The following is a 134,395-nucleotide window of genomic DNA, read 5'->3' as shown; positions in this document are numbered from 1 at the left end:
ATCATATTGTAAAGGAATATTTATATAATATCAAAACTAGGTCATAAGAATAGTGTCCCTTCCCCTATTTCATGTTCACCTAATCTCAATGACATAATATTTGATATATACTTTAATAACCAATGTGTCGTTAAGTCGTTTTGGATTTTTACCATGTTATCAATCGCGATGTTATTCAGGTACAAAGATCGGGAACAAACGTGTGCTAACAAGAGAATAAATATATCTGTATGGCCCCATTTGCAGAAATATATTTGCAGAGTGAAAAGGCAGTTGGTACCAAGATTTGGAATAATGTTCTATGAACAGCAAAGGTCATTTAAGGATACATGTACATATGCTTTGCATTGGCCCTGCAGGTAGGGAGTATCGTTAAAAAGGCGACAAAAGGTTAGGATCTTATCTCTTTTCTTTTTCTGAACATACTTTATTCTTTCTTATGTCTCCCTCCCACCGCCTTACTTTGTTTGCGCTCGCCCCTTGTGAGGTAGGCTTTGGGTTCTGTTCCCTGGTCGAGACACACCATAGTCTATTAAATTGGTATTTGTTTGTTTGTTTGATTCAATTAACGTCCTATTAACAGCTACGGTCATGTATGGACGGCCTCCCATGTATGCGGTAATTTTGCTCTTCGTTACCTTATAGCATAAAGCGAGTTGAACGACCGGGTGGAATGTGTTGCTTGGTGTCTTCTGAGATATGCCTCAGTGATATAGCATTAAAAAGTACATGAGTTCCATTATATAAGAAAACACTGGACATACCTTCTTTCTGAGCGTTAAATAGGAGCAGACAATACCACCTTCTAACACTTACCGCGCACGGTTGTAAGTACGTTAAGTTAATTTAAGATCTTCCTTATGGAGCGAACGCTTACAAAGCCGAAAGTGAGGCGACATCTTGGTAATTGATAAGAGTAGGAATGCTATAAGGCAGAAATTTTAGTCGTCTTTTGAGGTAAGTTAAGGACAGCCTGTACTTTATGCAATGTTGTGAGTAAATGTGTGTATGTTTTGGTCGGCTGCGGCATATCCATACTTTGTGTCCTTTACTTATTGTAGGGGAAGTCTTGCCACATACCACGTAAGTACGTTAAGTTAATTTAAGATCTTCCTTATGGAGCGAACGCTTACAAAGCCGAAAGTGAGGCGACATCTTGGTAATTGATAAGAGTAGGAATGCTATAAGGCAGAAATTTTAGTCGTCTTTTAAGGTAAGGTAAGGACAATATCAAGATCTCAAATTTAGTCGCCTTTTGTAGTTCCATGCAATAGGAAGCAGCAGGTAAAAACATAAGTTCAAAACACATAACGGACTTTGTTTTCATATGTCGAACTTAAAATTCATGATTAACCTCAACGATTCAACTCCACCATATGCTGGATTTCGATAGATGCAATAGAAAGAATCAATCAGGGGTTCAATTTGAAGGTTATCTCAGCATTTTGTCTTCTTTCCCACGAAAATCACTCATCAATTATAAATAAAACTTCGGCGGATTGAAACGTCAGAATAGGCGAGAATCGTTTTAAGATTAGAAGAAATCTCATGCATATCCTGGATGCGAATTTGACAACACGGTCTGGGATCTTGCAGCAGAGATGAGCTTAGGCAACTCTCATTGACAAAAGCCTCAGTGGCAGCATTTCATTACGGAGCTCTCCACACAATCAAACATATGATCCAATCCAGCCTCCCTAACTCACAACCCAATTTCCACGCCAATTGTTTTAATTATATTTATTACTGGTTAATTAGATAACTGTAAAGCACCCGGCTTTGATGAACAGACCGTCCACTCTGGCCCACGGCAGGGGATTATAAATCCTTAAATTGGGCAATTAGTGAAATCGAGTACAGGATACACGTGCTCCACGTACACCGTGTTTCCTCACCCAAAATATGGCACTCAGGTATGATCGAGGTCAGTAGCTTTCAGCTCCTAAATAATGCTCAACACGACCTACATAATGCACGTGAAATGTCATTACGATGGAGGAGGTAATGATGTAGACCTTTCGCTACTACATGATCTACATATACAATAAATAGTATACAATAAATATAGTAATGACATTTCCAAAGGAATTCATCTTGTTTAAGCTCAAGAGAAGGCGCAACAAATGCTCAACAATGGCGACAGAGAAATGAAAAGAAACTTAAAATTCGTCGGTCATGGCAGTTCTTTAACCCGAACTATAAATCATCTTGTAGACATGGGAAAACGCTATTCGACAAGGTCAATGCTTTAGGGGTTTACGATTAATTAGGGCGAAGTTTAATACAGGTTGTGTGGCTCCCAATACGGTTGATATGACAAGTGGATATTTACTGAAAAACTAAATCTAAAAATACCAAATAGATATAAAAGTTAAATCTATAACGTAAAATAATAGAATTTTATGTTAAAGATTTTATGTTATTCGTAATTTCCATTAAGCTGAATGTCTGAAGACGAAAAGAGGCTAATCTTTATATTTAACAATCAAATTGGATATTTTTCATTATTGTACAGACAAGGAAATATTTTTATCATAAAAAACGAACGAAAGAAGAATTATCTTACGGATGTTGCAGTCTAGTGTAATTCATAACTAATCGTCCAGAACGCCGTCTTGCCTGCAGACCTGGCCCCGATTTCTCGAAACAAAAAACACAGACTTAAGTCAAAACTTAATTTTTTCTTCTTATGTAACTTATGTGAATCACATTGACTAAAGTCAGTTTTTGTTTGTTTCGAGAAATTGGGGCCTAAGGCTTTTTAACATTTTCAGTAGCCTACTAACGAATCATATTCAAAGTGTCAAACCATATAAATGGGCAAAATATATTGCTATCTATTTCATATCTAAAACGTATGAACTGTGTCTTACGAAATATATCAACAAAAATGCAAATGTTGAAGGTTACATTCATTCAGTCATATTAATATGTTTAACATGGACAAATCAAATTGCAGACATTGCGAAAAAGAAAGAAAAAAACAATTATTTTGAAACTTTATATAACAATGTTTCTAAAATAACATAATTTAAATCAAACGCCAGGAATTGCAAAGAACAAAAAATCAATTTGAAGCTTTAACATTGTGTGTTTTCAATTTTCGACATCGATGATTATTTTAATCACATGCCTTTATTGTTATCGACATAAACGCTGGTTAAGTGGTAAAAACATCGACACAAGAATTCTATATGTTACTGACGATTTATCACTTCCATTTAAATGGAGTAAACATGTCGTTAATTGTAAACCTCACCGCTAATATGGGATTTTTAAAAGTCATAAAATTCAATCATAAAATGAGATGATATTTTGGTTGGTTGATTATATTAACGCTATAAACAGCCAGGGTTATTCTATTTTTAGGACGAACTCCTACGTATGGAACGTGTGTGTGTGTGTTTGTGGAAGGCTGCGGTATATCTTTGTTATACGCTTGCCCTTATATTGTGCTATCTCATTGAAGTATGCAGCCAAAGACTAACAGCAATGTTTGTTTGTTTGATTAATTTACGCCCTATTAATAGGACGGCCTCCCATGTATGCGATGTGTAGCGTGTGTGTAGTGAGAGGTGCGTGTTTTGGAAGACTGCAGTATATTCGTGTAATGTCTTCTTGTATGGAACTCGAGCCTTTTTTATAGTGCTTTGTCACTGAAGCATGTCGCGAAAGACACCAAGCAACACACAAATCACAACTAATCCGGTATCATTACGTGGAATAGAAAATATTTTTGATTGGTATAGTTTTTTTATTGATTTGATAGCAATTGCCACAGAAAGTGTTCGATAGTGCATTGTCGGAAATAGTGAAGTACATGTAGATTCAGGCTAAGGTGCGTTTATTTTTTGCATACAACAACATGTATTGGTCTTTTAATTTACAAACTTGAATTACGTTAATAAGATTTATCAGTCTACCATTGCACTGCATTACTGCCAAACCCCATGTACATTCTTTTGCGACATAACAAGTACTTTAGCGAAATGACACGGCTTGAAGAGAACCGGAAGTTGTTAGACGCCTGTAAACCGCCAGTCACATGCGCGTAACCCGTAAACGTTCGCAATCAGCGCTATACCCTAATGGAACGTCGGTAAAGTCTTGGAAAACTATTAAACTACCATTCGTCAGCATGTCTGTTTGCCTGTGTCGCCCTCGTTCCCTGCCGGCGTGAGGTGACGGTGATTTGATGTCTGTTTCCTCCCTTGTCACATACGTGCTGGTTTTCCGGGATCTAAGTGATCCAACGTGAAGCTAGGGAAGGAGGTTGTTCACGGTGCATAGAATTCAGTGCTTTCCCTAACGAAGTGGTCGATATGGTATATATCTGTTGTATCTATATGACAATGAAACAAAAAATAATGTGTCTTCTCATAGCTAATTATAGGATTACTATAAATTCTATTTTTAATCCACATCTAATAATTTGAATACCATCTTGAAAAGCAACAAAAGCTGGGAACTCGACTTCAGTGTCAATAATTTAATCAAAATTTTTATCCTTAAATTGAGCTTTTCACCAAACTCAAGAAAGTGCAATGCTTTTATTGAACAGAAAATTGTTAGTGTGTGATTTATTTGTATATCAACAAACAACTATATGCAAGTGCGTTTAATGGCATTTCTCGTGGATTTATATGTATTACGTAAAGATATTAAGCTGATGTTGACTGTTTATCGTTTCAGCGGCTTCTAACATATAACAAGTGTGTGCCCATGTCCCGCTTACTTTGGTATGTACTCTTACAAGTGTATATGCTGGGTTCAGCAGACGACAATTTTCCCGCCAAACCAGAGGAAAAGTCAACATCATCAACTAAATGTGGACTTCACTGTCGTCACAGCAGCCAAATTACTTCATATTACTCCATAAGGAAGTCTACATAATAAAGATCAACGCCAAGTCGCCTTCACGGCGTTTCTGGTGGGGGACAATTTACCCATCATCCCTGTAGTCGGTCCCCGCCATATTTTCGCGCGTGACTGATAGAGCCTGTCAATCTTTTGACGATGGATGTGTCATCATTGTCGAGTCTAAGATGAAGCGTACTCTAAGATAACTGATCACCAGCGCTGCGTCCCGATAATCAAACGCAGTAATCTTAACAGTGAGAGTTATGTAATAGATGATACACGATTACTTCTCATTTGGCGTTTGCTATTGGATAGGATCAATTTGGTCAGATAAAAGTCAAAACTCCAAGGTTGTCCATACAGCGAATTACATATCTTCTGTGATCAGACTGTGGGTGGGCGGCCATTGTACATCTTCAGTGACTTCTCTTGGAAACGCGGGTGTCACTTCTGTGGCACTGCGTCACTTTACGGAAGAAATGTTTAAACTCGAAAACAGATTCAACATTCATATATCTACATACGCTTTCATTGAGAATATGTATGGTTAAGCATTTCGTGCATTAAATCAAAAGGATTAATTTGCATCATGGTTTATGCAATTTCTAGGTTTCAAAGGACACTGGTTTGAACTTTCAATAATCATACGCCACACGGTTCAAACTTGTTTTTAAAGTCATAATCTTCAGACCATTGCAAGTAAGATTTTGTCTTTTCCATTTTCTTCCAGAACAACTACTGTTGCATCAAGGTATATCGCATATCGGTCCATTTCGACCTACAGAATCCAAAACTTAATCTAAACATATGAGATTTCTTGGGGATCCAAAATGTGCAATTTTACAAGAAGCGTATTTGTGGCCCAAGTGCTGTTCATGGACTAGCTAAGTCGTGGCAGGCGAAAAATGATCGTACCACTTTAGCCAAATATAAACAAAATGGTTCCACCATATAAACTAATTACAAATCATCTAGATGACCACTATATATAAAAGGAATCTTTTTATAAAGTAAATGATATACAGGTTGACATGTCAAACGTATTTGTTCGACGCAAGGCACCATTTGTATTTCTGTCATGAGACCGCCAGACCGGAAACTGATATACATATCCACTTATGAAAACGAGCGCGGACCGGTGACGGGTCTCTATCGATCCGGATTGACGTTCCTGTGCGACGTCCGGATCAGAAGGTTTGTCCCCGCCACAATCAGAGGGGAACGCTAATTGTCTCGGCTATATCAAGCGTCCGAGAGTTCCGGGACTTTCGGTAGTAAATGATACAGATTAGACTGTTTTCTGCCTGATTGACCATCCTATCCCGTATCTATTACACACAATCGTCGCAAGACAAGCGGCTTTGATAGATATCCCATCATTTCCCTATCCACTTTCTACGGGAATAAAAAGTGTAGTCAATCGGGCATGAAACCAAACCAAGCGAATACACGACAATTATTTATAGACTTGCAAGGGCATCCATGTGTGATGGAATCACGAAGGCGCTAAATATATAATGTTTTAACCTTGTTTAAATCAAATAGCGTCACTTAATTTCCTGAATGATATAATGTTTTCAGGTTACAACTGCTGTGTACACTTTACGTATTTTGTAATCTCGTCTCAATCGTCATAATCCGAAATCATGATAATGATCACAAAATACGGTATGCATACTTTCTCTATGTAACGATAATGAAAGCTTTCATATAAAGTACGGTCAGTGGCATTGAAATTTGAAATGCTTTCATTTACTTCGAGTTTCAATTGAATTCAAGTCCGTGTGAACTTGAACTATGTTTGTTTGTTTAATTAACGTCCTATTAACAGCTATGGTCATAGGCTTGTATACCATTATTTCAACCATATGGTGACTCTTACATATATCACGTAAACTAGAGGCTGTATTGCATATAGTATTATTTGGTTTCATACGTTCATACAGCTTTACCTAATTACAAAAGTCTAAAATCTCAAATGCCTTATGAAAGCAAATACTTGAGATCATCTTATAATCAAATAGTGTTTTTCAGTTTGGTGTACTTGTCGGCTCGAGATGTAAAGAAGAAAATCTACAGGTTAGCGAAGTCTAGATGTTCTATCGGCCTGAAGTTGTGCATTACGGACGTGAGGGTAATTGCACGTGACATAAACGTGACACCAGCTGCTCTCCCTACATAACGCTTCCACGTGCATTGCGCTGCACTTTGATCAACATGTACAGTTACCATGTAAATAAGACTTATACCTGCAATCACGTGAGGCGCGAAAGATCGTATGGATTAAACATATTAAATTCGACTGATATTTTAAAGCAGGCCCACCCATACGGTAAGCCGGTAGATCTGTGACGTCACGCGTACCTACAGTAGACGTAGCTATCGGTGCGTTAATATCGTGTTGTCTGTGATTGGTTGTGACAACCTCAGATTTGTAGCAGAAATACAGATCATAGAACACGCGATTCGCTGTGTTCACACATACCTCGGGTGTACTATATAAACTCCGCAGGTCGGTCTTGTAACTCCCACTGCTATGTGTAGGAGTCGACTATTAAATTTTCTTTAAGCTATATCAACTTTCATTGCAGACGTAATTATCACTTGGATTAATTATAACAATGTCATTAATAGTTCATTATACTATACCATTTTACTTTACTTTACAGCAAAGCTAAGTCGCACTATAAAATGAGGTGAAATTTAATAGTATGTATCATGATATTAAAATGTCATGCACATGATAGTCAAACGTTGAAGGAATTCTCTGAACCGAATGATTTTTGGTCGTTCAAAAATATGATATGTATTGATGTTAAAGTATTTACTAAGTATTGAATTATTCTTAGCTGCAGGTTAGCCGATAGAATGTGACCCTCTATCCTAGTGTGTAATCTTAAAAGCGACTACTCTGGATTTCTCTTCCTTATTTTTGTTCTTCTTAACATCTTCATTGGTATTGGGTCACATTCAGCCTTGGGTTGAGCTTCTATTCCCATGCGGAGACACACCATATATAAAGTGGTAGCTCCTGTTTAACGTTCAGCATAAAGTATGGCGACTGATTTGCTGAATGTCAGTCAGTATGAGTACCAGTTGGAATGTGCTGTGCATTGGTCATGAACATACGACAGTCCCCCAAAACATACAAGCTGACAACACATGCAACATACTTCATACATGTAAGTAAAGCCTTTCCTTTTATGACATTTTGATAGTCAACTAATTGCTTGATGTCACATTAGTAGTAGTAAGGTCATTTAAGGACAGTCTGTACAATGTGTATAATGAAGTGTTATGTATGTGTGGCTTAGCTACCGTGCAGGTAGAACGTCATCCTCAATACTCCAGTGGCTCCGATCACTTACGATATCTACACCCCTGGACTATCTCAAAGTAAAACTGGAGGTATCAGAACAGGTAATTTAGTCTTTTAAGAGCCGTACAATGGTACACTGTGAGTGACTGTGTGGCTTTGAAGTTGGGCGTCGCTCTTTCTATAGTCTTGAAAGAATTTTTTTGTAGATCTGTGCTTGGTTAAGATTTGTTCCCCAGAACTGCCTTTAGTTTTACTATGAGATAACCCAAGGGTGTTGAGATCGTATGTGATCGGAAACCCTGGACTATCAAGAGTGGTAGAACGTCAAAAATATATGATGCATGATCGTCAAAGGCGACTAAATTTGGGATATTAAATTCTCTCTTCTTCCCAATGTTTTGATACAGGGCGAACTCTCAGCTGAAATATGAGGCAGTGTGAGGGGGAATTTTGGGACGAACCGAAAGCAATCTGATTGAAATACAGATCCTTATAACCAATTCGTTCAATAGAGGTTTTGACAACATCCCATAAGGGGTCATGCTCGGATGACCTTTGTACCACGTGTACCTTAGATCAAATGCATTTTCTACGACATTTCGTCCCAGATACATATACAATTAGCTTTATTGTGCTTTTTTTGGGCGAGATGACTTCGTACATGAAAATAATTCAGACAGCCTTTTCAAACATTTTCTTCCCTTTAAAGTAACATTTAAAATTCTGGCAGCAGCAATTTGATTGGCCATTTCCAAAGGTCACCTGGACACTAATCACCCCAAATGGGATTTTGTACGATTCTCTTATCCAACGCAGTGCTATTTAGGATCTGTATTTTAATCAGATTGAATCGAAATAAAAGATGAGATTCAAAATTTAGTCTTCTTTTACTACCATGCGACCTCACGGACATAAGGTACAATTTTAACGTTCTACTAACAGTTTTGTCATCGTCTGGTCTCAACGTAATGAAAAACGGAAGTCTGCATTTTAATGAAATTTTACAATGGAAGAAAATTTTAGTGTAAACTACTTCATAACAATAGAACAAGGAGACACTCTAGCATGGACCCATTGCAAAACCAATCAACCAACCATTGAAAGACTTTCGGTTTAATAGAGTGCTTGAGTGAAGAATCTCCACCGCCGACAGAGCATAAATGATATTCATCATTTGAACAATAATTAGCGTTTTATCGTGTATATATATGTCTAATAACACAAAACTTATATATAATAATCTATTTTGCCTTTGGTGCATGCACAATCAGTACTTCATCATTGTTAGTCATTTTGGATTATAGAGTATAGTGCCACTGATTTTTTTCGGATGCAATTAATGGGATGCAATTAATTATTTTGCATATTTGAACTTGAAGTAAAATTAGAAGCTCAAACTTTTCAATGGTGGTAATGGTGTAAAGTAAGTAACTTTTGTAACTGAAGAAAAATACTAAATCGTCTGCTTCTGTTTTTGATAGTGAAAAAATACCGTCTGTCAGCGGTGGAGCATATTTTGAACTTGAATTAGAAGAAATAATGAGATATTGTATTGTTTGACCTAATGTTATAAAGCAATGTCTTCGAGTTACCAAGGTTAAACTATGTGAATGCAAATCTGTTTTTTGTAGAACTGTCAACAAACCGTAAGAAATCTTTGATATCTAAATGCACATGTGCACTTTTTTAGCTCGCCTATTCGAAGAATAGGGGGAGCTAATGTTGTTACCCCGGCGTCGGCGTCAGCGTTGGCGTCCCATTTCACGTTAAAGTTTTTGAGCAAGTTTCTGTTTCGTCAATTGTTTAAGCTTAAGTCATCATAAATGTTTATGATTTTATTTTCCTAATGTGTATGGATGCTGAACGTGATAATACAATCAATTTGAAGCCTTTTAGGGTTTTTTGAGTCTGTTAATTTGTCATATTTCCATGTTAAAGTTTTTGAGCAAGTTTTCTATTTTGTCAATTGTTTAAGCATAAGTCATCATAAATGTTTATGATATTATTTTCCTAATGTGTATGGATGCTGAACGTTATAATACAACCAATTTGGGGCCCTTTAGGTTTTTTTTGAGTCTGTTAATTTGTCATATTTCCATGTTTAAATAATAAATACTTGAACATCAACTTCTTCTGAATAGGCGAGCTTTGCTGTTCTCCAACAGCTCTTGTTATATTCCTAGTTTTATATTTCTTCTATTGGTATGATTGTGTGGTCAGGGTCGTGTATGGCATGCCCGCCCAGGAGGAAATCTTCCTCACAAAAACAGTTTTGAATAGGAATATAGATAAACCCTTGTTGTGACCCTCAGGAGTCTCACAGTCACGATCCTTTTGTCTGACAAGCCACAATCTAATTATAAACTGCGTAATTGTCATGTTTATACAATTGTGTATTCTCGATGCTTCTTGGAGCTGATTTTAATCTGATATATTGGTATTGTCTGTGTTTTTTCTTTATGTGATCTCAAGGACGTTGGTTATTTAGAATATGCATAACTATTCGTATTTTTTTAATAAACTTGAAGAATAAATGTTGCTCTGATATTGCTCGTGTACTTGAGAATTTATCAGTGCTGAATACCTATTTATGTACAAAGATTGAGAAAATATCCCGATACAGAAGAACTCCCATTATATTCAGTCTACCACTCTCCGTCTACCGTACGAAGACCGAAACACACAAATGAACTGTCACTCTCTATTAGTCTCCGCAAAGAGGAAATCTTAGGGAGTGTGTAAATACTCGACAAAGGACCCGGATGGTCTATTGTATCCGGCTTAACTTGTTCAATATTGACCGAGCTAAGTCTGAATACTGTCCATATTAATCATCCATATCGCTTTTTCCATTAAGTAAATAGTGTATATAATATGTAAGTATTTCGTCATTTAATCTATTCAAATTGGACATATGATACGATCGTTCTCGACGGACCAATGGAGGGTGTATATCTAGTGATGATTTGTAGTTAGTACAGGGCCACCGGGAAGGTGTCCGTATCAGAACAAATATATCTACAATGAGTAATCATTTTCTGGCGTAATTACCAGTCACATGTGATTATTTACCCCAATTTCCACGTCTGTGAGCGAATCCCATTGATTAGAAGTCAGTGCTCCTTTAATTACCGGAGGGGGTTACCGGTGTATTTGTATCCGGAGTCACTCTTCTTAATGACGGAGGCGTTAAAAAACCTTTCATAGCAGAGGAAATAAATTCGAATTTAATAGATACAGTAATAGCGGGAAAGAGAACATGACTGCTTTACAACTGATGTTAAACTGCATTCGGTACGGAATTCTCTGATAAGACTTTGTATATCTCAGCATAGAATCGAGGTACATTCGCAAAACATATACAAAGTGTACAGTTATATTATGGCATTGTACTATTGTATACCGGTAATCCACATGTAGACATACCAGGGTTCGTATATCAATAACTTTTATGGATTTTAAGGCACATACGAGTAAGCTTTGAATAAAAATGTATTTCCTATGTCATGATGTTGTGACCTTGTTTGACTGTCTCCCGATCGAGCACTCCCCGTAACTACAGTCCTAAGGATTCAATGCAGACATTTCAGAATCTGGAACGTAACATCAAGTTTTATTTGGGGTATTAATTAATAACGTCCTCCTTCGAGGTTGCCATAGAAACGCTGTGGTTTCGTACTTTAGGGTATATGTAAATGTTTGTTTTATTTTCATGACCTGATATTTCACTGACAAAGTATCGTATGAGATTAGTTTTATGCAAATACCAGACTCTATAGGATGTTGGAATTTGGGTCGTCTTCGTGTTTTAATCTCCTACGCAATGTAAACAGATCTGACATCTCGTGATACAATCTTACTTGGAACAATTGTTTTATTTGTTTAAATTACGTATATGTAAACATATCGAGCTGAAAACTGCTCCTTTAGTGTACACAGGAGTTGTCTTTCTTAAGTCCGCTCTCCTCTTTGGTAATGAAAAAAAGGATGACACACATACACAACAATTAGCCATGGGCAGAATTTTCCCAGGTTAGCATATATAAAATCGAGGCTAAATATTAACTTGCGAGTATTAAAAAATGACTCCTTTGGTTTAAAAAATGACGTTAAACGCAACACATCAGAAAAGATTCTGATTTGAACGTATTGAACAATATTCTAGCGAAAATAATGTTTTGTATTGATACAACATAAATATACCGCAGCCTCTCAAAACACAGATATACACACACGCAATATATTTGGAATTTTTTAAATGCCTAGTTGTTGACAGGAGATTACCAACCATCCAACATCCAACCAAACAATTATCACGGTAACTTGATTTTCGTTTCGGTACCAGGTATCAAGGTTTTCGTCTGCTTTGGGATTTAGTGTTATCGCGTTGATAACCGGTGTAATGTGAGTCTATGACATTGAACTTTGGTTGGCTGGAGTTTCCACATCAAAGAGACACAAAATGAATATACCAAAGTCTCCCATATCATAAATTCACTTCACATACGCGAGAAACTGTCTTGAAGTGACCCTCCATGTTAATTGGACGTAAATAAAGTATTAAACCAACGAAAAAGGATCGTTCTCAGACGACCATCGGGTAGTTTTCCTGTGTGTATTTAAGGAGGCTGTGGTATGTCTCTTGACATATCGTCTTTTTGTTGTCACTTTATACTGCTATGAATGGCCATTTGGTCACTTTGTGTACACGTAGTAAGAATGGTTTCACTTTATGTTGTATTGTCAGGTTATGTTGCCATATTATTGTTACTTGAGTTGCCGCATTTTTACTCAATGTATTGTCATTACGTTTCCATATAAATCATTTCATGTTGACAAAGCACGTGACTTATGTGTTGTCACTTCGTGATGTCAAATTACTACCATATTATCAGGTTTGCCGTAATATTACTAGTTTTTGTCAACAATGTGACTATATCTTCTCTTTTGTACTCATCGTGTCACCATAAAAAAGCCACTTTGTCTTATTATTTCCATTTTGTACAATCTCCATTTGTGCTGGAATTTGCATTTTTGTTCACAATTTCTTTACCATAGAAATGCCATTGATCCTGTCCTATTTCATTAATTTGTTGATGTCTTTTTTAATTCAATTGTAGATTCTGTCTAGTACTCTAACCATTCTATGAATGTCAGACATTTAATTTTCATGGTAACAAACAACTATTATAAAATGTCATTCTAATTTTTACTATTTCTTAAAGTATTGAATTTCAGTTAATTGTATAACTGAAACTGGAGTTGAGTTTATGGACTTACCTCTACATTCCATGTCGGGCTGAAACGTTGTTCTCGGTAGATACATGTAAACCAATGATACAATAGCGTATTAAGTTAAATTCTAAAACCCAATTATATAATTTAAACAAACTGCATCGTAATCTCTTTATAGTTGTAGAACAAAATGCATCCATTTTCTTTTTTTTAAACTGTAGCAACTTGCGTGTTTATACAAGATTATGAACTTTTTACCAGATCTGTTTATCGGTGCGGGAATTATAATTTGTTCAAGGAGTGGTCTCCGATGGAGCATCGCGCTACACTTAAAAAAGAAAAGGCATTTTGTTTATATACAAAATTCCTACCCAAGAACGCTGCAAAATAAACTTGATTAAAGTTCCTTTGTCTGTACAATGAGTAGGTATATGTATATAAGGTTAAAACTTGCACTCTGACCCGTTACACCCATGACTGTTAACCTAATCAAATCAACCAAGCCTCGTCAAAGACGAGACTTCACTGATGTGCCGGTCGTCAGTATAATGTGACCAGATTGGGGTGACTTGTTTGGTTTTTTTTGTGACATGCTTCAGAAAGGTAGTATTAAAAAGGGCATGATTCTGTTGTCAGAATAAACTTTATTTGAGCAAATGTCCATCGCTTAAAGGTTATTCACAGATTGGCAAAGGCAAGCCCATGTCATGTGTCAACATTTGGATTTGATAGGTCTATATCACAATAAACAATATTTGTTTTAATTAATGACTTGAACCTTTGACCTTCATACTTTGATATTAATCAGCCAAGAGAACTTGACTTATTGTACGGAAACACCTTTGTAGATGGCATTGCCCTTTTAAGATACATTGTGCAAGTGTGTTGTTTAATTTTATTACTGTTCTAAACCAGGGACATACTGTGCTGACCAGTTAGGAGACGACAAAGTTGTACCAGGGATTAACTCACTGTTGGTAGTGTGAATTAATGTCATAATTATAATATTTATTTTCATATTTAAAAAAATAATTGAGAATTGTTCATTGTTCTGGAATTTTCACTTTGTATAATACTGAAATTCTAAATTTCATGTCGCAGTGCATGGCAGTCTAGCACGTTCTGTTCGACAGGTTTATTTGGATCCCCAGGGGACCTGAAATAATGGCCGAATAGTGTGGTGACCTTGACCTTGAAACAGCAGGAGTTTTCTCATTGCTATTGTTTTTCAATATTATGTTTAACCAAAAAACCTCTTCTACCTTTTACAATTAAAATAGTTACTCCCCTTTGATAAGTAGCATTGCGATGTAAAGAGCACTACCAATGCAGTGCCAAACATTCAGGATTCATATGCAATTCAGAACCATCCTATTGGTAAGAAATCTTTTAACAACGTTCATTCGCTTTGCAACTTGGAATTTAGACTTACATGCATTAAAAGACAAACAACTCAAAAGTATTTTTGTTCACTATGTAAACTATTTAGATTTTTTTCAATGTAAACAAGAATAAATCAACAAAATCAACAACATCAGATGAGGTGAAAGGTCAAATGTAAAAATGTTCCCATTAGAGATTTTGTGTGCCTACTTTTTTCACTTAACTAATAAACTACAGAATACGGAATTGCGTATCCCCTCGACATGTTATATTTAACGTTTAATGGCATGACTTTAAACGCCGTGTTTTAATTGTGTTGACACATTAACTCCTACTAAACTAATGTATTTTGTTAAACAACATACAGGGGAAATTTCAAAAACATCTAAATCTAAGGTTTAGCGGTAAACGTACATACACACTTACATCATACAGTCTGCACATTAAACATCGCTATGCACTCAGGCACTTTCTTGTGATGTGAACATTTACTTTGCAATGGCTAAAACTAACAGAGAAACCATACTGGTGATTCTCTATCCCATATTTATGTATGAACTTTTGTAGGTTTTTTCAGAATAATGATAAAAAAGAAATCAGATCCAACATCTCTCACGAGAAGACATCTGTCTAATTGGGGATAGTATTAAAGTCTGATATGTTCCGGATTCTCAATTCCGGCTGTACAATAAATTATGTTATGCTATGTTCTAGAATAAAGAAGGCGATAAATAAGCTATGTTTATTCAGGACGCGATTACTGTATCTTTTTGTATAAACATTTCTTCGATTTCTGAAATGGGACAATGTGCTAGATCGACGCATTGCCTTGGTATGCAAATAACAAATTCTTTCAGGAAAATTATGTTCCAAAAACCAGATCAACTGGAAGGGTTATAGTTTGTTAGATTGTTCAAGAATAAAATTTTAAAAAGTATTTGAGTGAAATGTTTGCTGTTTTGAAATACTTTCGCTAAGCCATACCCATACACTTGTCACACCTGTTCCAAATACATACACAGTGGGCATAATGTTATGTAAAACTTTGCAAACACGCGTGCGCATGTAGTCACATCCACGTCACTATCACAGATATAGAATCGTCATACGATGACGTCATCATTAAGATGGCAGGAAGCACGTGTCTTGGGGAGTCAGGGGCATCCTGGCGTCGTAAATTGTCGGCGCCTGTAGGATGATCCCGAAAGTGCCTACCACACAGGCGGTCGTGAAGATCCACAGAAACAACCGGTCTAGTACCATGGCTACGTACTTCCAGTCCTCCTTTATCTATAGAAATGATAATATATAATATAATATTCATAAAGATCAACAATTAGTACAATTTTGAGTAATAGGGGATTCGCTTAAACACTAATTTCATCATGTTGTTTTTTGAAAACATTTAGGCAGATGTTTTTAATAAGTTTCTTTGGAATCAAAACGATATTTAGTGCTAAAAACAGCACATAAGTATAACCAACATTTGCATAATATTAAGAAGCGACGAATTGTACAAGTATGACGTCAGAGTTGGACTCCGATATTGGCATGAGGATACTAAATTTGAAATATTACAACATCTGAATGCCACGGACATACCACAGTTACACATATGCGAAAGGGACCGTTAAAATGATCTTAGAATCTGATTTACTGGTAATTTAGCAATATTTAAAAAAATATTTATGACCGAAACACCACAATAATTTTGGGAATGTCCAAATGATGTCCATGTTTACGACATATGCAGTATGACACATGCTAGTGGACCATATCACGGGTTGACAGGTTTCTTTGTAATTACCGAGAATCTTTACGTCAAGATAAATATTAAAGGTAATGTCACTTATACTTTCAAAGACATCCTGTCCAATACCTGTTACCGAGATAGGCAAGGTCAGATCGGGCTCGCCAAATCCTACGTAACGCTGTATCTTTATAACAATTTGCAAAACTGATCGACATATCATAAACCAGTCGTTAAACCTGCCTGGCATACATTCCGTCATTTTGTATTATCGCGACGTTCATCACAAATATGCATGTACTTGTCATTTGGCATGCTTTTTAGATTTGCCGGTCTTTCTGAGATTGCTCACTGATATATCATCCGTACAAATTATTGTCAATAAATACCTAATATGGATTATAGTATAAAACTTGTGTATGTGCTGTGCATTATAGGGGAATGGAGGGAACAGTGGGCAATTCGGGTTTCACTGCGATCCGATACTCTCTACAAGGAATGTACATGCATTAAACATGTAAAGATAAGACAAAAAGTGAGAAACATTGATTTATCGGTTTAACAGCCCAGAATGAAGCGCGTGCATTCTACGCATTATAACAGGATCTTCAAATCCTGGCGGATGAATTAAAGTACCTAGCCATATTTGGTTAACCAGATCGGAAGCAAATCTGGTAACAGGTCATAGATGCTACCTACCTGGATGTAAGCACAAATTGAATGTTTTTATTACAACTGTAGCAGTTCTTATAGGGACTTTTTCGTTAAGTACATTTTTATCAATTTTAAATGATAAAGCATTGAGCTGTTTTGAAGTCTGAACAGGCGACAAACCAGATACCACTAATCACATTCTTCGTTCGTCACATGTCACAAAATGAGCATTACAAGTACTGTTTAATGATTGGAATATCTGGAGTTTAAACATAGAACATCGCGCATGCGTACTGACTCGGTGACATGCATTTGCCCTACAAATAGATTAATCGAGTATTTCACCTCAACAGGTCAACATTAAATCAATTTTGTTCAATTTCAATGGTTCGATGGCAGAAAAAGGCAAATGCAAAAATGAAATGCCCCATTAGCTTACAATTGGCAGAATGCAGGATGAATATAAATAAAATGGGAATCGAGTGACATGGACGCGAGTTCAATAGAATTGGGGATATTTATCCTCAAAGTTGCTTTTCTCTTCAATTTTAAGAAATCGATTGGAAGTTGAAGAATGCGAAATAGAATAGCTAGACAATGTGCGAAGCCACGCGCAGCAATTACACACGGCACTGTCCGCAATCCATATCACATAAGCGCTTAGCGTCACAATAACACACAAGAGTACGCGTGACCAAGTCAGCCTTCTTTATTCTAAAAACCTTACTTGATATTACTGCTATTATCATGCTATGTCTTTTCACTGGTTAAACCAGTTAGCCTTTTTTCCCAGAGACATTCCATATGATCTTAATTTACATGCTACTGATAAATCATGTCCGCGTATGTTTTTCATTAATTTACTTTTTATTAACTGAATAGCTTACTTTCCTTTTCCTTGTTTATAGCTATTCGAAAAAAAATCTGAGATATTTTTTGAGCGGCGTCTTATTAAAGAAAATGATGGGTTAAATTAGATCTACATTGAGTTAACAGCGTCCCTGTTCTGTAGTCAATTACGTCTTACCTGTTTCCGCATATTTACACAGACTAATACGTATGCACTTACTGAATTCTCCTGGTCCTCTGACTTTAAATGTTCTGCGATGAAGAAGACGCTGTCGACGGCGTTTTGTATCTCCATGGGAACAGGTTTACGTCTATGGCAGGAATCTGTCTCGGCGGCCGCCACGAGCTCCTCCAGACCGTGACGTATAAACCGGATATCTTCACCATCTATTGTGTTACGGATTTGTTCCTGATAAGAATTTCTCACTTCCACCCCATTCCAAGTCCTTACAGAAACACGTGACTGTGTTCCTTCTCTGTCAGTTGATGGTCTGCGCATGATCAGCAGACGTGGAAGTATGTTGAGGAACACTCTCCGTACCCATGGTGACATCGTGTGGGTCGAAGGTGACCGGAAGTGAACGTTGAGTACTATGACAGTGACGAGGATGGATAAGGTGACGAGTATCATGGTGAAGAGGAGGTACTTGCCGATCAACGGCACAACGATGGAGGTAGGAGGGATGATCTCAGCCAGCAGCAAGAAAAACACAGTAAGCGAGAGCAAAATGGATATACACAAAGTAATTTTCTCTCCACTGTCAGAGGGTAGATAGAATACAAGGACAGTAAGGAATGAGATTGAGACGCAAGGGATTATGAGATTGACGGTGTGGAAAAGTGTCTTTCTTCTCATTGTGATGTTAAATGTTATGTCCGGATAGGGTTCAGGACAACATGCATAACGCCGGACATTCTTTCGTGCAGTTCCTTCCAAGATGTCCCATTCCACGCTCGGATAGAAATCTCTCAGGTCGATTCCCTCGGCTATCAATTTCCGGTCCATGGCCTCGTCGGAACACATGTGGATGATGTCGACCTGGTCGCCGTCATATGTCCATGATCCGAACTTCATACTGCATTGTTGGATATCAAAGGGGAAGAACTCTACATCAATCTGGCACGAGGACTTGTAGATGGCCGGGGGCTCCCATACAACTTTACCATTAGGGTGTAAAGTAGCTTTCGTCATCAAGGTCACCTCATAATGGCCGTCAGCACTGAAAGGTCAAAGTCATTTAAAACAAAAGGATATTAACCCTGATATATGCATATTGTGTTTAAACCTGTGCAAGTGAGAAGTGTTATTATAACACTACATATGCGTGATGGGTGGTATGCCTTTCTGGCTTCAAACTAACGTTTGTTAAAATATTATCAATTATAACACAACCTTGTCGGATATCTAAAGTAGAGTTTCATGATGTAATGATGATAAAAAAATACTACTATTTTAAGGAAATTAATGCAGACGGTACTTTTATCACATTTTCTTCGTTGTATATTTAGATTTACATGGCCCTAATTGTGGAAATCCCCATGCCATTACTAGATTTGTTTGTTTTGGGGTTAGTGAACGGACACGGGTACGTTTGTTTTTGGCATTCTATTACCAATCCATGGCAGTGCCAGGTTTTGGTGGTGAAAACAATCTACCATGTAACTGGCGATTTATCTACCATGTAACTGGCGATTTTCGCCGTCAAAATTTGAGCGATATGAACTCAACCGATAAAACTAAATTTGATCATTTTTAAATTTAACCGTCTGGTGTACAATTCAAATGGGGTATGGAACCAAAATTATGAAACCAATTAAAGTGCATTTGGTTCATTCGATTTTACTTTATTTTATAGATTTACAGATTTTCAGGTTACGATGGTTTGATTGATTTAATTTAACAGCCAAGCCAATTGGTGGCGTGGCAGGTTTAGGAAGTGAAGGAAAGCTGGAGCACCCGGAGAAACAGCACCGACCTGAGGTCATTACATTGTAACTACCTAAGATAGGATTCGAATTCGTAACCATGCGGCCACTTTCTACCACTCTTTTTTTATAAATAATTGTCACGTGAATCACGGGAAAACGTGACAAATCCCAATCCCAAATAGGCACACCCTAGGGGAGAAGGCCGCCATCAACTTTTCTGATTTCGATTTTAACATGATGTCGTTCCTTTGGAAGGGAAAACGCTAGTTCGGCAGCTTTTGGAGCGCAAGCAACAGATATTGGTTTCTGTGTGTTTGGCTGCATTAAGTCTGTCAATATAACTAGTCGTCAATTCTGCCGAGATACAATATGTCCCGGCATTTCGGCGAGGCCAATTATGTAACCACCGGTGACACAGATTTATTTCAACAGCTTTTCATTAAGATACTCAATAAAGTGTACAGAACGACATGCATTTGTATTGATTAGATTGATAGTGTGTACTATCCTGGGAGGAAGGGGCACTGGTGTAGGGGGAATGGGAGGGGAACACCAGTACAGAAGGGAGGGACACCAGGAAAGGGGGACATGTGACCATTCAAGAAGATAGCAGAATTTGGTGATCAGGAAGGGCGTGGTACAGGCAGGGTGAGAGTATACATAGGATCTAACGTAAGAGTGTTTATTCTATTCAACGTTTTATGAACATTTAAGGCCATGTTGAATTGAACATGAAAGTAGGAGTACTTTCCAAAAGTCTTCCGACCTACGGTCAGTATCTGGCAACCATATCGCAGGTATCCATCTTCGATGTGGAAATCTTCGGAGTACAAAAGCAAAGTGTAAGTAGAGCAATTTACAGAGAATTGCTCTCAAACTGATCGTTATACAACCTCTATTTACAAATAACTACTTCAATATCTTCAACACGAAATATATATTTGTTGGGTTCCATTAATCATAATGTATATGTGTGCTTCGTTACCATGCAACAACTGATGAGACGTGACCTACCATCTGGTGACGTACATAGTAACTATGGGGAGATAATTTGTGATAAATCAGCAGTGTTCTAATAAAACACAGAACATGTATCAATGCAAATTAAATTTTGGCGTGGGAAGAAAAAGGGGATTTTGGAGAGTAATTGCTTTGTGTATTCCAGTATGCTCTCGACTATCCCTCGTTTAGGGATAGTTTGTCTGAAAAGTAAGATCGACATTCACAAGACGCACGAGGCGTCACGTGCTGATACAGTCTGTGACGTGACGTTCATTGCTATCCTTCAAAAGAAAAAAAACAAGGCTGTAATAAAATAATGTGCACTTCACTTACAGTACGTGAGACAATCTAAACAAAATAAAAACTTGTGTGTAATCATTCGATCAAAAACAACAAGGATTCCAGTGCCAATTTACGTCATGTAGAATAGAGGAAATGTGATAGTTGTACGGGATCGGTTCTCAATCTACCGTATACGACATTGATTGTGAAACGGTGACACATGCTGATGGTAACAATATAAATAGTATATAAACCTGTAAAGAAAAGTGAGTCAGGTTAGACATGAGTTGTATACAAACATCAGTATATCTTATAAATACTGCATAAAGAAATCTATTAATGACGAACCTGCGTAACGTTCTCTGTTGTACCTCAGACGAGGGGCATTCAACCTAAATTGTTTTAACTTTTAATATATTTTGATTACATTCACTGTAATAATGATAATTGTTCTTGTAAACACCACTTGCAATAACAAAATTTACTTTTGCTTGAACCATCTATTTGTATATATTTAATGATGGATTGTATTTGACACATGAAAGTTATTCAAAGATGAAATTTTTAATTAATATTTCGGAATGAACCAGATTTAAACAATAGAAACCCCGTGTTAATTATACAGATTATGTTATTTCTATATTGCATTACAAAACACTTCAGTAAACAGATTTACACCAAAACAATTGATGTATCGTTACTTCCGGTACATGCGCACTTACTTGTTGAAGAGAACAATATCAGGCGTCCATATTTTAGGAGATGGTACCTCCAGTTTTGTTATGTTTGCGTATTCGGCCGGGTTCCAAACCAGACTGGCATCATACCACCACTTTTAGAAATAAACAATTATAAACCAAAAGTCAAACAGCAAACTACATATTTCTTGATGTTAGTACGAACCTGTTCCACGCCTCATGCGCATGCCCGTGTTATGCAGGAATTGAGAAGGCCAAGAAAGGACGGACTATATTGGAGTGTGCGGAAGGGTATTTACGGTAGCAAGGCTTGCTTGTTGCCGTATTGTACCGTTTCATGTTAGTTTAGCGTTGAACGATAAGAGAACCAAAGCCCCACGCTATAAACCAGTGTTGAGGAGAGGTGTTAAGAGTGATAGCTAGGCATTCATGTCTTACCTTTTACACCTTGTTTACGACTTGACAAGACACCGAACCAAAACCCTGACTTGGCACAGTTCAAACGATCGACATCTAGTTACTTGTTTCTATTTCCTAACGCCTTGGGGTGCAATTGAAAGGAAAATTACCCAAACTGTATAAAATGATACTAAAAATAACGATTTGTGTTTGAACTTGGCCGCGGAGGATCATCTACCACTCCAAAGTACTTTACCTGCTCACTGTAAGTCTCGGACTTAACCACGTACAACAATAACATCCTCCAATATTACCACTGTGATCGTCATTCCAAAACAAACCCAAGTGAAAAAACCCACCGATTTTATTTGTCATTTTTCTTCATTAACGCTTTTATACCAAACTTTATTTGTATATTTTAGAGCTAATGTACTTTTTAAAACTCAAACTGTTATTACTAATAATTCATGTGACTGAAAATATCTATGCACATTGGATGAGCATTAAATAAGGGCAACTATGGGTGCATGTTCATAGTTGCCTGTTGGTATTCTCGTTCGCATGTCCGTGTGGTATATTGGAGGACGGACATGCTGACCACTACACTTACTATTACCAACTTCTACCTACTTATTGTACAGTACGATGTCCGGTAGCCATATTTGTTTGGAGGGGACGTAGAGCCGGTCCACCCCACCATACTCCGCCTTCTGCCAGCTAAGTTTGTAGTCATACCACTCCTGGTCAGTACGGGGAGAGAGCAGAAAGCGGGTTAGGGTCAAGCTATGACGTCACTGTGTCCATCTCACACAAGGGAATCAAATAATAGGACATTTTCAGTTACAACATGAGATGGGAGTTTGGACTGTTTTGGAGGGGGGTTTAATGGGCAAAATGCAGAATGCAGCAATTCATCAGATTCTAAAAACGCTAAAAGATATAAATATCTATCTGTAAATTACAATGACGAGATTGAATCATCAGATACAATCAAACTTAAAAAGTTAAAACCATGGGCCAAACATTAAGGTCGACTTCAATTTCCGATTTTTACGCGACGCTATTTACCATGAATAGAATAAAAACTAGGATGGGAAATGAAAAAAAATCTTCAAAAAGTAAAGTCAAAAACAAAAATCGCAAACATAAGCTAAAAAAATCCTAATGGATATTCTAGAGAACTGCAAACACCTTGTAATTTCTTTTCATAAAAAGACTTAAACAAAAACACAAAACGTTTGTTTGAACCGTTTATCAAAGAAAATATATTTTACATGTAGTTTATTAATGTGTCAGCATATTCAAAACTTTAAACGTTGTTTTCTGACCGCAAAGAGGTGTTTATTTTCTCAGAGGTTAGCTTACTCATCAGCTAACTCAGTTGTTTGTTTGACTTTGGTCATTAGTGATGGCGCATCAAAAGTGTTTTCTATCCCATTGACAAAATAAAAACAGAGAAATTCATAATTGTTAATGCATGAAAATTATCGAAATTTTTTTGACGCTTTAACCTTTTCAACGAACTAAATACTGTTATTATTTGACATGTTATTCCTAACGAGCGTCTTAAAAGCGATGGTAAAGAGTCGAGGGGAAGGAGAAGGGGGTAGTTGGTGATGGCGGGACACAGTCACATCATACCAAAGCAACACAGATACATCATATAAAGTACGCTGACAGTAATGGGCACCATAGAATACTGCTTATATACATAATAATAAAACAGCCCCATCATTGTCACGAAATTTAAACAAGCTTCCATTACAGAACATATTTTTCAGACGATGCCCGTTACAACCAACTGTAAAAATATAATGCAGCATTTTCAGAACCCGAACACCTGAACAGTCTAGGTAGGTTTCATCTATATAGAAGTGAGTAAATTATCACAATTTCTTTATTAAAGAAAGGCCTTTGATTAGATAGAACATATATATGCTTAAATGTTTTATAGTAAAACCTCCATATATTGCCATAGTTATTGTTATACTTGACGCTGATTAAACAAAAAATATGTTTATCATAGTGTAATTTACCAATGGAAAAGAGAACAAAATACCAAATGATGTCGCAATATCTTAATTGATCATGCGGCATTCTGAAAATGTATTTGTTCTTCAATAAATCTTTTACTTACTAGAAATAACATGATGGTAATTATTTCATTAGTTCCTGGATAGATTCACAAAATACTTTTAGTCAATATTTATTGTATAATTCTGAATTCTGCTGGAGAAAATGACGCGAGTATAGAGGTTTTACCATATATTGCACTATTGAACATTATATATGCGATTCATAGCAAACGCATTATGCATATAAAGCATTAATTAGTTATGCAGCCAGCAATAAAAAGCACATTATTGGCAGACGTTATATAATACAATGCTATTTTTTTACAGAATATATGTTGAAACTACTACTGGTTAGTCTTATGTTAAGTTTATATAATACTTCAAATATTTGAGATATATATATACTGTATATCTTTAAACTAGTGCATAGTTAATGGATAATTAATTTTACAGTGTATAATAAAACAAAATTGATTCTTAATTGAATATGCTTCTCAAAATTTACAAGAATATAAATAAAACATGAATGTACACATATATTTAATTAACTAACAAATACAGTTAATTCTGGAAGACTGAAACATCTCTATGAAATATTTATTCTTCATCGAATTAATTGAAGTCATTGATAATGCATCATAAGCATATTGTAAGAAATAAATGACTGCATAGGTAAGTTCCACCTATAAATCATACAGATACAACAAACGCGATTATTATTGTAAACAACTAAACGAATCTGACATCTGACCAGGTCAAATGGTCACGTCATCGCTGTGTTTTCGCCAATAAAAAAGCAAGGTAACTACACCATCATGCACAGAACAAAACAAAAGGAAATCGCCACACAACCAAACATACGTTTATATAACCTGTCATACAGACCTACATATGTATTGGCAATTAACCCGTATAATTCCCCACAAAACGCCAACAACGGACTTTCTTACATAGAACAGTCGTCCAATATATATCACGCATGTTTACTAAGTACGGCTCCACTGGAACATGTGTGGCATTTCCTCGATGTTTCGATCATTTGCAGATTTTTGAGCGACCCCGATGAGAAACTACCTTACTGTATTACAATATCGCGTAGTCGCAGTATTTGTTTCTAATAAATGCATTTATTGAGACTAGCATTCGTTAATATGCCCAATTAAAACAGAGTAGCAATTAAACATTTTTATGTAGTCAATTTTCAATGCTTTTAGCGAAGAGGATGCCTGAAGATTTGGTTATCCGACAATTTAGATCTAACCATCTACTCTGGTTTCACGTTTTTTCACACCGTACTTATGGTATTTTTGTCAGGAATTGGCCAAAGTATGACTTGAATGCTGGTTTATAACGTATGATTCCAAATCACGGTGAACTTAAAAAAAGAGACAAATACAAATATTTATTTTCATAATGTTCGAACCAAATTTTATCGACAAATAAAACAGTTCTAACAGATACAAATAATTGATGGATAAAAAATCCAATAAATCGATTTTCTCGCATTAAAAGCAACGTAATAAATTTAAGTTAACAGACACACTTGGCCCGTTAAATATAAAACTGCATAGTTTATATTCAAAATAAAATATAACAAACAAAAAATGTACGAAGCAATTTGTTCAGAAAACAATGGATTTTTTTTGCACGTAATAATTATACAGAATATGTTTGCTTTTCTAAAACTGTCAAATCGCGTGTTGTTGTGTTGTTATATCTCGGAATGCACGTGCAGCGTGCTCGTACATCGCGTGTTGGTTACCTATCCCCGCACATGTCACCCGGCGTTAATAATTCGGCGGTACGAAGACTTAAGGATACTGATTATATGTTGTATATACGACAGTGATGATGAGGTTTCCTATCCTCTCCCGCGCTCTCCCCTTACATACAGCTCTCACTACGAGACGACACACGATACAGTCGTTTGGATTTTAAATGGTACATTCTCAAAAACGGAGTGGCGTAATTAAGTCTAAAACACGTATTCAAGCTAGGCAGATTCTTCAGACTTAAACTCAGCACACACCAGAAAAACCATACCATAAGCAACGTAGCCATTACAGCAAGGCTTTTCAGTAAACTTCAAAACCATTCAACATAATTTATGCAATAAATTTTTTGGGAAATGTTCATTTTCCAAATCAAACCAATATCAGTTAAAGCTTCGGGCGATATGTCCATGGCATGTGGCAATGCACCGCAAATACCTCAATCATTCATTCATCGATTGACTATATTTTCAAAATATTTGACTCGTATGCCACGCGTGCATTTTGTTAGTGTTTATTTCATATAAATTACCACGAACAGGGAACTTCAAAAGACCGATATAAATATAGAGGGTATATTTCATCTTTAACATCTATCTACCGGTCAAGAGCCATATTTTGTTCCGCTTACGTCGATGATAGATTTGCTATGAACAGTTATCTGTAAGACATTGATACACCACTGCTCTCTCTGATAGCAAGCTTCCCGGTCAAAGCTGCTGCAGCATCCGTCTGTGGCGAGTACAGTTTTGGAAACGGCACGCGGAATCCGGAATTAGTACCAACGCCTTGGTCAAACGCAGCAAAAAATAAATCAATCTGAATTAGTTCGCGCTTCCTCTGTGATTGACCAGGGTATCGTTAGTTCGGCGTTCGTAAAACAAGCGATTCTGTACTTTAAATGTGATTTAACACATGTCTACCGATGCTATCAGCGATAGACTTATAGGATACTGATTATATGTTGTATATACGAACAGTGATGATGAGGTTTCCTATCCTCTCCCGCGCTCTCCCCTTACATACAGCTCTCACTTTACAGTCGTTTGGATTTCAAATGTACATTCTCAAAAACGGAGTGGCGTAATTAAGTCTAAAACACGTATTTCAAGCTAGGCAGATTCTTCAGACTTAAACTCAGCACACACCAGAAAAACCATACCATAAGCAACGTAGCCATTACAGCAAGGCTTTCAGTAAACTTCAAAACCATTCAACATAATTTATGCAATAAATTTTTCGGGAAATGTTCATTTTCCAAATCAAACCAATATCAGTTAAAGCTTCGGGCGATATGTCCATGGCATGCGGCAATGCACCGCAAATACCTCAATCATTCATTCATCGATTGACTATATTTTCAAAATATTTGACTCGTATGCCACGCGTGCATTTTGTTAGTGTTTATTTCATATAAATTACCACGAACAGGGAACTTCAAAAGACCGATATAAATATAGAGGGTATATTTCATCTTTAACATCTATCTACCGGTCAAGAGCCATATTTTGTTCCGCTTACGTCGATGATAGATTTGCTATGAACAGTTATCTGTAAGACATTGATACACCACTGCTCTCTCTGATAGCAAGCTTCCCGGTCAAAGCTGCTGCAGCATCCGTCTGTGGCGAGTACAGTTTTGGAAACGGCACGCGGAATCCGGAATTAGTACCAACGCCTTGGTCAAACGCAGCAAAAAATAAATCAATCTGAATTAGTTCGCGCTTCCTCTGTGATTGACCAGGGTATCGTTAGTTCGGCGTTCGTAAAACAAGCGATTCTGTACTTTAAATGTGATTTAACACATGTCTACCGATGCTATCAGCGATATAAAACATTTATGACTTATATTACGTATGAAATAGTAGCGATAGAGTATGAAGCATCCGTCAGATGTTAGGATGGATACTATGTTCCCGATGGGGACGGGTTTCGTATTCAGGAACAACGTCTATATCCCAAGCACAGATTCGATGTGCTTTCGAAAATGTATGGTTTAAATCAAATTATATCGTGTTGAATCTACAATGTGTTATCGCAATAGCTCATCTTAACATCCATAATAGTGATCTAGATATGTAACCGACAGTTATAGCCGTCCTATTACATAATGTCAAATGTTCTAACACATATAAAATACTACAGACGTACCTATTTCAGCGGTAACATATTTTAATGTTTTTTCACGTGCCAGGTAATTATATTTTCTGCCTGCGGGTACTATATTAAATGGTCGAAACGTACGAATCTATGTTTGAGCTAACATGTTCAAAATAATTTGTGATGTGATCTAATTTCATTTATTGCAACTACATATCACAGATTAAAAGCGTTATTTGAAGAGAATGTATTTTTTCTTCATTTAATATCTTACCTGACGTAGCCATACATTTGTAGTCATGATTTGGTTTTTCTCGTCCTGAAATAGTAAAAATAAATAAGGTTATATGTAACAGTATATTTTTGAAATTATGCATTTGCAAAATGATTGTTAAGCGTTGACATAGGTTTTACTAGTACTGATCGAGCGTTGACAAATGATTTAATAGTACTGATAGGGCAGCTTATTTAACGACGACTGACTTTTGGTTTTTATGCATTTGACGTTTCGAGTGACGGTTTAATTTCGCCTTTTACAGTTATACATGTAATTGTACCATTTTGAACGATTGTCGTAAAATTTAAACACATACGCTTTGGATTGAAATCTATAAGATAAAACAGATTACCAGATGTTTATAAAGGTTAACAATCGATGGGATATTACTGAATTCGGAAACAATTATACATATTTGATTACTTAGCTGTTATTTCGCTTAGCATCTACTGCTAGGAAAGTTCAGTTAAAGAACGGCTTTCGATGAGTATGTTCAACTCCGTATGAAGTGTTACTTTTACTTTATAAGCTCACAACTTTCCATACATATAGTTTTATCGAAATTTAGGATAATTTGTCATTATTTATAATATTTTCATTAATTAAAGGGACAATTCAGTCTAAGAGAACACTAAAATTTGTACATATATCGGAAAAAACCCAGTTCTAATGGAAATTAGATCAGTCGGTTTTACTGTGATATACCTGAAAAGCCCATGGTGGTGACATGTGTGTGAAATGTTCAAACTCGCTCGCTGCCCGCCATTACACACTGTGGTCGAACTTCTTGTATGTCGAACCCTGTCCCTTGCTCGTAGAGTAATGCAACTTTTGTCTAAAACTGCTCAGATCGCTCTGACAGTAGTGTGTTTACCTTATTAGGTGAATTGTCTTGCCTAAAAAATCATTTTATCACCTTCTCAGTGGTTATGCAGTTCATTTGTTTAACGTGCGTGACTTTGGCTCGGGTATGGGTACAGCGTCCATATTGTACCTGCTTAATCGTATTGATCAACGATTTGATATTTCAGCGATATTTATCAAAATACTTAACTATGTCGTGGAATTGGTCAATGTTTAACGTCATATGTTTCATAAGAAATGTAGAACAATACATTTAAGTTATATTTTGCTTCTTGGTTATGTAAAATAATTAGCCTGAGCGAATTGTCTCTTTAACCAATACATCCACTTACTACGTACACTTATCAGGTAGCAACAAATGTCTACTCTACAGGTATTGCATTAAAATTGTATTATGACCTATATAGTGTTTCCAATATACTTTTAACCCCATTTGTAGTACATTGTTTTATTTAGATTTATTTTTACAGGGAAAGGTGCAAGATGAGGTAATGCGATTTGTTAGTTTTGAACGAATTTTAATTGATTATAAATATACCGCGTTGATAATGTGCAACTATATGTTCGACACAACGAGTAGAAATGAATTCTACTCATTATCGACTTAACGAAGTTCTACTCTATGTATTTTTAGATAAAATGTTCTTAGTTATAAATATTTAAAAATCAAACGCAAAAGTCACAAAAATAAAGCAATGTCTCAATATGACTCGCGATGCTACATCTTTTGATATGATACAACAATAAGCAAAATGGTGGACTCTGAAGAGTTTTGACCTTGTGGTGCTAATTAGGCGACCTTGTCATTTGATGATGAAGTTAAATGTGAAGGGTTTTAGGGCTGAGTGATTGACAGACATCACTTACACAACACTAAGGAACAGACTGTGGCAATAAAGTGACCGGAAACACCTCGGGGAACGTGCCACACAATCCTAGTCGGAATTCAAAGTCTGAGATCTAACCAATGAACATTTCCTTGGCTCACGGAATGAGTCAGTAAAACTCATTCCAGGGATTTCCAAAGATCGACGTCATTAATTCGACCAGTCGCAATCAAGGAAAAAGTAATACAGTCGTGTCGCCTACAGCCATCATCGTCCCGTGTATACAACGCTCTTAGGCAGGCACTTGCTTCCAAATGAGAAGACTCGCCAGCCATACAAAGGCATATGATATTGTTATAAAATACTCGAACTACGACCCTGGATCAATGAAACTAGTTCCCTACTGATCCCGACCATGTTTACATGAAGCGAAGGATAATCATTGTCGTTTTTATGGAAATTTGATCAAAGCAATTCCGGATTGTCTGGTAGAGCTGTTCGTCAGCGATACTAGTGTCAATGAGATGATCGCAAATGGTGTCCCAGCATGCAAAACGACCTTGGCCTTTTTAGTTTACTTAGTGATACTGATTTCAACTGATGAGCTAAACAATTGCATAAAGATGACAATTAGGCCTAAGCTTCAAGTGCTTAATGCACTGACACACTTCTCCCAGACAATATACGATTCTAGCGTATTTGGTAAAAAGCTACTCTCAGATTAGGTAAAATCATGGAGTGATTTTCGCTGAAAGCATTTCTATACAATCAGACGATGTATGAGAAATTTTCTGAAATGTATCTCTTGTCATTGTATGGTTGTAATTACGTTGTTTACATCTGGTCGGCCTCTCTCTCTCTCTACACAGGCCAATACAGCTACCTTTAGTATGGCTGACCACATGTGAAACAACCGTCTATCATTCCAACAATGTGAGTCTGGTTTACAAAGTAGCCATTCAATGTTTGGACACAACTGCCGTACACAATTAAATCAAGCTCTCTAGAAACGCCAACGAATCTTCGCTCTCTCGGGGGCCGCGGTGGCCGAGTGGTTAAGATGTACCGACATATAACCACATGCCCTCCACCTCTGGGTCGCGAGTTCGAATCCTATGTGGGGCAGTTGTCAGGTACTGACCGCTGGTCGGTGGTTTTTCTCCGGGTTTTCCGGCTTTCCTCCACCAACAAAACTGACACGACCTTAAATGACCCTGGCTGTTAATAGGACGTTAAACTAATCAAACCAAAAAAAATCTTCGCTCGAACATTATCCAAACTAGCCTTCTTGACTCTACACAAAGCGACAGGACTGCTGAGATTGATAATTACAGCAAGCAGGGACAAGTAGGCAGATACAAGGCCAAAGAGTATTTTAATTTTGAAGAACATGTTTCATTTGTCAATAAGATAAATATAATTCGACAAACGTAAGGTTATGTTTCTCAACCCCAGTGGTCCTGGTAGTCCACTGCGTTCGGGCCATTGCTTTGACCGGAATTAGTTTAGATACTGGTCGAAATCATCTAAATGTTTTTTCGTCAAATCAATGTCTGCTAGACGTTTCGGGTTTCGGGATTGATTGCTAGTACGAGTGTCATATCCTGACGGGAATATGCCGGACGTCCGTAATGAGATGATTTGTGGACAGTGTGTGCGCTGACAGAACAAATTAGGACGCCATTTGTATGTCCCATCACAGCAACTGGAGATTTTACGTTCCTTTACCAAAAGTATGAATGAATAACAGTTGTTTCCGTTCTGTTTTGAATATGAACAAAACTGTATTTTGTTCTTCCTTTAAACTTCATGTTGCCTTTCAAACAAATTAATTTCCAGATAATCTTGGTATTTACGAAAATTAATAGTCAAATCAATATCAGAGGTTGAAGTGCTACACTCCCTGCTGACATGGCGTCTGCTTTTGCAAGGATGATTTTGGTCGGAGCTGCTTCTGTAACATCGTTACCGCAAAATATCCTTAAACAGTGATAGGAAATGTCGCGAACTTAGCACAGTATGCAGGCGACTACAGGATCCAAAGTTAGATGTCGTTGTGATAGATGCCGACGCATTGGCGATTCTTTCCACGTCCGAAATTTAACACCATCTCGTCGCAGATTCCATGCAGAACATGCCTAAGCCTATCAAATACCACCAGAAACAATTTTTATAGTTCCTTACGTGGCATCCTCGATCTAGCATTATTAACCTCATGGCTAATTGTTAGTGTGTGTGACGTCATCAGCGCCTATCAGTCGTGTAATTTCCAGGTGTTAGTCGTGAATAAGACCCATCCGTCTGTGGATTTGGCCACGTGTTACCGACATACGTTACCATGGTTATGGGCGGCCATCTATCTCAGTTAGGCGCGGGAAATAGATGGATGCTACAAGTGGTATCTATTTGGATATTCATGTTAACCCCGATATCGTTTTGATGCGTTTTTGCACATATTTTGAACGACTATTAAATATATCTGTAAGCTATTGGAAAGCTTATCATCAAAGACGAATCTGTTTTGATTATAGATTTGCTTGTTTGTCGTTTAAATTATTTAGAAAAATATTGCATCTTGAAATATCATATCGACAGATGTTGTATAGATATTGTTCGTTCTGTTGGAGAAACGTTTTGAATATATAGAGAACCTTCTATAACGTTGATAACGTTCAACCTATTGTATACCGTTGTTTATAAGATGCTGTGAAATAAACAGATATTGCAGTTTTCAGAAAATGCGATTTTATAAACAGACATGTCAATGATTTTGGGCACATAATAATTATGCAATAGCAGAAAGATGAGTTAATTGATATGGTGACTTTTTTCAATATATTTAGGACCATGTTTAGCGTAGGTGATATAATCTAGTTTTAGTATATAGATATGTAGTTATAGAACCTGTTGAATATTATGATTATGAAGTGGTTTATTTTTTTTTTTATTTTTTTTGTATAAACGGAAATGACGTTTACCTTCGTATCACTGACAAATTATTGGGCACCATAGGATTTAAAGTCTTGGGTTACATTAGGATCGCGCATGCCACCACAAAAAGTTTGGTTTCTGTAACCGTATCAGAATTACTCATCAAGGTTACTGACCAGCTTTAATCCGCTATGTTGGCCAGTTTTTATCAATATCTAAAACGTTTGACGGGTAATGGTCAATGTTTGATCAATTCTGGCCAAATGTTGGCTGCCGGTTTGTTAGCGCTGATGTCGAGGCTCATACACGCGCGTCTGTAACGATGATCTTGTAGACATATTTATGGTCTCGTTTATCAAACAATTATTAGTGATCAATGATCCTCCGGTATTCTCCACAACCCACTTCATTACAAGCGCCTGTTTGACACCGATGGCCAATAATCAGATCAAGAATTCAATTTGGTTTCCGGTAAATGGCACATATCTCTTGATTGTTGAAGCAGTTTCAATAGAGACGTCACGCTCTCTCATATGAATCCATAAACGTGCGAATTTTATCTTGAATGCGTAAAGATACACTGTACATAGGTAACGGATACCAAATTCACATTTGTCATACCTATATAAAACATTCTATGGTAACGATACTTGTTACTGAATGGATTGTATAGCTGATGTCGTTTGGCTTCCAATTAAGAGTCCATATTGATTCGACAGTAACCCGATTCATCATAGAATACTAAATACCGAATCAAACTGACGCCCTACATCGACGGACATCTTCTGATTTTTTCCCAGTTTATTTCAAGGATAGCGGCGCCATATTTATCCCGATTTGTATCAAGATGTTCCTTTTCCCGTTGACTATCGATGTGGCTGACCAAATGAGTCTCGTAACTTCCATGAATGTCAAATCCATTGTAACCACTACTTAACATATATAATGGAATATTTGATGGTTGAATATTGTCATTTTTTGATAGTTTGCGTCTTGAATGTGGTATTAACTAATCTCTTCCCATGCTGAAGGTTTTTTTATATTGGTAGTATTGACTCTTAAAAATTGCAATCTAGTTTATGATTAGATTATATCTCATACCAAGATGTAACTTCAAGTATGGCAAGCTATCTCTAGAAAACTATAATAATTCATTTGATCTCAAGCTCTGTTCTGAATGAAAAACAACTACAAATTAAGACCTAGATTGCATTGGATTACTCTCGCGTTGGTGGTTTCATTCTAATTATAAATGTAAAAGGATATTTCCAGCGTCCTTGATTTCAAACTTTTATTATATGCCGAGCACAGCAGTGATTTTAAATCTGATGATTTGATAATAAAGTAGGCTGCAAACAATTAACAAAGAAACAAGTATTGTTTAACAGCTTCATGAGATACGTTTATTATAACAATATTACAATAATTGCATGGCTTCATATCGGTACACCTAATGACAATATTTTAGATTTGTAGTTAGAGAGTAACTTACAACGTTCTCTAGCAAAAATAAGTAAACTCAATCTGGCTTAAATTCGTTTACAATCACAAGAACTATATAACAGCTAATTACAATAAACAAGAGCTGTATCGTTCTGAGACACGTGCTTTGAGCGTATTGGAACTGTGCTTGACGTGTTTATCGGCGCGATGCTCAGCTTTTTATTGGTGCAATATCTCTTGTGAAGCATCGCGGACAATTTTACGCCATTTACAACTATAACGGTCGCGTAGTCGCTCCTCATTGACAACAAACGCCAAGAGGAACGCCATTTCGGAAGAAGTGTAAGCTAATTCAAGCGTAAATGCTTGTTTGTCATTATTTATATACCCAATGAACGGTAGTCCGTGATTCTAAATCGTTTCCATGCTATCGCGGTGAATTATTTCATTCAATAATGGGATTGAATATTTGTTCGACATTATTTCACATTCGAAGCGAACTGTGAAACTTTTTTTTTAAACATTTACCAATTTGTCTTGAAATAAAACGGAACTACACATATACTTAGTTGAGTGCATCTGACTTCCTTGGATTTATATATTAATTTGCTTTAAACAGTGTTTTCTATTCAGTATTGGTGAAATAAATCGTTGCAATGCAGTGAAAGACTTACTTTAGCATCTAAAATTCATCTAAAGGACGGTTTTTGCAAACAATAAAAATACCCATTGTTGGATATATAGCGATATATGGCTATGTCACAGGGGCTTTGTATAATAACCTGTGGTATGTTTTGGGACCTTACAAGCGATAAAGATCTAGCCTTACAACATCTAAGTACACCTTAAACAGTTGCCATATGAAATATCGCATTGGATATACAATAGAAAAACTCTTTACTGCTTTTCAGTTTTGAATTAAAGCTGAACGTCAGCTAAATAAGGAAACAGTACTGTATTTGGTGGCGGTTATCTTTGGTCGTTTCGTATCATTCTTGTATTTGCATGTTTATAAACACAACTGTTTGTATCAGAAATCGGCATGTCAAGCGCTTGGAAAACAGAAAAAAAAATATAATGATATATTCAGTATTTTTTTGCATATTAGAGCACCCCTGTCCTAGAGTTGAGCATTTGTCCAAGTAAAGAAGGATCTGGCCTCCTGGCCGAGACATTTTATTGTCTATAAAAATGGTAGTTTCTGCTTCTGCTTTGCGCTCAGCATAAAATGAATGAGACGACTGGTTGCCCATTGTCAGAATAATGTGAGCAAGTAGGATGTGCTTGTCTATGGCTGAAAACTTCAGTGAGATAGCGATACAAAAAGGGCAAGAGTTCCACAATTGCAAAGACACATAACACGAACATACTGCGGTCTCCCAAAATCCGTCACAAAATACGCCGCTTTTACGAGAGGCCATCTTTGACCCTGGCTGTTATTGAAATCCAAGTGCAGCTTTCATATTTGTGTTTTTTAGGAAGTGCATCGATACAGTAATCGATAATTAATTAACCTGCGTATCGGTCTTCCACTTACATCTGTTCATTTCGCAAGTATACTTGGTTTGTAAAGAAGATCAATAATTTTTGGCCTATGTTCTTGCGAGGAAGATGTCTAAACACATGACTTAAGATAAACTATTCAACTTTAATTGTAATGAAGCAATATAATACGCGATCAACGTTGGTTATGTAATGTCCCAAAAACGATCAGAATCATTTAAGGATACACCCTCCGTGTATGCGGTGTGTTGCGTGTATGAAGTAGGTGCGTATTTTTGATGACTGCAGTATGTTCGTAAAGTTTAATGTTTGCCCTTTTTGTAGTGCTATCTCACTGGAACATACCGCGAGAGACAAGGAACAAGCAGATGAGCATTAAACAGTGGTATTCTAGAGACAAAACTCGGCATTGGTATTGGGTAGTCTATAAAACAGCATGACCACCGATAAAACAACATTGCTGCCATTCAGCTTCAGTAGTGTTAGATACTACCTATAAAGTATTCCACTAGACTTGGAAAACCAGACGGCATGATGGTCGTTAGCATTCTTATACTGTGTGTATTATCTTAATTTGTCTGGTTAATTCAATTATTAATGATTTTCTGTATAAAGAGGAAATATTATGCTTAGACCCTATATCTTGTAATAGCTTCTGGTTAATATTCGACCCGGTTATGTTAATTAGACAGCTTATGGCAGCCTCACTGATATGAATTGCGTTGTCTGTATGAATGTCTGTATGTTTTGGAAGGCTGCAGTAGTATATTCATGTCGTGTTTTTCTGCAAGAGTGTAAACACTTGCCGATGATCTCATATTTTTACATTGAAATTGGCCTAACCAGATGTCCCACCACAATTAAATGATGAGCGTTGAGAGATGAAAGACACAACGATGATTATATATCGGCAAAGAGACAGAACCTGGGGGCGAACACCCATCCCATAGCAAAAAGGTGAAGAGTCGTCATGGAGAATGTTAAGATATGAAGTCTTCAAGAGAGAAGAAGAAAATAGAAGATCTCAAATTTATTCGAAGTTAACGATAATGCATAAGGGATGAAAAATATTATATCCTATTTGCTATAACCTAATGATAATTTATGAGAAAAATCGTTCTTTCTCTAAGAGTAGGAATAAAACAATAAAACAGAATATAAACGAGTTGCTATGAAATATACAATCTCAGAGTAAATGTTGGAAAAGGAACACATAATGTGAATGGGGTGTGTCTTAATTCAGAAACTAGCTAGATATTGTAAAATTAACCAGAACTTATTCCCTTTAGATTACATCCATTTCATTTCCATTGAGTAGAGAGGCAAGCCACTTTTATTACTTTTGATTTATTATTTTACCTTTTTAATATAGTGTAGGCTATGGACGCGAAATGTTAGACAGGCGCCAAGGAAAGCAACTAAAGTACAAAATGTATTGTTTTTTTCGGAGAGATATAAATAATGAAATTAAGTTCACTTAATAGCATTGATCAAATGTGAATTCAAATAAAATCGGAATAAAAGTCTCTCTCTTACAAGGTACTGATACTTTGATACGTGGTGATAGCAAACTAATTAGATTGCCATGTGAACATAGGCTGTAAAGGTTTAATCGGCGAGACGCATGTTTGCCAATTATTCGCCGAGTGTGATAAGCGCAATGGCGGTGTACAAGAGTCCAAGGTTTTCCAAAGCAGAAACAAAAGAATAAGTCTGTTTGTCCCTTTGTTTTTCTCGAAAGGATGATTCTTTACTAGTTTTGACGCCACAAGAGCGAGCCCGTAGTTCTGTTATGGAAAGTTAGCAACAGTATTTGTTTAAATTACTATATAGAACTGCAACCGTATAATTATTATAAATATTCATACAGTTTGCCTTATTTTGAAATACCATACACTGATGTACACAAAGCGCTATAGATTTATTTTTTCTTCCATTGTGTGATGTGTGTGATTATGAGAAGTAATTATAAGCAATACAAGATTTTATATATTTATTATTCCTAACATGTTTCTACATAAATATTATTGACCCTTTCTAACGTTCAGCATTGAGTCCAGCGGTCGCCGCTGTAAGAAAGGCTTTGGGTTCTGCCCCTTGGTCAAGACAGCCACAGTTGCATAGTTCATGCCTAATGCTCTTGCAGTAGACCGACTGATTTGTCCGTCGGTAATATAATGCGACCAAGTGAAGTGGATTGTTAGGAGCCACAACGGTATATTTCAGTGAGATAGCACTATAAAATGGGCGAGAGATCCCTTATTAAAAGGAAACAAACAAACCTAATACAAACATACCGCAGTTTCCAAAATCTTACACGCACACTTCATGTCACACAGAGAAGAGAGCGTCGTTAAGTTAACCATAGCTGTTCTTAAAACTTTAATAATCACTAACCAATCAGCCAACGAGCCAACAGCAGACTTGTGAAACAGATAAAAGGAAATGTATTTCTAGCGACAACAGTCGACAGAGTTATACGTTACGGTAAAACCTGTATCCTAAAGAGCTCCCATATAAAGAAGTGTGCCTTAAAGTCAAAGTTAATCGAAAAGAAATGGAAATTAAAATGCCTTACAATTTGTGAAAAAAAATTCAAAGAGTCGCTCAATCTATATACATTTACTTATTACATTTCAAACATCTTAGTGTCGGAAGACAAAATTAAAACATATCGACTAAATTTAGAAAAAGAATTATAAATCGCTACCTTATGTAATCCACATATGTTACACTGTATGAGACTGCTTTCCCTGTTAATATATACCATTGATAATACCTTTACACAGCGGTAGGTATTGATTGGACCTGGAGTAAAAAGGTGTATCTGGATATCTGTGCCTGGCAAAATCATCTCACATTGCCTGTAGTCAGTTTTTGTATATTTCTAAGTATACTCAACCCATTGAAATCTTATGCGACTTACTGTTGATTCCTTTAAAACCACACTATACGTAACTATCAACAAAAATTGCAAGTTAATTCGACGCCGATATTGTAAGTATTTGTAGATGTAGTTGAAATTAAGATATATTAAAGAATATTTATAATGTTTTTTTTTAATAACTTTGGTACAGCAGTTGTTGAAAGTCGATACATGTAAACATGCCTTCATTTTAAACTGGTCGCCATAGAAGTTACGATTACTGCCGAACAGAAGTCGGAAAGTTCATGACCCGTTAGTTCGGACAGACGTACGTAGTTACGGTAGTCACATGACGTTCTCGGCAACGACGTTACAATGTCGGCTAACTTCGGCTTGTTTGACAAAGTGGGACCCACCTACCGATGTTTGATATTTTTTTATTTAAAAAAAATATTCCGAATCATAATCGCTCATCTTGACTTCGATTTAGTCCTGTCTCTGCATTATTTACATCAGGATTTTTTTTCAACATTCTTCTAAATCATGAAAAAATAAGAAAGATACGGATATTGGGCCTTTAAGCTAATTTATTATTCTGGGTTAATTTATCTCAAGGAAAATGTAAGTAGACTAACCCTTAAGCAACGTGGCTTAGGATTTTACCTGTGAAATAAACTTTCAACAAGCTTTTTCTTTTTTAACTAACATCTTTTGAGGTATTTTTATTTGACGGCAAGCCTAAAGTAGCTGGACAAAAGAAAGGCCAATCACTCTTCTTTATTCTTGTAAAATAATGCGGGTATGTAATATAAAATGTTCAAACAAAACATTCCTAATACTGATCTTCTTCAAAGCTAATAACCTTTTCCCAGTGGTTAAAACTGTTGTGTCAGAATTCAAGATTCCAATGTTTTATCAAACGAAAATGTCGTCCATATTAGCAATCGCTTAAAAATACGGAAAAAATAGAGGGAATATTAAATATAATAAAATGTAATAGAATAATAAAAATAAAATGCCTATAAAACTGGTAGTTTCTGCCATTGTTTAGCGCTCAGCACAAAAGGAGTGTGGCGACTGGTTTGCCCGTTTACAGTAAAATGTGACCAAGTTGGGTATACTTGTTGATTTTTTTAGCGATATGCGTCATTGAGACAATGCTATAAAACAAGCAAGCAATATCACAAAGAGACACAACACGATCACACTGCAAACTCCCAAAACACACACGCAACATATTGTATACAGGGGGACTGTTTCTAAGTTGTTTATTAATGATTACAACGAGATAGAAAGATATATTAAGAGTAACAGAATACGTCTAACTATAGCAAATGAAAATATTCAGAATAATATCATATTGATCGTTAGACTCCCCCTTCGTATTATGCATATTTCTAATCCCTATGTAGTTGTCATATATAGGGATAATTATAAGAATTGATTTCTGACCAATACACAATCAAAGACGATCTTTTAACGACGACATCCCCGGTATACCATGTGTTGAATATCGGAAGCGCATTTATTTTGGACACTACGGTATGTTTATCTTGCAAATTTATCAAATGTCGTTGACGAAAAATTCCCTTTTAAAGCAACTCTCTTACATTAGTTGCAGCATATTTTATACCATCATTAAAGTTTCTTAATGATCACAATATCGTAATAAATAATAACAGTTGACAAATTATCACCTTCAAAATAAAAAAAGAAAGACTTGAATTGTATATGTTATATAGTTAATGACTTATGGAATAATGCCAATAGCTGATACCAAAGGACGCACAAATCACATCGAAATGAAAATGACATGACTTCATTCGGCAAAGGATTCTGTTAAAAAACAACAAAAACACATATATGTGTCTGGGTTATGTATATTGTCTATGGACCCTTCATTTATCTGATAAAGTATCTATAGCCTGTCTGGAAAGTCTATGTATAAGGAGAAGGACCCAACACAGCTACAGGTCTGCACTAGTTTCCGATTCCTGTAGATTGTTCCTTCGCTGTCATTTTGCCACTACTAATGGCCTTTTCAGAGCTTTCAAAATTATCTACAATCGGGTTAATTAAATAAAACTCGTTTCTGAAAAACTAGGTTACATTTCCTGTTATTTCCAAGTTTTCAAGTTCTGTCTGTATGATTTAGAGTAATGGATATACGTCATGTCACTGTTACAGAAACTCATTTTGGAGATCTCATTTCTGATGTCATTAGGTACTGTAAACGATGAATATACACAAAATAGCATGTAACGCCATGTAAAAGAGTGCAGACTATAATGCAAATGTAATCTGGTTAAGAAAAATCCTCTCTTGCCAAGAGGTTTATTGCCGCTAGTATTGACCAGGGCCACAGTCAGATTTGGACATTTAAATAAAAAAACTATGTAACTTTTATATATTTTACAATAAGATATGTTGTTTTTTATTTTAAATCAGCCGTTCAGATTTTTTTCTTTGATAAGAATATCGCAAAAGCCGACGTTATCATGACGTCACAATAGAAATATCGAGACGTTACATATTGGTTCCAGAAATGATACCTTAATGAAACAAATAATTATAAACATTGATGTCACTATTTTTTCATTCAATTCGGTTTGGAAATTTATGTGATACCAGTTGCTTAATATAACTAGACTTGACTTAGTTCATTGATTTTAAAATGTTTCAGTATCTGAGTGATAGATAAGGCAGCCCAAATATGAGAAACAGACGCGTTGGATGTAATTTTTTCATTAGACAATTCAAAGAGCTGTATACTTCCCTTCGTATGGTTCGAATGACCGAAATAGGAAAGAGTGAGCTAATCAAATGTATCTTATCAAAAAATGATCTTAAAATATTCGATTCTTACACGGCCGTTTTTAAGTATTGATCTACATGCGATAGAATATCGGAACACATTAACGATACAGTCATTACAAGCCCTAAATTATAATGAACTTGACATGAAAAGCAATAGAAGCTGGTCAAATACAAAGTGGTCCCTTGCATGGAGTTAAATTGGATTGGAAGATATAGTTAAGATTCTGAAGTACACTAAGAGGGACTGAGAATGTTTGCCGTAGAAACATAGCACAATTTACTTATTTTCTCGTGCAGTTTTTGCATGTTTCCTTATTTTTCAAATATTGCACAAGTATAACATTATATCAGGCTTCCGTATGTTTATGACCAAGTTTGCATTATAGCACGTGAGGCTATTCCACACAAAATCGCTTCCGGTGGATTTGATGATCTTATTGGATTCCCTGTCGTCCCGAATCAGGCCATATCTGCACCTCCGTGATATTGAATTCGAATACGAAATGTGTCTAAACCTGGAATTTTTATCATCTCCTGGCACGATATCCTGCAGCAGTATGTCCTGAATATCATTATTTACATAAATCTTGTATACCGAGTTACATCTTCATGATAAACTCAATGACCTCGAGCATGGATTTGACTTTGAAGAAATTCCGATAAAAATAAAACCAGCGAGTTGGTTACGAATGTGATACTTGAAATGCATTGTCTTCTCAGATATGAACATTTGCTATTATGCCCTGGCGTGCACTTTGACATTTTGCAGCAGAAAACTGTTTAAAGACGCGAATCTCTCCCAACTCTCAGTAAGGCCTATCTACCTTAATATGAAACGTTTCGCTTTTCATTTATGTTTATATAGAAGAATAGAAAAGGTCAGATAAAACAAACATAAATTCTGTGTTACATTTATTTATGTGTAAGTTATCATTTTAGTCATTGTCCTGCAGGTAGAGTTTTAAAATTATAGCTTTTGCCCCTACGGTATGATCCTAAAAGGCAACTAAATATAAGATATTATCTTTTCCTTTCTTCCTCCCGTGACATCGTCTTACTTTTGGCCTTCATTTGAGCGCGTGCCTCTGTACGGAAGACTCAGGTCTCTGTCCCCTAGCCGAGACACACCATAGTCAGTAAAGGTGGTAGTAACCTACTTAGCGTTCAGTTTCAGGGAGTGGGACGACTGGTTTGTCAGTATAATGTTACCGGATGGGTGTGCTGGTGGTATGTTGCAGTGGGGTAGCACTATAAAGTGGGCAAGAGCTTCACCATTGGAAAACGACACAACATGAACGTACCACAAACTCTCATAATATACAAAAACTCGCATTAAAACACTTCGCATGCAGAGGATATCGTCCTTAAATGTCACTGGCTGTAATAAGGAGGTGAGTAAATACATCAACCAACCAACGAATAACAGCTTTTACCGTTATCTCCATAATGACCACTTCTAACTAGGCTAATCACAGCAGGAATAATGTAAACGTATGTCTTTGGCTTTCGTTACCATAGTTCCATACACGTGTGATTGGAAACAATGGTAATTAAACAAAAAGGGGGTTAAGATTCGAAATGTTTTGGTACTTAAGCATTCAAGTAGAGAAATACATTACAAAATATTGCTTTATTCATTTCAGAATATGATATCCAACAATTTTTATTTATTTCAGTTTTCTGAGGTTCAAACGATTCTGTCTAAACGCTTGCAATATGATCCCACTATGCATTGCCCACTTCACGGAAGATCTTTTTTCAATGTGGCCGGAGCAGTGGGTCATTGTAAACGATAAAATAAAAATTTGGCATTTGACAAAATCATAGTAGAGAAAAGCCTGATTGTGAAACGTTAAGAGCAGAATCTATTTTTGGGTGGTGTAAAATCGGGAATAATTTAAGAGATGTGATCCGTAAAAAGGAAGATACTACAAACGAAGCAATATATGATATATGCCAATAACTATGAAGTAATGGTAAACAAACATGAATTTCAATAGAAGCGAGGACGATCAATGTACCAGGGTATGGATGAGTGAGATAAATCAAGGTAGGTATGGAGCGAGATACATCAGGGATGGGATGGGATGGGGATGTCATCGGGGTAGGGATTAGGCGAGAGGCATCAGAGAATGGGTAGGGCGAGAATATCAGGTTATGGATGAGGCGAGAGGCATCAAAGTTGGGATGAGGTGAAATATATGATATAGACAAGCGAGAGGCATCAGGGTTGGTATGGGGCGAGATATATCATAATTAGGGATGAGAAGAGACCAGAGGCATCGAGGTTGGTATGTTCAGCTTGGATACGGGTATTGGTGGGGGTGGTGGTGATGGACGGGGTATTTATTTACCGATAAAAGGTAAAATCAAAAGGGTAGGAAGAAATGTAATTATAGACAACTCGGTATTTAGGTGTGGATTAAGGTTGCTAAGTTGATCAGAGTAGGGTGCTATAACCATTATAGAACTGAGGTTGCGTGGTACGTGGGCATATGGTGGAATAGCACTAAAGACCCTCTGATGTCAACACGATTGTTTGTTGTCCACATGATGTCTATAATGGCATAACAGATCTTCAATTATTTTCGCAATTAATAAATGAAATCTAATATTAATATGAGGACGATCTTTTTTCGCCCAGTTTTATTTTACAATTTTAAGGATTTTTAAACTGAAATCTCGAAAGTGAATCGCTACAAAAGTAAGTTAAGGGCCTTTTCCTAACCTCTGTAATGGTTTCATATAGAGAATTTAAATTTAAGGAGTTTCTTAAACTTACAGAATGCAATTATACTCCATTACCAAATGTCTACATGTATGCAAATTTGTTAAGGAATAGAGAAAGAATTGTAAGTATCATAAGAGATTAAGACACCCCGGGTTTTTAAGTACAATATGACTCTTCTTGGGAAAAATTAAGGGAACAGCGTTTTTGTCATTTAAATTGATTTCGTAGTGCCAAATTAATTTACTTGCACGGCAAAGAATATTTCAATTAAGTATTACGTACTTAATTTACTTGCATGGCAAAGAATATTTCAATTAAGTATTACAGACACTAGCCCACATACACCAGGAATCGTTGTGTGGCTAATTTGACACTAATGTTATTGCCGGGTCATACTACATTCTATATCCAAATATTATTTAACAGGAAAATAACCTTTTTAATTCGCCCGCATTGAATTTGTATTCAAAATTCATTTACTTTGACGCAATGTATTATATAGGTAAATTGAAAGTGGACTTATCTCTTGTACAATTAAGTATTTATTGTCCTTTTACTAATGGCTTCTCAGTATAAATGAAGTTCTGGTGACGTTAATGATATACGAGTTCAACTAAAAATCGATCAAATGTTTAATTTTCTTATTTAAAAGGTCAAACTACGAAGTAGGTAAGCACACATTTAAATTCCATCTACAATTGACTATAAAGAATATACATATGTGTGTTTGTACAAGTGTATAGTACACGTGTAGTGTAAGTAGCGCGCAGTGAGCTGGATATTGTTAGCATGTATCACTACCACGTGCAGTAGCGCACCTGAGCTTTAGTGTAAACACACGCTGATGAGGTAATACGGCCCTCCTACACAAGGCCTGTCTATACTTACCACGTCTATGAGCTGGGACAATCGTATCCCCATCTTCACCACAAGTTTGTCCGAACTATTACTGACCGGCCTGATGAGCTTGTTATAGTGTCTCTCCACCAGTAGATCGTGATATAGTCTTTTGGCATCGTCACTACACCAGGTAGGGCTGACCAGAGCCAGCAGCCAACACCCGAACACATAACACCTAAGCATAGTGCTCCCTATTAATAGTTCAATCTTTTCTATACACTTTCCAGTCAAATCATGAAGTTAGCATTTGTCAGAAGTTTCGGTGAACATTAGGTCTGCTGTCTATTCCCATTAGATTGATTTCTTGTGTTGTACGATAGGGCTTTAAATATGCCGTGTTGCTCAAGCTCTCTCTCTCTCGCGCGTGCTACCGGCTGTTACAATCAACAGTCCGATAATATGTATACTCCATTTACGAAAGTATGCAAGAGTTCACCGCTCTACGCATGGCTCTGTATGTATTGATCAGCGCCATCTGGTGGTAGCGGATGGAGGAACAAGGAAAGGGGAAGCAGGCAATAATATCATGTAAGAATCAGTTTCTTCCTAAAAATAATATATTCACAAAAGAGATATTTGAAAGGCAGAGAGTGTTAGGCGCGCAGCCGTTTGACGCGCCGAAAAGGTTACCGGCGAGGCAAGATGAATGTCCGCTAATCAAATATATCAACACGATTTTATTGATTTTACGTGAGAAAAGACTCGAGTTTGGATATTGGAAGACATGTCCAATTAAACGATCCAATGGAAGGGCTTTGATAATGGGGTAGCATGCAAGTTTTCATTGTAAACGTAAGTTTACAGTCAATTCACTATAGTTTATCAAGTTCATGCGTCAAGATTTCATGGTAGAGCCCTCTTTCTCCAGCTTGCACAACTCTCCTCCAAAAAGTCAAATATTATGGATGTTAAAAGGTATGAAGACAATTTTTGATAAAGAATATTTAGCTGCTTGATTCTTTATCTTATACATGGGGGTTTCTTTAACGTTACATTTTTAAACTAAGAAATATATACATGTATATTATAGAAATCATATTTGAGATTGCAAAACAAAGTTAAAGGTTGAGTTAAAATAATACACAAATAGTATACATTGTGAGTGTGTATATTCAGATACATTTTTGTGAATCTATTTTACTCTTTTGTTCTATATTCAATGATTTATTTACAAATGAAGCATGCTTCCCAAAATGATATCATAAAAAGGCGATCAGATCTAGAATATTATCTGTTTTCATATATATATATATGTCAAGTTATGTTATATTTATGTTAAAAATATGTTAAACATGTTAAATTTATGTTAAGTATGTTATATTTATGTTAAGTATGTTATATTTATGTTAAGTATGTTATATTTATGTTAAGTATGTTATATTTATGTTAAGTATGTTATATTTATGGTAAATATGTCATATGTTCCTGCAGAACACAAAGAAACTACCCACTCACATTATACTGATAGTCTTGCGGACAGAAATCACAATTAGCATTGTTTGAAAATGTATCAGTTTCGAAAATTTCATGTTTTTTATCCAGATTTTTTTTAACATTTTGTTTATCAATTCATACACACTTACAAAACCTGTATCTTGGAGTTTTATTGCAAAATAATGTTTGTTTGCATTTATCGAAACAACATATCCCGTCAAAACAAAATGTTTTGCTTTTCCAACAGTTAATGTACTGTCCCTTAAATAATATTTATGCAATAAACAATTTGGTTGATTGTTCTATGTTACATACATAATAATGTATATGCAATTACTAAATACGAATGGCGAAAATATTTGCTTTTTATTATACAACTAATAAAGTATGGTATATTGATTATTAAAACAACATATTTGTTTACCAATAAATTGACAATAACAAAATTTTATTTGCGCTATCTTTCATTTATTTATTTGTTTTTATGGACAATTTTACAGAAAATGGCAAAGGCAAGAAGAGAAAAGATAAAAAACAGAAAATGATAGACATCGTAGCGACCAGAAGTTGGTCTAGTCTATCCAATACAATTTGGTCGCTTCCGAAGACTTGGTGCCAAAGGGCCATGGGACATTATGTACTATAGCCTTTCATTCCATGCACTCTAAGGCTTGGTCATACTTTACCCCATGCTCGGTCTGTAATAAATCATTTTATTGTTTAATGTCCGTCTGTACTTTTTAATATCACGCCTGATTGCCGTTGTTTACAAAGCACTAATTTCGTTGATGGAGTGACCCGTGCGGTGCTATCACAACTACAAAGTACTGTTGTTCTGGTTGCTTCATTTTGTCTTCAATACCCGCGTAGATCCTTGATGGTCGGGGAAGTTATTGAGTGTAACAATGTATGCCACTAGGGCAAAAGTCGTTTGACCTCTTCTAACTCTATGCGGTTGTCTGCTAAGTCATACAAACACCGATGAATAACAAATTCTCAATCTCTAAAATGAATGATATCGACACAGATTATATGTTTTCCTTTTAATGATATGTAAGAATTGAACAACATTCATGCATTTATTTTTACATATCTGGGTGGTTGTAAAATAAGCCCCGAGACAATTGTAAGTCAAGTCGTCTCATAAATCGTAGACTCTATGAACTTGTATAATTTTCATATTTTTGGCATACGACTACCTTCACAAACATCTAATAGATAATTATTTGCCTAGGAACATAGATTTTATTGCAAAGGTGCATGTTTCGATATATTATCTGTTATCTGAAAACTAGAATACATGTACATATTAAAATTTCTTGGTCGTAAATAAAATTTTAACTTTTTAAATACATGTGTATATTCCAGAATTTGCAAAGAATCTTCGACTAATTCTGCATTGACCTACATATCTCAAAGTGACACGTGCCATGATCACGTGATCAGGAGTTGGATGTGAAGTTACACTGTACATGTGTTGCATGTCGGCAGGTAATAGTGACATTATTCTTGCATTGTTTCCAAATATTCTAGAGAATAATCACTTAACTTATATAACCGCAAATATGTCTATCAACAGAATCGGATCAGAAATGTGTTTTTATAGAGAACAAACGTCAAATTTTCCGGAAAAATGAATCATTAAAAAAAGTACGTGAGATTTTTGCAGCGCAATTTTAAACTGAATATATCATAATATACTCTCACAGCAAAAATAAAATAAAAATAGCCGGCAAATGAGCCTAGTATCAATATTGCAAGGCCAAACACATGGGTTAAGTCCAAAAGCAAACATTGCAAAAATGGTAAAATAGGTCAAATGAAAGTTATATCAAAATGTTCTTGATAAAGTTTAAATGTTTGTCATATTCATATAGCTATTAGATGTTGCTTTCTCACCACATACATCCCATAGGTAAACGAAAATATTTCATTAGACAACGTTCATACGAGTTTGTCATACGCTACAAACAGTAATCGGCACTAACCAATACGCCAAGGAATGTGATTAAGAAGGGATAGCAGGTTTGTTCAAATAAATTACCTTGGAATGTGTTCTAAGTCATGAGGATCGGAGGTGAATTCGTTATGACAACATTTATAACCAAGTCGGTCAGTGACACTTTCACAAAGTTCATATTGTTTTAAAACAAGATGTTAGTTTATAGTATTATACACACAGGTAATATACAGTTTCACCCAAGTCATGCAAAGACACACCGATATGGGAGCCGACTGAAATTTAAACATGGAAGAATGAGAAAGAAAAAAGAAAAAAAATAAATAATACTAAACAGAGGACACTCAGCCATGTCATTTATACTAATTTCCGCAATTGATTTAAATTCGCAAACGACTCTCATCGCAAATCAACGCAAACATGATTAATTCGCGAAATATCGCGAAAAGTCCTTTAAAGTGATTGTTTGTTTCCTCTTTGCCCTCCATTTCTACTTTACTATTACATAATCTCTAATGTCGATGTACTTTAAAGCCCATTTATAGACAAGTACGTCTTTTAAATAACAAACGTCAGTAAAAGGCAACACAAAATGTATTTTTGTATTTCATCATTACACTCATATAATGTCCAAGATGACCGATTAAAGCACGTGCACAGAGTTTAGGCTTGATAAAATATACATACTAAGTAATAAGCAACATATTTCGTAAGTTGTATCAGGGCTAATTTATGTCGGGAATAACAGTCAAATGAGTTGATCTGCCGTACAAAGCTGACAAACAGTCCATTGTAGACAGAATTCTCACCCATCTCCATCTTTGAAGTATAGAAGTGCTTTACGCTCTGAGCTAAAAGTGCAGCTTCTGTTCTGGTGCATGTTAAAACATGGAGAAAGTAAATGAATCACATAACTACTAAGTCTACAATCTAAGACCTAACATACGCTTAAGTTTCACGCAGGCGTCTGCAACATTTCATGGTCATTGACAATAATGTTGTGAACAAAAAACCCTAACCTTTCTAAATACTATGATCATGTGTTTGTTCTTCTTATTAGTACAGGATCGGTGTCTTAGTGGTTTTAATTTGAATGTTTTGTAATAGCGCAAATTTGCCATCGATTGATTCTAAGCATTATTTGTAGGTCTGAGAGCCTAGACGGCTACGCAAGCTTGACACATCTTAGTACCTATTTGTGTGATACTGACTCATTTGCAAAAGAAAATCTCAAATAAATCCTAATTAAACAGTTGATGGTTTTTCCTCTAAAATTGGACAATAGGCTCAATGTCTTGCCCTTCCTTAAAAAAGACAGGTTTGTTCCGATGACCAGACAACACTTATACATCTTGTTATTTAGCAGTTAAACAACTCGGGATGTTCCGGTTTTTGTTCTGTCCTATTGTTTCGCTTAACCATAGAGTGATACATGGGCCGAGCTGGTAGTAACAAGAATGTAGAGAAAATCTATACCAATGCTATTAGATCTAATATTTCCTTGGTGCAGGCCAGTGTTTAAACATGCACACGTTTCGTGTTTTCAAGTTAATATGGCGTTCCATTAAAAAGATATATAATCGCAGTAAAAAGGAAGCAAATGCTACATCCAGCCGTAAATGTCTGCTGATAAAACTGTCCGCCAGTTCGTCCAAACAGTTTAGAAAACTATCTCGTGTACTTGTAACTTCCTCAAGTGTCGTGATGACTTAGATTGCTTTCTATTATCTGGGTGCCGTACACGCTTACTATCTACTCAGATTCGTGATGCATGAGTATTTGTTAGACAATAAATGAAAAAAATATGATTTTAAGTTCGTTTTGCCATTTCTCTTTCACACGAAGAATGATATGATTCGAAATTGTTCCTGGTTACATTCGTTTCAATTACTTGGAATGTAGTAAATACATTTCGTTGTAGCGAATCTTATCCTAATTAATAAATTTAAATTAAAAGTTGATGCATTCGGTCAATTAGCGCAATTTCGGTATCTGTCTCAGGAAGAGCAAACAAGAATATTGTATATTAACGGCTAGAAAGGGAAGCGTTACGAATGTTTGTTTTGCTTTGAAAATAACACACTAAAATACAGCCAAAGTTTTTGTTTGTTTTCTTCGGATTATGTTATTGTGCTGGTAAATGATGATTACTGTTGTAGGACTCAGACACTTTGCTAATTAATGATGATTTGAACTTATTTAAAGTTACTTAACGTCATGTCTGCCTTCTAAACAATGTACGTTTATGTGGTGGTGAGTACTTTAGGGACGCGGCAATATATTCATTTCTGTCTCGATGGTGTCAGAGGAAACTCCCACCATTATTTCAGTGATAGCTCAATGACGTATATTACTGAATTGCAGTCTCCCAAAACACCAAGCACTTCACACATGCAACGCGTCACATGAAAGATAGACCGTATTCGAATTATCATATTTGTTAAAAGGGCGTCATTAAACATCATGAATTAGCCAATCAACCAATCATATATTTATTTGTCATATGAAGAGGGCAAAATCCACAAACATTAAACTGCATGACTGATTATTATTTATAAAATAATTTTATCCGCTGTCTACATAAAGTAAAAGTATAAGAACACAATTTTTCAGATATGAAGATTATTGTATGCTTTGCCTGGGAAGACCCCAAAAATATGTGCACTACAATATGATTTGCAAAATGATCAGTTTGAAAGAGAATAAAAAAAAAATAGTCTTTGCTTTGGGTATTATTTCCTGTTTCCTTGTTGACAAACCTCTCCGATACAGAAATGAATTGGAAAATCCATATTGATTTCATCTTATGAGGAGTCCTTTGAAATGTAGTTGTTGTAGCTTTCCAAAGTAATCAGTATTTTTGTGCACATACCAAATACATTGATTGTTAACAAACAGTTCATGATTCAGTATTTTCTGTGAATATATGGCAGAATAGTAATATCCGGAGAATATTAAAAATGCATTCCCATATTTGCGCCCAATTTTTTCTCAAGCACAAACATATTTCATTTTTACTTTTTTTCTGGATTATTTAATTTCCTACAGGTAGGGCGATAGACTTGTACCTGCTGATAACAAAAAGCGACTAACTTTAGGATATCATTTTTTCTCTTCCTTCTAATTAACTTTCTTCTACCTGACGTGTCCATTAATGATTAATTGGAAGGAATTCAAAGAATTATTTGTCAAATTAATGAAAATGAAAGGCAACATTCAGAAGTTGTCGATTCTGTGAAAATTATAATGAAACATGTGCCATATAGCGGCAGGTCGTCTTTGAATACTTTGTTTGTGTATTGGGGCCGATCAACACTAATCATATGGTGTTTGTCTTCGGTGTTAGGCATAATAGTATTGACTAAAACCTATTATGAAATGTTACATAGTACTAATGTCCCAATAGTTGTCATTGAATGGCCTTAGTATAGTAATTAGTTCCGTATTATACGTTGTTTGCTGGGTGCCATACTTCCTGACGCCAAAACTACGCCTTTCCAGGTAAACACAATTTACTGGGTATTGACTACAGGCACCGAGCCCCATTTATCTTTAATTAAAGGATTAGATTAAAATGGTAAAATCGATCTATGTACAAACTAAACATGAACTATTTGTTTAAGGACGGGAATCTCACAATGGTCTGGAATTTGGTTGATATTTAGCATTTGCGGGCAACTATTGTTTTTACTCAAAGTAAATACCATGTAATACATCCGAATGACAAAGACCTAGTATAACCATGATAGGTTAAATTTAATGATTTAGTATAATTTCCAATTTAATAATGTTACATTTTGTTCTGATCGTCCATGCATATCTTCTGCAAGACGTCAAGTATAAAATAGTTTGCTTTTAAAAGCGACTTAATGAAAAGAATAATCAACATAAAATGTACCGAATATATGGCTAATACTTTTTTTTTTTTGCAAAAAGAGTTCCTCACAGGGGAGATAACAAATTTATCCACATCTGTGTCTTTGACCGTCCATTTCCTCCACCAATCGATACACATTTAGGCCGGAATACTAACTGTGTATTTCTATTCAATTGGACGCCACCAGACTTTTTTATTTGACAATTAGTAGAGGGTCGTAGCGTATCTGAGCCTGGCTCGCTCTCGTGCAACGCACGTGGTGTATGTCAGTTTAATGGACAACATGTAATATCGTCAAAAACGTGTTTCGATTTTACTGAGATTTGTCCGTTTCGGTTTTATGTGTTCCATTGTAACATACAAAAGAATGTATATCTGTCTTTAAAACATTCTGTTATTTTTTGTATTGACGTCCTATTGAAAGTCAATATGGCGTAAGGTCAAATTAAGTCAGGTAGAAGGTACACGAAAGCCGAAAAATCACTGTAAAAGAAGCTGTAGTATTGTGCTTTTACCGATTTTTTATTACATTTTTTTGACATCCAATTTTTTTTTGTAATGTATCAAAATTTTGAATTGCATTTTACATGTATGTATAAGCCGTATAGTACGGCTTGAACTCGAAACCTACATTTTAATGGCTAGTGGTAATAGATCGAAAACCGTATCCGCTAATCCCCCACCCCCTTTTCAACACAAAATACCACTAACTGGTATGGTATATAATGTAAGGAAAACATTATATATTTGCAAGTGATTAGTCCTTTCCGTTTATTGTGATTGTTTAATTTCAATGACGTCCTATAAATATCCAGTGTCATTTGAGGACGGACTCCCGTGTATGCGGCCTGTTTTGTGTTTTTGGGAGACTACGGTATAATCATTTCATTTCAGAATATTTATTGTCAGAAAATCGGAATTGAACAATTTGCAACATGCCTATACACTCTCTCACCACAAACGGTATATTCGGGCTGTGTCCGTGCAATAGGAGAAACATTTTCGCCCGATTTTACGCTCCTATCTCACTGTGTATGCCACCAAAGACACTAGACAAGGACACCTCGCGCGATCACATTATAATAAATACAGGCAAATCTATCGCCCCACTCCTTTTATGCTTAGCCTTTATATAATATGATGTGCCAGGGGACAAAAAACAGAACCTTGCTCACAAGGTCAAGTGCTCAATCCCAGACAAAAGTAAGACATTGTTAAAGGATACTTTAGCATTAAGACCTTTAACTAATCAACAAAAATCGGATCGCATGTTTAATCAGAACAAATACTAGCATAGAAATTTATGTTCCTCTTAATAACAGAATTTTTTTGAAGAATTAAAAAATAAGCAATTAGTTTATTTTAATTGAATGATTTATAAGATCTGACCACAAGGATCCATTGTGAATATTGAACGATTCTAGATTATGTGGTCAATTTAATTATGAAAAAATGACATTGTATATTAATACACGTAGATCGCTGGTATGTTATCGTTAATTACTGTATATTTAATTGTTCATCATGTACAGTGGAACTCGATTAATTCGAACTCGACGTTGACCTTGAGGTAAATTCATCTTAACCGAGTTTTCTAGTTTTCCCAATTCGAATTTTCGAAGTTTTTTTTTATTTCTACTGTATATTGGTTGTTTTTATTATAAATCGGACATGGTGAAATTGATCATATCATCATATCATTATTTGATAAATGTCATATGTCGATGTGATTAAACAATCACATCGACATATGACATTTATCAAATAATGATATGATGATATGATCAATTTCACCTTTTACCGTGAGCTACGACTACATCAGATAAAACAGGTCTACCAACAAGCGATGGTGTGGAATGAATAGCTAGTTCGTACCGTTCCTAAACACAGTCCCGGGAGAATGGGCATGCAATCCAATGTTTGGGTCGTCAAAGCAGGAAACTCCCGACTATCGTAATATGATCACTGGCCTCGGTCGATGACTTGTATCATTATAGAGGGAGGTGGCCATTTCAGTTCACGAGATCAAACCGTCGAGAAGATTTATATTAATCAACAAGGAATGAATACCGATTTTCTTGCATTCTAAATTCTTATGACAAGTTGGATGTTCCAATTACCAATTCATTGGTTTAATATCGCTGGAGCATATTACCCATGTATCAGATGAAAAAGGTCACATTTGTCCGGGGGTGACTACAATATGTCTTAAGGACTGAATAATAGCGAAGTATACTACTCCCCACTGATGTAGATAAAGGTTATATGACTTTGTCGTTTATCGCACCACATACATCTTGTGAATCCTGTGAGAAAAATGTTGGTTTTTCTGTAGCAACTTGACTTGCACGTGTAAATATTGAGAGCATAATTTCAGTTACAACAACGCATGATATTGTAATAAACTCTAATAAGCACAAGTATGTTAATAAGATAGATTGTACATTTAAAGTAGCTCAGCATGTCAATTTTACATTTTGTGGTAAATTATATCATTTCACCAATCCTCGACCAACAGGTTCATTGCACTGTCTACTTTTCATAATTTAAAAACTACAAAGCATTCCTAAAATATCTACAGGCAAAAAGACATCTCCAATTTAAACGCTTTGGAAAAGAACAATGTTTAAGGATTAACTTGAATATTTTTTTAATGTTATTGAGATATAACACAAAAATCTGAGTGTACTCTAAATAAACCGCGAAGCGGTTTATGATGAGAGTACACTCAGATTTTTGTGTTATATCTCCATAACATAAAAAATCTATTCAAATTAATCCTTATAATTCAATTTACTAAAGATAATCTCTTCAATATTCAAAATTCATTTTGGGACTCTTTTGTCTATGAAATCACTACGCCGTCATCTCAGCCAATCAGAAGCAACGTTATAAACGGCGACGCCATTTTTTCCTTTATGGGCTGATAAAGTAAATTTTTAAGCCAATGAAAATGCTCGTAACAAGCAAAAATTGAATTATTAGAAGATAATGGAAAACATATCTGTCAGAAATACAGACATTAACATATACAGGGATGGCCGTCTTGAAATTACCCTGGATGTAAAGGGGATGTTTAACCTAGTATACCCTAACGTAACCAAAATAAATCTTTTTCGACTTTCTACGCAATGTCAATTTGACGCAAAAAATTTAGCTATAGAAAAAAAGTTTGAGGAATGTTCTAACGAAGGTCGAATAAGATATTTTAATTAATATGGTGTAAGAAATGTCGTAAGTTATCAGGAATAGCATTAACTGTGGTAAATGTTATTTTTCTTAATGAACATGAGTCGGCTTTGTAGAAGGAATACGTTTCAATTAAATTAGTGAAGAGAAAATTAATGATTATCATCGTGAAAACTAATACACATTATACTGGGTTATACTTTTATAAACTTCAAAGATATTCTTAGAGGTAGCAAGGTTTCCAAATAGCAATCTAATGCCATAATTACTTCTGTAATCACATATTGCAGAAAAATGAAACATAACGATGAATAATCATAAGCCAAGTGTTTGTTTGTTTGTTTGATTCATTAACGTCCTATTAACAGCTATGGTCATGTAAGGACGGCCTCCCATGTTTGCGGTGTGATGCGTGTATGTGGTGTTTGAGGTGCGTGTTTTGGGAGACTGTGGCATGTTCGTGGTGTGTCTTCTTGTATAGTGGAACTGTTGCCCTTTTTATAGTGCTATATCACTGACGCATGCCGCCGAAGACAAAGCAAAACACTCCACCCGGTCACATTATACTGACAACGGGTGAACCAGTCGTTCCACTCCCTGTATGCTGAGCGCCAAGCAGGAGCAGAAACTACCACTTTTATAGACTTTGACTTTTTGGTTTAAATTGGTGTAATATCACTAAACTTTAACTGAATTTTAATTTTTTGAATTACATAATGAAGTTTGTTAAGTAATCACATCTCACAGGGAAAATTAAACATAATTATGGATATTTGTAAGTAAAATGTCAAAAAACTGACTTTTTGTTGGTTAAACTAGGTATAGTAATGTCGCTGAAGTTTTACTGAGTACTTTATTTTTTTTACTTAACACCAAGTTTAATTTACAGGTGTTCTGTAAAACAAAAAAGGAAATCTGTTCAAGACGCTCCATCGCCGACAGAACATAATTAATATTAATCAATTGAACAGTAATTGGTGTTGATTCATGCATATTTAAGTCTAATAAACACAAAGTTTTGCCTTTGGTGCATGCGCAATCAGTACTTCATTCCATTAAGGCTATAGTGCAACAGAATTTTTTCGAGATGCAATAAAAAAAAAATTCATTTTTTTTTAACCTGAAGTAAAATTAGAAGCTCAAATTTATCAATGGTTGTAATTTTATAAAGTAAGTAACTTTTGTAACTGAAGAAAATACTAAATCGTCTGCTCCTGTTTTGATAGTGAAAAAATACCATTTGTCAGCGGCGGAGCATCTTTAACTGTTAATAATTCTTTTTATAAATATAGGTTTGCAGAAATGATGACATGTATTTAGTCTGTTGGAATACAAGTCAAAACCATGTCATGTTTCCCCTTGATATTATAATATTTCCCATGTGACATTTTCCTTCTAAAATACCTCTAGAAGAAGTGTCTGCGATCGTGTCGGTATATCTTCGTAAAGTCTCCCCTATTACCATCGTGTGGCTAATGGTTTCACTCGTATGAGGATGGCCGTGGGTTGTGTCGGCCGAGACACAGCAAGCTGTACAAGTGGTAGTTTGAATGACTGAAAAAGGCGACTAAATTTAGGATTTTATCTTTTCTGTTCTTCATGACGCCTCCCTTAACACCTCCACAGATGCATATGTTTAAATTGTAACGGCGAAATGCCTACATAGATGTCCAACGTCCCGAATTATATGGGCCACGACGCCAGTTAAATTTTTAATTAGATGACTTCAAGGTGTTTGTCATAATGGGACTGATTTCAGGCAGGTTAGAAATTTGGTGTCTAAGGCTTTCCACCCTTCTCGTATATAGTACCATGTAGAGTATGATCTTTTTTCTTTTTTTGACCTAGACCTCTGAAACGTCTATAAATGGTCTTAGGGCACTCTGGTTTGTCCATGATTATATAATCTGTAACGAATTCTCAGATCCCTGTGGTACTGTGGTCTATGCAAGTGGTAGTTTCTGCTCCGTCTTGGTACTCGGAATAAAAAGAGTGAGACGACTGGTTTTCCCTTTGTCAGTAAAGTGTGAGCAGTGACTGCTTGTACACTGCCTCTAACAGCATACTTGAGTGAGATAGCATTATAAATACTACATCCTCTCAAGACATGCATAGATTCACACACGTATCACATTGCAAGCTTGGGAGGTCGTCCTCAAATGAATCTAGTTGTTAATAAGACGTTAAACCTATACATCAAAACAATCGAATAAACCATGGATAATATATCTGTGGTTGTTATGTGTACATTGAGAGATTGCAGTGTAATGCGATTGGGACTTCATAATTTTTTTACATCTCTGCAGCAAACTGCTGAATACGCTAAATCATTCCGTATAATCTGTAGCAACTACATGACTCTAGATCAAGACGACAAGCTTCACAACCTTCATTATATGGACGCTATCTCTACACTGTTAATGATATCATATTTGTCAATATTCGATATTTAGTGCATGCTTTTTCTTAAAAAATCCATGTTCATTTTGTGGAAAGAGTTATAATGTTAATGATTAGAGGTGTGCAAACAAGAAAGAAATTAATTTTGACCATTAACCAAATTGTGATTAAAGTGTCTTTCGGTTGTTGGTGTCACTTCGAATCCGTAAATCGATGTATTTAATGCATATTGCATCTTAAATGATCATCTTACCAAAATTCTGAAACAAGAACACTCATCATAGTATTAAGTGAAACGTGTTCGTAGAAGAAGTTATAATTTCTTAAGAGCCTAATGAGTGGAACAAATGTCATTTATAATATAGACAGAGGTCACGTGATCGATGTAATTGATACCATGTGCTGTTCATATCTCCAATGATAGAGCCAATATCGTGCAGCGTGTTTCTGAATTGCTGCCCGCCATTGGCAAGTCTGAAACAGCATGGCCAAACAAGAAAACGGATAAAAGTCATATAACGCTACGGAAAGGATGAGATGCTTATTGAAAAGACATTTCATTAGAGAATCTCTAGCACCACTAATGAAATCTCTAGCCTGGCCCAATGCATGTTCGCCTCGCCAACTATATGTTTGGGAACAATACATGACCAGTGGGCTGTCACGAGACTTCACGTTGGGCGGGTTTCCGTAGTGTCTGCCCTGTATGTCTGAGTTACCGTCAACATGTCATATCTATATTTGACCTTCTTCTCTGTGTGGAAAAACCATTGGAAATTCAATGAAGAGTCACTGTAAATTAGTTCAAACTTAATTTAAAAACTGTTTTGAAAGACATGAAATTTCCTTACACTGAAATATTTCAATTGATCTTTTTTTTTTTACCTTTTTGAAACTTTTTTGAAACGTTATTTTAAAGTATATTACTAAGGTATGCTTGGCAGTGTGATGAATCAAAGACAAAAAGATTTAAAGAGGATACATACATTGAAATTGCTAGTAATATCACTTAATAGTGTTATGGTCTTAGTATGCAATGGTTGCAAAACATAACCTAAACGAACGTTTACAAAACAAATCGTAATAATTATCATTAAAAAACCCAGAATATCTTTCGTTTTCGTTCTGTTTGTTATTTTGCTCCGCTGCCATTTGCAGGAATAAAAAGAAAGAGAAAAATGACAACAATTCATACAAACATTATTTATTTTATTGTGTTGTGTGAGATAACGAATATAGTGATATGAATTATACACAATGGACTGTCATAGCACAGACTACCGGAAACACGTCATGGGCGCTGCTATATGACCATTACGTCAGCACTATTGCCAAATCTACGATTGTGGAGACACGCAATATGTTTGTGAGAAGTATTTGTTTATGTACACAGACTTTTTACAGGTATTGCAATAAATCATGGTTAGTGTCTAATTTTTTTATTGTTTTTCCTCTAATCGTTGCCGTTAATATAGGTTTAAATGCATCATATAACCAAACAACTAGAATAATGTTGCTTTAAAATTCGAATTTATCCTGTTCACATATTCTCAGCAAAATTAAAAAAATATATATTGTATTTTATGTCAGAAGTGTATCATCACAACGAATGTTTTTGTAACCCTTGCATTGCTTCAGAATTATCATCAAAGAACAAACTGATAAAAGTATAATTTTATCAAGATATTAAGAAATAAGTTACAGTTTAATATAAATGTGAACTTTTACTTAGTATTAAGTTACATATCATTATTTATTGCTATGAATTAACTGGGATCACGCATAATTGTTCGTTTATCACATTTACCGGCGGTAACATTGCAATCACAATGATCACTAACTTTATCAGTGGAGATGAAAGTGTGACATATATAGTGCCATTATTCTTCCTGAACATATTGAAGCCAAATAATGGAATGGAAAATCCGTTGTACAGTAAGATATTTCAACTTTGATGTATTTAATTAATTTGTATGCATGTCAGTAATCGTTGTTTTTTCTTTCATATATAACTGAAAAATATTTGGATTACACATTTATTCACGATATTATTTTAACTGACTCATGATTTTTCACAATCCTTATTGCAATATTTCGAGTTAATATGGAAACAATCGAAAATCATTTTTTGACCAAATGTAAGTAATAAATAGTATGATTTGAAACACGTTATCATGATACGATGTAGATCTTAAAAAAGGAAGAATAGATTAATGAAACATATTTCCATTACACTTTGTCTGTTTTACGTTGTTTTCGACGATATAACAAAATGTTTCTCCATATTTCTGTTAACAGTTTGCAAATATAGTCTCCCAATTCCTAATTGAGACACAATTGAATGTATCAAATTATCAAAAAAACATAAATTCAGGAAATAAATAAAATGATGAAGTCACTGATTAACAGCAAAGTGCTGATACCGACCAATTACAGGGTTAGAATTCTCGTCCAGCGAATAGTTTATAATATGTTAAGCCATTTTGTTAATGTACTGTAAAGTGAATTGTTCGCGGAGTGGACAGTTTCGCTAATTTCAGTTTAATTAAATATCCTCAAACATATTCAAACGCGAAAATATCAACAAATTCAAACGCGAAAATATCAACAAATGTAAAGACATACATATAAATAATTACAATATAGATACGCAGCGTGAAAATATTACACCGCGGAGAGATTGAAAACTGACAACAAAAATGTCCACGTGCAAAAATATCCTTGTTTAAGGTATCCTCTTGCGAATTATAACCTGTGTATTACGTCATCAAATTTGCCGTTTACATTGCATAGGGATTTGACAGTAGAGTATTTTTCCGGATAAGCATATCGGTAATCTTCTGCTAACAAACTGATTCAAATCTAAATATATGAGACAAATGAATGGTTACGACAATAACAATCATGAATTTGATTCGATGTTTCTTATTTTCAGTGATGACTTTCTGATAACTATACAAACACCAAAGTGAATGTTCTCAATTGCTTTCCTAAAATTACATTAATGTTTACTACACAGGAACATATATAAATATTAATCACCAAGTTGTTTTATTTACTATTAACTTAGGACAAATATGTGAGAAATGATTGTTCCAACACGCATATCTCAAAAACCAATATGAATACATCAAACAATGCCTCGTGCTCGATACAGGTCAAAGTCAGGTAAAGATAAAACGATGTAATCATCAGGATGGGAAATGACGTCAAAGAAGATGACGATGATGTCATACTGATTATTAATGCTGCTCCTAACAACTCTCACACATCTACATTATCGTCTACAAAATCTCAACAAAAGTAACGCCTATACGTGTTTGAAAACAAACAAATCACACCCGATGACGTAATTAAGTCAAAATGTAATTCTCAAATATATACCACTATCATTATCCATTCGCTCTTTTTGATTCCCACGAAATACTGCTGTTGTACTGTCAGGTACGGGAGATATCAGTTGGTATGGGTACACTTGGTCATGAATGCTGAAAACTTGTAGTTCACGATTTACCGTTGCAAAACATGTCCCCAGTACGAGCAAAACTACGTGTATTTCAGAAAAAACATCTTTCTGCGTTTCCGAGGGACATTTTGCTTTTCAAATTTCGTGTACTGGTAGTGGCCCCTGACCCCGCACCAGACGTCGTCACATGCTGACGCTCATGTGCGTGCGAAGTGGAAATGTGTTGGCGTCTCTCAATTCAGACATTTGTGGGTATTCATGCAATTTCTGACCGGAAGTAACATCAGCCCCATTTCTTTTTAAACTGGTCTATAATCTCATCCTGGTCCACATACTCGAGGATATGTGGGGCCTGCAGAAGGATTCCCACGGTCCCTCCAAAAGTCACTATCAGAAATATGTACAACAACAATCGGTCCATCACACGAGCAACATATCGCCAGTCATCTAAAATCTGAAATGATAAAATAATTTGGAAATAAAAATCTTCATTTAAACAATCGAAACAAATGTTATGTTTTTCTGAAAGTGTAATTTAAAAAAAGTTTTTAAAATACATTAATATATTCCATCGCTAATGCGCATACTCAAAACATATGAAATTTCTCAAGTAGTGCATATAAAACAATTCCGTGATTATATTTCTAATTATCAAGTCAGGAAGTAATAAGTTTTTCTCCAATTAAAACCAAGGAAATTAATTTCGTGTTCTGTCATTAGGCGGCGATCCTCGTTTGTATTTTGCACTTTTCTAATTCTTCTTTAAGCCTAATTATCACTCCTTTGGCTGACGCCACTTGGTGTTATTACGTGTTGAAATGTTCGTGAAATACACGCCATTCTGGTAAAAGTGCGTATGTACTTACTGTTGCATATTCATCTTCCACTTCTAAATGTTGTGTGATGAACCTGAGGGCTTCCGTCGCTTTCATCACTTCCGCTGACATCCGGTACCGTATTTGACTGCCGTCACGGTCGGCGTTGTAGTCCACCGTCGTCGGCTTGGGATTTAGACGACAATTTGGATGATGTATTTCCGTCAACTCTAATACCCCGGACGGTTTATTCACCGGAAGTGTGTTATGCACTTCCGTTGAACTACCTTCCATTTTTCGTGTTTCCTTTTTTTCTTCTTCCGGTTTCCTCCAGCGTTTATCGTGGTCTGGTCGTTCCATCAAAAGAAATCGGGGTAAAATGTTTAGAAAGACGTATCTGATCCAGTAAGGCATTCTATGTGTTCGGGGAGTCCTATAGTTTCTATTTATAACAACAACTGTACAAACAATGGCGAAAATATTCATGATGAAGGTAAACAGGAGATATTTGGCAATCAGAGGGATGGTTAACGACGGGGGTAAAATCTTAGAAATCAGGAGGAGAAACACAACTAATGCAAGTAAAATGGATATACACAGGGTGATTTTTTCTCCCGCGTCTGCCGGCAGAGCGAACACACATACACTCACAAAAGAGATGAGCACGCATGGTATGATAAGATTCACGGTATAGAACAAAGTTTTCCTCCTTAGAATGAATTTAAACACGACCATAGACTTTGTGTCGTTGCCGCCCGGTTCTATCCGGCCAGGGCAGTCGATCACGTCCCAAACTCCACTTTTGAGGTAGTCTGTGAAGTCTAGAGTGCTCATGTTTCGGTAAAAGTAAAATTTCATCTGATCGCCTTTAAACGTCCAGGACCCGAATTTCATCTCACATTCTTGCTGGTCGAACGGGAAGTACTGGACATCTATGGTACACGAGCTCTTGTAAATGGCCGGCGGGATCCAGTAATGATTTCCTGTGTAGTTTAGCACCACATTAGATTCATACGACACCTCGTAATTTCCGTCAGCACTGAAAGAGACCAAGAAAGACAATTTATGACAGAGGATCTGACCGATAGACATAGATTAAAGTCAAAGTTATTATCTTTGCGCGGTCATTGTTTTCCACACGCTCAGTTACGATATAACTCACACAGTACAGTTATCCTAATTATTGTAGGAATCGGTATGATTGTCCATTTAATGATATTTTGAACTTAATGTCAAGAAAACATAATTTGAATCTTCTTTGTATGTTTGTTGATTTGTTATGTTTACGTGTTTTATTCGAAATAAAATAATATTAATTATATACTTAAAAGTTTAAAGAAATCATTCGGTATCCTATAGATACTGCTGTGTTGATACATTTATGAAACTGACAACACTATTGATAATGTATAACTGCATTGTAAGTAGTTCTAAAAACTGTAGTTAAGCTTTGTGAGACAGATGAAATTATCGTCACGTCATACACTAGATATAAGCGTATAAAACGTGAGGTTCCGGGTGAAATTCACTGAGAAACATCAAGAAGGGCTCAATAGACTCAAAGCCAAAAGTCGTGAAATAAACTTTAGTATTTTATCCAGCAAACACAAAGTATCGTTACTTTAATGTGATACAACTTTTTCATAACAAAAAATATGAATGTCAAAACAAAAAAGCAAGGTCTATTGATAACCAAGACTGTTTAATGATCTTAAGACCAAATCATAAAATAATTGTAGAGTCAATAACAAGTTTAAACGTCATCCAGTTTCTAGACATGCCTGAAAAAATATACACAAAGCCTAAAGACACTCAATGTAAAAATGGAAATTCTACACTTCCGATTGTACTCTTACAATCAAACAACTAATATTAATAGATATTTATTTAAGTATGGCCATGACTGCCTCACAAAACATTAGTATCAAAGTATTAAATGGAATCGCTGTTGCGTTATGAGGGAGGGCCTCTAGATATCGAAGGGAAGTCATCATATTCTCTTTAACATACCAGCTACCAGTCATCAGTAACGATGTGTGTACCAGCGGAGGCAAAGACAACAGGCACATGTGGCACTCATTTCAGAAACACGCGGAGTAGTAATTGGTGTGAATGGCGGAGTGTGATTTGGGAGGTACGGGGTGTGAAGGGGCTGGTCAGGTGATAACTACGCGTGTACATGTATATACACTCCTGTAATTTACGTGTAATGGAAGAGAAGGCTGGGTGGCCGTGAAAGAGCGTCATGCAGCTGGTTTTGATGCACGGGAAATCATCAATATGTGGAATAATTTTTGAAATGCTTACGAGAGTAATATGTAGTCATAACAATACTACGTTTGATGTATCAGAAAACACGCACACTTACATTACAAACTAGTACTATCTAGTCATATTGTGAAACGCTGAGGTTTTGAGTCACAAAAAGAATGGTGAGTCAACAAGGTTAAATGGAACATTATCAAATTTCGGCACGCAATGTCGCGCTGTTTACTAAAATAAGCTAATACCATGGCACCATGTACATATATGGCTGACGCATTTGTCTTTATTTTACATCTCTTTTGATACATTGGGAATGTAAAATAATAAAACTTGGATGAAAAAGATGTAACGTCGACCGGTAAAGGAGCTGATGAAATGTTTTACAACAAAATACAATTTAGTTGAATTGCTAACTGTGAAACCCATTTTTGCGCCTGACATACTGATTTTGTGTCATTTGTGTCAATATAACAGACAAATTTGGAATAAAGTGTTAGAAATAGAAACACCTTCTTCATCAGGCAGCGTTTATAAACATTATTTTGAATGCCAATTCAAGTAGTGTGTATGCTTTTCATATTAACAAACTGAGTGATCAGTAGTATTCGGGTTTTTGGTGAAGATTTGATTTGTATCAATTCAATAAAGACATAAGCTACATGTATGTGATACCTCACAAAGACGGGGTGAATGGTGAAGGGCGGTTAGTAATTTGATAAGTGTCAGGTCAATTAGGTACTTTGATAATAATATTACAATATCACAGAACAAACCCGATACTCTACGCTGTCCGTACTGAATGAAGCACTACATGAACAGTTGCCTTTGGCGTGGTCTACTCCCGGTCGTTTGGGTAATCCAGTGCACATTATAGCCATATCGCACTAAATATCATCAGTATCCAACATTTTGATTTAATAATTTGTTGATGAATATTTTATTGCATTTAACAGGAAATAATAAGCTCTGACGCCTAAAAACATAAAGTTATCTCCTGAAAATGGTTACATGATGACGGTGGTTCTGCTAACTGTACGGCTAAAGGCACACCTGGCGGAACCAGCGGTGTGGTCTACGATACATATGGCAGATGCTAGCACGTTATATGGCGTAGGATAAACTTAATATCATAATAGCATTGTTGAATTATTATCTAGGGCAAATGTTCAACAATATGAAATGTCGGTTACGAAAAAAACCCAACTCAGCAATGAAAGCGACAACGTATTATCAAGGGCAGATGTTACAATAAGAAAATGTCGGTCAAGAAAACACCAGTGATTTCAGCAAGGGACTACGTATTAAAATGAAATCAGTGAACCCTAGCAGTGTTTAATTATTATCTAGGGCAGATGTTAATAATAAGAAAAAAAATCGGTCACGAAACAAGCTAGTCATGAAAAAACTGCAGTGATTTCATCAATAAAAGGGACGAAGTACTAATATGAAAGCAGTGAACCACAGGAGTAAATCGCGATCAGAACGAGACATACTAAGAATAGGTAAACGGAAGATTTAAAATGAATTTCATAAGAAGAAGATAAATAGAGATATAATACTTTTTACGCTCGACATTAATGTTACAAAACGAGGAACAAAAACTCTTCTACGTCTTACACAGAAAGAGATAAATAATATTCTATATTTAATACAGACTACGTATGTCACCATGACAACAAATGTTTTATACTTCGTGTATCTGTATACTGGACTAAATAAAAAGTCGGTTTAGCGACTTTCCGCTTTAATATTAAAGAATCTTATAAAATTAAATACCTAGCATTTTACATACGAATATATTCTTAGAGGAATTGCTCCATACAAGCATGGTTAACATAACAAGAGGCCCAAAGGGCCTTAACGGTCATCTGACTACCTTGGCAATAGTAAAATTAATTATATATGGTGTCACTTTGTCAGGACCATGTCAGGATCATTTTCAATTTCTTTCAACAAATTTTATTTCAAACAAGAGGCACAAGGGCCTTAACATATAGGAAATTAATTAGATTATAGTGTCATGGTAGCCATCTTCGATTTGTGATCAACCAGAGATGTAACAATACTTTGTCGGGCCCATGTCAGGATCATTTCATGCAAGTTTCAGCCAAATCGCACCGGTAGAACTTGAGAAGAAGTTCGAAATATGTTTTCAAGATGGCGGCTGTGGCTGCCATCTTGGGTTTTGTATCAACCTAAAAAATAACAACACTTTGTCAGGACCATGTCAGGATCATTTCATGCAAGTTTCAGTCAAACCGCACCGGTAGAACTTGAGAAGAAGTTCAAAATGTGTTTTAAAGATGGCGGCTGTGGCGGCCATCTTGGATTTGGGATCGAGCCGAAAAATAACAACATTTTGTCAGGACCATGTCAGGATCATTTCATGCAAGTTTCAGTCAAATTGCACCAGTAGAACTCGAGAAGAAGTTCAAAATGTGTTTTCAAGATGGCGGCTGTGGTGGCCATCTTGGATTTCGGATCGACCCGAAAAATAACAACACTTTGTCAGGACCATGCCAGGATCATTTCATGCAAGTTTCAGCCAAATCGCACCAGTAGAACTTGAGAAGAAGTTCAAAATGTGTTTTCAAGATGGCGGCTATGGCGGCCATCTTGGATTTGGGATCGACCCGAAAAATAACAACACTTTGTCAGGACCATGTCAGGATCATTTCATGCAATTTTCAGCCAAATCGCACCGGTAGAACTTGAGAAGAAGTTCAAAATGTGTTTTCAAGATGGCGACTGTGGCGGCCATCTTGGATTTCGGATCGACCCGAAAAATAACAACACTTTGTCAGGACCATGTCAGGATCATTTCATGCAAGTTTCAGCCAAATCGCACCAGTAGAACTTGAGAAGAAATTCAAAATGTGTTTTCAAGATGGCGGCTGTGGCGGCCATCTTGGATTTCGGATCGACCCGAAAAATAACAACACTTTGTCGGGACCATGTCAGGATCATTTCATGCAAGTTTCAGTCAAATCACACCGGTAGAACTTGAGAAGAAGTTCAAAATGTGTTTTCAAGATGGCGGCTGTGGCAGCCATCTTTGATTTGGGATCGACCCGAAAAAAAAACAACACTTTGTCGGGACCATGTCAGGATCATTTTCATGCAAGTTTCAGCCAAATCGCACCAGTAGAACTTGAGAAGAAGTTCAAAATGTGTTTTCAAGATGGCGGCTGTGGCGGCCATCTTGGATTTCGGATCGACCCGAAAAATAACAACACTTTGTCGGGACCATGTCAGGATCATTTCATGCAAGTTTCAGTCAAATCACACCGGTTAGAACTTGAGAAGAAGTTCAAAATGTGTTTTCAAGATGGCGGCTGTGGCGGCCATCTTTGATTTAGGATCGACCCGAAAAAAAACAACACTTTGTCGGGACCATGTCAGGATCATTTCATGCAAGTTACAGCCAATTGCACCAGTAGAACTTGAGAAGAAGTTCAAAATGTGTTTTCAAGATGGCGGCTGTGGTGGCCATCTTGGATTTCGGATCGACCCGAAAAATAACAACACTTTGTCAGGACCATGCCAGGATCATTTCATGCAAGTTTCAGCCAAATCGCACGAGTAGAACTTGAGAAGAAGTTCAAAATGTGTTTTCAAGATGGCGGCTATGGCGGCCATCTTGGATTTGGGATCGACCCGAAAAATAACAACACTTTGTCAGGACCATGTCAGGATCATTTCATGCAATTTTCAGCCAAATCGCACCGGTAGAACTTGAGAAGAAGTTCAAAATGTGTTTTCAAGATGGCGACTGTGGCGGCCATCTTGGATTTCGGATCGACCCGAAAAATAACAACACTTTGTCAGGACCATGTCAGGATCATTTCATGCAATTTTCAGCCAAATCGCACCGGTAGAACTTGAGAAGAAGTTCAAAATGTGTTTTCAAGATGGCGGCTGTGGCGGCCATCTTTGATTTCGGATCGACCCGAAAAATAACAACACTTTGTCGGGACCATGTCAGGATCATTTCATGCAAGTTTCAGTCAAATCGCACCGGTTAGAACTTGAGAAGAAGTTCAAAATGTGTTTTCAAGATGGCGGCTGTGGCGGCCATCTTTGATTTGGGATCGACCCGAAAAATAACAACACTTTGTCGGGACCATGTCAGGATTATTTCATGCAAGTTTCAGCCAAATTGCACTGGTAGAACTTGAGAAGAAGTTCAAAATGTGAAAAGTTAACGCACGGCGGACGGCGGACGGCGCACGGCGCACGGCGGACGGCGGACGACGACGGACGAAACATGATGACTATAGGTCATCCTGACCCTTCGGGTCAGATGACCTAAAAACGAAATCCAATCCCTATATGGCCGCAGGTGTTTTACAGATTTTCAAATTTTTCTTTCTTTTCAAGGTATATTAACATTATTGTGAATAAATATAAACATCCCTCCCAAACTAACACATGAGTCATTAAGTTAGGCATGGTAATTCTCTGATTTTCTTTTTAACTCCAGCCTTAGACGAACTAGTTTATATCGATATTTCATGTTCCCATAATTGATTTCAATAACAAAAGTTTTAATATTAACTATGTAGATTTCAGTTGGGTACTATATGTTGATTTGATGTTGTGGATGATTTTGAAATATGTTTGTTTAACTATGTGCATAAAGGGAATGCATGGCAATTTAATGTCGTCCTAAAAGATAACTTGAGAGAGGGAGGAGTAGAATATTCATTCACTTGTTTTTGTGTAAATAGGTTCAAAAAAAAGATTTTTTATTCTTCAAAACTTGACCATGCATTAGCGTTCTCATACAGAAGTCGGACTATACTTCATCTCCCATTACATTTAAGCTTTACTCATATATTAAAATTTCTCTTTTATTCATTTATATATTTTATACCCACTTGTTAAAGAGAACGATATCGGGCCTCCAAGCCTTCTCCGGATGGATACGTATGCTGGTTATGTCGCCAAAGTCTGCAGGATTCCACTTCAACTGATAATCGTACCAGTACTGAAAAAAGTAACGTCAAGCTTTTACCGAATAAATACAACTATTAAAACACAGATGTGTGACGCTATAAACAAAAATGAATAAAAAGGATCAATGGAAATAAATAGAAAATAAATATCAAAATAAAATAATTCAAGTAGAAAACATTTACTGTTATTATTCAGTGAAGATATGGGTACAGATATCGATACATTACTATAATACAGTTTTAACTTTCATGCTTTCATAGCGATATGTAAATAATCAGTTTAATTTCTATCTTATCACCTAATCTACAACGAAAGTTATCAACCCGGAAACAACGTTACGTATAACTAAAGTACTGAAACACCTTACCAGTTGAAGCCAGACGTTAGTCTTCATTATTTGGTTCTTCTCATCCTGGAATGAAAATGAAATTTTTTTTTTAAAAACATCTAAACTCGGGCAAATCAGAAGTAGATATCTTCTATTATACCACAGTAAATGAATACGCCTAATTCACACACATGATCCTTAGCATGGACAGTCAAGACTTTATGTAGTACACGTCAAGTCACCATATTGTTTTAGATAGCGATTTGAAGTGCATTGTTATTGTCTGTTCAACATATTGACGCCGCGGATTGAAAGTGTGGAGTACAGACATTATATATCATTACTGGTGGTTTGTTTTGTAACGATACCCCATCAGTTGAGTAAGGTATTGAAGTTTGACAGGGTTTAACGATTAGTGAACGAAGATTGTTTTGCAATGATGAGTCCTACAAATAATACTGGTATTACAATACATTCTACATTGCGTAGACCCAATTCATACCGCAATTCTGCAAAATAATTAAAGCAGTAATGACAGTACGCATATACTGTGACACGGCTACTACATTTAGCCTTTTTTTAGGCTGATTGGATGGCTATTTCATTAAAGTTCTACATACAGTTGGTTTATGTAAATGTCTGTATATTTTGGGAGGCTGTGGTATGTTCGTGCTGTGTCTAATTTCAATAGTGGAAATCCTGTCCATTTTATAGTGTAATCTCACTGAAGCATACCAACACAAATACCGGGCAGCACACCCCGCAATTTTTATTGCGGAGATTTAATTTCGCGTATAAAAGAAATATATTCAAATCAATAAAGTTGAGCAAGATATTTGTTCATGAGTGGAGAAAAATATTCGCGAACTTAATCTTGATCGCGAGAATAATGTTGGTTTTAAGTGATAAATCGTTCCGCGAAGAAGTGACCAAGAGAGCCTGCCAAACACCAGCGGTACAGTCAGTCATCATAATATGGATGCCATAAAGTAGTCAGTCCCATACTCCATCATCTCCTATCAACAGTGCACATAAACAGACACACACTGCTATGCAAAGAAGCTCTAAATTGATAGAGTTTTCTGTACTAGCATCATCCGTGTATTTGTTTATAAATACAATTTGTCTGGGCGCGGCATATTGATATAAAGCGTCTGCGAACAGACCATTGCAAACCATTTGTAAAGGTACATGTATTACTCCATTATGGCGAACGACCATTCATCAAGTCTGAAATTTATCATCGCAATAAACATCAATTACGTTCCTTGTTACAATTTGTGTGGTGGTCTAGTTCACGTTATAAAGATACGTATATGTCTAAAGATTCAGATAGCTAAGGAAAACTAGAGTAATCTGTTTTATTTTGGTTATGACTTGTTTCTTTTTATGCTTCGTCCACACTATCAAACTCTACCATAAAACACTTCCTTGACCTTTATTTGTTTGTCATCGATGACAAAGATGCTTGTCCCCAGGACAAAGGTAATTTTCTCTTTGTAGCATGTTTCTTAAAAATATTTAATTGTTACCCCTTTCAGATGACAGCATATTTAATTTATCGATGGTCTTCTATATTCTGCTAAGCGTCAAATATTTTTATGTATGAACGAAGAAAATCGATCGTGAATTTAACAAATATTTATAAGCGGAACCTGAGTGTGTAAACAACACTAACAACTAACACTAACAACTTCCGGATAGAAACCGGAACCTTCAGGTGTACAATACACTAGCAATTTCCAAATGCAAAACGGGAAACTTGACAAGCACAAAACACTAACAACTTCCGGATAGAAATCAAAACCAAAACCCTCAGGTTTACAAAACACCAACAACTTCCGGACATAAACCGGAACCTAGATATGTACACAACACTAACAACATCCTCATGGCTGCTGTAATGTTGTTACCGGAAGTAGCTGTATTTGTTTGCTTGTCGATATCTTCCTTGATTCAACACAAGTCACCAAGTTCATTACATGTGCTGTATAAAGATATTTATTAAACCCCCGATAGAGTCTGGTCGTGTCCCAAACCTTTCTCGATACTAGCCTCACCTACTATACATTTGTTATCCTTAGCTCAAGCCATTAACACAACTACATTTTAACTGTGTAAATCAATAGAACTTTTGAGGCTCTAACAGAATGGGAATTCTACACGATCGCTGTTTCTCCTGGTCAAATTAAGACTAACAGTCAATTGACTGATGTAGGTCTCGTCACGCTTAGAGTAAGGCAACATCCTTCTTGTAAACTAAAAGGGAGAGAATATTAAACTGGTAATTGTGTCAAATGCCAATAATGTGGAACATCAGATATTTTTATATGTTTTATCGTGTAGACTGTCTGTCCCTTCGTCCAGTGAGTGGATTATTTATTCGATATTTGATATGTATATTGTTTTATCTATTACATTTAGCATATTCAGAGTATTTGGAATTGGATGCCTTTTAGAAAGAGTTCCAGATATATCAAAAGACTGGCTTCATTAATGATTAGTTTCATTATATATATTAATTGATTAACCATGATATTAATACCTTCCAATGAAAAGGACTGCTCAAGATGGCATACCGCTGTACCTAATTAAAAGGTTCATGCATGATGCATTCTCCACGGAGAAGTCCCTATCATCGTTATTACAAGTGATGTTCGTTTCTATATCTATACACTAGACATAATTAAAACAAATCCATTTCCCTTTAAAGTGTAATCCAATATCATTAACTTCCATAGATCCTTTACTCATAATTAAACCACTTAAGAAGCGATTTCACCTGCACTTTAAGCCCCGACATATCGATACAGATGTAAACATGGATATAGCATCATGTTCCGACCTACTGCACGTGACCCACATGTACTAAGATTCACGTGCGGAAATCAGAAACAGGCGCGTATCGGTGAGAGCCGACCAATAAAATCCATTATGACCGTCACCATTACCTGTAAGGTACTGGAACAGACGATTGATAGAACTAATAGGAAGTATTTTATGTAGAGTGAATGCAGCTGTTCACTTTCGGTTCAAGTGAAATTGAGTCTAATTTGATGAAGATATCTTCTGAAGAAGGTGGAACTGACATTTTGAGGCAACCGATACCTTAAGGTTATTTATTTTCAAGACACTTATACCTATAAATCGTCATTCATTACACAACCAAAGTATTAGTTATGAATCGAAATGCTTTCACACTTCTCAATAAATAATGAGTAGTCATGGCTACTTGAATTTCAAGACGTTCAGGATGATCAAGGACAGCGAATGGGCTTGAGTCAGATCTAAATTATAAATAAATTCTTTATGTTAATATTATGAAGAATCCTACAGTGCTATTCATTAAAACATCACTTTTCTTTCTTTGAAGTTACAAATATTTTCTTGGATTCCATAACACATGCACGCAGAATAGTAGAATTAACCTGATTTATAATTCAGTAAATATGTTATATCGTGGCTACACTTAATACTAGTGTATAAGCAATGTTTATATTTTCCTTCTATTCTTATCCACACGTAATTTCTGTCATCGATTAACAATATTAATGGCAGGTATTGCAAAAATAGGATTTTTCAGCTTGGAATTTTAATCTTATTTCGATCTGCGAATTTATCTACGCGCAAACATAACAACAAGTGCCAATCATCTTGACATATAAATAACTGCACCAACGTTATAGGTTTTCAGTGTGAAAAGTATGAAAGCAAAAATACCAACGAAAATATCTATATTCACAGTATTCCAACACTTTGAAATGACAGGAGTTTCAATATTACAAGGAGACACAACACGAATATACTGCAGCCTCCCAAAACATACAGACATTCAAATACCGCAACATGTTGCACACATAGGAGGCTGTTAATGTGACGGTGAATTCAATAAACCATCCAACTGATTTTTTTCCACTTACCACAGTGATAATCTGACTAAGAGCAAGACTGAACTTGACGATGAGAGACTGGGATACGTTTTCCACGGGCCGAATCAGAGGATTATAGTTACTTAGTTCAAATAACTCCTCCACTAAGGAAACCTCGTCGTCACTGCCTAGTCCTGCAACATACAAAGGTTTGATAAATTATACAGAAATAATGACAACTAAAGAATACTTTAGTGAACTAAACAAACACTAAACAAACTCATTCACATATGGAACAAGTCATGACTGTATTACAGTGATTAAAACAAGAATCAATAACCAATAGTGAATTCTTCATGAAGAGATATCGTCGCCACTACCTGGGCATGGAATAAACCAATGTTTGGTGAATACAGTTTTAATATCAACAATCAGTAAATACTGAAATAGAAACCGAGTAACTAGTCATGATATACATGTAAGTAATGATTTAGTGATGAAAAACTAAACTTTAGTAGATTAGAATTCCTTCATATTTTCTCCGGTGCCAGAACAAACAATAATTTGTAATTTACAATTAATCAAATACATAAACAAAGAATAAATGTCCATGATAAATTGCTCAAAATTAAAGCAGGTCAAGATGATCTTGATTTGATTAAGGTAATTCGGTGCTATTCTCCATGTGACTTTAAAAGGTATACTGATCTTGTTCGCAACATACTGCCTCTGTGATTTCTTAGAGATAGCATGAATATTTATTTACTATCAAAATAAAATTAAAGCTTACAGAAATAAGAATATCAAGCTTAATAATTTAACAATCTAATAAAAGCGGAGGAATGTTGTTAGGTAAACACAGATTCTTGGCTGAACACCCGCGAAGGGCGTATTACCCTATCTAAAATTATCAGACCCGTCAATCATGACTAATTATTTATTAGCTGTGCCCTACAGAATGTATTGCGAATTGACGTGCAGGAAAACTGGGGGATTCATATTAATATACTGTGTGAAACATGTGTGGCTAAAACAGTGTCGAGAAACAGCATTCTCATCTGGGGTATACCCACGGGTACATAACTCATTAGAGATAAAGGAATTTTGTTGATAGCTCGCCAAAACATCGGAGCTACCTTCGTTATATATTCTCTATTTGAACCACAACCCTCCTCGAAATCAAGACAACTATGATAACTACATAACACCTTAATTCAGACTCGACATGTAAAGAACAATAATATAAATGAAAAAGAAAAGAAAATGAAGTTGAAAGTATATAGGCTTAAATTTCTACTATATTCCTTATTTGGATAGGGTGATGTCTAAGGCTTAAAATGACATGAAGATGTACCTTGAAAAATGTTTCACTTGTTCAATGGAAGATAGTCTTGAATAAAGAACGAACAAATGCATTTTGGTTTGAATAAGGAAAACCATGCACCAGTTTTAGTTGAAGGATTCTTATAATTAGCTGTCAAAAAGTCACAATGAACTAACTCAATCGTGGATGTATTGTTTCTCATGCCAAAAGGCCATTGGTGCCCGTAGTAGTTTTTAATTATAACGAAACTAATCTATAGCGAGTGAATATCAGTCAGAATTGGATTTCAATTACTAGTGGTGCTATCACATTAGTGCTTAAACGTCGAGTAAATGTCAATAGATCGATATATTTGATGTTAATAAACGAAACATACAGGATTACAACAGGTAAGTTTGTCTATCCCAGCAGGACACTAATAAATGCACGTGCTCGCGCGTGCTCAATAATGCTTGTTGACAGGTTATAACAATGATTGTTGACAGTACTGATTGTTATGACACGTGTTAATTGGTGCTCGAGTGTAGGACGCACACACAACTCATTAACGATCGCTACTCTCTAGCGGGGTGTAGGACAAGCCCATTGGGGATTAACTAGGCATGTCTACCGGAGATACTTATCGAACGAATGTCACATATGTAATGCAGAAAGTTTGTAAAGCCATCATTGATGGCAATAATCGGACATTAAATACATCAACATTCAATTTGAATGTTTGTACACCATCATCAATTCCAACAATAGGGCTGATTAAATACAACAATATTCAATCGAAATGTAAGACACAAAAATCCCCGCCTTTTTATGAAATCGAAACGTAACGTAACATGATGGACATGGCAGTACGAATATGAGAATACTATAATCAACCGCATTCATCAATGATATTGCGGGGACATAACAATAAAAAATTATTGAACAGTACTATTTAAGAGCAGTATTCAGAACAATGTTCGTGGGTTAAAAGGTAATGTAGTGTACTCCGCTAGATGAGGTCATTTTTCCAAATACTGGACAAGGTCGCTCGTACTGGAATTCGGGTTCGATGTTCAGTGCCCTAAAAGACTGACACTTTGATTACCAGTCATTCCAAAAACACTTTTTACAAATGCTTTGCATCTGTGGAAGAAATCAGGTAACATAAGTCTAATGGTCTCTTAAGACACTTTTGGCCTCTTAGCCTTTGTGTAAACACTTTATAAACAGTAGATGTCAGTGAAGGCGGTATTGTAGGGACTTGAAACATAGGCCAAGTCTGTGGTCTGAACTGCAGCGGGAACTAATGGTCAGTATGTCAAAATATTAACAGAGGGAGGGAGAAAGATCAATAGACAGCCAAAATGTAAACGGGGGATAAGGTTAGAATAGAGTAGAGAGACAGAGGTCATAGTTGAAAAACGATGATGTTTGTCCTTTTGAATTTCTCATTGCCTTTCAAACCTCAATGATGAAATGATCAAAATAAGAGAGATGACATGAAATATTCATGTGACTTCCCTTTGAAGTTGGACAAAGTTTTGTTGCAGTTTTTCGGCCTGTTACCAAACATAATTGTTTAGCCGCATAGTAGCACTATATATGTAGGGCATGGTCTGGTGTAAGTTGGCTTCATGTCGGTATTGATTGATTTTACTGTTTCATAATAAGCAACGTCTGACATATTCTCTATTCTTTCTGGTACACTTTAAATAATCATTTCAGCGAGCTTTTGATGTTTGTTGAAAAGAATCACAAACGTAATATTTTCATATTCATCGGTATTTTAGAAGCTCGCATTTTAGTCTTTATAAAAAGTTTAAAACATTTACTCTTCTTCGTAATCTTACTGACATCATTTTTCTTATTCCTTATCTATAGAATATAGGTCATTTTAAGTAATAACAAAAGGATAATTTGTTGCTTACACATATGTGTCACTATTTGTGCTCCCATAGTAACAACAATCGTTTTGAATATCTATATTCATGTAGTTCTGTTAAAACATTTATATATTTAATTAAAGGGCTATTTTGTGGTATATCTATTACATTGACCACTAAGGCAGGATCCAATCCCTCATGACTGCATGCTGTTATTTGTTTATGCTTTAAGTTTTTTTTCGTTTTTATGTTCAAACCATTTCTATGGTTAAAACAATATTTGGTTACCCAAAATTTGGATATGTTACAAATTCGTAACAGATTGACGGATTGGTATCAATGTTTTTATCTGTCGATTTCAACACGTGAAAAATAAATTTCTAACATTCAATCAACAATGTTTTAATATACATAGTTTAAGAAGAAATCTTGATTTGTGATGCATGATGAAGAGTACAACAGACCCAACAACATCCATATAGTCGGTTATCATTAGAATGTCAGGTATATCAGATAGGTATGACAATATATCAAAACCCAACACACATTAATGTCACCTCTATGGGTTTCCTGCGTGCAATAAAATCATCCTCAACCGTGTAGGCATGACAGGGGAATCACAAGTCTGAAGGATGGTAATTGTGTATCCCTACCTGACGCGTGCCTCAACCTGGAAGCCAGTAACCTAGACTGCTTACCCAAAATTTCTTACTCTTGCATTTTATTCTATAGAAAGTTTGTCGCAACCTGATGGTACTTTCTAAAATGTCAAAGGGAGCGCAAAGCGGGAGGCCATTCTTGTGTTTGTATCCGGAGGTTAGTCTCAACCCGATGGACGCTATTCGAAGTTTGAGGGAAGGACTTGTATAACTTATGTCTTTATGACCTATATTTGTATTGCGGATGTCTTTGTGATCGAGAATTGTATTGCGGATGTCTTTGTGACCTATATTTGTATTGCGATTGCCTTTGTGGCCTAGATTTCTATTGCGGATGTCTTTGTGACCTATATTTGTATTGCGGATGTCTTTGTGACCTAGAATTGTATTGCGGATGTCTTTGTGAACTAGATTTGTGTTGTGGATGTCTTTGTAACTTAGATTTGCATTCCAGTTAACTCTGTTACCGGGCTAATTTACTGCAGTTATCTCTGTGGCCTGAACTTGTATTGCAGCTGCCTATATGGCCTTTACCTATACAAAAATACCATGACATCTTTTCAGCTTTACCGATATTCTAACCGACGTAAAACAAATTTTAAAACAAGGTTGCCTAGTTTTTGTTTTGTAAAGTTTGTGTTACAAGCAATAATACTTACTTAACCCAAGTACTATATCTCATATATACCAGTTAAAGAGAATTTGATACCTGTCGGAAAGCCCAGCTTCATTGATACACCATCTTGATTAAACTGCTAATAACAGTCTGACCATTATTGCCATATTGAATAAAGACAGCATTACATCGTAAAGTAGGCGATTTTCGGCGTCATTCGGACCCATTCCCCGAAATTAAGTCTGATCGTTTTACTTCTTACATCTTACTAAGGTATGCTTATGCCTATATATGTTCTAATTATGATAATAGTTTGTCTTCGGTTTGAATCGATACTTGGTTAACACTTTCATGTAAAACATTGGCAAAATATTTTGGCACTGTATCGATTATACTCTAAACAAATCTTTTAAACAACATTGAGTTTGGTAAAACTTAACTTTCAATCACATTGAGTTTGGTAAAACTTAACTTTCAATCACATTGAGTTTGGTAAAACTTAACTTTCAATCACATTGAGAATTCAAATCCTAGACTTGGTTATGTGACCAAACTGATCATATGATGGAGAAATTGATATATTGCCTTTGCTGATATTGCTATGTTATACTTTAATCTCGTATTAAAGATAAATAGCTTAACAATGAGAATTTATTTAGACTCTTCTTAATCAAAGACACGACCGGTCCATTATGGAATTCCAAGGGCGTATGATTGAACAAGCGGTAAAGACATTACAAATATGACAAAAACAAGATGTAAAATTGTAAACAGCTAACAAGTAAAATGTCTTTGTGCATGAATACTAATTAAATACGCAGCTGAATTTTATACACAGGTGTTAAGTGATTGTTAAGCTTTACGGATACAAACACGCGACTGTTTGTGTTTGACGAATGTAACATATTCCAAGGTGTCGATACATGTTCATGATAGTAATCGCTGTATTGGCTACTGACGCATTCGTCTTCCCTAATTGGTTTTCAGCACAATAATTAACTTAACCTTTTTTAATATCTATGTTGGTGATTCTGATATTATTGTCTACGTCGAATGCACTCTTTTACTGGTCATTTTGTTCTGTTTGAACACAGAAGTAGTAGAGTATAGATAATATTCATTTTATCTACTTTAAATGAAATGATATTAATCAATGTTAGTGATTCGTCGATTCTGGTGTACGTCAAATTAATGTGCTCTTTTACCGGTCATTCTCTTCTTTATTTACTTTAAATGAAAGGATATTTACATCAGTTTCAAATATTTCTCTTTCACAAAGGTGCGTATATTTATTCAATATCTATTTAGGTAGTAGCATACCATCGGTCTTTATATAATTATAACATTGACATAACTTCAGTTTAAACGTGCTGAATTAGCTAAGCAAACATATAATGACACAAATAGCATTCAGAAGTACTCTTAATGATTTTGCTCTTTTAAACAGGAATTGTTGACAAAGTATAGAAGAGTAATGAAATTGTTCGTCTGACGATGAGACACAACGCAAGTGCACTAACTGACGGAACTGGCAGTTATACTTTTAGATCTATGTAGACATAATTAGCCTTACCATATATGGAATGCTAACCGAATCATTGATAATGTCAGGTAAGCAAACACACTACATCGGTATCGTACCTAGTCGTGATCGTCCTTATACAAAGGTACGTATTAATCATCAGTGACAATTAACATTATTAACGACTAAATGCTTTCCAACACGAAAATAAGAGATCTCTCCGAGCAAACAACTAAATAAAAGTCAAATGGTTCCCAGATAGCATAGTCAATATATAGAAAAGACTTCTGAATAAAAGCTCTTCTGTGCAAATCTTAATATTTTCATATTCAAATAAAGTTAGTGATCGGAGAAAAATTTTCGCTATTCGTCACGTTTGCCATGCCACATGGCTAGAGAAAACTGTTTTCTGACACAGAAACGACATGCCAGCAATTAAGTAAAATAAAATAAAACTTCGGTTAGTAGAAGTAAGTTTATTGAATTAAAACATCTATTTTTTTTAAATATTTCCTTAGGATTCAAACAAAGTCAGTCGTCGAGACAATGTGTGTATACATGAGCATGGGTATATATATATGGTATAGTATGATATCATACATGTATGTAAATAAAGCATGTAGAGAAATGAGTAAACGACTGGATGAGAAAAGATATAAATTGAAGCGATCTGTGCATATCATTACAAAAACGATGTAAATAAAAAGAAAATGTGACTGGGTAAACATTAAACAACTTAAAAGTGGCAGATTTGGATTTATCCATGCTTTTGTCATTGAATGTAAACAATAGTCATCAAAGCAAATTGCCTGGGTTAGCCATGACGTTTGATGAGACAATGAGGCTGAACTAGAGGCTCTCATCAAGTAAATGGCCAGATATTCCATTTGTTACAAAGCTCCTCTAAATGTGCCAGTTAATTACGTACGGTCGGTATGACAATACACAACGAGTGTCTAAACACCCCGACCTACTGCCTTACCTACACACAGACTGTGTTTTTATTGTCGGGAGATATAGGTTGATGGCGATATGTGAAGGTTTGATATCGACGTTTAATGATATCGTTAAGAAAGCTCGATCGTTTTCCAATACGAGGTTCGCGGGTCAAACTTTTGAACTTTTCACTTCAATCAAGACAACTCAAATTGAAATTAATATTCCTCGATATTGCTATAACAGTGCAATATATACAATGTTTGATAATCGACCGGTTTGTTTTATGATTTCACAAAATAAATATTCAAGATTATGTTTATGTCCAAAGAAATCATGAAATATTAAATTACCTCATTAAATTAAAAATTAATAACGGTATTCACACTTTGTTATCAACAAAATATCGACAATGAAAGAAACGCTTATTTGGCTGTACCATCTCATTCCATCATCATCCATATATTTAAATTCAAACATGACGTTCGAAAATGAAGATTAGATGCAGAATTGTTTTTAGATTCAATCGAAGATCACCTTAATCAGATAAATCATTTTGTTAACGCTATGGTATTCGTCCAGTTGTCTATTGCTTAAGATCCCCCCCCCCTGAAATATATGCTTGTTATTGTAAAGTAAAAACACTTGCCTTCACGTATTTTGCTTAAGACCCCCCCCCCCCCCTGAATTATATGCTTGTTATTGTAAAGTAAAAACACTTGCCTTCACGTATTTTCTTAATTACAATAAAAAAAAAACCTAATTTCAATGATGATTAAAAATAATCAAAAACAGATTCTAGTACATCATTTAGGATTGTAAAGTGACTACAATTAGTTGAAATAAAGAGGGATATTTTGTTTAACTCCACATCACTACAGAAAGACGGAAAACAAATTAGTAGACTATTTTTAATTTTAGCGTGCGCGTGCACTTGATACGGAAGCTTTTATAAGCCTACTTATCCACTGGCCGGATTGGGAATTGGGTTAGGCTTTCAATACCACAACTATTTCTAAAAATATAGGAGTACGAGTTGCTACCTTATCATCGGATTGTATCGCAAATTAAGATGAAATCGTAATATTCTTATTAATATTCTTATTGGAAGCATTCAGTATTTGGACTCCTCAATTCAGAATTAAAACCAAAGATGCTTTTAGTAATAGCATTTTCACCTAGCATTAATACCGTGAAATCATACAAATCATTGATTTCTCAACAGCGCGATACCTTGTAATAAGAGTCAGAGCTAATACATACGAGATAAGAATGTCGATTTTTGTTTCAATTACACTTGCTCCGATACCAACGTTTAGATAATTGTTGATTGAGAGTCACACATATATCTATGTCTGAGGGGAAATTTTTTTCGGGTGACCGACTCCTCGACCATGATTGGTGATATACAAGTAGTCTGTAGTAGATTAAAAGTTAACATAGAACACGTGTTAGGTCTATCAAACGTCATAGAATACAGATTAAAGGGAAGAAAGAGTGATACCCGGGTACTACATATATAAATAATTCGTGTTGTCGGCTATATTTAGCTTGCTGTTTGGTAAGTGGAAATATATATATATATACAGTATATATGTAAGCATGAAGATGAACAAATATCATATCGTTATGATAGTGATGCTATTAGTAATTCGCTTAATCGACTTTATTTAACAATATTATGTTTAGCATAGAATTCGCTTTTTTCCGCTGTTTAGAGTACCAGGATTGTAAAACAACCACAAGATTATTTTAGCAACTATTCAATAAAAGAGAAAAACAATGTTTCCTACAATCTTGAAAGATGTCAAATCTATAAAACTAAATCTCTCCGGATTCGCTACATTGCGATAAAATATTTTTTGGGGAAAAACTGTACATGACCAGAAACAATTTGAATTCAAATCTTTAGTTCTCTAGAAAACGTAGTGTTTATTTAGTTGTGTGTGTGTTTATCTGCCTAGCTAGCTGGTAGGTTTCAGAAAATCAAAAGGCGCAAAACGGAAAATAACACAACTGTGGCCTTTGTGATGATAGAGGTATGACAATGAAACAATTATCATCGTCATTATTACAGCAATAGACGATAACACCGTTGAGTAATGGGCTACATTAAGCAAAGCATTTGGTTAGTGGATACATTGGTATATAGGTATGACACAATTCTCATTGCTATTATCATGATAGTAATAGAAGGAAGTCATGTTATATAATTAACTTTATGCAGCATGTTTGGCTTGTGGAAAAAAAGTTATGGAGAGAGATTAATTCACAAATAATTTCGTATTGTTGTAACGTCAGTGAAATAATCAGAATGTGAACACACCTGACATAAAAATTTAGAGTGAGAAAAATCGGTGTCTACTTTGGCACAGCTCGGATATTGTGAAGCACGAAGAACGAAAAACTACTCAGAAAAAAACCCAGCAAGAGTATGGAATAATAGATCATATTACCCCTGGTTGGCAGTCCTTCTGCAGTACATGAGGCCATCAGCAACGTAATCAAGAAATGGGGAATCATTATGAGTCAGCGCTGTGCCGAGAAACAGGTAGTGCCAATGTGGAACCGTCGGAATAAAACGTCACAAGACGCATTGACACATGGCTAGTAGGCAAAAGTGTGTCAGAAAACGTCACAAAATGGATTGACACGTGAACAAGGGATGACGGTCCGTCAGGAAACGTCCCAAGACGCATTGACACATGGTCCATAAGAAAACGTAGAAACACCATAAAATGTATTGGCACGTGAACTTGCCTCGAAGGTCCGTCAGGAAAAGTCACAAGACGCACTGACACATGGGCATGAGACGAATGTACATCAAGGTATGAGAAGGACACATGGGCATGAGACGAATGTACATCAAGGTATGAGAAGATCAAAGATTGGTATAAACTTGTTGATAGGTCTATCAATACACAAGAGAAGATTGCTTACTCAATGTCACGGATTATTTATTTAAAAGTCAAAGAACAAATACGGACTACACCTGACCTCCCAATGTCTCTACATAACCGTAAGGTACTAGACCACGTGGCATCATTGGTACAACGGTGATGGTGTAATATTACATGTAACAACCATTAAAATAAACATATTTTGATTATCCAATTGATAACTCAAACCTAAGCAAATATATGACAACGTGGTATTTAAACTTTCAATTTATAGTTATATTTTCAACAAACGTTTATTTTGTTGATCTCACGTTTATAAACGGTATGGTCATTGCCTCTAGGAATGTCTCAAATCTCCTCAAACAAAAGTTTGTATTTGTTCTTGACATATTAGTTTGAATAACTTGTCATACAATTTTAATGTCATTTGTAGTGAAGATACAATGCCGATCAACGAGTTTTGTTATTAAGTTTAATACAAGAAGTGTTTTGTTCTATTTTCATTTCCATTTAGATATTTCTCTTTGTGTTCATTTACAAATCATAGAGGTCATTCGAGTCTTCTACATACATAACCGACCGATTTCAACTTCTCTCGATAAAGAGGAAACGAAAAATTGGTTTAGTTTTATATAGCTGATTAATTTCCTATCGCTATCATAGATATATTAGAACGTTCCTCGTGTATGAAATACATTGCGGTGACATGTGCGCGTAACATATGTCACACTAAATCATCCATGATTATTGAGGAACTATACTTATAGTTTAAAGTTATAATTTATATGGTAATAAATGTGTAATTACCGAAATTTGGTGATCATTGAATTATTTCATAGCTCAAAACTAAGATTATTGATACATAGTTCTACAACGGTTATATAACTACTCTTTACATGTAATTGTACATATTGTAACGCTAATCCTATCCATATTGTAGCGCTAAGCCTATCCATATTGTAATGCTAATCCTATCCATATTGTAGTGCTAAGCCTATCCATATTGTAATGCTAATCCTATCCATATTGTAGTGCTAAGCCTATCCATATTGGTACGCTAATCCTATTCATATTGTAACACTAATCCTATTCATATTGTAACACTAATCCTATTCATATTGTAACACTAATCCTATCCATATTGGTACGCTAATCCTATCCATATTGTAGTGCTAAGCCTATCCATATTGTAATGCTAATCCTATCCATATTGTAGTGCTAAGCCTATCCATATTGGTACGCTAATCCTATCCATATTGTAGTGCTAATCCTATCCATATTGGTACGCTAATCCTATTCATATTGTAACACTAATCCTATCCATATTGTAACGCTAATCCTATTCATATTGTAACGATAATCCTATTCATATTGTAACGCTAATCCTATTCATATTGTAACGCTAATCCCTATTTCAATATATTGTAACGCTCATCCTATCGCTATTGTAACGCTAATCCTATCCATATTGTAACGCTAATCCTATTCATATTGTAACGCTAATCCTATCCATATTGTAACGCTAATCCTATTCATATTGTAACGATAATCCTATTCATATTGTAACGCTAATCCTATCCATATTGTAACGCTAACCCTATTCATATTGTAATGCTAATCCTATCCATATTGTTATGCTAATCTTATACATATTTTAATGCGTATCCTATCCATATTGTAATGCTAATCTTATACATATTTAAAGCTTATCTTATTCATATTGTAACGCTAATCCTATCAATATTGTAACGCTTATCCTATCCATATTGTAATGCTAATCTTATTCATGTTGTAACGCTTATCCTATTTATATTGTAAAGCTTATCTTATTCATATTGCAACGCTAATCTTATTCATATTGTAATTTTTATCTTATTCATGTCGTAACGCTAATTCTACATGTATTCATATTGTAACGCTAATCCTATTCATATTGTAATGCTTATCTCATTCATATTGTTAGGCTAATCTTATTCATATTGTAATGCTAATATTATTCATATTGTAATGCTAATTTCATTTTAGCGCTAATCGCATCAGACGTTATGCGTTAAAATGATTAAGTTTTCAGTATATTTTTATAGCAATCGTAGCAAAAATAAGAAATCATAATTGTTCTTCCATTTATCAAATCAATTAAGAACGTTTTCAGTATATGTGTTTGGATGAAATCCCCTATCCCTATTACATAATTGGATTTGCTAAACAAATGTACCAAGAGCATGTTAACTTTGTTTAAACAATCTATATGTAAACAAACCATACATGTAACTCTATTTATCAATACTCTGCCAGTGACTTTGGCCAGACAACAGGAAAACGGTGAACTGTAAACATCACAAACTAACTGTACACGCATTCACGTGGAAACCTACAGGATCACATCGCATATAAACAACATCATATTTTTAAAGAAGGTATGTCATTAGAAAGCATTACTAGACGTAATGTCATACAGTTTTGATATATTATCCCATGTAAACTTTGTAATACTTTAGTAATCTCCGTATTGCAGAACTTTACAGATGGTAAATATGCTGATTAAATGAGAAAAAAATAAACCAATAGTCTATATAACCAATACACTTTTTGAGTTGCATCTAGATCTGACCACAAACCTAAATATAACCGAAATAAGTCGACTTCTGTTGAGTATTCATCACGAAAATCGGATTCACTTTTAAATTAATAAAATCTATTGGATGCATTTTCTTAAATCAATTTTAAACTAAAACCTTAATAAAACTTTCTCTTAACAATGCTTTTTGCCTTATGCACAAACAACATTTGCCAATATACACATATGTGATGGTGTATTCAGATAACTTTTTACTGTTTTTTACTGCATGTTTAAAACGAAAATATTTCCAATAGTTATACACAAAGGGTGTTAGTATCGTTGCACCTTCCTTCAGTATAATGTGACCGGTCGGGGTGCGCTGTTCGATGTCTTTTTGTCAGTATAATGTGACCGATCGGGGTGTGCTGTTCGGTGTCAGTATAATGTGACCGGTCGGGGTGTGCTGTTCGGTGTCAGTATGATGTGACCGGTCGGGATGAGCTGTTCGGTGTCAGTATAATGTGACCGATCGGGGTGTGCTGTTCGGTGTCAGTATAATGTGACCGGTCGGGGTGTGCTGTTCGGTGTCAGTATGATGTGACCGGTCGGGATGAGCTGTTCGGTGTCAGTATAATGTGACCGATCGGGGTGTGCTGTTCGGTGTCAGTATAATGTGACCGGGCGGGGTGTGCTGTTGGGTGTCAGTATAATGTGACCGGGCGGGGTGTGCTGTTGGGTGTCAGTATAATGTGCGGGCGGGGTGTGCTGTTGGGTGTCAGTATAATGTGACCGGCGGGGTGTGCTGTTGGGTGTCAGTATAATGTGACGGGCGGGATGAGCTGTTCGGTGTCAGTATAATGTGACCGGGGGGTGTGCTGTTCGGTGTCAGTATAATGTGACCGGGCGGGGTGTGCTGTTCGGTGTCAGTATAATGTGACTTAGTGGGGTGTGCTGTTCGGTGTCAGTATAATGTGACTTAGTGGGGTGTGCTTTGGTGTCAGTATAATGTGACCGGCGGGGTGTGCTGTTGGGTGTCAGTATGATGTGAAGGCGGGATGAGCTGTTCGGTGTCAGTATAATGTGACCGATCGGGGTTGGCTGTTCGGTGTCAGTATAATGTGACCGGGCGGGGTGTGCTGTTCGGTGTCCATATAATGTGACCAGTGGGGTGTGCTGTTCGGTGTCAGTATAATGTGACCGATCGGGGTGTGCTGTTCGGTGTCAGTAAATGTGACCGGGCGGGGTGCGCTGTTCGGTGTCAGTATGATGTGATAGGTCGGGATGAGTTGTTCGGTGTCAGTATAATGTGACCGATCGGGGTGTGCTGTTGGGTGTCAGTATAATGTGACCGGGCGGGGTGTGCTGTTGGGTGTCAGTATAATGTGACCGGGCGGGGTGTGCTGTTCGGTGTCAGTATAATGTGACCGGGCGGGGTGTGCTGTTCGGTGTCAGTATAATGTGACTGGGCGGGGTGTGCTGTTCGGTGTCAGTATAATGTGACCAGTGGGGTGTGCTGTTCGGTGTCAGTATAATGTGACAGGGCGGGGTGTGCTGTTTGGTGTCTTTGATAGGTATGATTTGGTGAGATAAAAGACCACTATTGTTTTACTTTACATAATACTGCAGCCTTCCCAGACATCCATATGTTCACACACACAATCCATTGCCTTAAATAACCTGAACTCTTCATAGGACATTAAACACAACCATCTAACCAAACAACCCACATTATCATGATATGGTCTATTTCCGAGCATCTTATTTAATAATTTGTTCACAACATCGGGAAACATTTAGTTAACAAATATTCAGTAGTAATTTTGTAACATACTCGTTCTCTTTTCTTTAGAAAAAAAACCAAAACAACAACAAAAGAATGTCCGTTGTCATGACCTATATGCTAAAATTTATTTGTGAAAAAGTCACATATTACGACTCCATGTACACTAAATTATATTAAAGTGTCAATCATGTTCAAATGCATATAAATGATTAAGAAAGCAAAGTTCTAAATACGGATATAATAAAGCCAAATATGGCTATATAACAACGCTGGGGAAACACATTTGACGTCGACGACTATTAATACCGTAATGGGTTTTGGCATTATCGTAAAATGGATTCTTTTTGAAATACATGTAATTATTGATATCGACGAAATTTATACAAGTATATCGACGAAATTTATACAAGTATATAAAATATTTTTTATACAAGGTTTATGTGTAGGTGTCCACAAACTGTTAAGAATGTTAATAATATTCCCCACCTATACCATTGTATTTGTATTTACTAAAAATAGAACATCCATGCTAAAAATGAAATGATATATCTTTTCCAGCTGTTTTGTGGAATATAATCAGCGATACAAGTGCTTGTAAGAGCGAAGTAAGTGAGTGGAATTATTACATATATAAATCAGGCGGATCCGATCACTGATCCAAAGTAAGAGAACGAGAATGTAAAAACCAGGTTAGTATAGTAAGCCACATGTTACAGTATCTCACTGTTGCGTGTGTCTGATCGATAGGAGGAGAGACGAGATTATTGTGACAGTTACACAGAAGCTCGGCAGATTTAGTCACCCTGACCCACAACGTTCCGTCCGTTGACGCAAACAGACAGTCCTGGACTGGTCAAAGTCCACCAGAACCTAAGGTATTGAAAAGATTTTCTCAACAGAATTATCATATCAGATTATCTCCACATAATTTAAAACTGAGAAACAAGTATGCTGCAGAGCCAAAAATTATGCCGAATTGACATTCCTAACTGAAATTTCAAAATACAATGGTCTTATTCGTCAGTCATTTAGCTGGCGACATGCTTCAGTGAGAGAGCACTATAAAAAGGGCACGAGTTTCACTATTACAAAGAGTCAGAGCACGGACATCTAACTCGCACGCAACACGCTACATCACTGTAACACAGTAAATCGATGTTCAAATGGACTTCGTCGAGATTCTATCAACATGCGCAAAATGTCTCATGGTCATTTTTTTGTCAATTTTTCGAGGCAATTTATATGTCAATTTCAGGTGACTTTGATCTGGAAAACATTTGATGTGAATTCAGGTCAAATCAATTATCCAAAATTTCAGGTCATTTCAGATGAGTTTCACCTGACATGGCTTTATTCATGTAAACATATTTCTGATCAAATTCCTTACCCTGAATTGTTCGTTTCGTTGTATGTAAAACTAACATGAACTTATGCTCGCAACGTACGGTACACGTGGGAGGCTGTTAGTAGGAAGTTAAATCACATAAACTAAACCAAAACAAACCAAAGTAATAGCTACGTATCTTTATTGACGATTTAAATTATTCATAAGGTACAGTGTAGTAATTGTATAAGAGTTTTATTCTTAAATTATCATCAAACCATTCGCCCAGAGCATTGTGTTCCGTCCCGACTAAAGGATAACCAAACTCATATTTTGGTGGTAGTGGTAAGTATAGCAATACTGTATGTTGATTTAAAGCCTCCTCATTTAAACATGGTTCAGACAAGTAAAACGTTAATCGTCGCGGTCCCTTTAATAGTGCTGTAAAAGAATATCATTTAAACAACATTTGTTTATCTTTCCAATTCTTTCTCATTTAAGCAATAATTACAATGTCGTAAATTCAAAGGTTCCTTTAGTATAATATACCGTTCCGTCTTTGGTTAGGTAAGGGAGTCGTGTTTAATTTTGTCAAATCCTATTCGTACATTTGTATTTAAAACTATAGAGTACGTTCAAATTAACACGAGTTTATTATATTTATTTATAAGCAAATTCTTCACAAACTGGCGAACGTACTTACACCTTGTTTGCATTACCTCATTCACCCTGAAGACACAATTGATCTCTTCCAAGTCGAAGGATGGAACAGTTCATTGTGAATTTCCGGGGGTGTATGAGTTAAGAAATGTTCTATATATTGCAAAGTTGTAGGAAAAAATACTCCAATATTAACCTGAATAGCGAGAACATGGTAAAGGCCACACGCCTATTTGAAAGCATTGTGTGTATTTGGCATATAGACATGGTATTATGTTACCTATGGTATTGTTCTGCTATTTACCTATACATACCTTTCTTTCCTATTGCTTCTTAATAGACATTTGAAAGTTGAGTGTGAAGCAGTCTATGAATTAGGTATGAACTATATTAATGATGTCTGAAATACCAGACGGGCTTCTAAAGTTTAATATAAAACATTTACCTCGTTTTAAGTGAAAGTATTTTGTGTACCGTGCAAACGCTAAATTAAATGTCAGAAATGATCAATTTAACAAAAGGCTTAAAGGTATGGCTTGATTTGTTCAGATTTAGTTTAGACAATACGAACAGAACGTAACAATACTAACGCAATAAACAGAACCCAAAAGAATGCTGAGGTATGACAAGCGAACATATTCCTTTTAATGTACAAAAGAATATGGAAATCAATTTTGACATGATTCCCTTTCATAACAAATTTTCTTTATAAATGTATTTCTAAGACATCAATACTGTATGGCATTTATACAGAGCCAACCATATAATGTACCAAGTTCATCTAGGACAAATACAGAGAAAAACCTGAATAATAATAACTATATCTTATTGATCGGAGTATAACTGGCAAAAACATATAGCATACAGTATATTTACATTTTTTTCAAAGACCAACCGAAACATCGTTATTCCAACAATATATATAAATATGAGGACCTGCAATAAGATACCAGTAGAAGGACAAGAAAATAGATCAAGAAGCTACAAAAGGGAAAGCGTTCCCTGCGTCCTCGACAACATTAACTACATTAATGCCAGGAAATGACATTTTTTTAGTGAACATAACACTTTACCTCTTGACCTACATTGAAACTCATCAATGCAATTAACTAGAATGACCTTGCATCCTCACACCTTTGTCCTCTATCTGCCCTTATCTTCTCTCATCAACTCTCTCACTATCTGTGTGTGTGTCCTGGACATTTCACCTTAGTTAACAGGAATAGCTAATTCATATTGCTTTACTTTTACCTCCGAATTCTTATGATACCCCTTCCATTTCCTAACTGTCATAAATATACCAAGGTTTCTTCTTCCATACTTTATAATAAGAAACTGTAAATATTTCCGCAATGCAAATAATGTAGCAAATCAAAACCACTTCCCATCGACCTAATACATTCAGGATTACGTAACCACAGGTTAGTTTCTTCCGGTAACAACGAAGATGATATAGTTTAATCCAGTAATCTACACATTAATACGGCATTGTATGTCTTATAGACATCTGTTATGAATGTATCATTTCACATTCCTACACCAGGCATTAAAAACCTTTATTGATTTCCTTTATAATAATACATTCTGTATTTCAATACAAATATATTATCTTCATTTTACATGTGCCCATTAAAATCAAGAGTAAATTTTCTATAACACTAGAACATAACGAGGGTCTCAAGGAACAATACATATATAAAAGACACGTGACCAATGCCATGTCTAAAAGACACGTGTCAAATGACTCGTCATAAGTGGAGCAATGAAACAATAGAACAGTGGTTGCACAACTTGAATCAATATCAGAACGATTGGTTAAGTATAAAAAAATATTCAAGAAAATTTGTAATCGAGTTGTAAAAGTTTCGGAAAATCAATGGACTAAACACTTTTTGACAATACTTACTAGAAACATTAGCTATAAACATTCTGAATAACAAATATTGTGCTAGTGCGACATACTGAAGCCATGCTCCATAAGATGTTGAGGTTACTCTCTTTGTAAGGAAATTAACATTGTAGTATTATTTTAACCAACATCCATCCAAATATCTCAAGAGACAGATTCATAAACGTATTGCTCTAAATCTTTATATTGCTTTACATTGTTATTTATGTATTGAACTGAAATAAAATAATGTTTAAACTGAGTATCTAAGGTCACAAAGATGTTACTGGTGAGATTTATTTGATGACTCTATCGTATCGACTAATGACTCACGTCGACCTTAATAGGGGTATTTCTACAACAAAGGAAGGTTTGATTGCTTAAGGAAATTGCAGCCTAACAAGTCAATCAACAAATAGCATGATTCTAAGCTAAACATATTTCTACTTCTAAATAAGGCGTACAATACGACATCATATTTTGCTACATATTATTATTCATATATAAAATACAAGGGAAATGAACGTTAGCGATATATAAAAGTAATCGGTTTAAATATACAAAACAGTTTCAAGTCAATCAGGGTGTATGTGTACTTTAATGGACACTTCTAGACAAAAGCAAGGAAGGTCATGGTTGGTTCTGCCATATGCTTGCTAATTCGTGCTTAAAAAACGTTACAACTGTTAACTCCTCAAATGTGATGATACAGTTTGGACACGCTCCTTAATCGTCACATGTTATCTACACTAAACAAAATATGATATCATTGTATTCATAGCTTTTGTAACATATGCAATGAGTGCAAAAGAACAGGTGATATTACACAATCTTCTTTAAGAACCAATATATATTTCCACAATGACAATATAATTGTTCAACTATCATTTTAGATTGTGTATTAGTTTTCAGTACACCTGTTCACAGTCGATATAGATATGAATATGCTCTGTGTTGATAAATCACCTGTACAAATATGAATTGTACAGCTCTCAAATTTAGTATGCAATAACCTGTTACACTTATTTTGGACACGTCCAAGATATCAAACATTGTACAATTGTCATATTTAGTGTGACTATCCTGGGATCCTCCCGGGCAAATATACTGATACAACTGGCATATATAGTGTGAATATCATCCACATACAAATGAACATTGTACAATTGTCATATTTAGTATAATTATCACGGGATTCACCACATCCAAATGTACAAATGAACATGATACAATTGGCACATTAATGTGAATATCCCTCACATACTAATAAACATGACACAACTGTCATATATAGAGTGAATATCCCCACATACAATTGAATATGACACAACTTGCCTGTACAATTTATAGTGTGAATATCCCTACATACAAATGAACAACGTACATCTGTCATATATAGTGTGAATATTCCCCACATAAAAATGAACAATGTACATCTGTCATATATAGTGTGAATATCCCCACATACAAATGAACATTGTATATCTGTCAAATATAGTGTGAATATTCCCCACATACAAATGAATATGATACCACTGGAATATTGAGTGTGAATATTCCCCACATATAAATGAACATGATACAACTGACATGTACAATGTATAGTGTGAATATCTCTTATTCATTTAGTATGGACTCGTCACACAACTGTCATATTTAGTGTGGATTCGTCACATCTCTCAACAACATATTGTGGATTCGTCACATCTCTCAACAACATATTGTACAACTGTCATATTTATTGTGGATTCGTCACATATACAAATAAATATTGTACAACTGTCATATTTAGTGTGGATTTGTCCCATTTACAAATCAATATTGTACAACTTTCATATATAGTGTGGATTCGTCACATATACAAAACAATATTGTACAACTGTCATATTTAGTGTGGATTTGTCACATATACAATTAAATATTGTACAACTGTCATATTTAGTGTGGGTTCGTCCCATTTACAATTAAATATTGTACAACTATCATATTTAGTGTGGGTTCGTCCCATTTTCAAAACAATATTGTACAACTGTCAAATTTAGTGTAGATTTGTCACATTTACAAATCAATATTGTACAACTTTCATATATAGTGTGGATTCGTCACATATACAAAACAATATTGTACAACTGTCATATTTAGTGTGGATTTGTCCCTTTTACAAATCAATATTGTACAACTTTCATATATAGTGTGGATTCGTCACATATACAGTGTTCAGGTGTTATTTAGTTTGATACTTCACACATAAAATCATTCAGTGTGTATTCATCCCGTTCCACATATAAGTCAACATTGTGCATCAATATTCCAAATGCACAAATATACGGAGATACAGCCAATGTAAAATGTGCTGCATTCACTTACACTTGGCACACACGACCCATTGGTGTTACAGAATCGTGTCACGTTCTGATGGCATACATCCACTACATTTGTCAGTGAGTTTTCCACAAAGTCTTACGCACGATCGAATTCATTACAAAATATGTAAAGTACAGTCAACCCTGTCTATGATTTAGACCACCTAACTAAGAAAGACAAAATGGTATGTACAGCGACATGGGTATTACATACAGGTCAAGTTGTTTGAGATTAAGCACATGGGGCCTCGGTAAAGTTCATCAGTCATTAGTATGTATTGTTATATGTGTCTAGACGATCCATAAACAATACATTACAGACCCTAATCCGTGTACTTACACAATGAACTGTGTGTTGTTGAATAAATTCTCAAGAGCCATGATTGTAACATAGAATTATAATCATTTGTCTATTGGACCATGATAAAACAAGGAGTTACCTGAACATTCGATATAGATGTATCTGATTTCATAATAATAATAATTCGAGTATAACGAAATACGTCGAATTACACAGGACTTAAATCTAAGTTCAGTAAAAGGCTTTCAAATGTACTTTCATTACCTGACATTTTGTCTTAATATGGAACATAAATAATACTGTATTACATGATGTGCTGGACATGCGGATTAGAAATGATAAGTAATTGGAATATTAATTGCTTTGATGACTTATGGGGGAACACTAATAAAGCAGTAGTTATAGACAGGTCTTTTATAAGTTTCTCATCATTTCATTATCGATTGAAAACTACATTGGCATATTGTTATATAATGGTATGTACATGTTAATGGATCAAACAAGTAGAAGACAATAACAGCAGAATATTTAACACAGATTTCAACAACATACACTATGATGGTGTTGACAACACTTCCGGTTGGAGGCGGGTACGGGGCGATTGTAGTACAGGGGTACACGACTTCTGTCATGTCTAATCCCTCTGTGTCTGCCTGTGGCGTACATACACGACAACCCAGACACACATCTCACACACGTGTTGCAACAGCATGGAGGCAACATGTCGGATTTACATGCAACGTTAGATCGAAGTTTTATGTCACCATGTCAAGGTGTTACAACTGCTGGCAACGGAATTCTCCAATCTTTGTTTCATAGACCTGACCTGATTTATTATCGTTAGAATCACATCCGTGATCGACCTTAACCGATGGGGGGTGCTGTCTGACTCCCCGGGGAGGCACTATTGATACACGTGGGTAATATGTATACAGGAGGAATAATCTACATTCCTAGCGTTACATAGGCAACACAACCAAATAACCACCTCTCTACACCCGTCATATCACAAAGCCAACCCCAACTACAGACATTGACTGAAATAAAATCACTATCTAACGAAATCTGAATGGAAGCGACATGCAATGGAGAAGTTACATGGTGGTGTTTGATATATTGACACCATAAGCTGGTTGGGGATGTAACGACCTCGACCCGCTGTTACAAGGGTGTATACCATACCTCTAGTCAGAGTCTGCTCCGACAAGCTCGTCGTCGACAGAAACACACTCAGCCATAGGTACCCCGCACCAGAGCTCAACATCATAGTGCATAGTCCATGGGGAGGAAGTGCCCCTCGACATCAAACTCCTCACTGCTGTTCAATTATAGTTTAAGTATACAATTGCTAGTGTTTTTCTTCCCTAACATTGCAGTGTGTCGCCATCATCGGTCGGCGCATGCGTACATCCAATACACAAACATTGCTAAGTTCTTCTCTCGCGAGGAGAACATGTGTTGGGGGGTCAGGGCCGGTCCCACTGTATCCACGTGGTGAGTTGTGGAGGAGGAGGAGGAGGAGAAACGTTGGTGTGTTTACATACAGAGGGTGTGCTCTCACAGATCCGTCCGTCACTATCCAACCGTTACATATTGGCCACTTTATATCACCGACATGTTTGGCGCGAGATACTGCGTGTACATATTGATTTAAAGGATGATTTTTGTTCACCAAAATACTACCAGCAGACAACCCCGGTACAGGTCTGAACCTGAGGAAACAATCACACCTGGCCTAGTAAAGCATTGATCCACAGGAATAAACTAATAATATAACTTTTATATACTAGTGGTATATGTCTCTCACGTGCCGGGTAAATCCAAGTTTCTTGCAATAAAACTTGAACAGATCAATACACGCTATCGACACGTGGTACATGTACGGCCGTCCAACACACTGCTTCGCCAGTGTCATCCCTCACACACGAATCTGTAGCCCCGGGACGCGACACCCTCCAATCGATCCCCGGAGAGTTGTGTGTACACTGAATGTAACGAGAAGGGAGCGTATATCCTCTCGCTGCTACATGTATATACCAGTGTGGATGGTAAAGTATGGGTGAATATATAGGAGAAATTTGTTCTTTGATTTCTGCACAGTTATTTGTTAGTCGTTATAAGGTCATTACTTTCGAAGTTATATCGTCGTCCTCAAGGCCAGTTTTATACATATATATGGTGCTTTAAAGTTGTCGACATAAGAGAGTCCTAACAAAACCCTGTTCGGTGCTTGGATTTGAAACATGCTATGAAACAATTCATTTTCTATTGTGATATACATTTGTAATGTTTGTTCTTTTGAACATAGACAGTTTCGTGTATTGCTTTTTTGGATTTTAATTCCTCCGCAAAGTCATGTTGAAAATTTTATATGCTTTACTTATTTTTTTGTTTGTCAAAAAATCAAACGAAAATAACATTTCAAGAAAATAGAACGCATTAAAAAATTAACATTTATAATCTTGTAATTCAGTCTAATTCCGGGTATTTCCATATTTCGTGATGGACTATTTTGTATATTAAATCATTACGCCGTTGTTTCAACCAATAAAAAGCGATGTTACAAATGCCGACGCCATTTCTACGTTATGAAATTAGCCATTTTACGTTTGGAACGCCAAGTGTGCTGTTTGAACAGTTTGTGTACTTGCATGTATCAATTGTCGAGAAAAATCTATTTTCTAGGTACACAAATGAACACGAAATTACAACATTAAACGTATTTATGATTGATCCATTTTTGGCAGAGTCTAATGTATTCACTGATCTCAAAACGTATCCTGGCGTTCATGAATGTCCAAGCATCTTTATATTTCGTTATAATTAGTCGGATTGAGATGAACATTCTTATATGGAAATTCAAGGACGTAGATCAATCCTTCGTAAGTTTATTCTTGAAAGTGTATTTGAAATAAGATTTGATAAACTTTCGAAAAACGCAAAAGACAGATTGGTATATGTTGGTACATTATCCGACAGGACCCTTAAGACCAGACGCACATTAAGCCTGTCCGTATTAGCTTCGTTAATTAGTAGATCATTACCTCACAACACTGACGGTACATGGCGAATATCCCAGCAGGTAGATTTTAACTCCGACAAATTGAATTAAGGCAGGAACGGAACACTCTTAACATCCGTGCACATAGGTATTAGAAAATTTCGTTTGGTAAATCAAAAGCGAAACATGACTCGAATATCTTTTTTATATAAATTAATATTTTAAGTAATAACTGCTAGGATACATTAAGTTAGATGTAGTTGTTTTACTACATTCAGAATAATTTAAAGGCAATTTCAGTTTGAAATTTAGCCGTCTTGTACTAACTATACCGTGTTCATATATACCTTTCTTAGTCCTACCGCGTCAAAGCTGAAATATATCATTTAATCTACCACTGCATAGTTGCTTTTATTCACCACCATACACATGGGATTAAATTTCGCTAAATTTTCGGCCAAAGATATTTCCGCGAACTTTATATATGCGATCAAAACTGAATAGATCGACAAGAAGGATAAACAACAAGATACAGGGCCCAGTTTCATCACCGTTCCTTAGCTTAAACTTATCCATAGGAAATCATTACTGACGTTAACTGAAGTTCCTTAACTTACGATTCTTTTGTTAACTTTTATAAACAAAATTCTATGAAGAAGTAAAAGGTAAATGATTTCTTTAAAGTAAATCTAAGTGATGTTGATAAAACTGAGACCAGACTGCTAGAAATCGACAACACGCGAACAATTCTACCAGCGAATTTGTATAACAGTGATTACTTCGAAAAGTTTTCCCCGCGAAATTTGAACAATTATTCAATATATTGTTTTCGTATTAATAGCATATGCTTTCTTGTTTAAAAGTTAGATAAAAGTATAGACCTATCGGTGTTTCGTCAGAAAATTTGGGGCCAAATATTTTACAAGCAGACGATACAAAACACGTGACCTAAACTAATTTCCTGTTTACTCGTTGTTTGTCGCGCCGGGGACACAGCTGTTGTTTTTGATAGGACATACGTATCTCACGAGGGATTCAATTTCCTTAAGATTTTATAACATCTCGACCAATCATATTGTCTATTACATCCTGACATGGATAAGATTATGGTGCTCAGGTGGTTGGGATTTCAGATAAAGGTTACACGTCCGTCATCAGATCAACAAGTGTATCACTCCGCGAGTTCTAGGCGGAGTAAGATATCGCGCTGTGTGTGCTCAGGCCAGCGGAGCCAAGGAAGGAATGCGAGGTCTATCATCACACGCAACTAGGATTCACTTCAGCCATAAAATTTTCATTCTCATTAATAAAAATTCTTTCATACTGCACCAAATGTTGCTCATCAATTTCCACGATGAGTACAATGTACATGGCTGTTGTGTAATCAGGACGGATGTGTGCATGTTATAAGGCTGTTAATCCGATAGCAGCCGATCAAAGCCTTGCTTAAAATAAATGTGATTTTTTTATAAATAACATTTGGGGTCAATGTACCCTTTTTCTTCCATTTCTTGGTGGAAGACACTTATTTGAGAAACAAATTGTCTAAATAAGCATTTCCAATCCGTAAAATGTTAGCCTAAGTTCAGTAAAGAAAATATAACAAATGAAAGTTTACTATAGGATTTGTCAAAAATCCTTAGATCCTTAGAAACAAAAACAAGCAATAGTTATGGAAAATTATTTCTCTTTTATTACAAACTTAAGATTTTTTAACAATTTCGAAGCAAGCTATCTCCAAAGGCAGGTTTTTTAGATTCGAGGTATATCGTAAAGATTGTGGGGAAAGTCATTGTGTATGTTTTACAGATAAGTTTTGATAAAAAAATAAACTATATCACTACTCCGTCAACAGATCGACGTTATACTGACGGTTTGATACTTTGCTGTAATAGAAAGAGATGATGATATTCACCACTCTGAGATGTGTTGATGACAATATGTGTTGATGACAATATCTATGTGTTGTGTCATGGCCCTTTGTTTCTATTGACCCCTTATACCCACCCTTATGTCAATGATCCTCTAAAACAAAGGTCGCGTGATAATTCACTTAATCATTTCTTGAAAACAATGATGCTTTTGTCTTTTTGCTGATTCCACTGATATACCGGACAAAGAAAGATAGTATTGCGCCAACACGATGACATAAGCTTTCTTCCTTCAGCAAACTTTTGGTCGAATACTTGACAAAAGATCAGAAACAATGCCCCACTAACGAGTATCATCTGCTTGTTATCGGCCATATACTGGTATCACATGATATCACTAAAAATAGTGTACTACTATTTAGAATGAAGTCATCAATCCAGCCTTTTGGTCACGACGTTGCAATAGTTCCGTAAGCAATACATGCATAATTCTAGTCCTACTATTAAACAAAGGAAATTCGTTTGCCTAAAGAGTCGGTAGAAAAAATCTTATGTTAAGGAACCATCCTTGAATTCCGTAGAGCATTCTTACACAATCCTTAAAGCAAAGAACGTTCCTTTAAGTTATAGAAGGTTCATGAAACTATAGCATGCTATTTTGCAATAATTTAATTTCATATATTACACTCATTTCTATTGGTTAAAAGTTTGAGTTTATTTTTCCATACACCGGAATAATTGCACGTCGAGTATTATGACGTCATACACAAAGAACGTTTTCGCGAAAATGTTTAAAAGCGGCACAGTCATTGGCCAATATTAACTAATTGTGTCAAATTTTAATATTTGGGACGATACATTTAACTAATGAATACCTCCTCTAACCTTGCTACATACATGGCATACATTCTGTATTATCTCATAGTCAAATATTCAAAGCGTTATCATTCAACTTAAATAGACATTTGAAAATTGATCACCTCAGCTGAGTGAGACTGGATTCAAGGTCAAGGATATCATATCTAGTGAAATGACTTGACCCCACCTAGGGAATGAGGCCATTCAAATTATCGCTGGCCAATGATTTTCAATCATTGTCTCCGATTGTGTTGATAGTTTATCTTAACAGCAACAAAATTTAATTTCGCCATTTTGGTTTTTCCCAGAGACTCATTCATGAATTACTTGGCTTCTCTGGCTGGCACAGATCAGTAAATGCACCCCGACATAACACTTAAGATATCCCGACACAAGTGTGCGAGTCTCTCTGACTGGGGTACGGACACGTCAAATACAATTGGCTTTAATTATCATTTCAAACCCCGAAATCAAATGTAGATATAAGTGCCGCTATTTGATTTACTATCAGGCCTGTCTGAGGTACTTGAAACCACATCGATATATAACATATATTTAACATTTATGTAAGTTTTACGATGATAGAGAGGAATTAATGTTAATGTATATATATATACATTAAACAAGAGTCGGGCGGTACTCTGAAAATATGTTGTTTACGTCATGCGGCGTATTACTATATACTTTGCCGAGCCTCTTTAACACGTGTACACGTAATTGGTATCTACCCACTGTTTCAGTATGTAATTACGTGGCCAGGTACAGAAACACGACCACATGAGGTAAAAAGATGCCGCCAAATTTTGAGAATGCTCAGTTTGTATCGTAATATCTGTAATATTAGATAAGTGTAGGTGGAAGATATCTCAAAAATGTATAGATTAGCCTGGATCACCTGAGTGATAGTAAGGGCTCAACCTCATTTTTATCCATCGCACTTGTTAGGATAAGAGTACGTTTAGTGCCCGCATGATTAATTCCTAATGTTATTGAGTAATTGTTGTGTTTTCCAGTTTCAGAACTTGAAGCAACTTAAAAACATATGCCTGACGTTACAAATTAAAACAGTCTCACACAAAAAACATTGGTCCTGGACTGCAGTTCAATTTTGTTTAAAATGATATTTGACAAATTGAGGGTAGCCCCACCCCACAAAATTAATGGTCTAGACTACGGTTCCTTTTTTATTTTATATTTCTTATCATCATACTTATAGGCTAATACTATTTGAGAACAATCCCCCAGAAGAAAAAAAAAATCTATTGGCCCTGGACTACGCTTCCGTTTTATTTTGATTAAAAAAAATATTTATTGTCATATCAACTTCTAAGACCATTTGGGGACAGCATGCCATGTATTTCATAAGTTGGATGTGGTGATTTGTGTTGTATCTCCTTGAAATAGCAGGAACTTTTGCCTTTTTAATGTTACAGTATGTCTTATTGAAGTATGCTACCATTGATATTTCATGTTGTACAGGCCAACTACTGATATTTCACGTTGTACAGTTCCCAAATCGGTAATAAACATAAACACTTTAAGTTATCCTTGTTTATCATTAACTGTGTTTTCTGTTCGATACGACTAGTATGTCCGTTGACAGAATAATATCACAGGATGGGGTTGTGCTTGATATCAACAGTATGCTTTAGTGAGGAAGCACTACAAAATTGGCAAGAGTTCCACTATTACAAAAAGAAACAACATGAACTACTTCAGTGTCCCAAAACACCCCACATAAACGAGAGGCCGTCTTAAATGTCATTGGTAATTAATAGAGGGTTAAACTTACCAACCAGCCAACCAACCCCAACCTATCAGTCGTTGGTAGTGCTTTCGTTAAGTCTCTCGATGTGGCGATTTTGTACTAACTTGGTATAAGGCATTATTGGTATCCCATGAAATACTGAACTTGTTCTTAGCAAATCAACAATGTAATTTTGCTGGGTTTTAATCAAAGTATTATAATAAAAAACATACCTTCGTACATATATCCGACTAATCTTAAATGGATTTGATATTATTAGTTGTCAATAAATTTAGAATAGAATCGCAAACATTACTAATATTTTCTTTGGCATTATTAACTACTTTGAGTACATATGTTCCGTAAGAAAGATTAGTATTAATTCAAGGGATAAGTATCCATATGACATTATGATACCAAGTATAGCATTGAGAAGTATTTTGCTCTTAATTATTGAAATGTTAAACACGTGAACACACGGAATATGTGATTTCAATAATCAAACGCAGTCAAAGAGCTTTCATCGAAGGTTTGAGACCACTTTAAACGCTGCTATCAGTTTTTGATATACAGTTATGTACGTCAAGTGTACATTGAATGTGTGTACATACGAATTTCAAGTGATTTCATTTCATGTCAATCAATTAATCGATATCGACGCGGTTGATTGTTCTGACAATTGTGTATAGTCTTGAAGAGGATATACAAGATGTGGGTTAATATCATTTTATGCTCAATCAGAATTTTTATGTTTAAGTGGGCTTATTGAAATACTTGATGATTTAAAATCTACAAAAAGGTAATGTGATACCATTGTGAAGATAGTCATTATATATATCCGTATTGAAAATAAATGAAATATCTGTAATTCTAATTCAAAGGAAATATTAGAAATATTTCTCATATTCAAACTTCAGTTTTCAATAGATATAAAGTGCATAGCTGAAATCGATATTGATATACACAAATGAAAATGAAATAAAAAGGTACTTGAGGGTAATTATAAAAACCCAAATTGTCAGCGTACCGTATATCAACTTAAACACAAATAGCTAACAAACCCTATATGTTCACACAATAAATATATGCGTGATGAATTTTTATCTTATCTACGATAAATGCTTCTTAAAATTTTGTCAGCAACGATTCGTCCCTACAAAATACCTTATCTGACAATGTGTCTTTAAAGATGACAATGCAAGTTAAAAGCATTAAATCGAGATTAAAAAAGGTATTTTGAAAATGTTTATGAAACACACTCCTGTCGAGAATATCCAGTTTGTTTCTTGCTGTACCAGTGTTCTGACAAGCTCACATAAATAAAGCAAGTGATTTGTGAAAAATTCTACTTATCATTATTATTATTTTTTATTTTTAATGAATTCCATTTAACTTGCATTGTCAGCTTAACAAACCTAATTGGTAACTTGGAAGGCAAACGTTTCGTTTCAACTATACAAAGTAACAAATAGACCTATTCATGCCAAAGACAGATATACTAATATACCACAGTCCCCAAAAACATTGACTTTCACACACCGCAATAAATTGCAAACATGTGCGACCGTCATTAAATGGCCCTGGATGTTACTAGAACATTGAAAATAATCCAAACGTACAACTAGCAGTAATTTAAAGTTTTCGGCAACTAATCACGCTGCATATTACAAAGTGTTGTCCTTTTCAATAAAAAACTATATATATTATTGGCCTGCTTTCAGGAGAAGATGTCTCATCGTTTCGCAAATATACATTGTAGCATGCTTCACATCACATCAAGGTCAACTATCTACAATGTACTTAGGTTCAGTTCAAATGACCGGAATGTTTCTAATGCTCTGTAAAACATTATTTCTTTTGGGCAACTCATTTTGAAAATGATCCCAGTCGAAGGTCATTACACAATATGATATACATGTATTTACATGTCCCCAGAAGTCTTTATAAACTCCACGTCCTGATTTATAGACAGATAAGTGCCTGGGTCATATTAGCCTCCATGTTCGATGAAATACAAGTCAAAGCAGCGCCATCACATTATACAATTTAAACAAGGGATGCACGATTTCGTTCTAAATTTACACAGTAATTAAGGACGGGCGGTCGACAATGTAATTCTAAGGTTTCTGACACAATATTGAGTAAATACCTATCACAAAAGGTTTCGAAACCAATTAGCTGAGTATAAAAGCATGGATGTTTGCAGAGCATGCACTTGTTATGTTAGGTATTATGGATACACCCACATCTCGCTCTCGTATAACGTAGTATGTGGTCATACTCAAGACCGGAAGAGCTCCCTATTCCCAAGGGGAACCACTCCAAATACACAAAAGTCATTGTATGTCCCACACGTGCTTATCTGGGAGGTCTATAAAAACGAATATTTAGTACTTCTCACTCGGAATTCATTCCTGTTGTAATGGTATTTGTAGTATTAGACCGCAATAAAATGTTGTTATATACAAATGTTATATCGCCAGATTTATGTTTTAGTTTAATTGTCTCTTTTGATGAACACTGAGACCTTTGTTTGTTGTTGTAAAAGATGATGTTTTTGTAAAGTAACGTTAGCTATGTCCTCTTAAATATTCTTGTTTAGAGGTAAGAACGATTTCAGTTATTGGTAATCATCAGGAAAAAATGTATGGAACAATTTTTTTCCTCACATCGAGTTCAATTGTGCGTTGAGAATTTCCTCAACAGTAAAGTAAAGCAGTAAAAACAGTAAAGACAAACATATATGTCTTATGGTTTCTAAATATCACAAATGCGATTCCACAGAATCTACAGATCACATATATATATATTGAAGACATAAACCTTAGTAATAGCAGTGATTTGAAAAAAGAACACATAAAGATTCTTCTACCACCATTTACTTAAACAAAATACTAATGCCTATCAACCCTTTTTAGATAAGTCTATATATATTCGTGGATATCTGACTGCTAAGAAATACCGACAAAGAAATACATATTAAGGAATACGTATAAAGGAAAAATAGTTTTGTATAGAATTTCTCAATTTAGTTGAAAGTTGATAATTATTTCGGAAGGGTAAGCATAAAAATCTAGGTCAAATCTTTGTCAAGTGAAAATAGGCACGTGCGCTGGAACTACAAAAGATGTAAAAAGTAAAAACACCAGGCAAAGCCTCATATTACAAAATGGGACATAACATTAAAGGTAAAATAGAAATTTACAAATGTAAAATTCTCTTGAAAATGCAGAAATAACAAGAAAGTTTATTCCCAGCGAAAACTCTTCAACAACATTTAAAATCAATCTCTTTTGATTTCAACGTAACCTAATAAATTAACCTCATTGGTTTTTGGATTATATTTTTCTATCATTTTGGTATTCGGTCTTTTAGTAGTGGACCAGGCGTTCCAGTAGAGTCTGGATCATCTGCCACATCGTTATTGAAAGGAACGTTTATACTTCGAGGGATTAATATCTTTGTTGCTAATTAAGCTGAAAAATGTTAGTAATACTGAATTTGGTCGGTGGACCAGCCATGTTCGTCGAGAACAGTCTTTACAGTGTAGTCTTGTCCAAAAAAGAGGTCTCGATTAGCATAGGTCAACCTTAGTGCCCGTGCGGCTATTTATTTCTGACCATAAGCTATATTAAGAACCAGAATTGACCACAAGTATTTCAGCATTGGTGAGTACATGGCATGGTATATATAGCAATACTTTACTTTCCATGAACGTGATAACAAGATCGGGAGGGGCGTAAGCAAATCATTACCTGTATACACTTCTACTTAGGAACAATCACGGGGTTTATATAGCAATTTAGTATACGGTCGAATAAATGGTACCAAAGCGTTACTCTCTAAACATTTAACGAGGAAAGGTGGAATCAAGCGATAAAACAATCATTTAATCGTACATGGTGTGGCTACAATTCTGAGGAAAGAAAACCAACCCCTGGCGTAATTAATTGTAAAAGCATGTTACACAAAAGCTTTGCCAGCTCCCAACATCCGTCTTTACCTTATTCTCCGTGGAGGTAGCTTTGAATTACCTGTTCATGACCTTAATTCAGTGTATATTAGAGGAACTTGTTTTATTGCTAGGACCAGATGCGGCCTGGGCACGTGTGTTGGATACGTTATCTTCCCGCATCACGTCCTAACCTAATGCCAGGTAACTCAATCACGGACCTGGCTTAAAATTTCTCTTTTTTATTTTTGATTACATATTTCCTTTCTTAAACACACTAATAGCCCTGCCGACTCCATCAAGCTACAAACAGATTGCAAAACAAAGCATGTCTACCGCATGGAGTAACAGTTTTTACAGATTCGCCATGCCAACGACAGGGGACTGTAAATATGTTTTAAAATCTATAAACAATTTGTGAAAAGAAAATAATGTATACAAACAAATAGATTTATAATGACATAGACAAGCAAAGCACGCGCTGACACGTGTCGATCACTGGCACGTGTGTCGACTAGCGGGAAGTGGCAATAGCGAAACAAGTACATCCGCGGTGTGTTTGTGATGCGGTTAATTAATGACGAAAGTGACTTCGTGGCAGGTAATGAACGTGCGAAGTCAAAATTAAATACCAGAAATGCCAGCGTTTTGAGCAATGAAGAAAACACCACAGGAATTTATATCAATATAAAAAAATTCAGATGTATTAGGCGGAAAGACAATACAGACGAATGACAATAATATATTGATGTTTATAAATTGAAAACATTGTTGACTTTTCCTAAACATAGTTTCAATGTTTTATTGAAATAAAATCTTATTTACTTGTAACATCATATAATGTAATTGTCAATATGAAAAGTTGTTGACTTTTCCTACATATAGTTTCAATAGTTACGTTTTATTGAAATGAAATTATATTCTATAGTACTTAATGCAATAGTAAATATTTTTGAAGTGATATGTATAAAATTGGATGTTGTATTGGGGGCGATACGATCAGCGATATGAATTAAATGAGATTATATTCTAATTTACAACTACGGATATTTGCAATATTTGCTTATTATTATAGGAGTTTAACAGAGACATATCAACTGTCACAAAGGATTAAACTGTTCATCAATCAACTTTTAACAACCCATCAACCAATCTATTACACTGCAAACAGCAACTCTGATCATCTGCCACCGTGTTTTGATAAGAGTCAAGAGCACGCCCTGACTAATTTTGGGCATGAACAAGGGCAAAACACAACGGCATTAGTAGTACTAGTGCGTGTTGCAATAAATGCGTGATTTATGAGATATTTTGATACCTTCTCACTTGTTTTTGTGAGTTTATGTTACTCTATTGCTTGACGGTTCAGCCTATTTTTTTTCGTTTCAATAAGACAATAGTGCATTAACTCCAAATACATCGACCACTTGAAGTTGACTGATTCATATACTAATTTGAAAAGTATCAACCATGTTATCGAAAAAGGTAATCGTTTACAGACATGATGAAAGACAGAAAATTATATTTTAAAATTGTCTTATCGCAGTGTTTTGTGTACTATCATTTTATGAATAGATGCATTCATTCGTTAGCAAGTATGTAAAATATGTATATGATTTGATATTGAAACTCATATTGAATATTATCTTAGAGAATAGACCAACGACTCAAAAAGGATAAGGACAGCTGTTTTCATCTTATACTTTTTATCTATGCAAATACTATTACGGTATCTTTAGATTATGTATTATTGCGGTTTATCGTTACAGAAATGTAACCAAGATATTGACAAATAAATGAAATATAACAAACACTAAACGACCTTTCAGAAATATTCTTCCAGAAATCATATATCTCATAATAAATGCTGCCGCCATAATGAGTGCTATGTGATCTGTCCAGAGAGTTAAATACTATTCAGAGAACAATGCATGTAAAAATCGCAATTTCAACTTATGATCAATCCAATCTGATTGAAATACGGATTCTTATAACCACTCCGTTCAATATAGGATCTGACAATATCCTATATGGTGTCACGTTCGGATGACATTTTCCCATGTGTAATCCAGATCAAGTATATGTTCTACACATTTCTACGTCAATTGTTAACGCCATTTCGTCCCAGTGAGCATTCACATTGAGCATTGTTGTGCACTTTGGGCGAGATAACTACATACACGAAAATAATTCGGACAGCTTTTTCAAACTAGTTCGTCCTCAGTCAAGATTCTGGCAGTGCCAATGTGATTGGCCATTTTCAAAGGCTATCCTGAGGTGACCCCTAATGGGATATTGTCAGATCCTCATATCAAACATAGTGATAATAAGGATCTGTATTTTAATCAGATTGTGATTTATCTCTCATTATTCAGTAAAAAGGGAGCCAGCGGCAAATAAGGGAACCAAGAGGTTTGAATTATCAAAGTACCACATCTCAATGTTTGATAACTAATATTATAGTGTTGAGGAAGCGCTTAAAAACGTTTTAAATTACATTACCGAAACCGGCAAGAAAACAGCGAATGTGTTCAGGCCTCTACCACAAGCCTATGCAAATCCCCTCCTTATTTATTAGGGGATTCTGATATTCTTTAAGGTATTTGTTTTGTCTGTAGTGAACTCTTCTTTATACCTTAATAATCCAAAATAAGGAAACTCATTGGTAAGACCACTTACCCCTTACGTGTTGGCTATATACATTTTACACACTTTGTGTTTAAGACACTACCATGACGTGTGCATTCGCCAAGACACAGTGTAGTTTTCTGTTACGTCAAAAGTACAATAATGAATACATTATGAATCTATCTCAGTTATTGTTACATGTATCTCAATGATAACAAGGGCACAAAGCAAATAATCATTAAATACATATGTAGGTAAAAGAAACAATATTACAATATATAGGTAGATAATATAATTATGTGAGTCATTTTTTTCGTGAGAATACCTTTTTGTTTGCAAATTATTTCTGCTTGAGTTTTCAATAATTTTGATGATTTCCTTCGCAATTTTTGATGAAGATTTAAGCAGGTCAACATTTAATTAAATCAAGCTCTTTTTCCTTTTTAATTAACTTAATTGGGAATGAGAGACATTTTTCGGTTAAACGTTTTTGAACGTTTTGTTATGTTACCTTCATACAAGTATATCTATCAAGCATAATGTTACCATTTCCTCAATATAATGTCCAGATTTATAAAGCATTCACAATCTAGGGTTACGATATATAAACCAGTATCAGCCTACAGAACAATACTCTTGGCTCTGACGATACAAAGTAGCTCAGACAAGAGGTTAAGGACTCGTGTACCGATATATACAGGAATACACATCCTATTCTACAGACAAGTTCTCCGTACGGTAGACCATTTTCTCTCTGTTAAACACATTTGTTTTGCTAATCATAATGTGACGGGCCTCACAATCTTTTTACCTCTTGCACTAAGCCGAACGTGTGTGTATACGTGCATTGCAGTTGTTGGGTTTTCCGTACTCTGTTTTTGATGAGAAAATATATGTGTGTACGTCTTGTTTGTACATTATGTTATTGACACGTTCTTTAACGTGCTTTGCACACCTATGACACGTCTTTGTACATGTGTGTGTTGTGGTTATATAATTTGTATCTTTAAAGTCACACATGTCCATGAAAACCATATAAAGGACAAAGAAAAATAATCTATAACCAGGTTGTCTCGGTCTGGAGAGAATCCAGAGCCTATTTCCACGGGCGAACGCTCAACAAAAGACCTGGAGTAAGGTGGTTACAAGGGACAAGACGAACATACCACAGTCTCCAAAATACCAAAAAGTGCCATTTGCAACCCAGTGCTTACATGAGTGGCCGTTCTGACATGATGAGCTTAACAGTTAAAAGGACATAAAGCGTCTAAAACCAACCACTTACAGACATACCATAGTCCTGGCAATGTCTATAAATTACCCACAGCCATACATTTTATAATTCACCATTCTCTTCCTATTATGTTTTTCTGACATTCAATCAGTATGTAATACTTTTTTATAATTTCACAGGAAACAGATTTACAAACGGTTTAGTTTTTGTCTGGATCCTTGCTATAAAAAATATTTGTTATATGAAAGTTTACGATTACTTACGAGAGGAAAGCGACAAATATTTAAAGAATTGGAGGGACATGGCATCGATTTCATTAATGTCAAAATTAAAGAATAAGCAATAGCCGATCAAATTAACATTATTTTATATTGTTAGTAAGATATAATACGAGCGTTGGTGGTACAAGATCACATGCCTCTTTGTGTGTTTGTGTTACAGATATTATAATGTTTTAGCTGTATCTTTACAGTTCCAATTTCTGTTTCTGGTAGACGAGCGGTCGCCAACATTAAGATTACCATTATAAATACTCCATTGATTTATACTTCATTTGTTTGTTCTCTTTCACGTCTGTGTTTTATTTTGTTGGCAAAAACAATAGATATGGTAAATATTTGATAAGTGTAGTTATTTCTCAATTATCTCCCCCTCGTTAGATCAAACTATTTAGTACGCTAACGACCACCAGACGGCGACACGGTGATGCACGTAATCCGTGATACAGCACGCGATGGCTCGAGAAGGACTGAAGGGTCTGAGATGTGACACTTTACAAATTAAGCAGGTGGTACGATAACCAGAATGCCAACAATTACGGGTATATTTCTCCCCCTGTGTTTATCACACTTCGGATCTCTGATTAAGTTTCAATTAACATTCCATCACTGCAAGATCAAGTATCTGATCGCAACACGATAGCAGCACTTCAAAGGCTTCATTCATAGTTCCATAAACACACATTTCGGTAATGTCTGGAAATACTGTCTTAAGATTAACATTCATGGTTTACGGAAAGCTTAATAACAAACCAAGCCACAAATTAACTTTTTGTAAAATAAAGATATATCGACCTTTTCGTACGTTCGAATTTAACCCTGGGATATCAAAAGAAATACCATGGTTCTATTTTCAGAAAATGTTTGTTAGTTTGAAGCAAAAAATTAATTATAGGTTTTACTGTTTATTACTTACACTGTAGCCTTTCAATTTGATGTCATAGTTGAAAGTTCCAATTAGCACGTAAAAGAAGAGATATGGAATTAAAACAAAAGCAACACACAAAACAGAGTACAATTACTAATCATTCTATACATATTGAGTATTTCATGTATGCAGAATGATGCATCATTATAATGTATTCCAAAAAAAATCAGTATTTATGTATATTGCATGAAGGACATTCCTTTGGTGATTTGCAATTTACTTTGCACTTGATACCAGTTCAAAGCAAAGGTTAATAGCGCATAGTTTCTCACTCCTCCATCGAACCTTGGTAATCAACGGCTTAATATTACTTAAGACGCCCTGAGTGTACCCGAAAATATGTACAAAAATGTCAAACTTCCCATGTAATCATGAATAGACAGCATTAGCTTGTCTTTAATCGTCTTAATACAGGGAGGTAGATAATTATTGGTTGGTTGGGTTAAGTTTTCTTTGCAAATTACAGAGTTAGCTCCCTTGCGATTAGATATCGATTGTTACGTCATTATTTTGTGAGCGTAATTCACGTCGTTTTATCCAAAAAGTATGACGTTACGCTCGCAAACACATGACGTCACAATCAATACCTACCCGCAAGGGAAGACAACTCTGTAATTTGCAAATACAAAATTAAACTGTTAAGACAATTTATTGACGGCTTTCCTCGGTATGTGTTTGTTTGTTTGTTTGATTTATTAACGTCCTATTAACAGCTATGGTCATGTAAGGACGGCCTCCCATGTATGCGGTGTGTTGCATGTATGTTGTGCGAGGTGAGTGTACTGGGAGACTGCGGTATGTTCGTGTTGTGTCTTCTTGTATAGTGGAACTGTTGCCCTTTTTATAGTGCTATATCACTGAAGCATGCCGCCGAAGACACCGAGCAACACACCCCATCCGGTCACATTATACTGACAACGGGCGAACCAGTCGTCCCACTCCATGTATGCTGAACGCTAAACCTCGGTATGTAATTTGTTGTGTGTGTAGTGCTTTTGTTTCGGGAGGTTGCGGTGTAGTGGATATGAACATGTGTGGTAATTACATGTATCAAATAAAAGTTTCAATCTTGACATCAATTCAAATTTCACTTGCATTACCAAAAGTGGTCCTTGTTAGTAAACTTGTCGATTATGCCTTAGTTCATCCCGCGGGTCACAGTGTATCATTGAAGAGTACGATTAATATAACCTTCGAAGTCTGTCGAAAACACACACTTTCATAGATTTAAAATCTATATTATTTTTCCGATAACCAAAGAGAAACCGTTTCTGAAAATTTACCTGGAGGGCAATAGAAAAACTTTGTTATGTTCTTTCCTTAGAACAGTACAACTATGCATTAAGTAAGTTGTCAGTTGTTGAAAACTTCCTCTAGTAAACAGAATGCTATGCATACGTTCCGTAAATCATCATCAGGCAAAACAAAAATATTTACCGAGGCTTCATAATTAATAAGAACGATGAATTTTGTGTCCATTTCTCTAAGAGAGTCAGCTGTTGAAAGTCAACATCCGGTGTAACTACTCAGGACACTTGGTTACATTACCTCAGTAACCGTGTTGTGCTTCACGAGATATTTAGGTTCAGACAAAAGTGTACCTAACGGCTAATCTCGCACTGTAAACATGGCGGAATGGTGGGTACGGACTTAATCCGACAATTACGTAACATAGTTCGTCTTGTTAAGGCGGAAGGATATTAGCTACGGTCAAACGAGTAAACCAGCTGCCCTACGTACTACACGCGCGCGTGCGTTTCGTGATAGTTATTTCCGGAATCATTAGACCGGAAGTAAAGCTTTGCTGATGACCAGAACTGCGTGCTCACTGGCAATTATATACGTCTGTTTAATGTTTTGATAACCTAAATATTAAACCACGTGAGTTATAAAATCAGGTATTCATTAACCGGATAAAGATAATTAATATGTGATTTGGTATATATCTTGTAGTCAAACAACAAAGTAAATGTTTAATTTCGTGTATCAAACACTAATATATTCTTATGTACAAGAAAAGTATTAAAAATCTAGGGAGATAGATATTGTTTGTTCTTTAATACTAAATCAATGACATTTGGACAAGAACTGTTCGTAATGCCTCCAGTTTAATGTAAATCATATGTTGAGATATTAATGCAACATGTAACAAAGTTAGGAATGACTTTTATATATTACTGTGTACTGATGTGTAAACTGCATTTTTGTACATGTATTTAAAATGAGGCGCGTGTATTTGTGGATTTACCGAAGTGTAAACGATTTTCTGGTGGGTAAGTTATGCATTGTATTGAAAAGAGAAAACGAAAATGTAAATATTTTGCCATAAAGTATTATTTTTTAATAAATATCAATATGTATTGATGGCAATATAACTCAATAATCTTTACTTATGACAAAAATAAATAAAGCGATACAATATATTTCTTTTCTTGAAATTGAAATAAAATTTGTTGATAGAATTTAAAATTCCATCTGCCCTAGAGAATTATGTATTGTTGGTATTAATTTCCAGAATAAGCGAACACTTCATTTCTTTAAATATTGGATACAAATTGTAAAATTAAACAAAATTTTACGAATTGTATGTAATGCTTTATCATGGTTTGCTTTCTACATAAATCGTGACAAAAACAATGCGCATTTGATGGTTACAAATTGGAAAAAATTGAAATTTCAAAATGATTTTAAATTTAATTCTGCATACTGCAAGTATAATATATCGATAGAAGATCAAGAGTGACTTGACTATGAAATAATCCACATATTGGAATCGTTAACAACCTGTTGGTAATTAATATTTCAGACACACCCATATTTCCAGTCATTAACTTCATGAACTGCATCATTAATAATCAAATCATCCATATTGTAATGTTAAGGTCAAATAATTCGGGGTTATCTCAAATATGTCTTGGCGATCCCAGAATATCCTTAACATTCCCTGCGAAAGCATATCTGCATTCTCTTTGAATTTCGCAAATTGTAACTGGTACATGTGCCCCATGGATACTTACGTCCGCTTGACCTAATTATAGTTAGAAACATTTGTTTAAAATCTACAGGCTAGTACATACAATGTACTATAAGTGAGATGATACCGGGGTAAACTCTGCCATTTTTGTAGATGAAGAAATTCGGAATTCACCCGACACAAACAAATTGCTCTTTTGTTCGTAAAAATCAATTAAGAAAACGGAAATTTACTGTGATATATTAGTTTTACAGTTATCTCCCTTTGAGTAAACGTCTAAGTACAGAAATAGGTGGCGCGGCAGCCGGAAGTGAACATAAATCAAAGTATCTACTATAGTCTATACCATCAGTAAGGACTAGTTCTCTGGTGTATAGTTCTGACACCCAACACATGTAATGTTTCTTAATAAACGATTATTTCCCGCCATAACAGTACGTCTGACCTTCCGGTGACCTTGAGATTGCCCTTCCCCACGGGGTCCCATATGTCCTCAATAATGCCGCTTTATCTCATTACCGGGACGACCTGAGAGACGCTGGCGGGAGGAAATGAGAATGAGTCGAAGACCTGACCGGGACACGATTTAATGTCAAAATATTTACGGCAAATAAGTCAAACAGGTCGACAATTGTTTCTGTCTCTAAAAATCGGAACACAAAAACTGCACCACAGACAATGCAGTACAGCTTAGGAAGTTATGCAATATATGTTTTATAAACAAATCATTTACCGTGTATTTATGTTAAAAGTAGATATTCTGTGCTTTATGGGCTTGTATTAGTATAGAGAGAACTGAACTGCATTACCTCTCGACTTGATTGGACAGACTAATAGGCGTAGACGAATTAACATGAGTAAATATTGAAATAATCGAGCAGAGATTGGATAAAGAATGAAACATCATTGTTAAAGAATATACTGCAGTGATTGTCTGTTAAGTGGAATAATTTCTTTTTCTCAATTTTCCATTTACATTAATACGTATATAAAATGTCTAGTATTTTTTGCTTAGCTTTATTTACATTCCTGACTGTCTTTCCCTGGTGGGCGTATGAACACAATCTAGACGGACTACATGTTTATACTTAAGGCAGATGAACTCTGTTATAGTTGGTAAACGCCTTTCAAAAGCAAGGCGATAGATTACAATCATATTTAGTGATGGTTAAATTATATAGTGGTAGATAAGCAGTTCTTTGTAATTTCTGTATTACCTCTAATCTAGTAATCATGTAGATCCTAGCTGTGATAAAACCCTAGTAATAATACCATGGATAACCGATGCTAACGAAAATAAGAGATAATCTTCACGAAACACAATAAAGCGGTGTAAGAGATTATTTTCCTACATTTGAAAACCTTGTAAAGATATCATTATAGTTTGAGTGGCACTACAGAATCGACCATGAAGGGCATTGAAAATGGATGTTGTTTATATATACGCGATTAGAGCATATGTTTAACTTCATGTTTTTGTTTTAATTGGAAATCTTATAGGCTTCACAGATAAAGCGAATACCCACAACCCCACTCAACAGATATCAGTATTTCATCCGGTCGTCTGCTTCATTTCTTTTCTACTATCTCCCCATCCCATCCAACGAGAGAGAGTTTTTTTGATGAGGAATAGATTGACATCTCTAGCCTATTTGACAGGCCTGATGGCAGATCGTACAGGGAACAAATTATACACGAGCCTTCCAGGATTTGGAAGACTATAAAACTTTGATAGTCAATTTGTAAATATTCACCGCCAAACCCTGATCAAATCTAGTTTATTTGTCCAGTGTCGGTACACAAAGAATCCATAAATGATATGTGAGAACGTTTTCAATTCATCTCCATTTAAATAAAATGAAATTTTATTTGACAATGTAGTGGATAATAGCCCACCGACTAAATGGTATGATATGTGGCAGACCACAGGATTTATACCGTAGTGTATTTTATTCTGTTCTGTTCTGTTATGAATATGTGTGCTACATTTTGTGAATGATGCTTTTTAGATTTTTTCTACCTTTCATATTTTAAGAAAATCAACGGAGTTTATGAAGTAAAACGTAAAAACATGTAATCTATATGATGTCTCTCCATAAGTATGAAGCACTTCCGGAGATACCAAAATATCAGCGATTCAAGAATTCACTACATGCCTTAATGACCTATATATTTGCGTTTTGAGAAATAATCCGGTCACAATTTGTATGTCGGAATGTAACCCTGGGAACCCACACGGCTCATTTGCTACATATATTGGTACACTAATGACGACTCAGTTCAGGTCAATTGGCGTCCGTGTCAAAGATTAATGTACATTGCTACAGATGACTGCACGTGGACACGCATGTCACAACCACGTGACCCCATGTCATTCACTTGCACATGCACGTGAAATGTGCCAGAATATCACCATCAATGGGCGAGGTGTGGTACTGTAGTTTTCAGTGGCTCAAGAACGATAACTCCTACAAATGATACTGAACTACATGTGCTATTTTGCTTGCTTTGAATAAAATGGTTCTGTTCATTAAAAGACTTCTTACTAGTGGGTTATATATTTCGAAACTATTTAGGGGATGTAGATAAATTACTTTATCTAGCACATCATATTCATCATTTATTAAGTAACTCGATATCAGCGAAAGTCGACACAGTGTTCAAATAATTATGTAATCACAAAGTCAAAAAATGTTTTATTTAGCAAAACCAGTTTTGGTGAATATAAGTTCCTCTACGCTGTACTAATCTGTGCTGATATGTTTACGGTATAATGAAATATTTTCACTTTTTTTTCACATATTTTAATACAGTTCCTTTGATGCTGTTTCCAAAAAGATCTTTTTCGATTGATAAAGTGGCAAAACTTTGCTCGTTTTGAAAACTACTCTACGCAACACATATGTTTTAAGCACATGTGGTCAAATCGGAATTAACAAAATATTCCTACAGCCGTATGACAATTGATTCATGTATGATGAAATCATTTTTACAAAAAAATTGATATGGACCAAATGAAGTGCGTTTGTTTTTCTGTAGGTACGAAGCACAATACAAATATTTGACAAATTAATTAACTTCATTTATTCAACACTGTTAAAACACTTTTCACCATATTTAATATGTTCTTGTTCATCCTATGATGTCTGTGAGTTAAGATTTTTTAAAACAAACATTCCGTCTTTACATATCACAGAGTAAGCTCCCTTTGCGGGTAGGTATCGATTGTTACGTCATTATTTTGTGAGCGCAATTCACGTCGTTTTCTCCGAAACGAATGACGTTGCGCTCCGAAACACATGACGTCACAATCAATACCTACCCGCAAGTGCAGATAACTCTGTAATATGCAAATTCGACCCAACAAATACCGTAATGTTCAATATGTTTCTTAAATTCTTATACAAGTCATATTGTGTACAAAGCACTTCAATCTGTTTTATTACTTTCGTTTAATCGTTTGGTGACACTACAACTACACCATCGTTTTCACTCATTTTTATTTCATTACACACCCTTTTGTGTCACTGACTTCATGTTTTGGTAACCTAACCCTTTCTTGTTTCTTAAACTTAATGCTTAAAAACCTTTTCATGCATTAACCTTTTAATTCCTCTTCCATACCAAACGTTTAAACATTCACTCCTTTCGTTCTTGCAATCTCTATATCTCTATTTAAATAATTTCCCTCTTCTTTTCGAGATCTTTTATGTCCCTCTTTTTGCTCTCACGACCCTTCGATGACATGATATCATGTCCTTATTTCTTTTAACCTCTTACTACAAACGTGGATATTTTCGCGAGAGGATATTTTCTCTTAGTCAGCGTTCTGAATGTTTGCGGTGTAGTGAATTTCGGGTTTTACACAAGAAGCTAAATAACTGATTACAGATGTCGAATTTACAATGGTTGATATGGTCACAGAAAATTATTGGAAGCGAAAAAAGTAAACATATCCATGCCGAGAATAATTCTAAATTTTCAGTATCTATTCTCGAGATATCTGCAATTTTTAGATTTTATATTCACATCTTCATACTTCAGATTTTTCTCAATTTTTTATCAAGTTCTCTTAATTCTCGAGAATTCTGAACATTCTGTCTTTTTTACACTCTTCATGAGAACTCACTGCCCTTGTTTCATTCGCCCCTACATGTCCCAAACCTCTGTACTCATGTTTTTCTTCATTCACCCCAAAGTCCTTCAGAGCTGAAGTTCCCGACAGCTGTTCAGTCACCTTACACACCCCTGCCTTTTATGTAACCTGTGTTTTCGTGTAAGTCTAAACCCTATCATTGTGTATTTTAACACTGAAGTTAATCCCTAGCCAGTTAAGAAGGAGGCAGAACATATGTTGATGTAGCGCCAATCTATCATCTTATATACAGGTTATATCGACTGTTTGTGCCCGTCAATGAACCCCTCCAACAGCTGTACTTATTTCCCTTTCCTGATCATCTGCAAACCTTTGATAGTTAAGTAAAGCAAACAGCTCAATATCCTCGTGGTTCGTCACAAAGGGACTGACAAATAAAGACACAGATGTGCCGGAACTGCTGAGCTGCTGTGTGATACAGTTCCGCACTGACGAACTCGGCTAATATAATCTAGTTATAACCTACATGTATTACAAGATAAGAGCCGATAATGGTCATCAAAATCCGGAATAATAAAGAAACAGACAGAGAAAAAAATATATCTTCTGGAAAGCACATGTGATTTCTATCATTATAATGCAACGTTTGCATTTTCTTATCTCATTTGTTTTGGTTTCATCGCTGCCGAGTTTCGTATCCAGTATTACTAGTACTTAATGACGAATCCTTAATGAACGAAACAGTCGTATATTTTCTAGCGTGTTTTCTAGTAAACGCATCTGCATTTAAATACACGATCATGAATTTAAGTCTTTCTTTTAAGCAGTAGGTCCTCAATATTCCGATCTTGTTTGACAACAACAACGATGTCAATTTGACACAAACGCTCCGAATGACTCTCCATACTCTGTCACCGCCGCTTCGCATGTGTGTCACATATCTTTTATATTAGATTAAAGATGGCGTCTCAATCAATAGAACACGTTGTTTATAAATCTGTTAGGAGCACTTGATTATAATGGTGTGGTGCCAGTTGTCAGATCGATCAGCGATGGACCCTTGAGTGTTACTTATATATCTGTGTCAGTGTGTTTGTGATTGGTGGGTAAATATATGTGGCACGCAGTGGCGGGCGATTATAGAAATAAAGTACTTATACGTGACCGCAATAGTCAGAGCAAATCATTACCCAGAACTACAACAACTTGTCAATATTAAAAAAAATGTGTGAAGATGCTACCATATAAGTGCAGTATAAAACACTGTTCACTAAACGTTAAAAACATTGTGAAAATTAAACGTTTTAAAAATATAATTGTGAATGTTGTACTTCATTATTTTCTCAGTTCGTCTCAAAAGTAAGATTGCAACCTATTTTTCTTAAGAAAATCTATATCGAAACATTGCGATTTATTATAATCACGAAATTTTCAAAAGTAAATCACACAGGAAGAAAGTTAACTTACAATAAGTGCATTATACATAAAATCATTTCGATTTTCTAAGATGACTACGGCATATTGGTAGTGTCTACTACTAGTCTTTTTATGTCATTATTTAACGATCAAAGACGTGAAACATGTGTTATCCAAGGTAGAAATTGCTTTATTGAGAGATACTAGCCTCTCGGTACAAAGACGTTAATTATACACGTCACTTCTATTAAACGCTAGGAGAAAACGATACAATTTCACAAACCTTCCTTAACTTACCACTAGATAAGTATCACAGAAAGTTTCTTACTTACTGAGTTATTTCCCTTAACTTCCGTGATATTTCAACGGATAATTTTTATTAAAAGAGTTTCCTTAAGGTAAGGAATATTCGTTCCCATGGCAAGTTTCGTGAACATTTCTTAAAATAGAGGAATCCCTACTCTTAAAATTCTCCATAGGAAAGCATTACAAATTTTAAAGGAAGACTCCTTAACTTGAGGGGTATTCCTTAACTTTTATAATACTTTTCTATGGGTAATTTTAAGTTAAGTAATGTTCGTGAAACTGGGCCCAGATAATGCTACCATGTATCAATGTAGGGCGAGTTGAGAGATGACGAACCATTATGCTCTACAACAACTTGTACAAAGGTAACTCATGAAATTCACAAATTGTCTTCGTTTGTCGTCTTTGAAGACTTTATCGGGTAACAGTAATGATTGAATGCGGGCCCATCTTCGTTTTATTGATAAATAAATAATGTTAGTACGTTTCGGTGGTAGGTCAAGGTAATGGTAGAATCTTAAGGTTTGCCACTTGCCGTATTTCAGAAGTTTATGCTGAACCATTTTTATTGTTTTTGACAGTGTGTCAAAATAAAGCATTCTACACACAAAAGAGGTAAATCTTTAACTAACGTTAAGTTAAAATTAACTACAGATGCCAATTAAAGTAAGACGAATGCAATTGAAGCTTAGCAAGATAAAAGAAGAATCGACATCTCTTAGGGGAAAAAGGCTTAATAGCAATAGCCGGCATAAAAGTTTTGTATAATACCACCCCTTTTATAAATAGTGTGAAATAATTCAATGACTTACGTTTTTGATGATCAGTATGATCGGGTTGTTGATTTGAAGATATAATCCGGTTGTATTTTTTTAAGTTTACAATACCACTCGGGTATACGAATATTCACCCATGGAAGTTATAAATATGAAATGCATTGATGATGGAAATAAAAGAAACAAATATAAATGCTGATACATTCAAATCGCATTGAATTGTTGGTATCCTGACCTTTAATGTCCTTTAAGTGTTCTGATTTTTATGTTCATTAAAAGTGAACATTTGATTTAGTTTTGTAGATAACAAATACACTAAACACAGACAGGAATTCGGACTCTGGGCTTGCAGCTAAGATAGTTTTGGCGTTTAGGGAATTGTTGGACTTGGCCTACCAAGTAAGTTAACGGTAGACAACGCTACTTGGAGATACATTTTGCTCACAGCCAAACTACGAAGCTGTTTCCTAAACAATACAGATATTATTGAGACGTACCCATTGACTGGTTTATGTCGTGACGTCAAAGTTGTTTGTTTGACTGTCGGTCGAACGGTCAGCACTTGTTGTATTACTTTAAGAACATAACCGTAAATCTTTATTATTATCAAAGAAAACATTTCACCGGTCCTGTCTGGTAACATATTGGAACTGCCTGTCCGCAATTTTCGTCGGTCAGATCATCTTGGGTTAATATAGCGTACAGACAATGTGATGTACTGGGCTGGAAAATCGTTATCATCCATAGGAGGTATGGACAACAAGAGTGCTCAAGATGGGAGGAGGGTCGCCGGTATTAAGAACAATCAATTCGGGGACACATCGTAACGGTCGGTCAACAAGTTAATGGAGGTTTGTTTCGACTTCCAAGCAATAAGTTGTGGTCGAATGTTGTTTAGTAGAGCGATGATGGACCGCGGACCTTATCTGCCAATAATCAGCCTCGGTCTGATAGGTATTGACGAACAGCAGCCTCGGTTTGGACGCTATTGATGACGGTAGCCTCTGTGTGAACTGAATTTGCAACGATTAGTTTCGGGTTGTTTGAAATCGAAGAGATGCCGATGTCACACTGTCAATGCTATTTCGCTCATCATCACGCTTTAACATTAAAGTTGTGAAGAATTACCGAATGATTTCAGAAACATAGTACATTACAAAGACAAATCCAACCCAACCATCTATAAATTTATACTGATTTTATAGTAATAAAACAACAAAATGTATCAGCACCATTATGCAAGTACAATATGAATGAAACTGGATTCAGGTGTATATTTAACAAAAAGTCCAAATCGATATCAACTGACCATTTTACAGGAATACTTGATACGAATAAAAAGAAGAAAGCAAAACATCATACATAATTTTTTTATCACATAACTGGCCCGTCCAGCCATGTCATACGGCCATATAATAAATATCGTAAGACACATGTGTAATATCACTATTATGACGTCATAAGTAGTATTGACGTCATAATAAATATATGACGTCGCATGATTGTTTCAGTAGACGGAAACATGATATTCGAGTCGGATTTCTACTGTTTTATATAGAGATGAAATTAAAATTCTGTTGATAAAAAGTATGTGATTAATATAATCTTTCACTCGTGACTATGTGATATGAAATTTATCAAACTCGTGAAATCGTTGAACTCGTTTTATAAATTTCATATCACATAGCCACTCATGTTTGATCCTCTATGTGGATTAATAGAATCTTACATGAGTCTGTGAAGTGGACAGGGATATCTCAACACTCGTGAAAGATTTTGGCCGTCAACCCTCGGCAAGCCTCGGGTTGACCGGCCAAAATCTTTCACTCGGGTTGAGATATCCCTGTCCACTTGACAGACCCATGTTTGGCTCTTTTTCTCCCAAACGTAGAAGAAAAAAATGATGCGATTTCACTTGGTTTCCAGCTTTTTCATCGCACCATTATCGCAGGAACGTCGTTATGCGTCAAAATTAATGACGTCATCTACAATGCACGGCGCAGTTACGACGCATGACGTCACGTTATTGTCTAGCGCGTGTGAGCTGTCTTACACCCCCCTGTGTAAGATAGAGTAATTTTTCCCTAGCAACCGCGGGATATCCCTGTGAAGTATGGGAGAAACTGTACTTCTTGTTTTTATTTATTTATGGAAAACTAAAATTTCATATATATACACGTAGCATGTGCAAGGACGCTAAACTAATCAAACCAAATCAAACATATATTTATTTTTTTCAATAAACGTTCCTGCCTTCCGTTCGTTTCCATACTAAAATCAACGATGTTAAGTAGCGCGTTAATGATATTCTAACAGTATCCTGTTCGGTAACATTCGTCTAATAAAACATATATAAAACCTTTTCTGGTTCTTAAATACAGTTTATAATACTAATTACACAAATACAAGTATTCTGTAGTCGTCAGACGTTAGAAGACAAACAGGAAGCTGTAATTGTCATCTAGCACGGTACGAACATTAAATATTGCCTACGCATGCTCACCAAGCAATTTAACAAGCATTATTTATTTGTAAACCTCAGCTGGAGTAATGAGAAGGAAATGAAGGGCAATTATATTCAGCTCTGAGAGTCGTAAAACACCTCTATCGTATGCCCTTCCTGACACGCCAATCATTCACAGGAGACACATATGTGTACTTTATAACCAACAGTAACTAAGTGTTCCAGGATTAGCAGTAGAAAATACTGCAAACTGCTTTGTATTCGCAAGGTATTAATTTTCGAGTGATTTCATAATAGAGGAGAATAATGTGGTGTACAGTCACCTAAGTTGACTTATATTGTGACCAAAGTTGACCTATTTAGTGACCAAAGTTGACCTATTTAGTGACCAAAGTTGACCTATTCTGTGACCTAAGTTGCCCTATTTTGTGGTAGATATGTAGGTCATATCTACGGAACTGTCCCATATTGTTATTGGTAATCACTTTGTGGTGTTATTTACATTTCTTTTGATTCGATGAAACTTTATATTATGCAATAACGTGGTGTTACATAAATCATTATTGCTACAATGATGAGCGTGCTTGTCAAAAGCAATATTCTTTAAAGCCCGTTATGAATACATAGCATATCATTTTTTGTGAAGTTATATAAAGTCTGTGGCGGATAATTGCATACTTCCAAACGACAAACTTTCCATAATGCATTGAAAGTGAACATTTTGCAACAATAGAATTACATCACTGATGTAAAGGATATAATCGATCGTTCTAATATCTGTGTCAAGAGTGCTACAGAAGTTAACAATATCAAACATGGCACTGCGTGTTCGATATCAAATGTGGCATAGAAACAGAACCCTTGTAGTGCGTATCTGCATTTCGCATAACGTATACTGTATATCATGGGATTTTCTTGGCGTATACATTTTCGTAGTTTTTGTGGTTGAAATTGAACCTTCGTAAAAAGGTAAATAAATCAACAAAAATAGAAGAGAATGAATAAATCAAAAACTCCAACGTTGGAGTTATTTTAATGTAAGCATTGTAACAAAGACTAACTCCGTATTAATCTATCTACTCATGAAATGTTTGAATTTTCCAAACCCCGAAAGGATGTTTCCGCGAGTATTTCTTGTTTGAAGTATATATAGATATAATAGTTAAATATAACTATTTATATTAAGTTTTCATTCTTCATATCTTAAGACAAAATACCAAACACACACTATCAACAATAAAATACATAGGTAAATGACATGTGTCGTTGCAGAACATGGAGATGTTTTATTTGATTTTCATCGATGATTTTCGTAACAAAACACTTGACATTATAGTGTTACTCAGATATCTGCTAAACCAATTACCACACTAATTATCCCAATCATTCATGCATTACATGAGAGGGTTGTGTTCGGGAAAGCGTGCACTCAGCATTACAAAAACACACTCGCTTTGGCAAGTGTTCCGGCTGTCCGACTAAACGTAGAGGGGTCGTTAAAGTGTTTGTAACGAATGTGTTCTGGTAAACAGAACTCAAGCCTTGTTATATGGTCAATAACTGATCCATAACATATAATTAGCCTCTTATAAAAATTTCCCTTTAAATATAACATAGTTCTGTGAAAAGTACGAAACTACGTTAATATCATCTTATGTCGAAAAATACGAAACCAACGTATGCGTAGAACAACATATTTCCCTCTGTAAATATAAATATAACTAGGCAATACTAAGAAGCAAGGTGGTGAACCAGGTTTAATTATCAAGTTCGACACATGTATGAAGGCTATAAATAGAATGAAAAGACGAACACAATGACAGCTGGCAATCTTCAATCAAAAAGTCAACAGCTGATTTAACATCGAAGCAATGCATCGTCGAATTCATAATGAATATACTTGATACGTCATAACTCATATTCATGGGTAAAGACGTCAGAGAGAGGTGATTATGAAAAGTGTGTACATATGTTGTTATTAATGAAGCATAAGCTATTGAGGTAAAAGAGTTCAGGTCATTTGTACAGTTTTTTCGACATTCAATTAATTTCTGCCCACTTTACACACTAGAGTGGTCACAATACACGTGCTGTTTAGCTGTTCATTATGCAGTACACACGTGCTATTTAGACGCTTTATTATGCATCACACACGTGCGATTTAGATGCTATATTATGCATCACACAAGTGCTGATTTAGACGCTATATCATGTATCACACAAGTGCTATTTAGAAATATAGTCCATTTAATATATGCACTGCACGCATTTTGTACCTCTGAGTATCATTGATAAAAGGAGATTTTGATATACTTCCCCATTCCATAATCATATCTTTACGTGGGTGTAAAATTATATTCGACATTAATGCACGAGCCATTTCATTGTAGCCTGCTGCAATTTCAACCTGCAAACATTGGGGATTTATTAAACGAAACTGCAGCAAGTCATGAACCCGCTGAACGGGTGATCAATTAAGTTAGACTTTGCTGTAGGTTATGTCAAAGTTAATAGAGGTATGGAAGATTCGCACTTGTTTCCTACCGAAGTGCACGTGATTTACACGATAACAGCGCTTTGTTGTGACGTGTAGTTTCTCCACTCAGAGTACATGTACCATAGCAGCCATTTGTAACACTGGTCGGAAGATAATCTATTTTAAGCGTTGTATTTTTTTTTTACTTTTTACCGAGACTGGACAGGGGGAATGGTACCACCTTCAAAACAAATCCTACATTAAAACGAGGAAACCATCCAGAATGGACCATGTATGTGTTATGATTATTGATCTGATATACCTTATTCACCATCTACTATCTTATAATAGATATGTGGTATATGCTATAGAGATTATCAACAATGCGTCCTTGCATGTTTGTTTTGGACGGTAAAGGTCACTGCAAGAGCAAAACTATCCATAAAAAAGGGAAACAGGAACGTCAGTTGTCAAATCCTTACAAATCGTAAAACGAAACAGTTTCGGAAAATTTTAACACATATTTGTGTATGAGAATGCCAGGCAAATGTTTAACGATGGTTTCGTACCAGCAACACGGAAGTTAAGGAAAGGGATAATATGTTTGCCAATCTCCACTTGACCTATTTTACAAACACTAATCCAAAACTTTTACAATCTCTTGGACTATCCCTATAATGGAATACTAAAGTAGTATGAAAAGACAATGAGGATCGAAACCTTGGTTTGATAGTCTGTTGCTCTTAGTTGAATAATTTTTCCCGAATATCTCAATTGTTTGCAACTGAAATCTACTACGTGTATATGAGATATGTGTCAAATAGTCTTCCTGTTTTGGAAAGTAGTTATGCAATAGTATTGTAAATTTCTGGCCAGTTTTAAGTAAGACAAATATCGATAGAAATATTTGTTGTGTTGGGGTATTCTTGCTAAGTAAATACCCTTTGAATGTCCGAAAAATGGGGAAGTCAGGAACCAACGATTTTTCTCTTGGAAACAAAGTACAGCGGTTATAAATCCATAACGATCAATGTTTGTAAAGGGTTCGGGGAAAGAAAGTTTTCTAGATAATATGTAAATTCAGTCGAGGCTAGTCTGGCATTGGAGGCATGAAAAGAAATCACTAGAACTGTCTAGCGTTGTAGGCACACCATATTTTCCCTACTGAGATGTTCCCAGTCGAATGCGCCACTCGCAAACCCATCAGATGTTCCCAATCGAATGCGCCACTCGAAATCCCATCACTGATTAGGAGGTGGGCTTATAGAGCTTCTCCTGACTGTTTGATACAGTGGCCTCAGTCTATAACATATCGGTCAAACAAAACAATCACCACTCTCCCGAATCTATTCAATATTAAAACATACAATGGCAAAGACAGAGGCAATTTTCTGAAGGATTACATTTTGATGACCGTTTCGATATCTCTGCGGACAGAATAAACAATGTCCTTGTCAGGAATCAGTGGCTAGCACACAGATTAAGTAATACGAAAGTTAATGTTACGGTCCCATGAGGGAACTTTCAAAGAGTGTTCATTATCTAGGTCATCTGATATTGTCCAGGTCTTGTGAACTCTTTATTCACGTGCCGGATTCCGTAAACCTAATCAAGCGTTTGTCAGATACTTAAGGAGTGTGGTGATTATGAATAATTGTATAAATGTAGAAACAGTTGCTTTGCATATTGCGTTAATTGGTAAAAAAATAAGGTCAATGACACAGTTACCGAAGGAACAATATCTTAACAATATTATTGAACAAAAGTGAATTCATCCAACTGTAATTTTCAACTCGTACCCGTCATTTTATTCCATTGCTCATGCTATTTGATAATGGTGCGGATTGACTTTTTAAAATTATTCTATATAAGGAAACACTGTAGAATCAAATGACTTTTAAAAACGTAATGAAAACACGAAATATAACAGAAATATATTATCTAGGATTCCTTATAAAAAAACCTATGTCGTATATGTTTCACACAATAATCTCTAAGTCTTCTACATACTTATAAAACATCGTTTTCATCTTATATAATGCGTGTGATATATCTTACCTTTCAGGCGGAACCATTTCACGAGTTCCATTTAATCCCATAACCCATTGAGGTTGAAAAGGGAAATGGCGATAAAATACTTCAAGGGATCAAATGATATTACCTACTTGACAAGTCATTAAAAAATGTGTCTCTCTGATCAATAGTTTATATGTAGTTGTAATTATTGATAATTGATTTAAACGTACAGTTAACCTGGTTTTTATCATTGAATTGCTAAGTGAAATTGCTCAAAATACACTGAAAAGCAAACATATGGATACTTTATTTTGAATAATTAAACACTTTTCTTACTCACGTTGTTAAGTGTTTTATTTTTTGTCCTTGAATGTCGTAATGGCTATCAAACAACATCGTATTGACATTCTTTAATCTCTGTTTGACCTATATAACGAGTATCATTGAGACATATGAACAATATAAGAAGCCGCATATGATAAAAGTAGATACTTTTGGGGATTGCATTTAATTATTACAAAAGGTATATAACTTGAATTATGACAAGTACCGCATAGAATATGAAAAATAAAGGAAATTGTATTTGATAAGGAAAATTAAAAAAAAAATAAAAATAAAAAAAAATTGAAAGGCGTTTCTTGAGTATTGAAGGCCTTACATATGAATAGTACGATTTCTGGACTATTCAAAAATAAGATGGTCCAGAACTCGTGATATTGGGATTGGATCCGAAGTTAACATATTCCCAGTGTAAATATATTGGAAACAAAAATCATACATGTAGTTTCCTAACCTTTTCCCCTTTATACTCCACACCAATATACAACTGTAGCAAATATCAATGATGTTACCGAACAAATCTCAAATGTATAAATTGTGAACAATCTTAGAACGGAAATTTTTCTAAGTGACTAACTTTGGCATTGTTCACACATAGAACAGCACATTAATGGAGATACAATTTCGTGATTAACGGTTAAAATGTTTATTTAGAAGTTTTCGCGACAATTTAATGTCGTGAATAGTCATCACACTCGAAATACGTGAAATTTAAACTCATGGGAAAATTACTTGGTTTACAATATACGATTTATATGACTTTGGGTTTGGAGAAATAATATATTTCTTGTTGAGGGAAATCTTTAAACTTTCTCGTAGTCTTTATTTGTTTAAATTTCCCAAAACGTTAATTTGTTTCATCCTATAATTAAGCGGTTAATTATCATCATATGCTGATTCTGGTGATGGCAAACTTGTATGCATAGTTGTGATGTCTATATTGACTGCATATATCATTAAAAAAAGTTTAATGCTTGTATTTACATTCTCCACTCATTTCGAAAGTATTCGGTGATAACATATTAGGTCTGAATCAGGAACATTTTAATATCGATTATTTTATCAATACGATTGAATATCTATTTTAAAAGCGACTAGTCAATGTTTTATTTGATTAGAAACACATGCTAACGCCTTAATGCATTTTACTCTTAAAACACATCAAACGCATCCTGTGTACTTCAAGATTGTTAAATGAATATAAAATTCAATGTCAGGGGGTATAGATAAAGACTGATGATGCCTAGTAATATATAAAACATTTTTAAAAAGTGTTTCTCTTGTAAGGTTCTACCTCCACGTTTCACAATTGTATGCCCTAACAGAGACATTTAATTCTAGATTTAAGACAAATACGATTAGTTCATGACACCACCAATAAGGTTGATATATAGTGAGCAAAATAAACTCGATAAACACACGTTCTCCTTATGAGACTTTATTGAGACAGATTCGCCTTGTGTGTAAGCGCTAGAGGTAATTAAACGGTCTCCGCTTCAAATTAGAACGAAATGGAGAAGAATGACTGGTCAGAAGGCATGTGAGGCTGGCGGAGAAAATGGCGTTCAATTAATGGCATTTGAAGGAATGCCGAGACAAAGCACAGTTATACGGAGTTAGAGCCGATAGCTCGAGAGAGAACAAAATAATGAGGCGTAAACGACTAGTATGGAAGCTAATATATTGTAATATGAAACATAATCGAAAATCTGGTCACGCGACTAACTACATCGCTATGAACAGTGATTTAAGCTTTACGTATTTCTTGTTTAAACTACAAACTTTTATCTATCAGAGTTACTTCCCTTCGTTTCACCCCCATCTGTACGCAACTTTCTTTCATACATACGGGTGTAAAACTGGCTGGTCTAGGGCAATACACTCATGTCGCTTGAGGCTGTATTGCATGGCTACCCATGCAATAAAGCCTCGTGACGTCACGGCATCGACAAAATTTCTATTTCCTCAGTAAAATTTTAACTTTTTTTTTCACAAACTTAACTGGTTTTACAATAAAAGATGCAAACAACGGAATTTTTGTTGAAAATATCACGTAATTTTTCCATGTATGAAAAATTGACTTTCAGTCGTGGATTTCTTCGGATCTTTTTTAAAATAGCGAGATATTATAGCTGTAAAGTTGCAATAAAACGTCAAGGTATGAAAGAAAAATACTCTTTCATAAGTGGATATGAAGGATAAGGATATTCTACCCTCTGGATCACAAAATGTTGCAAAACCCTCGGCAAGCCTCGGGTTTTACTACATTTTGTGACCCTCGGGTAGAATATCCCTATCCTTCATATCCACTTATGAAAGACGCTTATATTACTTAATACAGGTATATGTATATAAACTTCGTGGAACGACTTGTTTGCCAGTTGTCAGTATTATGTGGCTGGGTGGGGTTTGCTGTCCACAGTCGTTTACGGTATGCTTCGGTGAGATAGCACTAGAACATAACAAACATTCCCACTATTGTAGAGAGACACTACACAAACATAGAACAGCCTTCAAAAGACATGCATATATTCAACGGATATGCAATGCACTGTTTATAGAAGAGCCCGTCTATAAATTACTCTAGCTGTTAATAGGAGTTTCAACTCAACCAACCCATTATCTTCTTAAGGTTCAATGATTGCGTCTTCCAAGTGATCATAAATAGTATGTGTAAAATTATAGAGAATCTCCTCTGATATTTAAAGATTTTTAAGTATGTAGGTATCTTATTAAAGATCACACACAGATTATTTTTTTTACCAAATCTGGATGTGCAGATACCATACATTGTCTTCTTGATGTTTTGTATTATGTTCACAACCCCCACCCCCTCCCCCACCCCACTCCGCCATAAAAAAACCACCAAAGAAACCAAAAAACGCCCATCAATATTGTCTGCGATATACGGTCAATACTATCCCTTCGAAATTACCAGATTATATTGTATTCTACCTGAAAATATTGTACAGTTAAACACAATTATAGCGAACCCCCGGAGACAAACGAACTCGCTTCTTTAAAAGCATTGTTCGTTATACACATATTTAAGATATATTATAAGAACTTTGACGGAAAATGAAAATTTCTACGTTATAACCACGGATACGTTTTAAGTGTGTTCGTGATAAACGTGCCTTACTGTGATATTCCTTAGAGTTTTTAAGTCTATATTCTTTATAATGCACATTTTATCAACTCACTAGCACCAATTCGACTAATAATGGGGCTTATCGACGAACCAAAACGAATGGATCCTAATCGTGCGTACTTCTCAATGTTGTTGTAGGACAGCTCACCATCTGTCTATAGCCCTATTTATCTATAGAACAGTTCAGGGTGTTCATGGGTTGGTAACAGACAATAAATCTCACTAGTAGGCCAACTCCGGTCAATACGTACAATTCATGCAGTATATGTCATCTCTGCTGTCGACCGCACAGATAAAATAAGTAATATATATATTTACAAATATTGTTAAAATTGATATGATTTGGGAAAAAAACATGAAATAAATGCATGTTATTCACAAATACAATAAATAAACTGAAATATTTATATATTGCAATTATACCTCGAGCAATTGTGTTATACATTGTTTTCTTTTCATTATCGGATTGTAAAGTCTCCAAATAGCTATGATTCAAAATCATCGACCTACGACTAATATTATCTACCTTTAAGAATTTTCAAAATTTTTCGAAGATGAACTATATTCTTTTATAGATTTTTGGAAATGAGAGTTCATACCAAAGTTGGAAAAATGTAATAGAAATATATGATAATGTGCTTCATTTATCAAAGATTTGACATGATGCTTGATTTTACCAGACGTTTCCTGATTTGATCACACACAACACTAGTTTTTAGCTTTTAGCTAGTGTTGTGCATGTTCAAAATTGTGGATTAGTTGTCTGATAATTATAATTACGACTATTCGCCTAATTGCCAAAACTAGGGAATCATTAAAAAAGGATACTAACACACTGCCTACACATTCTATGTGCTCTATACGACATGTGTATATGACACATGGCTACAAATAAAGATTACAATGTATTTATAACAGTAATAAGTTTGTTTTGAGAACCACAGAACATCAAGGTTGAAACGAGACTTCAACGAGATTGAAATATCATCAAAGAATATTCATAAACTTTTGACTTTGATATGGAGAAGTACTGGAACAACTCGGTCACCACAAATGCAAGTTTTTACTATTTTCGATTAAATTACACTTTAAAACATTCCATTCAGAGTCAATAACACGGCTATTCGTTCCTTAGTGCATTCTTTGATGGCTTGAAAATAAAGATGAGTCTTATTTACGATGATAAAAAATACAATGTTTTCTTTTTTGGTCATAACTATAATTACAATTTCTTACCTATAAAGTCTGGTATCGTCCTGTTTTTGCAAATGTCGTTGTTGATACTGTACAGAAAAAAAATCCAACCAAAACGTTAAAGTATCCCCAGTTTAGTCGCCTTTTACTTATTAAGATGACAGTAACATTAACTTAACAACAGAGCAGAATATTGTCAGTGAGGATTGAGTCGTATAGTACACTTAAAACGAGTAATGTTATTTTGGACCAGGTGTTCCGGAATGTGAACATCTGATACTTATTACACTCACAAATCTTAAGCCGGAGCCATACAGCGCAATAACAATGCAAATCTTCAGATGCTCTTTGAATCGGGTATGATAGGCGTGCAAGGTCAAGAAATTTTTAAGTTGTTGATCAATCGGGTACTGCGAAGAAGGGGTCAAACATTTTTATATCAATCGCGAGAATATAGAATATTGTAAAGAAACATAGGAAGGCATTTTCCATTTGCAATGTGAACTTTAAAAAAATGTAACGTGATCGTTTTACAAGTTATGTTTTTATTCTCACTTACATTCACGTATTAAACAAACATTTATATTACACAGAGTCAAAAGGAATCGAATTAATAATATTTCTTACACTATAATTCATTATAGTGTAAGATAAACTATCATGGCACATTGATACACCGTCACCATGACGTCACTTACAAAGGGAGATAACGCCAATATATTTTTTACATTTTTACTACAGCATACTGCTATATATCACGTCAAGTACAATGTACTAGAACGTTAATCTAATCTTTGGCAGTATATCACCATCATAAGAGACTTCTATTGTCATTTATCATTATAATACTTCAGACTTTATAATAAATATGTAGCACAGTCAATAAATTGTAATACAGGAGCTGTTCAAAGTCGACTGGTATGAACCGGTGGCGCCTAAAGTTGTAACGGTATTGGTTGTTATAAAAGGTACAGTACAGAGGCTGATGTATCGATCCAAACCTAAATCTGCACACCCAGTGGTGGTGCACTCCGCCCCTGGGGTAGGCGAACAAGGCCTGCAAACCATAACATAGCTCCACGTGAAAACAACTAATGAATACAAATTTCTGGTGTGGAAATTGATCAACGCGCTTCATTAGCGTGGGCATGATGGAGCACTCACTCATCTACACCAAACCAATCCCAAACACCATAATATATACTGAATTAACTAGTTACTTACCATGGGTGGTGGTGATACCTTGCACCAGAACCATCAAAAATAGCCACATGTTTTGAGATCCGGCCGCTTGTTTTGCCTTTCCACCATTCTTCATAGAGAATCAAGGATCTTGCAGTAAATTAAAAGACACAAAACGCCACTGGCATTGTTGCACTGGAGAGATGACCTTGGACTGGTCATTCACAATCTCCAAACAACTTTGTATGTCTATTTCAATATCCTCACTGTGACGGCGTGTCCATAACTGATGCCCCCTTCTCTTTGAGAATGGTCTGTGTTTGGATTTTTTGCGTGTTCCGCGAGAGCTTACCATAGATAAACACACCAATTAGGCTAGTGCAGCTACCATCTAACCGATCACTCCATAACCTGGCCGTCCGAACTGTGCGGATGTGATCTATGGGTTCGATAGATGTCGGTAAACGTACCAGTAGCGAACACTTTTGTCACAAAACAGATTCCGCTCTCAAACAGCACAGCAAACTGAAAACTCTCCTGGAACGAGTGACAATCACAGAGTATCGACCACTGTTGTACGGTAACCCCTAAGAGGCGTCCGCTATTGTAGGATACGAGTGATCGGGAACAACAGTCACTGTGTGGTCGACCTTTACTGTGTACGTAGACTGGCCTAGTAGTCATAGCGGGCGGTCAATGAGGAACAACACAGGCTCACGTTGAGCACAATACAATATTTTGATGCAGAATCTCACTGGATACGTTTTACATTTACGTAAGAC

At 35.6% G+C, this 134,395-nt stretch overlaps 2 protein-coding genes across 4 annotated transcripts; both read right to left on the bottom strand.

Moving 5' to 3' along the window:
* Positions 1–14,453: 14,453 nt before the first annotated feature.
* LOC138333552 (acetylcholine receptor subunit alpha-like) lies at positions 14,454–45,929 on the bottom strand. Of its 2 annotated transcripts, none has more exons than XM_069282005.1 (5): positions 45,455–45,929; positions 28,582–28,626; positions 22,991–23,100; positions 18,271–19,270; positions 14,454–16,087 (listed from the first exon to the last, which is right to left on the bottom strand). In XM_069282005.1, exons 1-5 carry the CDS (start codon positions 45,647–45,649, stop codon positions 15,920–15,922), a joined length of 1,518 nt encoding a protein of 505 aa, XP_069138106.1. In that variant the 5' UTR covers positions 45,650–45,929; the 3' UTR covers positions 14,454–15,919. The 2 variants fall into 2 exon arrangements, with proteins under 2 accessions (XP_069138106.1, XP_069138105.1); XM_069282004.1 differs by lacking the exon at positions 22,991–23,100 and adding an exon at positions 21,986–22,095 and having other exon boundaries at positions 14,465–16,087; positions 45,455–45,926.
* A 13,585-nt stretch (positions 45,930–59,514) lies between these two features.
* On the bottom strand, positions 59,515–134,151 carry LOC138333551 (acetylcholine receptor subunit beta-like 1). 2 transcript variants are annotated; one of them, XM_069282002.1, is made up of 6 exons: positions 133,656–134,151; positions 74,080–74,222; positions 70,199–70,243; positions 69,753–69,862; positions 62,659–63,646; positions 59,515–62,246 (listed from the first exon to the last, which is right to left on the bottom strand). In XM_069282002.1, exons 1-6 carry the CDS (start codon positions 133,747–133,749, stop codon positions 62,076–62,078), a joined length of 1,551 nt encoding a protein of 516 aa, XP_069138103.1. In that variant the 5' UTR covers positions 133,750–134,151; the 3' UTR covers positions 59,515–62,075. The 2 variants fall into 2 exon arrangements, with proteins under 2 accessions (XP_069138103.1, XP_069138104.1); XM_069282003.1 differs by lacking the exon at positions 133,656–134,151 and adding an exon at positions 95,909–96,711.
* Positions 134,152–134,395: the final 244 nt, after the last annotated feature.

Source organism: Argopecten irradians, chromosome 10 (genome assembly GCF_041381155.1).
Source record: "Argopecten irradians isolate NY chromosome 10, Ai_NY, whole genome shotgun sequence".
Classification (NCBI taxonomy): domain Eukaryota; kingdom Metazoa; phylum Mollusca; class Bivalvia; order Pectinida; family Pectinidae; genus Argopecten; species Argopecten irradians.
This window is presented reverse-complemented; position numbering and strand designations above follow the sequence as displayed.

What these genes read in the sequence shown, in the direction of transcription:
- LOC138333552 (XM_069282005.1), bottom strand. Translation starts at nt 45,649, where the DNA reads ATGCTTAGGTGTTATGTGTTCGGGTGTTGGCTGCTGGCTCTGGTCAGC. An exon ending in CAAATGTATGGCTACGTCAG is followed by an intron (nt 23,101 to 28,581) that starts GTAAGATATTAA and finishes CGTACTGACCAG; the next exon opens with GAGTGGTATGACTACAAACT. An exon ending in CAGAGGACCAGGAGAATTCA is followed by an intron (nt 16,088 to 18,270) that starts GTAAGTGCATAC and finishes TCATTTCTATAG; the next exon opens with ATAAAGGAGGACTGGAAGTA.
- LOC138333551 (XM_069282002.1), bottom strand. Translation starts at nt 133,749, where the DNA reads ATGAAGAATGGTGGAAAGGCAAAACAAGCGGCCGGATCTCAAAACATG. An exon ending in TTAGTCAGATTATCACTGTG is followed by an intron (nt 70,244 to 74,079) that starts GTAAGTGGAAAA and finishes TTTTCATTCCAG; the next exon opens with GATGAGAAGAACCAAATAAT. An exon ending in GATATCGTTCTCTTTAACAA is followed by an intron (nt 63,647 to 69,752) that starts GTGGGTATAAAA and finishes GGTCTCTTTCAG; the next exon opens with TGCTGACGGAAATTACGAGG.